Source organism: Heloderma suspectum, chromosome 3 (assembly GCF_057233095.1).
Source record: "Heloderma suspectum isolate Gila_16-S chromosome 3, 16-S_ref, whole genome shotgun sequence".
NCBI lineage: Eukaryota > Metazoa > Chordata > Lepidosauria > Squamata > Helodermatidae > Heloderma > Heloderma suspectum.
Window position 1 is genome coordinate 40218588 of NC_139460.1, and position 144179 is coordinate 40362766.

General features: G+C 44.2%; 1 long non-coding RNA gene across 3 annotated transcripts; it reads left to right on the forward strand.

The window, feature by feature from the left end:
* Positions 1-10408: 10408 nt before the first annotated feature.
* LOC146349588 (uncharacterized) lies at positions 10409-94571 on the forward strand. Of its 3 annotated transcripts, none has more exons than XR_014789022.1 (3): positions 10409-10563; positions 13379-13519; positions 33010-34380. It is a non-coding gene; the product is annotated as an uncharacterized LOC146349588 (long non-coding RNA). The 3 variants fall into 3 exon arrangements; XR_014789023.1 differs by having other exon boundaries at positions 10422-10563; positions 13379-13522; XR_014789024.1 differs by lacking the exon at positions 33010-34380 and adding an exon at positions 94381-94571 and having other exon boundaries at positions 10445-10563; positions 13379-13522.
* Positions 94572-144179: the final 49608 nt, after the last annotated feature.

Here is a 144179-nt window from a genome sequence, read left to right on the forward strand (position 1 = left end):
GGCTTTATAGGTCATAGAATTGTGCCCAAAAACAGACTGGAAGCCAGTGAAGCTGTTTTAGCAAGGGAGTTGTATGCTCCCTGTAACCATTACATTTTGCTTCATTACAACAGGGATTGTTGTATTGAAAAATATATTGTTGCTGAGAAAATTAATCCCTCCCCTGCCTTAGGGACTGTGATAATTTGAAGCTAGGCTCAGAGGGAACAGGGAATTCTGAGGAGAGTGGAAGATGATGTCAGCATCCCTGTTAACAAAAAAGTGTTGGTGCTGTGCCCCTGCGAGCCCCAGCTCCACTACACCACTGGTCCTGAGCTTAGTTCTGTCTCTTTGGAGTTTGCTAGTTACATTGTGCAGGCACCATTTTTTAAATATGCACAAGTATTATTTAGAGGAATATTCTGTAATGTTTCTTCAGTTCAAAACCAAACCTGTATTGTTTTACACTGCAAAACACTAGAGGAAACAACTTGTTCAGTCATTGACTATTAATCAGTTTGCTTAACGGCACAAAGCAGATGGCCAAGCTTTAGTAACTAAGTAACAGATTGTTCCATGGTTGTAGGAAAAATATCACATAAATGCACAATGTTATCATAGCTGTAACAAACCCACTGATGCTCAGATGTAGTTTCAAAAGAAAAGGACACCAAAGAGTGCTTAACCGTGTAGATAATGGACCATGACAAAATACTGGACCTAATCAAAATCTTACTACAGTTTCAACATGCAACGTAATAGGAAACTCTAAGGAGGTATGAATTGGACTTGCCACTAAAATGCTGTTTTTAAAATGGAATTTGGATTCTGGAATTAATAATATTTAATGAGTTAGTGTGCCATCATCATTACTTATACAAATTCGGATTACCATTTAGTTTTTCTGCTGACATCTGCTTTTCAATATTATGTACTGTTTAGTTGTCTGGGGTTTTTATAGCTCAATTTTTTTAGATGTAAGGAGTACAAAAAAATATTTAAAATGCAGTGTATAAAATAAAGATACAAATCCATAAAATCAAAGCAGTCACCAATGGCAGAGATGAAAGTGATTTAAGCTAAGCAATAAAATATATTAAGGGTGAAATCTTATGCATGTTTAGAGAGAAAAACGTCCTACAATTCTCATGGCTGGCTGGGGAATGCTGGGAGTTCTAGGGCTTTTTTTTTGGTCTAAACCTGCATAGGATTGTGCCTTAAAAGATTTGGCAGAATAAAAAGATCTTCACCCAGCACTGAAAAGGCATCAATGAAGGTGTCACTCTCTGGGAGGGTATTCCAGAATTGAGGTGCCACCACTGAAAAGGCCCTCTCCAGCCACCCATGACACCTCACTTGGAAGGGGTACATGGAGAAAGTTTTCAGGGTCTGGGTAGGTATATGCAGAGTCAGACGATCCTGAAGGTACCAGGATCTGAAGCTGTAAATGGCTTCGAAAGTCAATACTAACATTTTGAATTAGGCCTGGAAACAGACTGTGAGCCAATGCAGTCCTGCCTTGGCCAATTTTATCAGCCATGAAAGGCAAGGGCCAAGTAACCATGTGGTAGCTATCACCATTCCAGGGCATAAAGCAACTGGGGTTGCAATTTTATGTAGAACAAAGGCGGGTGGTGAAAGGATAAAGCACCCCCCCACACACACACACAGCTTAGCTGCTCCTTCTCATGCTCCTGAATCTTCTTTTCATATTAAAACACCATGAGAATGTTACATGCATTTGTGGGTAAAGTCTAGTACGGCATCTTTGGAACCACATAGGTCCGCTGGAAGAATAATCACATGTGGTCTGAAATGCAAGGGTGGAGCAGGGGAGATCAGTGCCTCCCCTGCCCTTCCCAAAAGGCATTCTTAGCAATTGGTTGTTATTAGCAACAGTGGACAGAGCACAGACTCAGTCTTCACAGCTGCAGAGAAACCGGCTTGTTGGGAAATCTGCTTGCACAGTACTGATTAACAAATTGCCATATCAGGCCTCATATGAGAGAGCTTTTTGCCTTGTGCCTGCCTGTGAATCTGGATAATGATTGCCTTCTCCTGCAGCATGTCGCATAGTTTCCACTCTTTTCACCCATTTATTTGTTTGCTCTTTAGGCACTCATCTAGTCTAGTGATACTACCATGGTAGCTTTTTCTGCTCAGTCTTTTTTCTTTATCTGGACCAGATGTGAGAAATGTGACATAAATACGTGCAGGCACGTGGGCTATTGGTAAATGCCATTTTGGTAAATGCTATTGATAAATTGGTAAATGATAAAAACATTTCTTTGTATATAAAGATCTTCCTGCCAAATCTTGCACATTTCAGTCTGCTATCTTCAACATGTAAAACATTGTCATAGATTTTGATATATACTATAGAATATTAAACTAGCATTAAGGAAATTCCCCAGGTACTTGGTGCTTTTTCTGACATTCCTGCCCCTTCCCAAGTGAATGAAAGCTGGGTTAGATAATCAATCTGAACTAAAATTATGGCACTGCAATGCTGAATTCTGCATTCAGCGAAGGTGCAGTATTTTGAATAAACCCACAAATGGGGTTGTTGTGGCCAATAGTGTTAAAAATATATAGTTTGCTTACATTCTCAGATTGTGGGGTTTTTTTTCTGTGATAAACAAAAGAGAAAGCAAACTACAGCAGGGCCAATCTACAGGAAAATACATAAATGGCCAGGCTAGTTTTTTGTTTTGCTTTTGGGGCATTGGTAAAAAAGCAAGGGTGAAGACCCTTAAAAAAAAAAAAAAACCTTTTAAATTTGTCAATGTTAGGTGAGTAGAGAGCTTTTGCATGGGCTTCTACCCTCCACCCTGTCCCAAATCAGTGGACTCTATCCCTGGACCCACCAAATTACTGGGCTCCATCTTCGGAGCTGCCAACAGCGGGCCAAAAACTGCTGCAATTTACCACCTGGCTCCTGTTGGAGTAACAATGGCAGGGGATCATACACACAAAAAGGTGCAAGCTAAGGGTTACATTAATTCTGGTGTTTTTAGAGTACTTAGAAGGGGAATAATAAGGGGAATTCAGGTTGCAGAGCGAATTAACAGCACTGTATGCATCAGAGAGCCTTGGGTGCAAGTTGCCTAGCTGCCAGGTGAGCCAGATAAGTTTCCTTTTTTAGACTGGGTTTCTTGTATATGAAACAACTAGCAAGTTCACTGTGTTTAGCAGTAGTGGTGGTTTCATTCCTTTAGAAGCCTGGGCTGATTTGCTCTGCTGATTTATACTTCATGCTGCTTAGCCAGTGGACTCTCTCTTTATGACAAAATTTGCCAAGCCCTTCACTTTCTGGATTCACTTTCTTTATTCAGCCACTTCTGCTAACAGCTCCATCTGTAGCCCTACCCTGGGCTTTCTGCTACCCAGATACCACAGTTTTTGATTTGAAGAGATGGAAGCTTAACTTGTAGCTTAGCAATGGTGTTAATGAAATTAATGCATGAAACGAAGAGTTCAGGACCTAGAACTGCTTCTGTAGGGCTACCAGGAAGCAAGGCTTGGAAAGGTGGCTAGGTGAAAGACAATGGATGTATTTGTCATCTGCTACCAATAAGAATTGATAGTGCTATGTTAGGTATGGTGTCTTGGTCTCAATATACAATGGTCTGGTATGCATAACACGTCTGGGCCATCATGGGTTATTTAATCCATGAAGAGCTGCGGCCTGGGTGCATGTGGCCACCATTTTGAATATGCAACCCCTGATCAGGGATTGCGCTGTGTCATGTGAACCTGGCCACCATGTTTTTTTTGAGGGTTAAACAATCCTCACATAACCCTACTACTAAACAAGGGTTATGCTAGGGTTGTTTAACCCTTGAATAACTCATGGTGGCTGGGTTCGCATGATTTGGCACAACCCCTGATCATCCTGACTGGGGGTTGCACATACAAAATGGCAGCTACACATGCCCAGCACGTGCCACAGCTCATTGTGGGTTATTTAAGCCACAACAACCCATCATGTTGCGTGATATGTGTTATTGCCTTCTTATTACCTTAACAGATGGCCTTTAGGCAGGACCAGCCCAAGACATTTTGCTGCCTGAGGCAGAGGTCAAGATTCCATGTAGAGAAGCCAGTTGGAATGGCAGCTGAATCTTAGTTCAACACTGGCAATGGGACGACAACAGGACAGCATCCGCTACTGCATCTGAGGACAGCAGGCTAGCTTAGGGGGGCACAATGCAGACTCTGAAGTACAGCCTGCTCTGCCCTGCACACCTTGCTACTGCTCCCTGCCCATTCCCTAAGGTGGCTGCCTCACGGTGCCTAAAGGTAGAGCCAGCCTTGCCTTTAGGGTTTGTGTAACGGGAATACAATTATTCTTCTTTTTCTGTACACAGCATAGGGAACACATTCTGCAAGCATTCACCTACCCTATCCACTTTGCCCATGTGAGCTGCAGGGTTATGTGTACACATATGAGATTTTGCAATGTCTTGGGTCTTCAAGGGGGAAGAAATATTTATTACTCTTCATAACCAAACCTGATCCTAGGAACTTGTTGAGAAATGCCTTTGGATACATCCTGGTTGAAAGATAGAGCAAATACCCTGCTGGGAGCCATTTAAAAAAGAAAGCTTATATTGGAGTGCAGAAAGGGGAATTGGGCTTTGGAGAAACGGCAAGCATCTTTTCAAATCTTTGGAATTGCTTTACTTCAAAAGAAGCAATAACAGCTTGTAAACTGAAAGCAATGCTGGGGAAAGTTTTTGTTCTTTGTTTAATGTGATATACATTAACATGTCTCCTTGGCATTTTCTTTCTTGTTAGGGAGATGAACATGTCACGTGAAAGCTCATTTTTGTACAAGGAATGCAAACGCTACCGGCTGAACTTGGGGAAAGAGAACTGGATTTTGAAAGATAGAGAAATAGCCATTCTTATTTAGGAAAAAATGAGAACACAAGGTTTTTGTATACAAGCTGGGGTGGGGACATGGGAGAGGGAGGAAAACACCAAAAGTGCAAAACAGAAAAAGAAACCACTTATTATGTGGGAAAATTACTTTCTTTCATAGAGAAAGGAAACCTAAATTAAAGAAAAAGGTAGTAGCAGTTGTAACCACATACCAGCTCGGTTGAAAGCCAGAGCAGTAGTGCTAGGACGGTCTCACAATACAGGGTAGCATTTCGCATGGGGTGGCGTGGCGGTGGCAGCAGGGGTGGGAGTGTCGGGGTGGGGAATCAACACATTTACAATCTGTCATATAGCCCATAGATAAGTCTACATAGGAGAGGAAGGGGAGCCTAAGCATTTGGCTCCCCTGATCTCACCAGTTTCAGGGATTCTTAAAATCTAATAAGAGAGTCACTGTGTTATTTATTTTAACTGGGTAATTCACTTTCTGCCTATTAGCTGATGAATCGTGTAATCAGCTCTCTCTCTCTCTCTCTCTCTCTCTCTCTCAGTTGATTTGAAAGCTGTGTGAAGAAAAGAAAAGAAATCAAAGGGGTAGGGAAGACCTAAAAGCTAGTTCATAAATAAAACCACAAGATCTTATGTGTGCATGTTTATTTTCCCTTGATGGCATCGTGTTGTCCTGCTGCTGTCACTCTGACATTTTATCAGCCCTGCAGAAATAACATGTTGACACCATGTTGAAATAATGACTTGGTAGAAAATCACATGCACTGTAATATTATGTCACTTGATGTATAGCATTCCCCATCTCCTTCTTTCTCCTGTAAATCCTAAAGCAAATGCTATTGCCCCATATCTTTGCAACTAGGAGCTTTTCTATATCAGTTGTTAATTGGCTGTATTTACTTTCGATTTTGTTGCAGAATTGAGCTCTGAGCACTACATGAAGAGTGTTTCCTTTCCTACTTTTCTGCTATATAACCTCTGGGTGGCACCGTGGTATTGCAGAACAGTGCAAATTCATAACTGAAATTTTTTTTTCTTTTACTGTTACTATTAAATACCACATTTTTCCTACTCTAAAAAAAACTTGCTGGAAGTGTTCTTTAGACACAGAAGCAAAACTGGAGTGTCATGACGTTGTCTAAAGAACCCGTAAACAACCGTGAGTAGGGAATGATGAGCTCATAATAAATGCCTTGTGTAGAAAAGCCCAAAAAAGAAAAAAGTAGAAAAAAGTACAAAAAGTAGAAAAGCCGGAGCGTGCTCAAGTTCATATTCATTGCATCCGTGATGCTATCTAGCCATCTCATCCTCTGCCGTCCCCTTCTCCTTTTGCCTTCAGTCTTTCCCAGCATCAGGGTCTTTTCCAGGGAGTTTTCTCTTCGCATTAGGTGGCCAAAATATTGGAGCTGTTGGAAACCAGAAAACTCCCCCCCATGCTTCCCCCCTGCATGCTTCCCCCCGCATCAAGAGATAAGCCAGCCACAGTTTCTCCTCATTCTTTCCCCAGTCCTTCTGTGCATGCCCTTCCCCTGCTTGCTGTTACAAGCAAGACTCTAGGTATGCTGCACAGCTGGTGGGAAAGGGGTACAGAGGACAAGGTTGACAAGCTGGGAGAAGCCACAGGTGCCTTGTCTCCCATTGCATCCAGGGATTTAAAGATTTCTGGGTGAACCTTGAGCTGGGTGAAAAGAACTGGGAGGAAAACATGATAGCTTTCACCATATTATTGTGAGTAAATGTTATACCCAGCCATTTATGAACTTGTACTCCAGAGCTCAGCGCAACATGCATGGAACTTTTCACACTTCATCCTCAGAACAATCCTTTGAGGCCAGTTAGCTTTCCCCAACCTGGTGTCCTTCAGATCTTTTGAACTTCAACTCCAATCAGCCCCTGCCAGCAATCCCAATGGTCAGGAATGCTGGGAGTTGTAGTGCAAAATATCTGGAGGTTGGAGAAGGCTGGGTTAAGCTGTATGGCCAATGCTCACTCAATAAGCTCTGTAGCTGAGTTGCTATTTGAATCCAATGATCTAATTACTATACCACTGGCTGTCATGTGTTCATCCATGTTTAATGTGTTGCATGAATTCCTCTTCCACTCCTTTCATGCTGCCTACTTCACTGAACCCCATTGGGTACTTCCTAAGGATTTGTTGGTCCAGCATACAACTGTTTGCTTTGCCCTGCTTCAAAGCCATGTGCAGACATGGAGAAACACATACATGGCTGAACAGAGGACCTACTCAAACCATCTGCTTTTGTTTTATTAAGCCTGTTCTTTGAGGTATATATACTTCAGGGACCCAACTTTAATTAGGTGTCTCTTTCTATCTGCTGTTGACATTCATGTGGACTGAACTCAAGAGATGGACAAATCAGTCTATTTCTGGTCCATGTTAGTTTCATATATGTCCATTCATAAATCTGTTCTGTGCCATTTCAGCATCAATGTGCAAATGTCTTTTTTTCTAAAAAAACAGCATGAAAATTTGTATATACATAAGCATTTAAGTATGTATTTTTAAGTGTTTTCTTGCAAAATACACATTTATAAACATCTTTTATCTAAATGTTCACATTTATACACATCTTACCCTAAAATATAAAGGGGCCGCGGTGGCTTAGTGGTTAAGACGCTGAACTGCAGACTGGAAGGACAGCAGGTCAGCAGTTCGAGACCTGAGTGCTGCGTGATGGAGTGAGCTCCCATCTTCAGTCCCAGCTTCTGCCAGCCTAGCAGTTCGAAAGCAAGAAATTGCAAGTAGATAAATAGGCACCGCCTCGGCGGGAAAGGTAACAGCGTTCCGTGCACCGCGGTGTTCAGTCATGCCGGCCACATGACCACGGAAGCGTCTTCGGACAGCGCTGGCTCTTTGGCTTAGAAACGGGGATGAGCACCGCACCCTAGAGTCGGACACGACTGGTTGGGGACACCTTTACCTTTACCTTTTATCCTAAAATATGCATTTTAGACACCATTTTGGTACATGTTTGAGCTGAGAACAGCACTGCACAATTTGAAGAAGTGCAAAATCCAAAGGATAATTTCACTCTAACATACAGATTAGTTTGGAAGCTTCAGGTCAGATTTGCAGTATAATTTGCAAAGATCAAATTCCTCAAGCATCCTTTCCCAAATGTCTAGGAGTGCCTTGGAGTCAGCTTCCATGCCTAAAACAGCTGTATGACCAGAAATGCAGATACCTCCAGCCCTCTAGTGCCTCAGTTGTCCAATAGTCAGGCCCAGAATGCTCATCCTCCAGATTATAACCGCTGCTGGATATTCTTTGCACTTCAAATTTTAAAATGCTCCCTCTAGAAATCTGAGTCTTGTGACTTGTATAAATTGTGTTCACATCCACAACATATTGTGTGCTCAGTTTGTTCAACTTTTGCTGGCCCTGGAGGGCATTGCAGCCTGCCCCCTTTTGCCCTAGAAATCCTGTTCAGAATAATCTTCCTTGGCATTGTGCAGTCACACACACTTTTAAAACCTATTTTTGTGAACTTAAAAGCTAGAAACTCACCTTTTCAAAGTGAAAGCAGAGCTTCTCAGGATGCTAGATGCTGTGCTCATTCAGTACCAATTTCTCTCTCTGTGTGGTTTGATAGTGCAATGATGGAATGCATACATGTATAACTACTTCATGACAACAAAGGACAGATGCCAGGTAAAAAATTTTTTGCAGTCATCCACTGGGCTCACTGATTGGGGCAGTGAATGGCATGAGAATGGGAGGGACTCAGCCAGCACTTCCAGGAGCTCCTGCAAGTGCTGGAAGAGTGTGCAGCCGGCTTCACTCCTGCTTCTTATTCCCTATGCAGAGAAGAAGATGCAAGAGTGAAGCAAACTTGGCTGGCACTTGCAGGAGTTCCTGCAACCATTTGGCATGCTGTTCCCCCAGGGAATCCTCTTGTTATCTCTGATTTGGGATCAGAGATACTAAGGAGATTCCCGCACATGCTGCTTGTTTTCTCATTGGGTAGCCTCCAGGATGGGGCGTTGTCAAGGGTAGGCATGGTTGGGCACCTGCCAAGGCCCCACACCCCAGCAAGAGTCGACTGTCTAGAACCCAATGGAGCTCCTCCTCCTCTTCACTGTAGCAACCTGCTTGTTCATCTACCTCTTGCTCTGGTCCAGGCAATGGTGGTAGTGAGACAGGAGCAGCAGATGCCACTGCCTACTTGCTCACTGTCTCTCTGCCTCTCAGGTGAGCAAGTGGTAGCAATGATAAGAGGATGAGGAGCAATGACAGTGAGAAGGTGGACCCACCAAGAGAGGTCCATTGAGGGTGTCTTGCCCAAGGACCCTCAAAAACCTCTGCTTCTGGGCCAGAGGGCAAGGCTTGGGGATGAGAAGGACTGTGGGCAGGGGACTAAGCAGGACCCATGGAGGGAGCCCAAGCCTCCACAGGTCAGATGGGAAACCTTCATGGTCCAGAGATTCCCCATCCCTGCCTTAATGCAATGCCTGGCCAGAGTCTTGGACTTGAGTAAGGAATGTTAATAGCCCACGATATTCAGGTAATGTGTTTCTGTAGGAGGTAATCGTTAGATAATTGGTCTTGAATAGCTGGATGTTCCTTTCTTAAGACTTCTGAAAGGGACAAAAGCAGGCCTTCCCTGACCCCTTAGCTAAGGATGATGTAATCTAGGTATCTATGAAAAGGAACACAAGGAACAGACTGCAGTCTTCAAGTAGGATACAGACGAAAAGAGCAGATAGTTAAATTTGGGGCTCTGCAAGCATTTTTGGAGACACATCATTCCCTCACTGCCCCAGAAATAATTCAAGATTCTATTAGGTGGTGCTTTGGGATGGGACATGGGAGGGAGTTGAGTCACTATTCAGCACTGAGTTGCATTTTTTAGATGGATACAGACACAGTCAACTGGAACAACAAGAACAACCCAGCCTGGTTCAAGGGGTCAAAGAAACAAACACTTTGAAACAGTTCTTGGAATAAAAGCCTTTATTACAAAATCCATGCACTCATGGAAGAAGCAAATTGCTTTGATTATTAAGAGACCAAGTTCATTTTGCATCCATATATCCTTTCTATTTGACAGAGTGTTTGATGAGATGCCTAATAGAATCATGACTCTTTAGGACTCTTTAATACATGACATGCACAGACAAATGGAGGAATAGCAGCCATCTCCATTATAATTCACATAGCCCAATGATCACAGATAAGATTGGTAATATTGTGGGTGGTTCTGTATAAAAGTAATGGCGCCGAGCCAAACATTCTCTGATTTTGATATTCAAAGAAAGTAGCAAGGCTGCTGAAGGAATGATGAAAAAATAGTTATCTTGCCGAATGGTGTTTCGACTGTTTGGCATCCTTTTGTTCCCATGGCTACTGCTGCTTCTTTGCAGAGTCATTTCCCCCCTCCTCCAGCTCTGCTACATTATTTTTTTCATGAGCAGCTGTGGTGTCATTGCATCAGTCATAATACTGCGATGTCATAAAAAACCAAAACCACATGGATTGCCACAGCCAATAGGATTAAATAGCAGTGTGGGCAAATAAGTCCGATGATAGTGAGGACAAAGAAGGAGGAGGAAAAGGCTCCAAGAAGGCAAGAATCGAAACAAGACAGATGTGTTTGCAGTTAGTGCTGAATAAATAGATGAAAGTGGGAAGAGCTTTCTAACATGAAAATGACCACAGAAAGCAAGGTAAGAAGTTCAGCTGAGCTTTAGTTCAGCCCTGGATACTCATAGAAATATAGGAAGCTGCCTTATAGAGGGTCAGTTCGCATAATTAAACAAGCCACAGGGGCTTGTTTTGATTGTGCGATTTGTCCCTCTATAAGGCAGCTTTCTATGTTCCTATGAGTTCCACAGTGGCTTGTTGTGACCTGTGACATGTGCCAGGCATGATTTGCATAATCACCTGTCATACAAACCCTCAACCCTCCAACAGGCCTTGCCACCCAGGTTCAGGCAGCACGATAAGCTATAGCTGGGCCGTGATAATTAGGGATGGGGGAGAAATCCTCCACGGACCCCAGTGAGGCTGGATTCAAAAGAATCCAGCCCCCCAGAGTCTTGGAGGATCGGAAGACTTACCTTCGCCTCCTGGAGGAATCCTTGACAGCTGGATCCACCCTGCCAGCCAGCTCCGGAGTGCCAGCGATACTGCCGCCATTGCCATATTGCTGGCTGGGCTGATTGACTGCGGATGCAAATGGCGTCCACTATGCCATTTGCGGCCGTAAAGGCCTTAGGTTAAGGTAAATGCAGCCATAAATATTTGCGTAGCCTATCGCGTTAATGAAAAGCACAGATGCAAATGGCGTCCCGGATGCCATTTGCATCCGCAGTCAGTAGTCCCCTTCAGCCAGTGATACGGCATGGAGGCCGTTTCGCTGGCACTTCGGAGCCGGCTGGCTGCTCTGCAGAATCGCCGCAGAGTGGAGCTGGCCAAAGAGGATTCCGGGGGGAGGAATGGAACGGATCGCCTCCCCCCCGCGGACCCCCCCCAGACTGGCAGGTAAGGGATTCGTACATCCCTAGTGATAATACTAATTGTGCCCGGCACATGCTGCAGCTCACAACAAGCCGCTGTGGCTTGTTTTGATCATCTGAACCATGTCACTGTTAGATAAAAAGTTCTTGCTTTCGGTTGGAAGAAAAGGATGCCAGGCAGGCAGCAGTGGATCCAACACTATTTTATTGATCGTTTTGCAAAACAGGTGCAGAGCAGTCTGGACCCCGAGGCACATGTGCAAGAGCCTTTTATACCTTATCACTTCTATTGTTCTTGCCAGTAACCAATGAGACAGTCAGTACATCAGCTTACCAAGCCAATAGCCAATAAACAGTCAATATATCAGTTTACCAAGCCGTTAGTCATGAGCGCGTCAGTATGGTTCCCTTTTTGCTCCGCCTACATTTTTCCCGCCACTTGGGCTCTTACGTGACTGAGGCACCAACAGGTTATGGAGTCTCTTTTTCTAACATCACTGACAGGGTTTGCATTAGGGATGTCAGAGAATTCCGCCACGGATCTCGGTGGGACCGAATGCCAGTGCATTCGGACCCCCGAACTCCATGGTGGAACGGCCTGCAACTCCCCTGTGGATCCCCCCCGGGACAAGACTTACCTGGGGCGGATGTTCTGGGTGGCGGCGGCTACGGTGGCTGGTCTTCCGACCGGCCGCCGCCACCATTTGCAGTCTTGTCATTTTTTTTTTTTTACAAGACGTGATAGGCTACGTAAAGATTTACATAGCCTATCATGCCTGGGTAAAAAAAAAAAAAAATGCGTACGCAAATGGCGGCGGCTACAGCCGCCGCCACTTGCGTTCCCTACTTTTGGCTGTCTTAGTCTACGTAAATATTTACGTAGACTATGACGGCGAAAATAAAGGGGAACGCAAATAGCGTAGTGGGCGCTATTTGCGTCCCTTTTTGATTCGCCATTTTAGCCTACGTAAATATTTACGTAGGCTAAAACGGTGAATCAAAAAGGGATGCAAATTGCGCCCACTACGCTATTTGCGTTCCCCTTTATTTTCGCCGTCATAGACTACGTAAATATTTACGTAGATTCAGACGGCCAAAAATAAGGAACGCAAATGGTGGCGGCCGTAGCCGCCACCATTTGCGTACGCATTTTTTTTTTTTTACCCAGGCATGATACAGTAGCTGCCACCATTTGCGTACGCTGGGTCCCCCCCCCCCTGCCGTGATAGGCTACGTAAATACTTACATAGCCTATCACAGCCTCCGCAGGGATGCAAATGGCTACATGATGGGCTACGTGATGGACGCAAATGGCTACGTGATAGGCTACGTAAGTATTTACGTAGCCTATCACGGCTATGAAGAGGAGGAAGCGAATGGCGGCCGCAGGACAGCTGCCATTCGCAAAGCAGCGCGGATGGGAGCAGGTAAGTGCTCCGTTTTGCGCGCCTTTCGTGGGGTGGGGGAAGCGGGGGCTTTGTTCCGCGATGGATTTCAGGGGGCCGAATGCACTGGCATTCGGCCTCACCGAGATCCGTCGCAGAATTCTCTGACATCCCTAGCAGAGTGTGCTTTTTATTCAAACAAAGAGAAGCTTGCTAATCTTTCCCTTCATGCTGCATTTGTACAAGTGTGACTGCTTCAGAAAGAACTTTCCATTATACTGTCTCTTTTTCATGAGTTTCATAACAGAAGTGTGGTGTAGTGGATAGAGGCCAGCCCAAAGTCACCCAGTGAGATAACTAACAGGAGGTTTGATCATGAGCTGGATGTGGAAATACAAAGCTGAGCTGGGGGCAACTAGTGGGGTGCTGACATGTGTAGGAGTAAGTCACACTGAACTAAATAAGACTTACTTCTGAGTAGACATGCACAGAGTTGGTTCTTTTCTCCATTTAGCCTCACTATATCAACAACAACGCTGGATGTGGAAATATAAAGCGTAGCAGGGAGAATAATACCTCGTGCAGGGCTCCAGGACCAGCATGGTCATTTTAAAAGGTTTTTTCTTTCTTTAAAACAGCATTGCTTTAAACAAAGAGTGCATCGCTCAGGCACACCTAGGACAGCCTTGTTTTGGGAAGCCCCAAGGAGGAGGAAGTGTTTTGGCTGAAAGTAAACAGAAACGGAGGATTTCAATTTAAAAAGAACACCCACAAACAAGGTGGTGAGCACAATTCATTTTTTTAAAAAAACTTATGTATTTATTATCGGAACATACTACACTGTGTTCTTATTCATGAAAGTTCCGCGACTCTTTGCGGACGACGAAAAAAAAGCCGCACGACTGCTGGCTCCGCAGGACCTCATGGTGCTGTTCCTCAGGGGATTCCGTGGGATGGACTAAAGGGAATTCGATCCCATTTCAGTCCGTGGCAGAATTCTCTGACATCCCTAACTACAACAGACCATGGCTTGAGTTTTTCCCCCCTATCCAACAACCCTGTCATCTGGGTTCGGATTACATGGCAAACTATGGCAAACCCCTGCAGTGGGTTGAATATTCAAAATGGCTGCTGGCACATGCCACAACCCACTGTGGCTTAAATAAGCCATGGTTGGCAGCAGTGCAAACTGCCCACTAAGTCAGACCTTTGGTCCATCTAGCCCAGTACTGTCAACATTGACTGGCAGCAGCTCTCCAGGGTTTCAGACAGGAATTTTTCCAGTCCTACTTGGAGATGATGGGGATTGAAACTGGGACCTTCTTCATGCAAAGCTCTACCACTGAGCTACAACCCCTCTCTGCAGGCTTTAAAACCCACTTTTACAGGTGTAAAACCCACTACCAATTCAAACTTATTACTGCATGTAATCATTATAAATAGTCCACACGCATGCCCCTCCCAAGCCTGTTACACTGACTTTTGTGGTAGGAAAAGAGAAGTCATCAGAGATGTAGGCATGGTGACAACTCCTTGTTCTTTCTTCTCTGATTCTTGTTTGCTGAGCTGCTGGTGTTGCTATAAACACTAAGAAATAACGACACTGGACAGGATTGAATTCACAACCACTGCATTGTTCCCTTCCATACAGCCATACGCTAACCTGTTCCACCACAGGAGCACCTCTCTTTGTAATCCTAGCTGTAAGGTCCTCATGAGCAGGGCCAGCCCTACTATTAAGCAGAGTGAGGTAGCCATCTCAGGCAGCAGATGTTGGAGGGTGGCAGCAAGGTGTTGGAGGAGAGAGCTGTGTGCCATGCGGCCTGCCGTGTCTCCCCTAAGCCAGCTTGCTGCCTTCTGGTGCAGTGGAGGATGCTGTCTTATACCTAGTGTTGAAGAAAGATGGGACCTCCTCTGATCCCATGTACAAACTGCCAGTCCAGTTGGCTTTTGTACATGGAATCAGAGGAGGTCCCATCTTGTTCTTCATCTCAGGCAACCTAAGAAGAACCTAAGAGCTTTGCAGGACAGATCAGAAGGCCACAGTGGTCCCAAATACTGTCCTGCCAATGAAACGCAAGCTTACAATTTCAAGTGTGTGGAGGGGAGCAAACTGTTTCATAAAACACCCCACCTCCATTCTGGCTCAGCTCCAACATGTATGCACATAGAGAATAAACAAGATCTGACAAGAAAACCTTTTGCATCTACATGACTCGTTATATGCACTCTGGATGCTTTCATCTCCTGATGATATCACATCTTCAGATTATTCACGCGGACCATCAAACTCATCCATCCCCTTTGAAAAAGCTACAGAGAATCAATAAAGGAGATGGTGTTCCAACAGGCCCTGGCTACTAGGAGTGGAAAAAATGACAGAATAACATTCAGCAGTGTACCTTGATGTGTAAATAGACAGAAGTTGTTCTCATTTCAAAAAATAAATAGCATTAATTCTCATGTACTACAGCAGCTGGACTTTCAGGATTTGACATTTTCATTTCTCCTTTAGTGATATAAGCTAAGAAAAATCCTGCTGGAGTTAATGAATTTAAACTCTTCCCATGTTGAGAATATGAGAGAATAAAACCTCACAGGAGCCAAATATTGAGAGGGTTTTACCCTTAAGGTGGCCTAAAAATAATTTTAACTAAGGGTGCAATCCTATGCAGGTTTAGACAGAAAAAAGTCCCGTAACTCCCAGCTTTCCTCAGCTAGTCATGCTGGCCAGGGAATGCTGGAAGTTGCTGGACTTTTTCTGTCTAAACATACATAGGATTGTGCCAGCCATACATACATACATACATACATACATACATACATTTATTTATTTATTTATTTATTTATTTATTTATTTATTTTGCTTTGGGCTGTAGCATGAGGCAGTTAGTAGACAGCCCTATTAAGTCTAAACTGGTCTACTTGGGAGAATTTATTCTATACTGTCTGAGGGTCAGTGGATGACTACTTGAAGAATCAGCGTGCATGTAGATGGAATGCAAATCCTTGCACTTTTCTTATTTGGATTGGGAGCCCATCTTTGTGTCTCCATTGGGGAATTCAGGTGCAGACATACAGTCACCACCCACTGGCCACTGCAGTGATGGGTGGCTGCCTGGATAACGCAAACTGATTACTTTGCTCGCCTCCCAGCCAATCAGAAAGTGGCTAGAAAGGAGCAGAGTTGACATGGGAGAACTTTCTCTTTGCTCCACCAATTCAAGGACCCAGCCATTGTGCTTTTGGCCTGCTAATCCCTACTCATGCTCTGTGCAATATCAAAACTGTCTAAGCTGTCTTAAGCTATTGGTACAATTGCTATGGATTCAGAGTTAGCTGTGGTTGTCAGGGCTGGGGAGGAATTTTTCCCAAGACGGTAACTGGCCAGAGAGGTCTTGCTTTTTTTGCCTTCCTCCTAGCAATCTTTATTTGATGCTGGGCTGTTTTCACTTTTTGCCACAACTTTGAAGGATGTTGCAATTGTTGCTAGGATTTCAGGCAGGCTCCTTGGTCAAGAGAGCAGGGTTGGGCTACTTGCTGCCTCACACAGGGAGATGTCCTCTTAAGGAGCCTCAGGGGTATTGACCTGGCCCAACTCACCTCAGGGGATAGCGCCATTACTATCAGGACCAGCCCAACCTATCTTGCCATCCAAGGCAAGAAGCCCCTGGCACCACCCACCGGCCGTCTTCCTTCCCAGGTGCAGGAAGCTTGCCTGAAGTCTTGCGAGAGCTCACCCGAAGTCCCACAATAGTTCGGTGAACCTCTTCTGAGAACTTGGGCGAGACTCCGGGCTAGAGGGCAGGTGGCTGCTCCAGAGAGCCCCGCTAGCGACTTTATTGATGTGGCAAATGCTATGGCGGAAGAACAGCTGGCAGAGCTCTCAGGAGAACCTGCTGGAGAAGGTGGTGGGCGCTCCTGGCAGGGGTTGGGGGGAGTGGTGCAATGATCTTCCCTGCCTGCCATCTGAATCATTTGCCTCACTATGCCTAATCAGAAGGCTGGCCCTGATTGCTATGTCCCCAGGTATGTGGGCAACAGTTGTGGGTAACAGTTGTGTGCTATGCCCCCAGGTATGTGGGCAACTCTGTGACAGTTGAGCTAGACGTGGCTGTGGCCTTGTTGACATGACGAGCTGGCAGAAAGGGCCAAGTAGCATATGGGTCATCATGAACCAGTGGAGGCTGGTGGCTCTGATGTCAATGGGGTGATGAATCCGCTCCAGGTTTCAGTCAGAACCAGTCAGAACTCTAAAGGAGCTATGCAAAGTGCCTTGGATAGCTCCTTTAGAGTTCTGACTGGCTCTGACTGAAATCTGGAGTAGATTCACCACCCCACTGTCATGAATCAGATCCTGTCATGAATCAGAACAGGAATATAGGAAGATGGCTTATTCCAAATCAGACTATAGCTCAGTATTGTCTGCACTGACCAGCAGTGGCTCTCCAGGGTTTTAAACAAGTGTCTTTCCCAGCCATACCTGGGTCCTGGAGATGCTGGGGGCTGAGATTGGAACTATTTGCATGCAAAACAGGTGCTCTACTACTGAGCCACCGACATTCCCCAAGAATGCCGTGCCATGCCTTGCCTATATGAAGCTGTGTCCAATAATAGAAGTGTGGCCTGTGTTCACACAAGTCCAAGGTCTTGTCTGTTCTTTTCCCCATGCCAGCTATTCCCATCTGCAGCCAAAGACATTTATTTCATTCAAAGCTAAACATAGTTTTTCAAGTTCTAGCTTTGATATTCTGCTTTTTGTTTGTGTAAAGTGAGGAAAATCGACCCACCAGAATTTCAGGCAGAAATTCAGGAGGAGGGAAATTCAGATGCATCCCAAGAACAGTTCATCATCTGTATAGATTTTTTTAAAACTATAATTAACACCATGTATAATTAACTCATGGCACCCATTGCCAATTAATGCTGTGAAGGTTAAATTATTACATTTTAAGGTTTAGACAAATTAATAAGGAATACGTTTAGCAACAGCTCTTATTAGACTTGATAATTAGAAATTAAACAAGGGGGATCTGCATCAAAATGTTGCAGCTTAGAGTGTTCTGTTCAGGATTCAAGCAAGTCAACCATGCCCTTTTCCAGGATACTGCATTCGGTTCTGCCTTCCTCTCCCCCATCCCCAGTTTTCCATTCCTCCCCGCAATGGTCAGTCAGCAGTCCATGCCAACTGCTGTTGGAAAGTCTGGAGTAACTTACAGCAGAGTTGCTTTATATGGAGAAAGTGTGGCTTTCTCTATATAAGGCATTTAGTATTGGAGGCAATACTAGTATACAGCATTTAGTACTGGAGCAATAAACACTTTTTTAGAACCAGTTTAAAAGAAGTTCAAATCAACTTTATTAGTGCTTTTATACACAACATCAGAGAAGGCTACCTAACACTGTATAACTACAAGCACCCCAACTTTTTCCTGCAAACTTCAATCTTCTACTCACTGTGTACTTATTTATTTAGCCTATTTTTATCTTACTCCTCAGCCAAAGAGGCTCCCAGAGTGGGTTACAAATAATCAATACAAGAAGACAGTCCCTGTCCACAGGCTTACACTCTAAAAGACATGACACACAAGGAAAAAGGAAGAGGAAAAGAAGAGGGGGAAAAACAAGACTTTCAGCAAGGCTGGTGGAGTGGCCCAGCGTCCGCCTCTCATTTTCCTCAGCACAGTCTGCTGGAATGAACAATGACCTTGGGTGGGTGCAGCCAATTATAAGCTACTGACTGGACCATCCTAGGAAAAATTCCAAAGAGCAGACAAGAGTGGCATCGTTGTGCTCTGCAGTGGAGTCTGGTGGTTCCAATGTCAGTGGGGTGCTGAATCCGCTCTTGATTCAGTCAGAACCAGTCAGAACACTAAAGGAGCTATCCAAGCTGAGAAGTACCTTGGATAGCTCCTTTGAAGTTCTGGCTGGTTCTGACAGAAATCGGGAGCGATTTCACTGCCCCATTGACACTGGAGCCACTAGACTGCACTGGTGCTGTATATTCCAATGCTCATGAAGTACTGGTACTTCAGGGGAGAGCGCTCACCATCCATGACTACAGACTGGCCAGATGTCGTGGGCGACGGGTTGATTGCCCCAAATAACCTTTGACCCAACTGTCACTTCAGGTGGTGAGATGCCAGGGATATTTTGTTTAAAAGGCAGATATGTGCGTCGCAAAGATATTTTGTTTAAAAGGTACAAATGACTTTGCAGCCTGACGCTGGATTCCCTGAGGGTTTTCCACTGAAGTTATTGCTTGAATGTCATCAGAATCAGCAGAAGACAAATACAATCCTTACACTTTTAAACAGGGTCATGCAAATGTCATTGTAGTTACAGTAAACTATACAGATTCCCAAATCCTTTGCTCTTTGGGAAGAACATGAAGAAGAGGAAATGTGCACAGTTATGCTTAGCCAGTTGTGGTGTAATGGTTAGAGTGTTGTACTGGGACTTGGGGATCTGGGTTCTAGTCCCCACTTGGCTGTGAAACTCACTGGGTGACTTTGGGCCAGCACTGACTCTCAGTCTAACTTACCTCACAAGGTTGTTGAGAAGATAAAAGGGAGAGGAAGAGGACCACGTAAGTTGCCTTGGGTTCCTCACAATGGGAAAAAAGGCAGAATAATGAGAATATACATATAATAATATTTTTTAAAATTATGCTTAGTCAGTTGTATTAGAGATGGCAAAATCAAACAAATGTGTTGAAAGCAGTCTATTTGAATAATTACCCAGCATTTCTGAAAATCCTTTCACTTATATGTATGGCAACAACCACTTTATTTTGAATATATATGTGGTACTACTATAAATTATGTATTTATAAGGAGGTACAGTGCTATTATGTAGAGGGGGAGACACCATTGGCATCTTTGCTTTGTTATTTATAACATTTTAATCCTACCCTTCTTATAGGATTCTCCCTTCTCCCATTTTGACCTCATGGCAATCCTGTGAGGTAGCTTGGGCTGACTGATCCACGATCAGCAGTGGATGTTATGGCTAAGTAGGGATCTGAACTCATAAGAACGTAAGAGCCATGCTGGATTAGACCAGGGGTTCATTTCATCCCGTATGACCCCAGATGGACAAAAAGAGAAAAATGTCTCTCTATCTACTTTGTCTATACCATGCATAGTTTTGTACACCTCTGTCATGGTCACAGTCATGGAAACTCAGGACTCGATCTTAGTCCAACATTCTAACCACTATACTATATCAGCTCACATACTTGAGATTAAAGAAAACATTTGTGGCTGTCTATCATAGCTGGTAGTAAATAATGAAGTGACACACACTATACTGAATCTCCAATAAATGTTCTTGATCTTATAACCAGTTAGCGATACAACAGTTATGCTGGAGTGGCTGGAATTAAAATAGCTTGATTCTATTCATGACATCAGTAGGGCTAGTAAGGAACAAAAGGTCATTGTTCATTTCCTTGTCGCAAGGCAGAACCATACCTTGATCAACTTCTTATGGATAAACATCTGCAATCCTAACTCAGTAGAGAGTCAGAATACTACAGAAGGATGCCTGAAGAACAAATTCCTGCCTCTGATTCAGGCAAAGGGACATAAAGGAACATGTAATGTGTATTCCTTAGATATTATGGGTCAGTTCAGAAATACTGATCTAGTCCATCTCATGGAATGGTGTACCACCCCCATTTCCTTCTTCCTGATGGGGAGAGCACTTCCAAGTTATGATACATAAAAGTTATGATACATATCTAACCCTGCCAACTGGGTCAGACAGGTCACAGATTAGTTCAAATATTTTACCCTGTGTGGCTCTAAAATCATAAAGTTGCTTCAAGCAAAAAATAAATAAAAATCCGACAGGTCAAATATTCAAACAGGTATTTCGTCACAAATTTATAAAACAAAATAACTTGCATCAGCATCAGCATCATATTTATTTATACCCCACCTTTTTCCCAGTACTGTATTAAACAACAGTACAATCCCAGTTTCTTCAGTACCTGTCCAAGGGGGTACACTGCACACAAACAAAAAGGGAATGTGTGTGGAATCCACCAGAGCAACGAAGCAAAAGAACGAAACACCACAACATGCTTTAGGAGTCTTCAATCCAATATAAGTTCTCTTCTCCCACAAAGATGCTGAAGAGAGATCCTCTTAATGGTACTGCAGTTTGGGCCTATAATCTCTAAAATTACAGACAAATCTCAGTAAATCCTAGGCCACAGGCCTTTTCCCCTGTGTGGAGTTTCTCCTGCTGCTAGCTGGGCTGACTGAGGTATTTTGGGCACCCCCCCCCCGCCATAGGTGATGACATGGAAGCCGCTTCAGCAGGGTTACACATAGGTCAAAATCATGCCATTCGTTCCTGGGTTTTATTTGGGAATTTACAGCATGGTTTTGGCCTACATGCATAGTACTGTATTTGTGTAGGCCATAATTTAGCTGTTCCCACAGAAATATGCAGGGATAGTGGAGAGAGTTAGGTGTACCACATGGTGGAGTACAGATACATTTGCTCCCACTCCGCATGATGGCACATCAGCGTTATGCAAACTGGCCCTATCAAATGCAGTGCAAGTAAGGGAGGGGCAAGTACCCTAGAAATTTAAGCCTTATGTCATAAGGGAATAGGGCAGCAGGGATAGGCAACCTTTTCGGGCCCACAGGCACATTTGTCATTTTTCTTTTCAAGTCCAAGGGCACGTTTGTCCCACTGGCATTTGGGCCTTTTCCCAAAAAGGCATTTTCTTTTCTCCCCCTGCCCTTTCCCTGGATTCTCTCTTTTCTCACCCTTCCCCTTCCTCCTGCTCCTCCTCCTCTGGAATTCCTCACCACCACCACTGCCCCGCCACCATCTCTCATGTCTTCTTCTTTCCCCCCACTTCTGCTACCCCTAAGTTTTAAGCACAACAAAATTAGACGGATGTTTCACAGGATTTGGTCGCATATTATGCACCCTGTAAACAAAGCTACCTTAAACCGACTCAGACCATTGGTCCATCTAGCTTAGTATTATCTACATTGATTGGCAGTGGCTTTCCTGGGTTTCAGACAGGGGACATTCCCAGCCCTATATGGAGATGCTGGGAACTGGACCTTGGACCTTCTACGTGCAAAGTCTATGCAATACCACTGATCTAGGCCTTCCCAAAAGAAGTAGTTCAGTGGGAGAGGCCATGCTTCATTTAAAGAAAGTTGCAGTTTCAATCCCTAGCATCTCCAGTTCAAAGGGGCTGAGATAGCCAATGCTGGTAAATAACTCTGCCTGCCACTTTGGAAATCTACTGCCATGCAATACTGGCCTAGAAGGACCAATGGTCTGGCTCAGTATAAGGCAGCTCTGTAATTAGCAATGGCAATGTTTGGATATACAAAACAATGGATTATGTTGCACGGGAAATGGCCCTGAATCATTCTACCATCCCATTTTCTAGTTCCTCACCTGTTTCCACTTCCTAGCCATAAGGTATTTCTAGTAGCTGCTTTAATTCAGTCCTGCGCTTCAGAGTTAAACTGAAATCTGTATAAAAAGCCAACGAGGGGGAAAGGGACATGTTCCTGCAGCTGTTCCTGCTTATCACCTTTAATCTTGAATACACTCTAGAATGTGTGCTTCCGACAGAGGAGGAGGGGGGAGATCTATTTTTGTTTGATCTGAATATGAAAGTAATTTGTTGCCATAGCAATACATTTCCATCCTCAGTGTTGTGAATGCGATTGTTGATTCTAGGACTGGGGCAAATGCAGCCATCCTTATACTGCATGTGAAGTATCACACTCCACTAACCTTTTCAGTTGACAACTCTATTTACGAACTTGTTGTATTTGTATTTCTGCCAGCTTTGGGGTTCTGTTACATGACCCTGGGTCCAGGCCAGACTTTCTGCTCCCTGAAACTGGCAGCCATTTCTGCTTGTCCTCTTCTTGACATCAGCTCTCCAATCCCAACATGAGAGCAACAAACATGCTCCTCCCTTGCCCTTACAACCTGGGGTTTCCAAAGAAGCCCAGCAGCATATTTTCTGACCCCACAGTTCTTTGTGGTGCATTAAAATCCTCATAAAAAGATAAAAGAATGGAGCTTGCATAGCATCAGTGTGGATTGTGATCTATATTTGAATCATTATTCAAACCCACCCAGCATGTTTTAAGGAATGTGTTTCTAGCATCTTTTATTGTTTCTCAAATTGGGTTTCTCATTCCCTTCCATTTTGCCAGCCAACTGTAAAATAGATAAAGTGTTAGTTTCAGATGCTTCACTGAAGGCAAATGAAATGAATGCATTATGGGCATGGTCAAATCATTATGGAGCCAATATGTGTGTGTTAGAAAAAGACTGTCTTCTTATTCTTTGACTGTCAGCTCTTTGCTGGACCTTTGAGCTATTAGTCATAACGATTGAGCCCACCGGACACACATGTCCAGTGGCAGTGTACATCTGTTAAAAAGGGAAGTCGTAAAACATGGTTAAGAGAGTCACATAAGCATAATTACAAAAATAAACATGCCGACATTATCTCACTGTACATCTGCAGGTCACGCTTCTGCTGTGTCAGCTAGCAGCTTAGTCGGTTAAAATGTCTTATCACTAGCAAAAATGTATAGGGGCCGGAGGTATAAAAAGACTTATGCTTGCCTAGCTCGGGGTCCAGACTGCTCTGTACCCGTTTTGCAAAACGACTAATAAAATAGTGTTGGATCCACTGCTGCCTGCCTGGCATCCTTCCTTTCAACCAGAAGCAAGAACTTTTTATCTAACATGTGGAGGCAGCCCCTAGCCAAAGCAGCAGGAAAGTCATGCGCCAGACCAGACTAACAACAGAGCACCTGAGCCTTGACCCTTTAAAAAGCCACAGTAGCTCAGAGGAGGGGAGGAGCCGAGCGGAGTTTGCCTGACTCAGAAATATTAAAGTCATCAATTGAAAGTAGGTAAGGTGACCACTTATGCCAGGAATGGGGAACCTCTAGCCCATGGGCCTAATCCAGTTCCCCATCCAGCCCATGGAGCCTCCCTGGATTCCTCCAGGAGGTGGAGCTTGAAGGAAACTCCACCAGTGGAGGCTGGTGGCTCCTATTTCGGCGGGACCGTGATTACATTCTGGGTTTTAATCAGAACCAGCCAGAACTCTAAAGAAGTGATCCAAAGTGCTGAACCCCATCCCCAAATAGGTTCAGCATCTTAGATAGCTCCTTTAGAGCTCTGGCTGGTTCTGACTAAAACCCAGAATGGAATCACAGTCCCACCGAAATCAGAGCCACCATCCTCCATTGATCTCCGCTGGTATCTCTAATCACAGTTCAGAGATAACAGTGGGGATGTGGGTGGTGTGGGACTCAGCTGCCACTATATAACCCTATTTAATAAGCATTGTAATTTACCAACACCTATGTGAAGCCTCAATAGGTAGTCAAATTTCAACAGACAATGCACAGTTCATAGACAAGAAAAGTTCAGATAGCAAGGTGCCTGGGGCCTCATCCTGAACCCTTGGATTCAAAATCAACATTTGGGCAATAACTTCATTAGGGCTAACCAAAATGCCGAAAGAGTGTGCAAGCTTTCAAGTTCTCTAGAGCCCTTTATCAGGCTAGGGTGGTACAACAAGCAGGGGATGGGGAAAGAAACAGAAAATATCTCAGAATGTGGCCATGAGGCCTGCAGTTTAGACTCAGTTTCTCTCAAGATCGAGATTGCAGAAGGAATAAATGAGTCAGTGAGAGGTGCTGCAGGGATCAGATGACTCCTAGAAGTCTTGGTACGGTGGCCACTTATGCACTGCCAACAAAGAGGGATTGCATCACAAAAAAGAGGACACCGATCCTCTGCATAATATTTGCATATGCAAATATGTGTATATACATGTGTGTGTGAAAATGTAGAAATAATAACTATAGTTTAAAGCCTGCTCAGTCTGCTCTCCAGGTGCTAAGTGTTGATGAGCGACTTCAAGGCCCCTGCTGCTCTCCCTCCTGATGGTTCTTTGACTTTAAACCAGACTTGAATAGAACAATCCATCAAACAGAGGACACCTTCAAATAGAGAACTGTCCTCTGCCAGCTCTTCAAAGTAGAGGGCTGCCCTCTCTAAGGTAGAACATGTGGCTACCCTAATTCTGGGACAAAGAAGCAATGGCCAAGCCCCATTTCTGAAAGCAGAATGGCTAGTTCAGATTAGGGACAGTGGAGAAATCCACAGTGGATTCAAATGAGTTCGGATTTCTATGGATCCAGCCTGCAGAATAACAGTGGACCAGCTTTTTCTGAATTGCGTGGATTCTGACTTTTCCTGAATCACACAGACTTGTGGACCAGATCTTTAATGGGGCGGGGGGATTGCACAAATGCATGCTTGTGCTAATGCACATTTGTGCAAGTGGAATGATATTCTCATATATCCCTAAAAAAAATCTGAATCTCTCAGTGAGCAGATGATGGAATGAAAGACACCTGGCAATCCGTGAAATACAGACTGAACGGATTTAACAAAATCCATACATCCCTAACTCAGATTCATAGACTCATAGAATCATAGAATCATAGGGTTGGAAGGGGCCTACAAGACCATCGAGTCCAACCCCCTGCTCAGTGCAGGAAGCCTCATTCCCAGGCGGTCTCCCATCCAAGTACCAACCAGGGCTGACCCCGCTTAGCTTCCGAGATCAGACGAGATGGGGCACATCCAGATGCAGAAGTTGCCATTTTAAAAATGGCAGATCCCTGAAACCAGAGCCAGTGCACATCCAGGCCTCAGGAGCTGGTGGTGGCGGGCGATGGCAGCGATGATGATGGTGGAGGCGATAGCAGTGGCGGCGGTGGCAGTGGAGGTCACAGTGTGGGTGGAGGTGGCGGCAGAGGTGGCAGAGGCGGAGGCAGTGGCGGCAGTGGTGGTGGAGGGGGCATTGGCGGTGGCAACAATGACGACAGTGACTCCTCCTTGTAATGGCTGCCAGCACACGTCCCAAGGGCCCAGGTAAGAAGCTGGGGGTTTGCGCAGCATGGCGGGGCCCTCAGAGGGCCCCCCGAAGCGGGATTCAGCCATCTGAATCCTGCTTCGGGTTTGAGGCTGAGGCAGATCGGGGGGGGGGGCCTGGGTCAGCCCAAAGCAAATTGGGCCTGCCTTGAAAGCCTGAAAGCAGCTTCTGAGTTGGTTCAGGGGGTCCATGAACAGCCCTAGTCTGAATTCAAAACTTTAGCAGGTTTTCACTATAAAAGCTTTCTAAGTGATAAACCATTCATAGTATAATAAGTTCCTAGGATACTCTTGCACTTTCCCCTCTATTTTGTCTTGCTGAAATGACAACTTTGCAGAAACAACTGCACTGGTGGTGAAAGCAAGGATCTTGATTAATGGTGACAATTGTCAGGAGCGAAGACATACTGAGCAACCACCACAACTGCCTTTTTTTAAGGCATCAAGACTGACTCCTGAAATTATGTCCCAGAGGAGAGCAGCAAGGATGGTGTCTGACTGCTGAATGTACAAGCATGCAGTCTGTCATTGGAATGGAATTCTCACCTCAAGGGTAGACATGGAAGTCAATGGGGTTGCGCCACTTACTGTATCTGAGAGGACACTTCAAGGCTAATAATTCACTGTATATTTCACACTGGGGGAAAAATCCTGTCAAGAAAGCAGCAACGTCAAAATGCAATCCACCCGGGGAAGTAACAAAACCGGCATGCTAAGACAAGCCAATTTTATCTCTAGGAGGGTGATGATTTTCCACTGGTAGGAATGATTCTTTAACCTGATTTTAAGGGGAAAGTATTAACAGGTGGGGACTGAAGTGCCCTTGCTGTCTCCAAAACTTTTTATGTTAAGATATATTTTTATATGATTATAATGTATTTTCAAAGTGGCAGTTTGGAGATTGCCCCCAACATCAGGCTAATATATAACAGAGCATTTCACTTTACTGCCCCCTTCCTGCACAGTAATATCTGTCCATCCATCCATCCATCCATCCATAAATCCATCCATTTATTCATTCAAATTTCTGGAGAAAGAATTTGTTACTGCTGAAATGATTGTCAGGATGGTTGCATTCTGTGCCAAAAAATCATAAATTGTATGTTGCTCCAAATTAGTGGAATGTATTGTCACTGCGTTTCTTCATGGTGAGTCTTATCTAGGCAAGGACAGGAGGGATAGGAGGGTCTGGAGAACCAGTTGTAGGAGTGTAAGACATAGGAGCCCTATTCAGGCATTCTATATGTGTATAAACCAGATGCGTGAGGAGAGGGAGCACTCCGGCCCTGCCCCCCTCTCCCTTGTCACATCTGTCACCCTCTACTGGTGGAGAGTGAATTTCTGAAGAGGAGAACCTGCTGTATCCATGGAGACTCTCCACACAAGCCAAAAGACTGGAAAATCAGCATTTTTGCTCTCATGAAGAGCCTCTACAAATACAGGAGGCTATCCTCTTCAGACACCCTCCATAAGTACAGAGCGACAAATGTGGTGGAGGAGAGGGGTGGGACTGGAGCACCCCTTCTCCTCATGCCTTTGTTTTACCTTTGTTTATCACATAAAGAATGCCTGAATAGGGCTAGTGTATAACCATGGGAGCAAAAGGAAACTATACAGGCAATACATGTAAATGGAGCATTTCTTCTTAAGCTAGATAGATGCAAGTATGAACTTTATGGAATGAACTTTATAGACTCCTGTACCTTTATAGACTTGAGCAGAAATTTATCAGAAGACATTTTCTGAGAAAATTTCTGATTTTTTTCTACCTTCCCCCACCCTTAGAAGAAAAAGGAAGCCACTTTGCAGAAATTTCTCTACATATAAGAGAAATTTATCTCAGCCCTTATGTGCCTGCCTAGTCTCCATGATTATTATCAGAGGGAGCACTTCTGAGGGTGGCATACGCTCCTGAGGTTTTCCTAGGGATGTCTAGGTTTTGTGAAATCCATCTCATGTATATTTCATGGATTGTGTGGCATCATTCGTTCAGGCATCCATTCACAGATGGATTCCAATCCCCCCCCACTGTTCAGAAAAACATGCAAATGATTCCACAACAGGGATAACAACAATTTGTGTAATTTATATTAGTACGTAACATTTAGCATATTGTCCCCCATTCCATTCAACTTTTCCCCGTGTATATTTTCCAGCATGGCATATGTCTCATAGAATCATAGAATAGTAGGGTTGGAAGGGGCCTATAAGACCATCGAGTCCAACCCCCTGCTCAATGCAGGAATCCATGTCAAAGCATTCCTGAAAGATGGCTGTCCAGCTTTGTCTTGAATGCCTCCAGTGTGGGAGAGCCCACCACTTCCCTAGGTAATTGGTTCCATTGTCGTATTGCTCTAACAGTCAGGAAGTTTTTCCTGATGTTCAGCTGGAATCTGGCTTCCTGTCACTTGAGCCCATTATTCCATGTCCTGTACTCTGGGATGATCAAGAAGAGATGCTGGCCTTCCTCTCTGTGATAACCTTTCAAGTACTTGAAGAGTGCTATCATATCTCCCCTCAGTCTTCTCTTCTCAAGATTAAACATGCCCAGTTCTTTCAGTTTTTCCTCATAGGGCTTTGTTTCCAGTCCCCTGATCATCTTTGTTGCCCTCCTCTGAACCTTTTCCAGTTGGTCTGCATCCTTCTTAAAGTGTGTTGTCCAGATCTGGACAAAGTACTCAAGATGAGGCCTAACCAGTGCTGAGTGGAGGGGAACTAGTACTTCGCATGATTTGGAAGCTATACTTGTATTAATGCAGCCCAAAATAGCATTTGTCTTTTTTGCAGCCACATCACATGTTGCCTCATATTCAGCTTGTGATCTACAAAAATTCCAAGATCTTTCTCACTTGTAGTGTTGTTGAGCCACGTATCCCCCATCTTGTAACTGTGCATTTGGTTTCTTTTCCTAGGTGCAGAACTTGGCATTTATCTCTGTTAAGTTTCATTCTGTTTTTTTTCTGCCCAGAGCTCCAGCCTTATCAAGATCACTTTGAATTTTGTTTCTGTCTTCCAGGGTATTAGCTACCCCGCCCAATTTTGTGTGATCTGCAAATTTGATCAGCATTCTCTGCACCTCCTCCTCCAAGTCATTAATAAAAACGTTGAAGAGCACTGGGCCCAGGACTAAGCCCTGCAGTACCCCACTCATTACCTCTCCCCAGTTTGAGAAGGTCCCATTGATAGGCACTCTTTGAGTCTGATCCTGTAGCCAACTGTGGATCCACCTGATCGTTGTTTCGTCTAGCCCACTTTTAGCTAGTTTGCTAATCAGGATATCATGGGGCACTTTGTCGAAAGCTTTGCTGAAGTCGAGGTATATTATGTCCACAGCATTCCCACAGTCCACAAGGGAGGTTACCTGATAAAAAATGAGATCAGATTTGTCTAGCAGGATTTGTTCTTGGCAAATCCATGTTGGCTTCGAGTAATCACTGCATTGTTTTCAAGATGCCTACAGATGGATTGCTTTATCATCTGCTCCAGAATTTTCCCAGGGATTGATGTCAGGCTGACTGGTCTGCAATTTCCAGGTTCCTCGTTTCTGCCCTTTTTGAAGATAGGGACAACATTAGCCCTCCTCCAGTCATCTGGCACTTCACCTGTCCTCCATGATTTCTCAAAGGTAATAGACAGTGGTTGTGAGAGTTCTTCTGCCAGTTCCTTTATTACTCTAGGATGTAGTTCATCTGGCCCTGGAAAATTGAACTCATTCAAAGAAAGAAAAGGCAGAAGCACTCAATTCCTACTTTGGCTCAGTCTTCTCCCGAAAGAGGGTCTATGACCCCACTGGCAAAGGCAAAGTACAGGCTGAAGGGCAGGACTGCAGCTTGAGACTGATTGGCATATGGTCAAGGAACTTACTACAAATATCAATAGAGGATACGAAGTGGAAGTTAGAGAAGTTGCCAGCAGTCTGGGCATGAACGTCATGGCCAGACTTGCTTTACAGGGATGCCCCTGCCTTAGGGTGGCTCCCTCCTATGTTGGCTTCCACAAGTGGCCAACCTGGTGGAATGTCTGAGCCTTGCCCCTAACGTTTCCCACTTCACTCTGCAACGGACTCTAGCATCTCTCAAGTCATGCCCCTTGCCCTCCTCTGAATCTTGAGTTCTCATGGTAGAGGAATGGGGGAGCAGTTCAGCCTGGGCTATCTGTGCGTCAAAGTCCTGGGAAGAAAGTCTCACCATATCTGGGCTCACTAAGGAGGGTGCCTCCCTCTGTTCTTTCTGTTCCCATTCTTATTCCGAATCTGAGCTGCCAGACATCTCCACATGTTTAGATTCATTCCTGACACCCTCCAGTTTCTCTACCTACAAATAGGGTGAACAATTTCGAAAGGCCACTTGTGCACAGATTGTGTAGATGAAGGAGTTTGGGCATGTGAAGCTTCCAATACAGCAGGTGTGGAACATGTGGCCTTCCAGATGTTGGTGGAACTCCCATCAGCCCTAGCCAACACAGCCAATGGTGAGGCATGATAAGAGCTGCCATCCAACAATATCCAGAGGGCCATGTGTTCCTCACCTCTGATACAGGGATGAGAGAGGCCAACATGCCTTCTGAAAATCACTTCAACACAACTATTGTTGTGAACTCTTTCTGAGCCCAATTCAAATTGGTGAACTATTGTTGATAGGGCACAGAAGCCCTGCCTTCCTTTGCACCTGGTTACCCTATTCCTTCTTCATGGATTCCAGAAAGCAAGCACGTTTCATAAAAAAAAAAAAAATGCAAATAATGGGCCTGTAGTTCAAGCCAATAAGAATGTATTTGCATTTAAACTTACTTTTAAATGAATCCAAATTCTGGGCAGTACCAAGAATGAAGTCACTACTCATTCCAGAGGCCTGCACACACAATCATGTTTTAAGAAGATAAGCCTTGAGAATTATGTAAAATTCTCAGCATTTGAAAGAGTAAATAGTGCTTTTCAACATAAAAGGCTTACGCTAATGCATTGCTGAAACGGAAGAACTAAGCAATTGGAAAGTTGAAAAATAGAAAGCCTCAGGCTGAGTGAACTCATATATAGTTGGTTCAGGTATGAAAGAGAAGACAGAACCTTCAAGTAGTTTACTCTTGCTGATCCTAGGAAATCCAGGATAAGACAATGTATTTATTTATTATGGGTTGGATCCAGATTTAGGTAGATGCAACTGGGCTGATGGAAGCTGACTTCCCCACCCCCTCCTCTCCACAGCAGCCCCTCCAGCCTCCTGAAAGTGCTACACAGAGTGCTTGGAGACCCAGCTGAACGGGGTGAGTTATGGGGGCGGGTGAAGGAGGGATCCCCCAAACCCATGTGGATTCATGCCATAGAAGGCAGATCCTGGATCCAACCCATACTTTTTAATCTTCCCAGTAACAAAAGTTCATTGAGCAGATCACATAAAACTAAAAGAATAAAATAAAATACAAAAAAGCAACCAACAGCACAGAAAAAAAACAATGAAAAATATATAAAAACAGCCAGAAAATCTAAAATCCCTGGGAGAAAAGAAAGGTGATAGCAATATAACAGTGTAGGTGCCAAGTGAGCCTCTTTGGGATGACATTCCATAAACAGGGTGCCACAACTAAGAAGGCCCTCTCTCTTATAGCCACTTGCCTAACTTCCTTTGATGGGAGCACCCGAAGGAAAGCTTCCTAAGATGATCTAAGGGTCCAAGCAAGTACATACAGGATGAAATGTTGCTTTCGATACTCTGGCTCCAAACCCTTTGGTGCCTAAAGGTGCAGTCTTATGGGGATGGCCATAAGTCTCCAAACTTTAGAGGCTTATGGCCATCCAATGCAGTGTGGGAGGAGCAGCAGAGTCAATATTTGCCTCTGCACTCCTCCCACTCTACATTTTCACCTGTCTAGCTGGGGTGCATTGGAGCAGGAGGGAAGGAGGCTGAGGAGGCCTGATGATACATCATAAGCTGGCCACTGGCAGGCCCTCTTTGCTTCCTCTCTGAGGTCACTTTTGCGATTCTCTCCATGCCAGTTGTGAGGGGGAGGGGGTGGGGAGCTCAGATTCCTGGCTCCAACCTCAGATCCAGGAATTTGAAATATCCTATGATCCCCACAGGTTCTGTCTAGAGGCCACAGGATTGCTCCCTTAAAGGTCGATGCCAATTTGAATTGGGCTCAGAAATAGACTAGAAGCCGGTGCAGTTGACAAAGCACTAGTATCACATGTCATATATACATAGTGACAACATTGGTTTCCATATCAAAATGCTGTACAAATATACAATGCCTATGTCCCAAATGCATTTTGACCGAATGCGTTTTGTCCTCTTCAGTGGGAAAAATATAAATGATAATTCCAGCCTTTACTAAAACAACGTTTTCATGATTTTAAACTTCCTACATGGAACCAGTAAATATTACCTATATAAATCCTTGATCCTTATCATACGGCTGGTAGCTGAATGCAAAAAGGGGGAAAAGAACATTCCCTCTTACATTCAATGATGATTAGTTCCTTCCGTCTATAGCAGCTGTTTACCATAACCACAGCATCCAAGCCTTTTGCAGAACTTAGCTGGTGTGCCAGTATCTACAAAACTGTTCAAAACAACAGTCCTGTTTATTTCTTTGTGGGTATGGTAAATGGCTACAATAGACAGAAGGAACTAATCATCTTTGAATGTAGGAAGGAATGTTTTTTCCCCGCTTTTTTGCATTCAGTTACCAGCCACATGATGAAGATGCATGATGGGAAAAAATTACAATCAGTCTTGTAACTATGTGTATGTGATACATTGATGGATTGCTAATCAGCTGTTTTGAATTTTATGTGAAATATTAGTATTTATATTAAAAATTTTGTCACCTTTTTACACATATAATTCCCTTACACCTATTCTGTTTTGTTCTTTTTGATGCTCACAGACCACACATACAGGGTAGATATGGTTGGGTACCTGCCAATGGCCTACATTCCAGTAGGGACCCATGGACAAAAGCTCCATGGAGTTGAACCTTCTCTTCTTCACAATTGCCACCTGCTTGTTCATGGGCCTCTCGCTTTGGCCCAGACAATGGTGGTAGTGAGAAGGAGCAGCAGCAAATTCCACTGCCTGTGAGCCAAGCAAGTGGTAGCAATAATGAGGAAGAGGATGAGGAGTAACAGCAGCTGGTGACAATGGCGATGAGAAGATAGACTTGCTGAGGGAGGGGATCCGTTGAGGATGGACCCTCAAAACCTGGAGCCTGGACCTTTCAGAAATCTACTCTGGTATCTATCCATTCAGATATCTATTGTGACTACTCACAAAACATTTGTTGTTGTTGTTTATTTGCTCAGTCGCTTCCGACTCTTCATGACTTCATGGACGAGCCCACGCCCGAGCTTCCTGTCGGCCGTCGCCACCCCCAGCTCCCCCAAGGTCGAGTCTGCCACCTCCAGAATATCATCCATCCATCTTGCCCTTGGTTGGCCCCTCTTCCTTTTGCCTTCCACTTTCCCTAACATCAGCAACTTATCCAGGGTATCCTGTCTTCTCATTATGTGGCCAAAGTACTTCAGAACATACCTAAGCCAATATTGCTCTGGTTGAGTTATTCAGAAGGCTTTGAAGGTTAGAAATAAGTGCCTGATTGATTACCAGAATGACCAAATATTTCAATGGTGCTGATCCATTTTGCTTCATTAAACAACGGGGGGAAGATGTGCGGACAATGTCATGATAAGGGATGCTTGCGGAATTTGCGAATTCTGATGCAAACGGACCTGATCACACTTCCTGGACGGATGTGTAGTGTGGAACATAATTATTCTTTTGATTTTGCTTTTCTCCAAATTTTGTGATGCCATTTATGGCTGAACATAAGGTATGTTGGGAAGTGCATATTTTAAGGGGGAAAACACATTTAGAAATGCATACATTTAGATGAAATGTGTTTAGGAATTCCTTTTTTTGGTGGGAAATATATTCAAACTACATGTCTAAATGTGCATGTATATACATATTTTCATGCAGATTTTTAAAAAACCTGCATATTAATGCAGAAATAGGATGTAACTGGGTTATAAATCAAGTGATGTGAAATTGACACAAACTGGAAACAGACTGATCTGTCAATCCCTAGTGATTATCCACTCAGAAGTTAATTGAACTTAATGAGGCTTATTCCCAGGGAGAGTGCAATGCTATGGATGTTTAGACAAAAAAAAGTCCTATAACAATTCCCAGCTGGGGCATGCTGTGCCTTGTAGGACTTTTTTCTGTCTAAACATGCATAGGATTCCCCCCTAGTCGCTAAATTGCACTTGATTTAGTTATACCAGCATGGAGTCAGGAGTTTCCTTTGTTCTGTTCTTATTTGACAGAGATAATAAAGTTCTTGTCTAGCTTCTTGACAATTTCCTACAGTCCTCTTATCTTTTGCAACTCAATTCATACCTATGTCTCCACCTATTTTTTTACATTGTGCTTCTTCTCAGTTTTTTACTCGCACTGGGTAGGATCAGAACAGGGCTGGTGCCAGGTTTGAGGGGGCTCTGGGTAAGGTGATCAAATAGTCAACATTCACTGGATCATGGAGAAAGCAAGAGAATTCCAGAAAAATGTCTATTTCTGCTTCATTGACTACGCTAAAGCCTTTGATTGTGTGGATCACAACAAACTGTGGCAAATTCTGAAAGAGATGGGGGTACCAGACCACCTTACCTGTCTCCTGAGAAACCTGTACGAGGGTCAAGAAGCAACAGTAAGAACCAGACATGGAACAACTGATTGGTTCAAAATTGGGAAAGGAGTACAACAAGGCTGTATATTGTCACCCTGCTTATTTAACTTATATGCAGAGTACATCATGAGAAATGCCGGGTTGGATGAATCACAGGTCGGAATTAAGATTGCCCGGAGAATTATCAACAACCTCAGATACACAGATGATACCACCCTAATGGCAGAAAGCGAAGAGGATCTAAAGAGCTCTTGTTGAGGGTGAAAGAGGAGAGTGCAAAAGCTGGTTTGAAACTCAACATTAAAAAAACTAAGATCATGGCATCTGGCCCCATCACTTCCTGGCATATGGAAGGGGAAGAAATGGAAGCAGTGACAGATTTTATTTTCTTGGGCTCCAAGATCACCGCAGACGGTGACTGTAGCCATGAAATTAAAAGACACTTGCTCCTTGGGAGGAAAGCTATGGCAAACCTAGACAGCATAGTAAGAGATATCACCTTGCCGACAAAGGTCCATCTAATCAAAGCTCTGGTTTTCCCAGTAGTAACGTATGGCTGTGAGAGCTGGACTATAAGGAAGGCTGAGCACCGAAGAATTGATGCTTTCAAACTGTAGTGCTGGAGAAGACTCTTACGAGTCCCCTGGACTGCAAGGAGGTCAAATCAATCAATCCTAAAGGAAATCAACCCTGAGTGTTCATTGGAAGGACAGATACTGAAGCTGAAGCTCCAATATTTTGGCCACCTAATGCGAAGAGAAAACTCTCTGGAAAAGACCCTGATGCTGGGAAAGACTGAAGGCAAAAGGAGAAGGGGATGGCAGAGGATGAGATGGCTAGATAGCATCACTGATGCAATGAATATGGACTTGAGCACACTCCAGGAGAGAGCACAGGACAGGAAGGCCTGGCGTGCTATGGTCCATGGGGTCGCGAAGAGTCGGACAAGACTGAACGACTGAACAACAACAACAACCAGTGGACACCATTTTCATTTCCCCAGAACGTCTCTGGGCCCAGAAGTATACCAGGGTAATGAAAATGACGGTGTCTGCAGATATCTTGATGGTTCTTTTTACAGAGCAGGGGTTCGGCAACCCACAGGCCATGGGCCACATATCCCCCCCAGGGTGTGCCCCCACCCCTATTTTTCTTTTTTAAATAATAAAGAAGAAAAAGTCATGCTTTGGCACTAAGGTTTGGGGGTCAATAGATATGGAGACTTAGAATGGACAAATTGGGCTTGTTTTCTGTCCCCCCTTTTTTTGCAGTGGGGTGGGCAGCAACAGGGGGAGTGTGCCCCATAGTACTTTACAGCAGCAGTCATTAAGATGTAAATAAAAATAAAATAAAATAAAACCACTGGAGTGATGCCACCATCAGCCTTAGTGGGAGTGGGACCCCAGCATTTTCTCCACTATGCTAGGCGTTGATGCTATGTCTGACTCAGAAGTAAGTCCCACTGAGTCCTATGGCATTTGCTCCCTAGTAAGTGTGTTTAGGATTAATTTCCTTCATGTACATATGTTACTTCTTTATCTTCCTTCTAATTTTCCTTCCTCACAGCCTGTTATTTTGATCCTTGCATCATTGCTAAATCACCTTTAGCTACAGCTTCCTAAACATTGATCCCTATGCTGGCTGTCTCTTTTCAAATGCACACTCTTAGCAGCCCTTCAGCACAGTGTGTGTGTGTGTGTGTGTGTGTGTGCGCGCGCGCATATATGTATGTATGTATGTTTGTATATATATATATATATAAACATATTAAAACAACAACTGGGCTGGAAAAAATAAGGCTATTGCCTATTGACAACCAGAATATTGTCTGTGTATTAAAGGAAGCAATACTTTCATTTGCCCTGAGCTATTGTTCAAAGACAGCAACAAAGAGGGAGAAAAGCAATAAGCCAGCTAGTACCATCTAGTGGTTAACAACAAAGGAAAAGAAAGGGACATTTTGTTAAACTTTTTTGAGGGAAAGCTTCAGCAAGTGGCTACTAGGTCTAGAGGCTAACATATTGTTCTTATGTCATTAGCAAAACTACCACCATCATCTCCTCCTCCTCCTCCTCCTCCTCTGTAAACTGCCTAGAGAACTTTGGCTATGGGATGATATAGAAGTTTAATAAATAAAATTCCTCTTCTTCTTCTTCTTCTTCTTCTTCTTCTTCTTCTTCTTCTTCTTCTTCTTCTTCTTCTTCTTCTTCTTCCCCTTCTCCTCCTCCTCTCCAAACATTTATTTATATGCAGAAGAAAGTTCTGCCAATATCAGTAGGGCTTGCTGTGAAATCATATGATTAGGGGAAGAGTGGCAATCTCTCTTTAAAAAAAAATCATAGTTTTAATCATGATCACTATACAGTCAGGGCCAGAAATATTGGAACAAGAATAACTGTTTTGGCAGTTGGCCTCTGTACACCACCACATTGAAGTTGGAAGGAAACACATCCAGATGGCAGCAAAGTCAGGACTTTCAGCTGTATTTCAAGGGGTTTGACAAAAGTGGGGCACTCACCATTCAGGAAGTACAGCCAGTGGCTTACACACACACCCATTGTTGGTGGCTCATAAGTAATGGAATGAATGGCTGACAAGCAGCTGCATGGCCAGGTGTGGCCTCTTTCCTGGGCACCCCATGACCAATCAAGCAGAGAAAAGGCCTGGAGGTGGTTCTGAGTGTTACATTTGCATTTGGTAGCTGTTCACTGGAACTCCCAACATGAGGTCCAAAGAGGTGTCCATGCGAGTGAAGAAGGCCATCATTAGGCTGAGGAAACAAAATAAACCCATCAGACAGATAGCAGAAACAGTGGGAGTGGCCAATACAACAGTCTTGAACATCCTGAAAAAGAAGGAATTAACTGGCAAGCTCAGCAACAGCAAAAGGCCCGGAAGACCATGGAAGACAACTAAAGTGGATGACCGCAGAATTCTGCTCATGGTGAAGAGGAACCCTTTCACAACATCTAGCCAAGTCAAGAACGCTCTTGAGGAGGTAGGCATGACATTGTCAACATCTACAGTCAAGAGACGGCTTTATGAATGTAAATACAGAGGGTTCACAACAAGGTGCAAACCACTGGTAATGCTCAAGAACCAAAAGGCCAGATTAGCCTTTGCCAGCAAACACCTAAAAAAGCCTGCCCAGTTCTGGAATAAGATTCTTTGCACTGATGAGACCAAGATTAACTTGTACCAGAATGATGGGAAGAGAAAAGTATGGAGAAGGAAAGGAAGAGCTCATGATCCAAAGCATACCACATCATCTGTCAAACATGGTGGAGGCAGTGTTATGGCATGGGCATGTATGGCTGCCAATGGAGCCAGGTCACTGGTGTTTATTGATGACCTGAGTGCTGATAAAAGCAGCAGGATGACTTCTGAAGTGTATAGGGCTATACTTTCTGCTCAGATTCATCCAAATGCTGCCAAACTGAAAGGACGCTGCTTCATATTGCAGATGGATAATGACCCAAAACATACAGCAAAAGCTACCCAAGTTTCTCAAGGCAAAGAAGTGGGATGTTCTTCACTGGCCAAGTCAGTCACCTGATCTCCACCCAATAGAGCATGCTTCTCACTTACTGAAGACCAGACTGAAGGCAGAAAGACCCACAAACAAGCGGCAGCTGCAGTAAAGGCCTGGCAAAGCATCTCAAGGGAGGAAACTCAGCATTTGATCCTGTCCATGGGTTCCAGACTTCAGGCAGTCATTGACTGCAAAGGATTTTCATCCAGGTATTAAAGGCGATCCTTCAGTTTGAAATGATGTTGGTTTGTTCCATTATTTATGAGCCACCAACGATGGGTGTGTGTGTATGCCACTGGCTGTGCTTCCTGAATGGTTAGTGCCCCACTTTTGTCAAACCCCTTGAATTACAGCTGAAAGTCCTGACTTCGCTCCCATCTGGGTGTGCTTCCTTTCAACTTTGATGTGGTGGTGTACAAACTGCCAAAACAGTTATCCTTGTTCCAATATTTCTGGCCCAGACTGTATATTCAATTAGAAATACAAATGTAAATACAAAATGGTTTCTTTAGACATATGCTGTTAAGAGTGTAATCCTATGCCTGTTTAGACAGAAAAAAGTCCTACCACTCCCAGGCAGTATGGCTGGCTGGGGCATGCTGGGAGTGGTAGGACTTTTTTCTGTCTAAACAGGAATAGGATTGCACCTTAGGACTATTATCATTGTGGCAAGTACTATGATAACGGAATGTTGGGAAGGAGGAGGGACAGGTAAGAGGCGGTTGGAAGGAGGGAGGGGGGTTAAGTAGGATTGGATGAGGAGGGAGCTGAGTTGGCCAGCAGGACTGGGAAGGAACTGGTTTTGGAGAGGACTGCGGACAGTGAAGAACTGGATGCGGAGAGAATGACGTGGGACAGAATGGCTGTGAGGAGCACGTAGATTGTGAGGCGTGCAGCTAAAGAACGAGACAGAGAAAGATACAGATCATCAACTGCCTTAAAGAACAAGATACAGATCTCCAATGACAAACAAAGCCAGAAAGTGAACTGTTAAAATAGTTAAAGGGCTTTAGAGGTTAAAGGGGTATTAGAGTATTTTTAGCTTAGTGTTGAATGTTCATCAAAATTGTAATTCTCTTAACATTGATAAATATTGGTAATGTTTACCAGTATGGAATTGCTGGAATTTGCCCAATACCTATCTCAGATTGTCCTATAAAGAAGCATCACATCATAAATGTTAAAACATATTAAGCATCTTGAACAATCCTGTGACAGCATTAAAATATTTACCTTATAGAAAACATATGAAAATGTAAGCATACAAAAGGTTTAACCAAATAATATAAAATATACCAGCAAACTAATTCTGAGTCAGTCTATGAACTTCTTAGGTTGAATCCCGCCAATCTGCTACTAGAAACACCACTAACACTACTAATATCTTTTAAATTACAGTAAAGAAAGCAGATGACCTCTTATTGGATTTGATCCAGACTAAGTTAGTTGAATTTAGATGTCATTGAAATCAATGTGAAAAGTTTGCCATGACTAAGTTAAGTCCCACTGATTTCAATGGGAACCAACCAAGTGCAACTAACTTACTCTGGAACCAACTCATGATACTTTGTTTAGCATTTCAGAATCTCTTAAAAGCGCCAGGTCTTGTTCAAATCTGTTCACATTCGATATCTGTCTTGTTTCACCCAAAGAGACCATGTGATTGTCTTCAGAGTTGCTAACTCCTGTACTTCAATATATCACTCCCTTAATCAAGGTATTTCTTTCTGTGTCCAGTATTTAGCGTCAAAGAGTCTTGCTGCTGCAATCATATGAAAAGATTATTTTTACTTGCCCCTTGGTATCTTGTCCCTTGGTGCCTTCAAATAAGATAATAAATAAATCTTCGCATCTAAAGGAATGATCTGATGCATTACTTTATTTAAGTCCTATATTCCTGCCCAAAACTTTGGGTAGTATCCAATGTTAGTCCTACTTAGAGTAGACACATTGAAATGAATGGGACTTAGATTAGTCATCTACTGCTCCTCCTCACCACCACCAGTGTTGCCTGGGTCAGAGCGAGAGGCAGCTCAACAGGAAGAATGCAATGGTGAAGAAGAGGAGCAACTCCGGGGGACTCTTGTCTGTGGGCCCCTACTAGTTTGTGTTGCCTTGGCAGATGCCCAACCATGCCTACCCTTGATTCCAATTTTAACTGTCATTAATGGGAAGACAGTAAGGCAATCTGTTGAACTTTATTCTCCATGGTTCTTTTGATTGTCATTACCTGGCAAACCACCTTATTAGATCAAGAAGAGCTCTACTGGATCAGACTTTTGGTTCAGCATTCTTATTCCCAAAGCAACCAGACAAATATATCTGGGAAAACCACAAGTGGGACATCAAATCAACAACCCTTTCCTGTTGTTTGTCCTCAGCAGATCTGGTATTCACAGCTTTATTGCCTGTGACATGAAGGTTGTTGTTGTTCAGTCGTTCAGTCGTGTCCGACTCTTCGTGACCCCATGGACCATAGCACGCCAGGCCTTCCTGTCCTGCGCTCTCTCCTGGAGTGTGCTCAAGTCCATATTCATTACATCGGTGATGCTATCTAGCCATCTCATCCTCTTCTCCTTTTGCCTTCAGTCTTTCCCAGCATCAGGGTCTTTTCCAGAGAGTTTTCTCTTCGCATTAGGTGGCCAAAATATTGGAGCTTCAGCTTCAGTATCTGTCCTTCCAATGAGCACTCAGGGTTGATTTCCTTGAGGATGGACTGATTTGACCTCCTTGCAGTCCAGGGGACTCGTAAGAGTCTTCTCCAGCACCACAGTTCGAAAGCATCAATTCTTCGGCGCTCAGCCTTCCTTATAGTCCAGCTCTCACAGCCATACATTACTACTGGGAAAACCAGAGCTTTGATTAGACGGACCTTTGTCGGCAAAGTGATGTCTCTGCTTCTTCCTATGCTGTCTAGGTTTGCCATAGCTTTCCTCCCAAGGAGCAAGCGTCTATTAATTTCATGGCTACAGTCACCGTCTGCGGTGATCTTGGAGACCAAGAAAGTAAAATCTGTCACTGCTTCCATTTCTTCCCCTTCTATATGCCAGAAAGTGATGGGGCCAGATGCCATGATCTTCGTTTTTTTAATGTTGACTTTCAAACCAGCTTTTGCACTCTCCTCTTTCACCCTCAACAAGAGGCTCTTTAGATCCTCTTCGCTTTCTGCCATTAGGGTGGTATCGTCTGCATATCGGAGGTTGTTGATAATTCTCCCAGCAATCTTAATTCCGACCTGTGATTCATCCAACCCGGCGTTTCTCATGATGTACTCTGCATATAACTTAAATAAGCAGGGTGACAATATGCAGCCTTGTCATACTCCTTTCCCAATTTTGAACCACTCGGTTGTGCCATGTCTGGTTCTTATTGTTGCTTCTTGACCCTCGTACAGGTTTCTCAGGAGACAGGTAAGGTGGTCTGGTACTCCCATCACTTTAAGAATTTGCCACAGTTTGTTGTGATCCACACAATCAAAGGCTTTAGCGTAGTCAATGAAGCAGAAATAGATGTTTTTCTGGAATTCTCTTGCTTTCTCCATGATCCAGCGAACGTTGGCGATTTGATCTCTACTTCCTCTGCCTCTTCGAAACCCAGCTTGTACTTCCGGTAGTTCTCGGTTCGCATACTGCTGAAGCTTAGCTTGTAGGATTTTGAGCATCACCTTGCTGGCATGTGAAATGAGCGCAATTGTGCGGTAGTTTGAACACTCTTTGGCATTGCCCTTCTTTGGAACTGGAATGTAAACTGACCTTTTCCAGTCTTGTGGCCACTGTTGAGTGTTCCAGATTTGTTGGCATATTGAGTGCAGCACTTTAACAGCATCATCTTTTAGGATTTTAAATAGCTCAGCTGGAATATTGTCATCTCCACTAGCTTTGTTGTTACTAATGCTTCCTAAGGCCCACTTGACTTCACTCTCGAGGATGTCCGGCTCAAGTTCAGTGCCCGCACTATCATGGCTATCAGGGACATTCAGATCTTTCCTGTAGAGTTCTTCTGTGTATTCTTGCCACCTCTTCTTAATCTCATCTGCTTCTGTTAGGACCCTGCCTTCTTTGTCCTTTATCATGCCCGTCTTTGCACAAAACGTTCCCTTGAGATCTCCAATTTTCTTGAAGAGATCTCTAGTCTTTCCCATTCTGTTGTTTTCCTCAATTTCTTTGCATTGTTCATTTAAGAAGGCCTTCTTGTCTCTCCTTGCTATTCTCTGGAACTCTGCATTCAGTTGGATATATCTTCCCCTTTCTCCCTTGCTTTTCGCTTCCCTTCTTTCTTCAGCTACTTGTAAAGCCTCATCAGACAGCCACTTTGCTTTTCTTGCATTTCTTTTTCTTTGGGATGGATTGAGTTGCTGCCTCCAGAACAATGTTACGGACCTCCGTCCATAGTTCCTCAGGCACTCTGTCTATCAGGTCTAATCCCTTAAATCTATTCCTCACCTCCACTGAATATTCATAAGGGATATGATTTAGGTCATATCTGAATGGTTTAGTGGTTTTCCCTACGTTCTTCAATTTAAGCTGAAATTTTGCAACAAGAAACTCATGATCTGAGCCACAGTCAGCTCCAGGTCTTATTTTTACTGACTGTATGGAGCTTCTCCATCTTTGACTGCAAAGGACATAATCAATCTGATTTCGGTATTGACCATCTGGTGATGTCCATGTGTAGAGTCGCCTCTTGTGCTGTTGGAAAAGAGTGTTTGCTATGATCAGCATGTTCTCTTGGCAAAACTCTATTAGCTTTTGTCCTGCTTCATTTTGTACACCAAGGCCATGCCTGCCTGTTATCCCGGTGATTTCTTGACTTCCTACTTTAGCATTCCAATCCCCTATGATGAAGAGGACATCTTTTTTTGGTGTTAGTTCTAGAAGGTGTTGTAGGTCTTCATAGAACTGATCAACCTCAGCTTCTTCAGCATCAGTGGTTGGGGCATAGACTTGAATTACTGTGATGTTGAATGGTTTGCCTTGGATTCGTACTGAGATCATTCTATCATTTTTAAGATTGTATCCCAGTACTGCTTTTCCCACCCTTTTGTTGACTATGAGTGCTACTCCATTTCTTCTAAGGGATTCTTGCCCACAGTAGTAGATATGATGGTCACCTGAATTAAATTCGCCCATGCCTGTCCATTTTAGTTCGCTGATTCCCAAGATGTCGATGTTCAATCTTGCCATCTCATGTTTGACCACCTCCAGCTTACCTTGATTCATTGATCTGACATTCCAGGTTCCTAAACAATATTGTTCTTTACAGCATCGGACTTTCTTTTCACCACCAGACACATCCACAGCTGAGTGTCCTTTCGGCTTTGGCCCAGCCGCTTCACTCTTTCTGACGCTACTTGGAAATACCCTCTGCTCTTCCCCAGTAGCATATTGGACACCTTCCGACCTGATGGGCTCATCTTCCGGCATCATCTCTTTTAGCCTTGTGATATGTTCCATGGGGTTTTCTTGGCAAGAATACTGGAGTGGGTTGCCATTTTCTTCTCCAGTGGACCACATTTTGTCAGAACTCTCTGCCATGACCTGTCCATCTTGGGTGGCTCTACACGGCATAGCTTATGGCTTCACTGAGTTACGCAAGCCCCTTCGCCACAACAAGGCAGTGATCCATGAAGGGGGACATGAAGGTACCATATGGCTAAAATAGCTCATAGCCATTGGTAGACCTATCCTCCATGAATAATGTCTCCAAATCCTTTAAGGCAATAAAGAGACAATTAAATGAAAGAATAAGCATAGAACATGAGAGATGAAAACATTGTATTGCTTTTACTAGAGCCTTTTGAGCACCTCAGCAGTTAGATTTGCTGTAACAATAAGGTTGCTTTCATTTGCATAGCAAAATGAGCATATATAAGTCCCCAGGATTGCCTCTTTGTTTGAACCAGTTCAATCAAAATATTCTTCATGGGAGGTTGGCTTGGTATTTGGGATGCTGATCTCAAATGTTTTCATTTCACTGATTCCCTCAAGGAACTTCTGGCTCAGCTAATAATTGTTCTTAGCTTGGATTTCCAGGCTCTCAAAGCTTATTAGAACAGACAAATCTCTGTTTATATAACATTCAAAAGGAATCTATGCCCCGGTGTAGTACAGTCGAAAGAGGCAACTCTGATCCTCAAAGCACTCAAACCAGAAGGAGCCTGCGTAAAATGAATGTGGCTTGTACTGGCTGAGCACTACAAGAATTAGATCCAGAGATATTAACGTAAATGACATTTCTAATCCAAGAAAATGTCTGACTACCTCTATGTAAAGGTGAATTTTGTTGTTGTTGTTGTTTATTCAGTCAGTTGCTTCCGACTCTTTGTGACTTCATGGACCAGCCCACTCCAGAGCTTCCTGTCAGCCGTCGCCACCCCCAGCTCCCCCAAGGTAGAAAGGGAAAATTTAGTTAGGAAAAGTTTTTGAAGATTTTGAAGTCTTGCTTGCTTGCCTGCCTACTCCTATCTCTTCAGATAACCACAAAAGGTAAACAAAAACCCTTCCTGTGTTGTAGGTAATCCTGAGTCCCCTCCCACCCCCACCTCCAGTGTGGATAATCAATTACAGCTCAACTGCAATAGCAAAATGCTCAATGTTCAAGCCAAAATATGGGGATTTGGTAAAAAAGAAAAAAAAAAGAAAAAAGAGGGCTTTTTTTTTAACCAACAGACTCCCACATTTTCAAAATTGAAAACAATGTTGTAAGGTGTGTGTGTGTGTTTTGGGGGGGAACCAACATTGGATGATGAGATATATTTTGAATAACGAGTGTTAATGTATCAGGAGTGATTGTACTGGTCTATGACTTGCATTTTCTTAATTAACTTGGGAAAATTCTAACAGTGTATGCTGCGATTTAGAATATATTTGACCAGGGATCTACTCGTTTTACAGTGGAACTTCTTTTGAAGCTTAGCAGGCATACGTAATTTCTTCTCAGATCTTCTGTCCCAGGAAACAGAAAACAGCCTGGGCAGCTATGTCTAAACCCCCAAGTTTGCACTGGGGCTGCTCATGCCTTCCAGCTTCTAATTGTACATTCTTCAGGATCTGTCTCCAGACCAGACTTTACTGCAAAATTGAAACTTCCTTGGTTTGAACTGCTATGGTACGGCATTGGCAATCAGTCTGACTGGCATTCTTTCCCAGATGTGGCAACTCCACCAGGTTTAATAGTAGACTCCTGCTGTGCCTGCTTTTGTTGGCTTTTTGTTTTGTTTTTTACATTAATTTTTTATTGTGACATTTCGACAAAACAAAACAAAAAAGAGGAAAACAAAAGCAAATTATAGTTACATATATTTGAATATATTAATTTCAGTGCCACCCTACCTCTTTCCCTAAGCCTCGGCCTTCCAGACATGCTGGAGTACAACTCCCATCACCCTGGCCAGCATAATAGGTTGGGATGATGGGAGTTGTAGTCCAGCACATCTGGAAGGTGCCACGGGAGGCAACCCTAAGTCATCTCAGGGCGTTTTAGTAGTTGTCGGGCTTTCCAATGCACAATCTGCCACCAGCTCAGCCCTTAGGCTGAAAAGCACTGTGTGCCTTATGTCCCCCCCTCCCACTAGGTTAGCAATTTCTGTAAAAGACAGTCTGCTGTCCAGATGTTAACTGTTGATGGGCAACTTCAAGGCTCTTGCTGCTTTCTCTTCGTAGGGTTCTTTGACTTTAAGCTAGACTTTTTCTGGACAGTCCATCAAATAGAGGACACCTTCAAATAAAGGACTGTCCTCTGTAAAGTAGGACACCTGGGCACCGCCTTCTCTTCTGCAAGGGATACTTTCAGACCCGCTGATCAGTCAGTCACCATACAGGTTTTAACAGGAACTTGGAGAGAGTGAATGAGCAGCAAGCTGTGCTTCTGCTTCATCGCATTTTCCCTGCGCTGCAAGGACGCTCAATGCTGACCCCTGATATGGCTGGAAAGTACCCTGTTTTATCCAATGACTTCTTGAAGAAGGTTGTTGCTCAAAGCCTCCACACAAGAAAAGGGCCAGGCCTACCATTAGGCAGATGCTGGGGGCAGGGAGCTGCAGCAAAGTGTCAGGAGACAGAGCCGTGGATGCCATATTGATTGACTGATTATTTTTTTGTTACATTTATATCCTGCCTCTTCCTCCAAGGAGCCCAAGTTAGCATACATGATCCTCCTCCTCATCATCTCCCTTTTATCCTCACAACAGCTCTGAGGTAGGTTATGTGGAGAGTCAGTGACTTGCCCAAAGTCACCCAGTGAGCTTCATGGCCGAGTGGGTATTTGAACTGAGCTCGTCCCAGTCCCAGTCCAACGCTCTAACCACTATGCAACACAGGCACCATATAGCCTGCCCTGCATACCCTGAACGAGCTACTGCTCTGAGGTGTGGTAGACAACGTTGTCCTGTTGCCAGCATTCAAAGAAGATTCATCTGCCAGTTTGGTCAGCCTCTGTACATGGGATGGGAGAGGGGCACCATCTTGTCCTTCCTCTCAGTAAGCAAATGTCTTGGGACAGCCCAGCTCAAGAGATGAATGGGGAGGAAGATCTGGTAGGAAAAATGAAAGGACAGAACAATTTTCAGGTCCCTTGGACGTGCTTTAAAGGTGGGAGGAGGAGTTCAAGGCAGTCAGGGTGTCATGAATGTTGCCTACTTTTCAACTGCTTATTTAATTGTCAAATAATAAAGTTATAAGCTATCATATTCAAGATTGTGGAAATGAGTATATCACAATCATATATACAGCTGAATAAAACTTTCAAAATCTAAGAACTAGTAATGGATTATATTAAAATTTATTGAACACTTACATAATATCAAGCAGCTGCAAGGGGGTGGGAAATTCCCCCCTCCGGCCAATCTTAAGGGGAACTCTTGACTGCTCTGCCCCCTCCCCTCCATTCGAGGTCCACAACCATTTTCCTTCTTGGCTGCAAAATCCCAATACTTTGAGGGGGTATGAAGTAGGAATGTTGCTTGAATCCAATGACTGCCCCACAAGGAAAGAAAGGAAGAGAAGCAAAAAGGGATTATTTGAATATGCCTATTGATAACTCAAAAAAAGGAGATATTTTTGAGTAATCATGATGCACTTGGAAATTAAAACAATTGCCATTGCTGCCCTCCTTGGTATTGCTTCCCCCTTTTCCATGCCAAAAAAACACCTTATCTTGGGGGAGGGGAGGAGACAGCTGGCAGCCGAGAGGCTGGTCAACACTGTTGGGAATATTGCACCTCATCTGCAAGTTACAGGAAGGGGGCAGTGTTGCAGTTACTTTGTTAATGCATGGGCATAGCTAGCCTTAGGATCTCTATATCCTACAGTGTGGTTCCTCCTTCCTGCTCCTCCCCTTCCCTCTCTTTCTCTCTGACCTCCTCCATTGCTGGGAGCACATGGCTTGCTCTCTCGCTCCTGCCTGTGTAAAGGAACACAAAATAGACTGAACAAACACTCTTAAAACCCTACACTGTACCTACATCTTATGTGCAAGAATACTTGTGAGTAAAACTGTTTCCCATCTTCTCTAATGAAGAGTGTGGTCTCCAAATAAATCCCATCAAACACAGGCCTTTCCTCAACAGCAGCTGAGATGTAGCGTGACATTTTCTGCAAGGGGTCATGGGAATTCTAGTAAGACCCCATGATCCGTGGTGGGAGTAGATGCTCTGTACATCAGTTATTGCCAAGAAGAGGTCCCTGTTGAGTTGCCTTGAGTGCAATGAAAGCTTTTAAGCAGGGGTGGGAAACTTCAGGCCTGGGGGCCAAATCTGACCCACCTGGAGTCCCAATCCAGCCTTCCAAGGTTCCTGAGATGGTCATGCCCCCTTCCCCCAAACGCCAATTATTTGGTGGTTTTCCAGCTTTGTGCAATTTTTTTTTCCTACCCTAAAAGGTTGAAATACCTCTCCTAAGGCTGAGAGCCAAGCTAAACGTTCTGCCAATCATACATAGTGGACTACGGGTGATTGGCTTCCCTACTCTGTTGCATGCGCATGCAGCCCCAGTTCCGATCATGACCTGGTGCTTCAGGAAAGAAAGGTTTAGGTTTCCCCCCTTACCCATTTTGTTCCCAAATTCCACTCCGGCAGGGGGAATTCCAGGACAAAAATGGGTATGTGTGTGTGTCTGGGAAGCTTAAACCCTCCTCTCCCGATGCCCCATGGTCCCAATCTGAATTGGGGCTCTGTGCACACTTGCAGGAAGATAGGGAAAACAATCATGCTTAACTCCACTATGAGTGATTAGGAGAATGTTTAGTTTGGCCCATTAAAGCTCTTACTGGCAGTAAGAGCTTTAAGCTAAAATAGGCTTTTTTTGGCCCCAACACCTTGCCTTGCCCGTCATTGGAATATGGTCTCCTGAGAGCTTCTTTGAAATTGAATCTGTCTCTTGGGCTGAAAGAGGTACCCCACCCCTGCTCTGAAGTATCTCTTACAATTCTCTGAAAATCTATTGTCTGTACGGAGCCTAAGACAAATAACTACCTTGACAAATAAGAAATTCTTCTGTGAACCAACACTACATGCTGTTTGCACAGATGGACTTTTACTGCTCAGCTGTGAAAAGGGTTGTTTCTTTCCTGAAAGAAAGAAATCAATCAGTATGGATGACTCAGTGAACTGGGACAGAAGTGTATTTCATATACCCATATAATATCATATAAGCTAAGAGAGGAGAGCAATAAATAGCAAAAATTGTAACTGCATCAATGCATCCTATGAAATCTCATTTCTTCAGCATTGCTTAACACATTTATTATGAAAAAGTCGAACCAGAGCACCCTGATTCTTTATATTCCTCCATTTGATCAAAACATGCTTCCTTGGAAGTAAGCTCAGTCGAAATTAATTTGTGGATACGATTTGGAGATCAAGAGTTTTGAGTTCTTTGGATTTATATTTCCATAAAAACGTTGTTGCAAGGTACAAGAACAAATGCAAGGCACAGCAAGATCACATTAGATGTTTCTAGATGCTAATCCTGATGAACTTCATGAAATAAAACCACAGCCATGTTGGAAGGCTGAATAGGATAGTGCTTAATCTGACCTTGGGGGTCTCCAGAGCTCAGTCTCATAGTTCCATGTTGTTCAGTGCTTAGAACATATGAAGGAAGAATAATGTGCTTGGGAGCATGGACAGAATGTTCTTGCAGCACTAATGAATAATCATAGTTGGTGCCCACATATCTGGGATTAGGAGAAAAGGCCCCCAGGTCAGAGGCTTCAAGGCAGGTGTTTGTCCCTTCGCTTCCCTCTTTACAAATTCATTAACAGCAGACCTGCCTTACGGTTGCCAGCATATTGACCAAGAATGGACCTGTACCCTTCTGCTATGCAACAAGTGAGCTCTAGTCCACAAAAGCTTATGCCACAACAAATCTATTAGCCTTTAAAGCAGGGGAAGCTTTGCCCACCCCCCAGATTATTTACATTATTTAGGGTGCAATATTATGCATGTTTAGACAAAAAAAAAGTCCTATAATTCCCAGCATTCTCCAGCCAGCCAGGGGAGTTGTAGGACTTTTTTCTGTCTAAACATGCATAGGATTGCGTCCTGTTTTATTGCGCCCTTATTTATTTATTTATTTAATTTATGAGTCACCCAGGGGTGCCGAACTAGAATGGGGTGATGCATTGTGGCATGCATTGTGGCATTGTGTGATGTATTATGGCATCATCCTCATGGAGGTGGTGCATGCCACGTGAAGCTACTCAACCAGTGCTCTCAGGTTCTTCCTTCCCCTCCATCAGTAGGAAGATAGGAAGTTAGACAGACACATAGATAGCACATTTTGGGGTTATGATTTAAGGGTCATGCCTGTCATTGCATACCCTGAGCTTGGAGCGTATGTGATTGCTGTTAGAGTGTTTGCTAAAATGTATCACAGGCTCACAGATGATGTGGTTGATACTTGTTGAATGGACTCTGGTATTGGACCAGGGATAGATCAATAGGTTAGAATGGTCTTCTACAATTTGCCAGGCTTGTGCAAATGTAATGCTTAAGATACATATATATAATCAAGGTGTGAGCAGAAATATACCTCACACAAACACACACACAGAGACGCACAAGATTATCTCAGTATTCTAAAATCTTATATTAATTTTAAGAAAAGAAGAGCATTTGAGAGGAATGCATTATTTTAATCAAAATGTCTCTGAGTTAAAATAATAACAACAACAACAATAATAATACTTTTTAACATAAAGTTGCTATGGCAATTTGTTATTTAGCAGGACTGTAATTGCAGCAATCTTTGCTCATTTCTGCTTTATGAAGAAGTCACATCTGCTCCTGAGTGGGCCTAAATAACTCACCACTTTCCCTTTCTTTCTGGAACTCTTTAATTGATTGCTAGTTCACATTGTGTAGGCTTCTTTCTTTGATGAATGCACCTCTTAATTAGCATAATTCATGTTTTCCCGGTGAAACATCCTGGATAGACAAAATATGCTCTTTATATTTAAGGGGGCCTTTTCTGTGGTGGGCCCCACTCTGTGGAACTCCCTCCCTAGGGAACTCCGCCATGCCCCCTCTTTAATGAGCTTCCGCCATGCATTAAAAACGTGGTTGTTCAGGCAGGCATTTGGGGTGGGTAGGGTATTTTAGAAAATGTTTTTATTGTAGAATTGTATTGTTTTAAACTGTTTTATTATATGCTTTGTACATCGCCCAGAGTGGCTGGGTGACGAGCCAGATGGGCAATTAATAAATTTAATAAATAAATTAATAAAATATACATACTCAAATGTGCGTGTGTGTGTGCGCATACATGTACATGCATACGTATATAATGCTTGCATGGATAGATACTTTTCTTGCTTCTGTTAAGACTTCTTTTACTAGATTAGAAGCCCAGTATTCAACATGTGCTACTGGAATATGTACTGTACATGTGGATGCCACAGAAAAGAACTACGTTCCAAAGAAAAAGAATGAAAAATAACATTTTAACAAAGATACTTGGTTTTCTATAAGGCAAGCCAGTAAGAGAAAACCATAGTGCCTTGATTTACATGTAACATTAACCATAGTGCACAAGCCTGCTGTTCCCTTCCCTCTCCTCATCTGGTGTGGCTGGGATGGCATTTTCTTCCATTTTCAGCTAACCACAATTTGCTGTTATATCTGAACCATGAACTGTAGTTAGCATTAACTATGGTTTATCCAAACGGGCTAGGACAATTAATCATGGTTTGAAATTGACTTGTTTAGACAAATTATAGTTCAAACTAACTACAGTTTGTTCCAATTTGGACATTATTATAAACCACAGTTAGTTGGATACAGAAGAGAATGCTTCCTATCTCCTCCTTGCAGTCACGCTAAAAGATGGGGTGGAGGAGCATGAGTCTCATGTACTATGGTTTAGCATTAATGTCAGCTGAGTCACTGAGACTAAGGGCCGATCTACATTGTGCCCGCCATCGCAATGACTTCGGTGTCCTGTCGGGTTAAACACTCTTGCATTAAAACGTGATTATCCACACTCACCCATTTTCCCCATTGCGGTGCTTCATTGAATGCACGAGCTCGGTTCACACTCAAGCGCTATGCTGTTTTCCTGCTCTTAAAGATGGAGGCTCTCATTGGAGAATCAGAAACTCTTCCTGTTTCTGCTGATTCCACACCCACCAAGCTCACAGCTCTCGATGGCCCCATGTCTGTTCTGGCTACTGATCGCATAGCTTCCTCAGCACTCAATGTTTCCTCAGCAACAAGCAAAGGGCTGGATGTGCGCGCACTTGTCTGATCTTGGAAGCTAAGCAGGGTCTGCCCTGGTCAGTAGTTAGATGGGTGACCGCCTGGGAATCAGGCTTCCTGCGTTGAGCGGAGGGTTGTTCTATCCCTTCAAATGAGACCAAGTTTTACCCCCTCCTATTCCCTGCTTCGGATTTTTTTTTTTTTAATGAAGGCGTTATCTTCAAAGAATCGTGGCTTCTCTGCGATTTTTTTTTTTCTAATTCAGGCATGATCTTCGAAGATTCAAAGATCTGAAGCTTCAAATATTTGAATCTTCAAAGATCTGAAGCTTCAAATCTTCGAAGGTCATGCCTGAATTAGAAAAAAAAAATCACGGAGAAGCCACGATTCTTTGAAGATAACGCCTTAATTAAAAAAAAAACCCAAAGTGGGAGATAGGAGGGGGTAAAACTTAGTCTCATTTGAAGGGATAGAACAACCTCCTGCTCAATGCAGGAAGCCTGATTCCCAGGCAGTCGCCCATCCAACTACTGACCGGGGCCGACCCTGCTTAGCTTCCGAGATCAGACAAGCGTGCACACATCCAGCCCTTTGCTTGTTGCTGGGGAAACATTGAGTGCTGAGGAAGCTATGCGATCAGTAGCTGGAAGACGACATGGGGCCGTTGATTGCTGTGATTACACAGGAGGGAAATACAAACACTGCTGTATATGGACAGGCAGGGGAGGGGACTACAACCAGATACAGTAGTGAAGGCAGAAAATCAGAGCACATTAAGGGGAAATACTGGGATATCAGGGTATGGAAAGCGGGAGCACGGAAGTGGGAAATTCCAGTTCCAATTCGAGGCGGGTACTGCGTAGTGTGAAAGACGGGTGGTGAAACCTCATTGGAAGCGAAAAAACCCATAAGTGTAGATCGGCCCTAAGGGTTGTTTTGCACATGAGCGTTTATCAGTTTATCTCTCAGAATGTGATGAGTCAACACTTGATGATTTAAACTGTCTCCATTGAAAATTATTGTGTTTGGGTTGATATTGGATGATCTCTAAAAGTTATACATGTAGTAATTCATCTGTGATGTAGGATTGCCAGATTAAAAGATGGATAACAGTCATATTTCTTTAACTGTCCTAATGTGACATGTTTGCAGTAGGCAACCATGGCTTCCCTGGCTGTGTAGTGAACCTGGAGCCCTCATCAATTACAGCAGATTGTGTAGGCAGGGGGAAGACAGGCTGGGGAGGAAATAGGCAAGAGAAGCCGCAGTGGCCTTGTCAGGAGATAAAAGATACATGACTGTCTATTCTCCAGCATTTAATCTGGCAATACATGTCATCCCACATAAATCGACAAGAAACTCACATGCATGTATAAACTGGATCAAAAAATTGTGAATACCGGATAAGATTTGGATTGATCTTACTTTATGAATGAAGATTTAGGCCTGGATCCAAAGGACCATATGACTAGTTCCATGCAACCAAGGATGGTGTTTCTCAAGTGGCAGGTCCCCATGCCACATGGCAAATCTTTTTCTGCCACTGAAAGGTGAAAAGGTCCCAAATCCCACTGGGCATGCTAAATTAGCTCTTTGGGTCTCAATGTGAATAATTAAGTCTGGTAGGAAATTAGGCCTACATAATAATACATGAACAAAGTATTTCCCCATCTCCCCTCTTACAATACCTCTAGCAGGCAACAAATTCCATTAGTACCACTTGACAAATTGTTGCCAGAAGAGAAGGAGTAGATCAGCAAACCATGGGTACGTTATGATTTGTTCTTACAACAAATTCAATTAGGTCAATGTATTTTAGTTCCAGTTTAATGTTATACTTAGGCCTGAAGGAACAGAGGTGGATGCAATATAGCAGATGTGCCCTCTGATGATAACTAAGACATTTTGGACTAAATATATTCCTGATGCGAAGGCTATAATGTCAGCTATAAGGGTTTTTAATTAACACTTTCAGAATACATTAGGCATCTCCCATCCATCCAGCAAAGATTATTTTTCCACTTGAATTCTGTTCGAGTGTCTTGCTTCAGGTCTTCCAAAATCACAATCAAGTAATAATAGCAGACACAGCATTTAAAAATGCACAAGTGAACAGACAGAAAGAGTTGCACTCATACAGAAATATGCAAATATTGATATGGTTTGAATGTCAAGGCTGGTGACTTATTGCTTTATTGCAGTTTTGGCTTGCAATTATATTTTCTTATGCATGCTCTGAGATGTGACATTTAACCACCTCCTGCTTCAGCAGGTTTGGAAACGTCTCCAAGAGCTGCTGTTTTTTTGTTTTGTTTGTTTAAGTGAAATCACTTACAGCGTTGATCACCCTATAGTTGTCCCCTTTAAACATCAACTCATTGTGTAAGCCAGGGTATCAGTGCAAACAGATGGCATAAGAAGCTACCCAATTCCAGATCAGACTGTCTGAACATCTGGGTCAGCATTATCCACTTTGGCTGGCAGTGGCACTCCAGGGGTCTCAGGAAGAGGCCTTCCACAGCTATCCAATCCTTTTGGATGAAGACACCAGAGGTCGCACATAAGACTTTCCAAATGCAAAGCACATGCTCCATCAATGAGCGGTGGTCCCTGGACAGAGTCAGGCTGGGGCATTATTAGACTAAGCCTTAAGGGTAGAACAGGAGGTCATATCAAAGGAGATGGTCTATCAACAGCATCTGAGAGTAGGAAGGGTCTGCTGTTGGGTTGCTTAAGGGATGAGAACTTCCAAAGAGCAGGTAGGGTTGCCAGTGGTTTTACTCTCTCTGCTCCTCTACCTTAAAAAATAGAAATCTGGCAGGTGAAGATTTTCCTCGCATTGGGATAAAGGTGATGGGAAAAGTTTCAACCACTCCACTTGTGCTTCGCAGGCTAGTGTTAAAGGCCAATAACAAAGCTGGCAACCCATAAGCACAGGCAGAATAGTTCTCCTGTTCCAGGAAAGAAGGAAGGAAGGAAGGAAGGAAGGAAGGAAGAAAGAAAGAAAGAAAGAAAGAAAGAAAGAAAGAAAGAAGCTGTAGCCAGTGGGACTACACAGAACTTCAGTAGCAGGAGACAGTAGCATGAGCAGTGGCACTAAGAAAGCTCAGGGGAGTGCAAGGGGATATATGGGAAGCAATGCACCAATTTGCAAGTTTTAGTAGCCATCACCTCTCTCAAGGATCCCTCATTTTGGAAAGAAAGCTCTCATACCTTTTCAATTTGTAATCCTGATCAATTCCCTTTTCACTGGCTTTGTAAATGTCACCTAGTGTCTCTCTCAACACCCCCAAAGTTTCCAGATGAAAAATATCCATTGAAATGTGCAGAAAGTGTCTAGGGTGGAAAGGGCATGCCAGAGAAAGTCATTAGTTTCTAAGATTTAAGTTCCCACATCCGTTTTTGTGCTCTGTCAAGACAGAGACTCCAAAAAGACAAAATATGGATGGCCCAATATTTATTCATTTGTTACATTTATATCCTGCCTTTACTTCCAAGAAGCCCAAGGCGGTGTACATAATCCTCCTCCTCTCCATTTTATCCTCACAGCAACCCTGTGAGGTAAGTTAGGCTGAGAGTCAGTGAGAGTCTCCCCAGCCACAGTCTAACACTCTAACCACTGCAGCACACTGTCTATCTAGCCACAGAAGGCCTTTTATTGCACAGCCCAAATCAAGTTGACTGCCATCCTCCTTCATGTCCACATCCAGTGCTGTGGTGCCTTCCTGAAGTAGTGAATGGGAGCAGCTGTGCTTCATAAAACAGGAGCAATGCAGGGAAGAAGGAACAGCCTGATTGCCCTTTGAACTGCTTTGAAAAGGGGGAGTGGACAGCATGCAAGCAGTGACTACATGGCTGCTCAAGGCTATGAGCTGGGCAGGCATAGTTTCAATTCTCATCTCGGGCACAAATTCAATCAGTGGAAAACTAGCATTCTCTAATCCTATCCGTAAGAGAGGGTTCATAATCATACTGGTGTACTTTACAGGGTTGTTGTAAGGATTGCTAAGATAATGTATGTAAAGCTTGACCTTGCAATGTGATGTTTTGGAGGTCAGAAAATCTTAGTGAGCTGGTGATATCCTTGACTGGGAATTACTTTTGAGGGTTGCAGTAGGGCAAAACCCATGATAACCAGAATTCAGGAAGAAAGCCTGGGTGTCAATTGGGTCAAAAGGATTTGTAGGTTGGACTTAGAATCCCCATTCCATCCTTCAAGGCCTATTTTTGCTGCTCCTCTTTCCCTAGCCACATTATTGTTACATATTTCTTTCATTCTCACTCTTGTATTTTCTTCTGTGTTCTTCCCACGCCAGTCAATCATCACCAGGCATGGAAGCTTTGCACCATGCCTTGCAAAATGGAGCTCTTTATTGAATGAGCTCTCAACTATTTACCATGAACTATTTACCATTCAACCATTTGCATTGACCCAAGCCCAACTGGGGGAAAAGGTTCCCTTACCTATCTGCTCAAAGGTACTTTTAGAGATTCTGTGATGATTATATATTTTAAAGTGCAGTTCTGAAAAACTAGCAAGATAAATAATTTAGGATTGATTCCTTAAAAGGTTAAATGTGCAAATAGACCAGATTGTATGCCACAGGAGCTGATTTTCTAAAGTGCCTATTATATCAAGATGGCCCAGTAGAACAACGTGCACAAATTGCTAATTGCTCAATAACAAAGGAAAAAATACAAATTCTGTGCCATAGATCTTACAATGTATTCCATCAGACTCAAATACTCTTGTGGAGGCTGCAAGTTACTACTCCTTGCACATGAGTGTCATAGTGTCCATTTGAACACTGGGAAGCAGAACTCAAGCCTGTGTAATTTATTTCTGCCTTTTGCTCAGTTGGTTTTATGGTTATTATGATTTTAATTATATCCTGGTATTGCTGAATGCTTTAACTATTGTTCCTCATTCTTGGGAATCTTTGATCACACAGTGAGTCATACAGTTCCAAAATCAGCAGTCAATTAAAAAAAATAAAAGACACAAACTAAATTCCAGATCCTTCATAGAGAGTCCAGATGGCTGCCTGTGTATTTTAATGGGGGTGGGGGTGAAAGTGAACCTGCAGCTTCTCTCTGTTGGCTAAGTAAACATAATCTCCCTTTTGAAAATGGAGTGATCGTTATATTACTCTGTGGGGCTGGATTCATCAGGAGAGGAGAAGGGCAAATCAACTGACAGATTCTTCACAATGCACCACAAGCAAGCAACAACTGTCTGAAAAGAAGCAAAGGGAAACAGTAATTGAGACTCATCTTTCTGCAATGTCATATTTCAAACCCAGGAATTATGGAACACTCTTTTGACTAATGCCTGATTCACTGCTAGTGTAGCTTCCTCTTGAGTCCACTGGTTCAGCCTTTATAAATATCACTGCTTTGCTTCTAAGCATTTCATTCTTCATAAAACACATTTATGTTTTTTGCACTCACAGAGGTCTCTTTCGGGGGCTCCCCCTGTGCCCAGACTCTGTCTTCCAGCACAAATATCCTTAATAATAATCAGTGCTGGTGTGGTTTTCTCCCACTCCAAAAGTCATTGCATGGCATTAGATTCTGACTCTGCCAATGACAGGTGAATAGAGGAGAGAGAAGAAAGGCTGTAGCTCAGTGTTAGAGCACATCCTTTGCATGCAGAAGGTCCAATGTTCAATCTCCAAAGGAGCAGGGCTGGGAAAGATTGTTTTCCTGAGACGACAGAGAGTAGATGCTGTTGGATAATGAGAACAACTCTGCATGCTTCCAGTCACTAGGGGGCGATAGAAATGACCCGTAGCTTGATCAGTTCCTATTTCCTGCTCCCTCCCCTTCCTCTTCCTTTTCCCTCCTTCTTATCTTGCTTCTGCAACAAGTGCTATGTCTCTCTCTTTCTCTCTCTCCCTCTGAATGAAGCAAGTAACGATATCTCATGCCTTTGCTCACAGTTACACTTACCCAGTGTTAGGGGTGCTTGTAGTTAAACAACGTTAGATAGCCTTCTCTGATGATGTGTATAAACGCACAAATAAAGTTGATTTATAAAGCTGAAGCACTTCAAAGTTGATTTGAAGTTCTTTTAAACTGGCTCTTGCCTTTGCTTATTGCCTCCAGTACTAAATGCTTCATTGCCACACTTTCTCTGTATAAAGCAATTCTGCTGTAAGTCACACCAGACTTTCCAAATGATGCAAGGCAGTATAGAGAATTCTAGATTAGATGGGCCAATGCAGCGACTCAGGAGAAGGCAATGCCATATGTTCATAGGGCAAACACCCAGATATCATCAGACTATTGGGCCCTTACTGATTAATTGTACAAAAAAGAACATCCCAAGAGTGGCATGTTATAAACAATGAGTGCTGTGTTTGCTCCCACCGTCTATTCCAAACAAAGTTAGCAATCTTGGGAGGCGGTATCATGCTACTTCCACACATCCTGGAACCCTGTGGGCTTTAGGAAGGTCTCAATGATTCTAAACACTGTCGCCATTCCCTTTGGTTATTCCATCTAAACTTTATGGAGTTTTATATCAAAGAGCAAAGCTGAAGTAGTTCCACTTGGCTGTCGTAATTAGTGCCTGCTTCCTAGGCTCTCTCCTGAAAAGAGAAGGTTATACTTCCTCCAGTTCTCCACCACCTTCTTGTTTGATCCTCATAGCTAATGCAGGTACACAATCATACGGCTTGGGACCAGGCTACCTGAAAGACTGCCTTCACAGAATAGTAGGGTTGGAAGGGGCCTATAAGACCATCGAGTCCAACCCAATATGAGTTCTGCCATACAAACCTGCCTAGGTTTAAAGATCTTCAGGAAAGGTCCTTCTTTTGGTACTATTGTCTTCAGAGGAGCATTTGTTGGTGATGTGGGAGAGGGCCTTTTTGGTGGCTGATCCCAGGCTGTGGAACTGCCTGCCAGGGGGGAGGCTAGGTTGGCTCCCTCTGTGCTATCCCTCTGCCAGCAGGGAAATGGGTTTTTATTCAAGCAGGCCTTTGGCATTTACTCGGGTCTGTTGGGTTGGATGCTGCTGTTGTTGTATTTACAATTGTGCTTTTAATGTATTCATTCATTCATTCATTCATTCATTCATTTCATTTCTATACCGCCCAATAGCTGAAGCTCTCTGGGCGGTTCACAAAAATTAATGTATTTGTTTTATTATTGCTTTAATCAAGATTGTATTTATCTATTATTGTAAGCGGCCTTGACTGCCATTTTTCTGGCAGAAAGGCAGGATACAAATGAAATAAATTAATAAATCATGTCTTCTTTGGTCTCTCACTACTACTGCATACATAACCACACAACTTTGGAAGGGGATCACAACTGAAAGTAGTGCAATGCAGCAGACTGCACACTAGAACAAACCATCATTTTTCTGTATCGTCAGCAAGGTGTTGCTCCTGTTGCACTATCCCCATTCCTAGTCCTCCTTCTGAGTCCCAATACGTTGCTTCTCCATTTGTAGTACAACCAAATATTTCATGTCTGGAATTTCTAAAAGAATAATACTCTAGATCCATTAGTCCAGTCAGCTGCTTTGAGGTGTGATACCAAAAGCTGAAGATAGTTAGCATGATGTAAGCCCATGTGGGAATTTACATACTGCATTGTGCCATGCAAAATAGATGCCTTAAGGATTCTTGCCTTAATAAATGGGAGTCCAAATTCCAATCTCAGAAGGAGGAGGGAACCCCTGGAGGAAGTTCCTTCAGGAGCCCATTCTGGATGGTCTCAACTACAGAGTCCTGTTGCTGTCCCCATATCTTATCCCCATATAGGAGTTGAGGGAGTACCTTGGTTGTACAGCACCTACCAAGGAGCCACTGTTAAGCCTCCCAAAATTTCAAATTACATTTGCTGTTCCCCAAGCTGAGAGACTTACCACCTTTGATATGATATTTCCAACTATATGAGATTTCCAACTGTATTTGAGGTTGCCAAAGGGAAGGTTCTTGTATATACTGTGCATAGATCAACCTGTGTATGCACAAGGTCCTGTCACATTCTGCAAAGAACATTCTCTGCCAAGCAACAGGGTAAAAATTTTTCTGTCAGGGCTCTGAGCACAGGGAGTGGTTCAGTGGCTCAGATTCTGAAGAGAAATTGCAAGAGGTGGAGGAGGAAATTTCCCAGGCTTGTCCAGAGATAGAGACACAGACTTCTCAGGCTTCAAAGGCCCAGCTGGACAGAGAGGGCCTCTCTTCACACACCCCTGTGAGAGATAGCGAACAGGGAGAGGGGGGGCTTGGAGAGCCTGAATTCTTAGACACCAGGCGCAGACACAGAGCCAAAAGAGAGATGGCAGGGGCGGAGCTTAGATGATCTGCCCAGTTGGCCCAGCGTGAACATCAGCGCTTAGAGGCCTCACGAGACAGAGGGTGATCCCACACCCCCACCCCTTAAGTTAGGACAGTAGCCCACCTTTTCTTCAAACGGTGGGCAACTTTCATAGCTTTCCTTTGAGCTCCCTGAAGGTGTTTCTTTTGTAGACTGTGAGTCACTGACCATTCGCATCTGTATGACCCATTGAAGTAGTGAAGTAAAAGCCGAGAATTGAAGCCTCTTGTCTGTGTTTTGATTTGGGTTCTGAAGTTTACAGCAGGGGCAAAAGGGAATCCTGACAGCTTGCCCACCATTTGAAGAAAAGGCGGGCTACTGTCCTAACTTAAAGGGTGGAGGTGGGGGATCTCCCTCTCTCTTGTGAGGCCTCTAAGTGCTGCTGTTCACGCCAGGCCAATCGGGCAGACCCTGCCATCTCTCGTTTGGCTCTGCGTCTGTGCCTGGCATCTAAGAATTCAGGCTCTCCAAGCCCCACCTCTCCCTGTTCGCTATCTCTCACAGGGGTATGTGAAGACAGGCCCTTTCCGTCCAGCTGGGCCTTTGAAGCCTGAGAAGTCTGTGTCTCTATCTCCAGACAAGCCTGGGAAATTTCCTCCACCACCTCCTGCAAATTGGATTCCTCTTCAGAATTTGAGCCACTGAGCCACTCCCTGTGCTCAGAGGCAACCCGGACACTTTCATATCTGTACAGACTGCAAACAACTTGTGAAAATGCACATATGTTTAATGTTATTCCTAGCATGTATTGGTCCCTTTCCCCCTTTTGGCTATTGGATATCCCATGTACCCTCACACAATCCATTCCTGTTTGCATTGGAATTATATTGAATCTTGACTTTGTTGCTTAATTTTTGTGCCTTTTTGTATTCATGATTCATTCTCCACAATAACCCTTTAGTATCTCGTAGGGCTACTATTGCCCAGATAGTAATATCTGTTCAATACTGGTGCATTCTTGGTAGCAATTTGAAACTATCCTTGTTGGATTGAATTTAATTGCTATCCTGGTAGCCCACCATTTTATTAAGATCACAGATAATAGGGCTGTTCACACGACACGACAGCCTGCCATAGCTGCAGCACATATGGGCTGTGTGTATGTGGCTGCCATTTTGAATATGCAATCCCTGCTTAGGGGTTTTCATGTTGTACGATCCTCACAAGTGTGGGTGACGCAAGGGTTGTTTAATCCTTGCATAACCCACACTCACTAGGTTCACATGCCATGACAACCCCCAAGCTGGGGCTCATCATAGTCAATGCAATCTAATACATGTTTACTCAGAAGTAAGTCTCATTGGATTCATTGGGAGTTAGGTAAGTGGGAGATGTTTACAACTCTTCTTGGATTTGTATCACCTAAGAATCTAATGGTGCCACTTTTACAAATGCTGTGTTATTGTTATCATTTTAAATGGCCATTGTGGATTTTCAAGGAATTCGCCCTGTGCCACATCACTATTTTGCTACATTTATCAATATTAACAGGTATTGTGAACCATGCAGAGAGCTTCAGCTATTGGGAGGTGTAGAAATAAATAAATCAATGAAGGATGGAGCAATCCTATTGTGATAGGCAGCCGCCTCCGAACTCAGAGATGACCGCCTATCCAATGCAGGGTGGGCTGAGTGTGGAGGGGATCTTCTCCTCTGCGCTCCGGCCACCCTGCATTACTGGCTAGACTGCCAATTTTGACTGTCTAGCTGGAGCAATTCAGAATGGAGGGGGGAGCTGGTCGATGCATAGGAAGCTTCCACTGTCCCTGCACCTCCCCATCCCTGGGAACATCCCCTTTCCTCCTGCTGCACTGCTCTTCCAAGCACAGAGCTCAGGATGATCCGCACCACATGGGGTGGGAAGGCAGTTTTCTGGAAACCAACCTTGGAGCACGAGCTCCAAGGTCAGTTCCTGAAAACTGAAAAATCCTAGGGCCATCTAGCCACTGCCTAGCAGCCATAGGATTATGCCATAAATAAATTTAAGACATGGTTAATTCTGTCAAAAAACAGTTCTTTACAATGCCTTTACCATTCTTTGTGTGTGTTCATAGTACTGACAGACCAGGAATATGCTACAATCAAAGCAATTTCTACACATAGAGAATGGAAGATGATGGAAGGGAAGCATTAGGGAGCAATCCTATGTCCTCTAGACAGTGTCTGGGGGAAAGAGGATTTTTTGGTTTCCCAGCTCCAAGCTCATAGACAGCACTACGAGCAGGCGGGAAACCGTGCTTCCATCCTCCCCCACTCATAGCCATGGTTGCTGCCCCTCCATGCCTGTCTGTGCTTGTAACATGAAGCACAGACAGGGCGTAAAGGGGGGGTTCCCGGGGCAGGAAGGGGGGGAGACCGCGGAAGCTGTTTTAGACAGCTTCCTCTGTGGTCATGAAACAATAGAATCATAGAATAGTAGGGATGTACAAATTACTTACCTGCCATTCTGGTGGGGGGGGTTCTGCAGGGGGGGAGGCAATCCCTCCCTCCCCCCGGAATCATCACTGGCTGGCTCCACTCCGCAGTGATTCCGCAGAGCCACTGGCTGGCTCCAAAGCCCCAGCAATATGGCCGCCATTGCCATATCACTGGCTGGACTGACATACTGCAGACGCAAATGGTGTCCAGCATAGTGGGTGCAATTTGCGTCCCTGCTGTTTGACGTGATAGGGTACATAAATCTTTACGTAGCCAGTCGCGCAAAGGAACAGGGAAGCAAATACGCCATTTGTGCCCCTGTTTTTTCATGCAATAGGCTACATAAAGATTTATGTAGCCTATCATGTCAAAGAGCAAGGATGCAAATGGCTTAGTGGATGCCATTTGCGTCCACAGTCCGTCAGTCCAGCCAGCGATACAGCAATGGCGGCCGTATCGCTGGGGCTTCGGAGCTGGCGGCAGGCAGGATCCGGCCGGCGAGGACTTCGCGGGGAGGCGGAGGTAAGAGATCTGAACCTCCACAGACTTCAGGGGGTCGGATTCAATAGAATCCGGCCTCATTGGGGTCCGTGGAGGATTTCTCCGACATCCCTATGGGTTGGGAGGGGCCTACAAGACCATCGAGTCCAACCCCCTGCTCAATGCAGGAATCCAAGTCAGAGCATCCCCGACATATGGCTGTCCAGCCTCATCTTGAATGCCTCCAAGTGTAGGAGAGCCCACCACCTCCCTAGGTCATTGGTTCCATAGTTGTATTGCTCTAAAAGTCAGGACGTTTTTCCTGATGTTCAGCCGGAATCTGGCTTCCTGTAACTTGAGCCCATTATTCCATGTCCTGTGGGATGATCGAGAAGAGATGCTGGCCTTCCTCTCTGTGACAACCTTTCAAGTACTTGAAGAGCGCTATCATATCTCCCCTCAGTCTTTTCTTCTCAAGGCTAAACATTCCCAGTTCTTTCAATCTCTCTTCATAGGGCTTTGTTTCCAGTCCCCTGATTATCTTTCCAGTCCCCTCCTCTCCTCTCCTTTCCAATCCTCTCCTTTGTGCTTCAGCTGCCCTGCATTGGATAGACTTCAGAATATGTGTGTGTATTGTGTGTATGTATGTATACATATGTACGTACGTGTGTGTGTGTGTGTATACACACTACACACACACTAAAATATTAGGCTATTTGAAGAGATCTGTGATTTCCTTTTTAGAAACCAAGGAGTTTGCTTCAAATGTGGTGACCTTTAAATGGCCTTCATGTTCCATTAAAACAGCCTGCGAGCACTTAACAGCCTCAGGTCACTTTCACTTTTAATTGTGCTTTATTATTCTCCATTGTTGCAGAATGTTTCAGTCAATTGAACTGGAAGGGAATCGCTCCCTCTTCTCTTGATGGGTTGAATTCAAGTTCTAACAGTGAGCAATCATCCTCAATTGTTTTATTAATTTACAAGTAAATCTTGTGTCCCTTCACTGCCTTCAGCCCTTCTTAAAGGTTTTGGTGACATTTTAACATTGTTAGGTAAATTAATGAGAGGGTTGGTTTATTATTGAGGTACATGAAAGAGGAGTTAAGGAATGGAATAGGTGAGACAAGCTTTAGTCATATATATATTTACATATACACATACACACACACACACACACACACATATACATATATATATATATATATATATATACACATACATACATACATACACACATACATGCACTTAGTATAAGGCTGTGGTGGGTAATGTTTTTCTGTCCAAGGGCCAAATTCCAACCTGGCAAATATCTCAGAGGTGGGGGCACATTTAATTGCGGGGGTAAGGTAGAGTGGGAGGGACCAAAATGTGATTCTTACCATTTTAAAGCTTACTCAAAGTAAGCAGGGAAACCTTCCGCATGTCTATTCAGAAGTAAGCAGGACAGAATCTCTCATCAGCTTCCTCTCCAGGTCCCATCCCTTGTCTGGCAAGGAAAAGCTCTTCTCCCTTATCAGCCGCTGATAATAGCTTTTCCCTGGTGAGAACTGAAAACGACTCCCTTTGTCAGTGCACAGCAAGGAAAAGCTCTTATCTCTCTGATAAACTGCTGGCTAGAGATAAGAGCTTTTCCTCAGTGGGAGAGGGGTGGGACCTGGGGAGGAAGCTGCTGCATGATTCTGGCCTACTTACTTCTGAGTAGACAAGCAGAAGCTTGTCCTTACTTCTGAGTAGGCTTTAAAATGGTACAAATCATGTTTTGGCCCCACCTACTCTGCCTTATCTCCCTGCCCCCCATCAGATGGGATGGACCCCTACCCCTGAGATCTTTGCCAGATTGGAATTTGGGGAAGAAACTGCTGCCCTGATAGGGAGCCCTTCTGTATTTGGCCTGTGCCTAGAGATTCCCCATGCCTGTTTTAAGATAATGGCACAGTTATGTTACAGTTAACAGAACCTTTGTGAAGCCCTTGCATTTGCTTGCCATTTTAATTTTTAAGCCTGGAGTAGGGATGTCTACGCTATTTGCGTTCCCCTTATTTTCGCCATAGTCTACGTAAATGTTTACATAGACTGCATGTGCCAAAATAAGGAACGCAAATGGCGGCGCCCATGGGCGCCGCCATTTGCATACGCGCGATTTTTGTTGTTTTTTTTACTCAGCCGTGATAGGCTACGTAAACATTTACGTAGCCTATCACGGCTGACTGCAGGGACGCAAACGACGTCAGCTACGGCCGCTGCCATTTGTAGCCCAGCCGGCCAGGATTCGGGGGTGGAGGGACGGAGCACCTCCCACCCAGCCAGAATTTCGGGGGGGAGGGACGGAGCGCCTCCCCCCCGCCAGAATTTCGGGGGGATGGATGGAGCGCCTCCCCCCCACCGTGAATCAAATTTCATTCAAGGTAAGTGACTTTCGTACATCCCTAGCCTGGAGATATTCTTTTCATACTATCCCAGCTCATTGAGCAAAGCATCAGATAGCATTCATTCCATTCCCAGATTTACTAATTAAACTCTAAAGGTATATTAGTCAACCATAGTACATATTAGATTATTCCATTTCCAGTTAAATATGTGATCATAAATACATGATGGTAAATTTCACATGCTCTTTCTGTAGTATAAGTGCATAAGACACCAATCTGCTTGTTGTTTGGGACCTTGAAGGTCCCAATTTTGTCCTGTTATTTTTCTCGTTTTCTTCCTCCCATTCCCTCAGTGCTGGAACAATCAATATGCACAGTATGCTACAGAGTAAAGTCCCAGCAGTCTCACAGCCTGTAAGTTAGCAGAGGCCCATAACACAATACATGGTGCTGTTCTTGGGCCCTGTATTTCCTGGCTGCTTCAACCACCTGAAGGCAAGCAAGAAAGTGGTCACAGGCCAGTGAATCTTTCTCCCCTGCTAGATAGGTATCTACCAGGCTGGGCCAATGTGAGGACCTCATTGGCCAGTACAGGCTGTTAGAGGTTTCTGCCCAGCTAACTGTAGCTAAACTGGTTAAGTAGGCCTGCTTCTGCCAACCCTCCTTATTATATACACTGGGATGGTTCGCACAATCACCATGGGTTAAACAAGCCACAGTTTAAACCACAGCGTGTGTTGGATCCTATTTGCCTAATCACCTGCCTGGGCGTGGCTTGTCATGTCGTCCAAACCCTCAAATAACCCAACAACAGCCCATGGGCTATGTGAGCATAGTTTCTCCCTCCAACAAGACATGCCATCCAGATTCAGATGACATAACATACTGCATCTGAGCGGGTGGTGTAGTAAATGGTGGCTGGCATGCTCCATAGCTTAAACAAGCCATGTGGATCACAGTAATTGTGTGAACCAGTTCTTAAGCAGCCTGGCGGTACTTCAACCATTAGCTGTGGCAACTAATTTGCAACTTTGTATATATTTAAATATATAAATGGAGTACGACAAGGCTGCATATTGTCGCCCTGCTTATTTAACTTATATGCAGAGTACATCATGAGAAACACCGGGTTGGATGAATCACAGGTCGGAATTAAGATTGCCGGGAGAATTATCAACAACCTCAGATACGCAGATGATACCATCCTAATGGCAGAAAGCAAAGAGGATCTAAAGAGCCTCTTGTTGAGGGTGAAAGAGGAGAATGCAAAAGCTGGTTTGAAACTCAACCTTAAAAAAACTAAGATCATGGATCTGGCCCCATCACTTCCTGACATATGGAAGGGGAAGAAATGGAAGCAGCCAGTGACAGATTTTATTTTCTTGGGCTCCAAAATCACCGCAGGCGGTGACTGTAGCCATGAAATTAAAAGACGCTTGCTCCTTGGGAGGAAAGCTATGGCAAACCTAGACAGCATAGGAAGAAGCAGAGACATCACCTTGCCGACAAAGGTCCGTCTAATCAAAGCTCTGGTTTTCCCAGTAGTAACGTATGGCTGTGAGAGCTAGACTATAAGGAAGGCTGAGTGCCGAAGAATTGATGCTTTCGAACTGTGGTGCTGGAGAAGACTCTTACGAGTCCCCTGGACTGCAAGGAGGTCAAATCAGTCAATCCTAAAGGAAATCAACCCCGATTGCTCATTGGGAGGACAGAAACTGAAGCTGAAGCTCAAATATTTTGGCCACTTAATGCGAAGAGAAAACTCTCTGGAAAAGACCCTGATGCTGGGAAAGATTGAAGGCAAAAGGAGAAGGGAACGGCAGAGGATGAGATGGCTAGATAGCATCACCGATGCAATGAATATGGACTTGAGCACACTCCGGGAGAGAGCGCAGGACAGGAAGGCCTGGCGTGCTATGGTCCATGGGGTCACGGAGAGTCGGACACGACTGAACGACTGAACAACAACAACAATATATTTAAAAGTTTTGCACCTTTCTTTGTTGGCTTATAAATGGGCATGCCCTCCGTTTTAGGCTATCACTAAGCTTATCAAACAGATTTCACTTCCTCAGAATGTCTACAAATGTTTTCCTGAGCAGAAGGATTCTGTAATTTGCCTTGCATTTCATTTAAATTAAATTTGGTGGCCACCTCGAAAGCACGCCAGCACACAAAATGGCCTAGGTAGGAAACCCTGGTGCCCTCCAGATGTTTTCAAATACAACTTCCATAATTCCTGGCCATTGGCCATGGTGGCTGGGGGCTTATGGGTGTTGTAGTCCAACACATCTAGGGGGCAATAGGTCGCCTACCCCTGACCTAGAGAGAGCGTTCCCTCATTATGACATGGTTGTTGTTTGGCCATAGTCTGTTGAAGAGAAAGAGACAAAATACCTGGTCATTAGCTTAGCACAAGAAGAAATAGGACATCTTTTCTTTTTTGCACTACAGCAGATTACAGCTGGGTTTAGCAGAACAAAGATGTTGCTGCTTCTGCATGCCTCTTTGTCCTCACGCTAAATGCACTTACTAGGAAGTAATAACTAGTTTATACAGTCAGAAGAATCAAAGTGTAAAGAGGTGTAGCTTGGGATAATAAATTTGAATTTGCTCTTCATATAGAAAATTAGCAAATCAAGGAGAAGGATTCAATTCAGATCCTACTTCAGATGAAAATTGCTAGCATAATAACAGCTTCTGAGTAAATGAAGCGGGTCAAATCTCAGACAAATAGGCGCAGGGATTGTGTGCTAGGCTATCTATCTATCTATCTATCTATCTATCTATCTATCTATCTATCTATCTATCTGGGGATACCTATAACTTTTTTTTTCAGAATTGGATGAAATTTGTAGGCATAATTGCCCCTTCCATGCCTGCCAAATTTCAGACAGCTATGACAAGGGGTTTTGTGCAAGGGAGCAGGGGGAACTCTTTAAAGTTGTGGTGTTATTCCACCGGTATGAGAATGTTGTCTTTCAAGAGTTGGCAACCCTCATGTATGTAATATATGTGTGTATAGTTTTATGTGATCCCGCAAGAGTTAGTTTCTCTTTCCCCCTTGAGGTCTAAGTGGGATCTCTCTCTTAGTGCAGACTTTGGAGCTGAGTAGGGGTGTATGGATTGGGTAAAATCTGTTCCATCTGTGTTTCATGGATTGTCAGGCGCCTTTTGTTCTGTCATCCACCCATCGATGGAATGAGATCTTTCTTTTTTGTTTCTGAATTTGTGCAAATTCACATTTGTGCAAATGCACATTCATGCAAATTCACACATGCAAAAATGTGGAAATTCTCCCCAAATGCGCATTTTCATGCTTTAGCTTATAGGGGAAATGCGCATTTTTGGCCAGTTTTTTTTTATTCTGCATATTTGTCTATGATGAAAAATTCAGGAAAGTTAGAAAATGGTCTGCAAGTCCACAGAATCCATCTGACAGGGGGAAAGCCAGTCTGCTGTGGAATCTGCAGGTCAGATTCATGAAAATCTGAACTCATTTGGTTCCGTTGCAGATTTCTCCGACATCCCTAGAGCAGAGGCAGCGTCCTGTCTCTTCAGGAGTTAGTGTTTCTTAGTATGTTTGGAAGTGAGAAAGAAACCTGTGGTCAAAGTTACTGGAGCCTCTTGTGTGTTTCCTGAAAAGTAATGCTGAGGGGTAGACTGTAAGCTAGACAGGTAAGCTCACTCTCATGCCAACCACAAACCCATATTTGACTCTCTTTGTATACACATGCTACTTTTTTTTTGTGTAGACTTAAAATATCTTCACTATACATCTAAAACTGTAATGTGTGAAATAGCACTTATGGTTTTCACTAGTGCTACACTGGGTGTTATGGTATACTGGAATAAATTGCTTATGGGGCATATCAGATCCCAGTTGCTGGGGAGGTGTTTCCTATGTGCCTTATCACACATGGCTATGGTATATTGGTGAATAATGCCCCTATTACAGAAGCAGAACAAGTAGTTCTTGCCCATTAGATCAGCATCTTCACTCCTGCCAGAATTCTAATTGTGAGGGAAAGGCTAAGGTGATAGGCAGGGTTGGCCCTACCATTGGGCAAGGTGAGGCAGTTGCCTCAGATTGTGGATCCAGGATGGTGCAGATGGGACAGTGGCAGTATGCCCCTGGCCATTCCCCTCTTTTGCAGGATAGGGCTGTATATTCGAGGCAGCCTGCCCTGCCCCCCATAAGATAGCCCTAAGATGTGATGGAGGATGCTGCCCCCCACCACCAGTGTCAAATTATGATTCAATGGCCATTCTGTGGGTGGAGGGATGGCAACATCTTGTCCTTCACCTCAGGCAGCAAAATGTCTTGAGCTGGCCCTGGTGACAGCCTCTACCACAGCCATGTGGGTATATGTGGTTGGGCCTTCAAAGTGGATGGTCAAGTGTCTTTCAGGGTTGTGTCAAGTACAGGAACTTTTATTTGTAGCTGTGGGATTGAACAAAATGTTCCTACAGAACCTTTACAATTTCATGTTTCTGTGATTCTGTCTGTAATCTGCCTCATAAAAATCATGACCTACTTCTAAGGATTGTTTTGTTCTGCAAATCTTCTTAATGATTTTAATTGTTTGCCCTTCATACATAAATGCTGCTTTCACTTTATTTCTGAAATCCCTCACATGTCCACTCCTGTTGTGATGACGTTAACAGCTTTCATTAAACAAACCATTGTGCCTTAGGAGACAGAGAATGAAATGCCATTACCAACCAGACTTCAAGTGATGAAGGATTGCATAAGCATCAAACACTTTTATCCCTGAAATAGAAGCCAAATGGCTGGTTTCAACTCTGAAATGGAGCTGGTGATAAAGATGACCTACTTATACTAGTGCTTCTAATATATGCATTCATCACTATACATATGCAATATGGCTGAGTTATACAGTCTCTTGGGGGGGGGGGAGAAATATAAATTTGAATGTTCTTTCTTCCACTTTGGGACTGTTGATGATTTTGTCAGGGGGCCCTAGCCGGCCTCTTTCAGTCTACTCCAGTAGCCAACTCCAGACACAGACAAAGGATTCTTTTCAAGGCTTTATTCCTTTTACAGCTTAATAACTCTATCACCAACGACTAAGCTATGAACAGCAGAGTAACCTATGCCCCAGGTTGGAAACAGTTGGTCCCCATTTGAACGAGAATCACTTGCAGACCCTGAACTTATGGGCTAGGGAGAGTCCCTCCCCTTTTCTCTTGGGTCCTCTGGACGTGACCACTGCTTGCGTGCCAAACGGGCGCTATGCTCCTTTCCGCACCCTCCATAGCTCGTCGCTCTTTGCGTCTGCGTCGAGCATCCAGCCAGCCCTCCTCCTGCGCTCTTTCACTCCCAGGACCGCTATCTATGTCTGGAATGCCAGCAGGAGGAATCTCTACCAGCTGCAGGGCCTGGGAGGGATGAGTGCGCTCCTCTCCCACGGACGGCTGTTCCTCCTCAGAATCAGAACTGCTCTGAGGTTCTATGGGCTCAGTGTCCACCCTGACAGATTTTTAGCTTTGATAGCATGGCAGGTCTGGGTCATCCTTGCTTTGGGCACATAAAGTTCCCATTTGGACTTTTAAGCAAAAATACTTACTTACATATATACTGTACATACATAATTTAAAAAAAAAACAAAAACCTGGAAAGTAAACTTTTTTATTTGTGTGCATTTTCAATTCTGTTTTCTATTAACTATATTCTAAATCAATCTACATTTCCCCTTTTCTCCTGATTTTTTTTTAAATTAAAGGACACACTAGATAACAGAACAGAAGCAGGAGAGGGGGGAATAGGAAAAATACAAAATGGAGTAGAATTTGGAAATTCAATGCTTATATAGGAGCAGTGAATTCCATAATGTACACAAATTATATGCCTACTATAACCCTATTCTCCCTAGGGATGTATAGATTTTGTAGAATCCATTCTGTCTACATTTCATGGCTTGTCAGGTGCCTTTCATTCCATTGCTTGCTCGTTGGCAGAATCAGATTCCCGCCGTATTTCTCAAATTTATGCAAATTCGCACCTGCAAAAATGTGCTAGTTCCTCCCAAAATGTGCAGATCCCCCCCAAACAAGCACCCCTCCCAAGTGTGAATTTTCATGCATTTTCAGAAGGCTTTTTTAGCGTTATGTATTTTTCTATGACTAAACTTTTTACCGATGCAATGAATATGAACTTAAACACGCTCTGGGAGAGAGCGGAGGACAGGAAGGCTTGGCGTGCTATGGCCCATGGGGTCACGAAGAGTCGGACACGACTTAACGACTGAACAACATCAATGACTAAATTTGCATAAAACTCCAGAAAGTAAAAAAAAAAAACAACTGGTCCACACGTCTGAAGAATCTGTGTGACTTGGGAAAAGCTGGTCTGTTGCAGAATCCATGGTTCAGATTCATAGAAACGCAATTTCATTTTATTCCACTGCGGATTTCTCCAACATCCCTAATTCTCCCATAAGAAACTGTCAGGCCAATGGGTGCTTCCAGATTAGGTTATTATTGTGCTATCGCCCTCCCTCATTTACTGACTTTTACATGGGTTCCAAATGACGTCACCTTCAGATTGTAACCCTCTCTGTTTCCCATCACTTCTTCCATGATTTTTTTACTAGAAAAAAAACCATTAAGGAGGAAAAGTTGGAACAGCTGCACAATGCCTTGTCATTAGAGCCTTCTGCTTTGAATCACCCAGTGACTAAGTTCACTAATAAGTCACCCAGTGACTATTATTACTGCAGCCCACCGTGGCTTAAATTGGAACACATGCCAGTGACTATTCTGAATATTCAACACCCCGGGGGGTGGGGGTTGCCATGGTTTGCTGTTGTCTGAACTTGTGTGGCAGGGGCTATTGGAGGGGGAAACAGCCTCAAGTTACCCTATAACAGACCACGTTGATTTGAGGGTTGTTTCCCCATCCAACAACCCCTGATGTCTGGGTTTAGATGACACAGCAAAAACCCCCTGCCAGGAGCTGAATATTCAAAATGGCCATGGCTTAAATAAGCCATGGTGGGCTGCGGTGACTGCGGTGACACAGCCCAATGTCTGCGAAAGTCAAATTGATTCCAAGTTGATGAAAGCTCTTTGTAAAGCTGAACCATGAATATTTTGAGCAAAGTCATAATGGAAACCAGAAATGGCCAACTGGTGGCCTGCGAGGACATAAAGAAGCAGCCAAAATAACCCTAACAAGAAATAACCCAGGTGAAGTATCTAGAGAGATGAAGAGTTGAAGAGCTTGAACCTGAAAGTCATCATGAAAGGTAAGGAAGAATTAGAATAAGCTTCTTTCAGATAACAGGTATAAAATTCCTTCCCCTCTTTTTTCCCCACCACTTCCTTCCCTTTATGCAAAGTTTGCCTGGAAGGCAGAAACACAATTAATTGGTGCAGTGAAATGCTTAAGTCATTAAATACAGATTTGAAACACGTATTTTAATGGGAGTATTCCCCTATGGCAAATCATTCATTGCTGATGCCATGTTGTAAACAATCCACATCAATCTTCTCATTCAAAAAGAAGAGTTAAAATAATTCTTGCCATAAGATTTACTACTTAGTAATATCATCTGCCTTAAGAAGCTATAACATTTATTTTGATGGGTTAAAAATTGGTATTGGAATGCCTCTGGAGAGCCCTGCAAAAGTGCAATGAATGAAGATGCATCCCAAAGGGGTGAAAACTGAAAATTACAATCTTCAAAATCACTAATTTCAAAGTAGGGCGCCCCACTTATGAATCACCCAAAATGGGAAAGTGCATCACGAAAAAGAGGATATAAATTTGCACAAAATTTGCATACACTAATTTATATGTATAGATGCTAATTTAGAAATAATTATTATAATTTCAATAGAAACACATCTCACCATGATGCAGAAGGCTGTGACCAGGTGACCTGAGTGCCTGCCTGTTCATTCTTCTGTCCAGGTGCTAACTGTGGATGGGGAACAGTTCTTGTGCTTCTTTATCTCTAACTTGTCCCAGGTCATAGTCTGAAGGCACATGAGGCAGCCACCTTGCTGAAACTAAGCATGTCTGGGTCTAGTTAGTACTTGGAGGGAAGACCACCTGGGAACCACATGTTGAGTTCCACAGTGGAAGAAAGGTGGGGTATAAATGTAATGAATAAGATGAATGAATGAATGAATGAATGAATGAATGAATGAATGAATGAATAAATAAATAAATAAATAACTGTAATAGGAAAGAACAGCCCCTCAAATGGAGGACAAATTCAAATAGAGGCTTGTCCTCTGTAAGAGAGGACACATGACCAAAGATACTCTATTGGCATCAGTGGAAGTCTTTAAGGGTAAGGACTGAGACTTGTTGTTGTTCAGTCGTTCAGTCGTGTCCGACTCTTCGTGACCCCATGGACCATAGCACGCCAGGCCTTCCTGTCCTGCGCTTTCTCCCGGAGTGTGCTCAAGTTCATATTCATTGCATCGGTGATGCTATCTAGCCATCTCATCCTCTGCCGTCCCCTTCTCCTTTTGCCTTCAGTCTTTCCCAGCATCAGGGTCTTTTCCAGAGAGTTTTCTCTTCGCATTAGGTGGCCAAAATATTTCAGCTTCAGCTTCAGTATCTGTCCTTCCAATGAGCACTCAGGGTTTATTTCCTCTAGGATTGACTGATTTGACCTCCTTGCAGTCCAGGGGACTCGTAAGAGTCTTCTCCAGCACCACAGTTCGAAAGCATCAATTCTTCGGCGCTCAGCCTTGCTTATAGTCCAGCTCTCACAGCCATATATTACTACTGGGAAAACCATAGCTTTGATTAGATGGACCTTTGTCGGCAAGGTGATGTCTCTGCTTCTTACTATGCTGTCTAGGTTGGCCATAGCTTTCCTCCCAAGGAGCAAGCGTCTATTAATTTCATGGCTACAGTCACCGTCTGCGGTGATCTTGGAGCCCAAGAAAGTAAAATCTGTCACTGCTTCCATTTCTTCCCCTTCTATATGCCAGGAAGTGATGGGGCCAGATGCCATGATCTTAGTTTTTTTAATGCTGCGTTTCAAACCAGCTTTTGCACTCTCCTCTTTCACCCTCAACAAGAGGCTCTTTAGATCCTCTTCGCTTTCTGCCATTAGGGTGGTATCGTCTGCATATCGGAGGTTGTTGATAATTCTCCCAGCAATCTTAATTCCGACCTGTGATTCATCCAACCCGGTGTTTCTCATGATGTACTCTGCATATAAGTTAAATAAGCAGGGTGACAATATGCAGCCTTGTCGTACTCCTTTCCCAATTTTGAACCACTCGGTTGTTCCATGTCTGGTTCTTACTGTTGCTTCTTGACCCTGGTACAGGTTTCTCAGGAGACAGGTAAGGTGGTCTGGTACTCCCATCACTTTAAGAATTTGCCACAGTTTGTTGTGATCCACACAATCAAAGGCTTTAGCATAGTCAATGAAGCAGAAATAGACGTTTTTCTGGAATTCTCTTGCTTTCTCCATGATGCAGCGAATGTTGGCGATTTGATCTCTAGTTCCTCTGCCTCTTCGAAACCCAGGTTGTACTTCCGGTAGTTCTCGGTTCACATACTGCTGAAGCCTAGCTTGTAGGATTTTGAGCATCACCTTGCTGGCATGTGAAATGAGCGCAATTGTGCGGTAGTTTGAACACTCTTTGGCGTTGCCCTTCTTTGGAATTGGAATGTAAACTGACCTTTTCCAGTCAGGACTGAGACTGCCATATCCCAGATCAGTGCCTAGCACAATTAGGGATGTTCGAAAAATCTGCAATGGAACCAAATGAGTTTGGATTTTCATGAATCTGACCCGTGGATTCTGCAGCTGACCGGAGTTTCCCCTGTCGGGTAGATTCTGTGGGCTTGAGGACTATTCTTCTAACTTTCCCAATTTTTTTTGTTGTAGAAAAATATACAAAATAAAAAAAAACCTGGCCAAAATGCACTAAAGTGCATTTAGTCCATAGGCTGAAGTGTGAAAATGCGCATTTGGGGGGAATTTGTGCATTTTCAGAAGTGCAAATTTGCGTAAATGTTAATTTGTGCAAATTTGAATTTGTGCAGATTCCCCCCCCCCTTCTGTCTTTGGGTGGACAATGGAACGAAAGGTGCCTGACAATCCATGAAACACAGACGGAATGGATTTTACACAATCCGTACATCCATAAGCACAATTTGAACAAGAAGTTAAAATGTGGGGCACATTTGAACAATTTGAACACATTTGATCCTAGTAGAAGAGGTGACCATGCTCCTATTTCATGGAAATGGTTGCTTCCATCTAGAAGCACTGGAAGCAAAAATGGGGTGGGGCCCCATGGGAGAGCAAGAGAGATCAAAACAGCTTCAAGAAATATGCAGGAATAAATAGCAACAATGGTGTAGGAAAAGGCAAGGAAATCTATTGCCTTTACTCCAGAGATAGAACAGTAAACCTGTTCTTTGGCAATGAGTACTGAGAGGGTGAGCAGACCCGACCAACTGCCTTACATATCGACAAAGGCAATTTTCCTTGAAAAAGTCAGCTTGAAACACTTTGGGAATAAAGGACACTATCTTTTCCTATGAAGCTGTTTCTGCTCCCCTCCAACAATTGGAAGCAACCTTAGAAAACATAGTTGAATTTCCCTCAGGAGTCCTTCATGTCAAAGTGCAGACCGTCCAGCCCACGTTGGTCCTCCATCCCTTCATGTCAAAGTGCAGACCATCCAGCACACGTTGGTCCTCCATCCCTACCAAAAGAAAGCTGGATGACCAGGAGATCAGAGCCAGACTATGGGGGATCAGCTATGTTGTGTCACAACCCCTAAATGAATGCCATAATCCAAGAACATACAAAATAGAGAAGTATGGATAAATGGGAGTAGTACTTAGCCCTTCCATGGGATATGGGATATGGACACCCATATCATGTGGGTGTCACATGATATGGAATAGTTTGGATAAGGGGGGGGTAGTTCTATTGTTGATGACTTAAATTTGTAATGCCCTAGGCTAACTGAAATAGTTTTCTAAAGAATCAGAAAATAGTTGTTTTTTTGCTGAGCCCAGTTATGAGACCAATTAGATCACCTCATACACCGCCAAACCTGCTCCCCCAAAGCTTCTGGTGTAAAGAACCAGAGTGACTCCATGTTCTTTTTTGTTTGTGATATTCATTTTACCTTTTGTGGGTTAGAGATTGCTGGTCTGTGAGAGGCTTAAGAAGGGAGAACAGAGGACACTGGCATGAAGACTTTGTGATACCTGAGGGCAGGATGAGTCTGTGCTGCCTCATGGCTCTGCTGACCCCAGGCAAGTTATGTCTGGCCTCAAGTTCATAAACCACTTGAGCTGAAGGGAGGGGAGAATGCTTACAGCTGGGTTGGTTTGAGTCACGCCACCTCTCCTTTTGACCCTCCTTCTCTGAAGGGAGCGGGGAGAGCATCACAGTGGGGCCTGGGTATTGTATAACTCTGGGGAGGGCTTTTCCCCCACTGTCCTTTGTTCTTCTCCTGTCTCAGGGAGGAGGTTTCAGGTTTGCTGCAGCTTATGGCGAAGGACCCTCATGACCAGTATGTAGCACAGGCCAGTTAGTGTATTTTTAATATGTCTGTGTGTGGGTTCCCACCTGTTAGGGCGCAATCCTATTGAAATAGACATCAGCTTCCAAACTTGAAGGCTGACGCCTATCCAGTACAGGTCGAGTAGAGCACAGAGGGGATCCTCTTTTCTGCCCACCCTGCATTCTTAGCTAGATGTGGGATTTCATGTGTCTAGCCAGAGCTGTGGAGAGGGCGTGGGAATGGGACTGGAGGCTGCATAGGAAACAACATAAAGGGGCTTCTGTGAGCTCCTCCCCTACCCATCCCAGGAATGCCCCATTTTTGCCCTCTCCGTTTTACGAGCACAGAGAGGCATCTGCTTTGGTTCTCCCTATGCAGGCTACGAGGGGGAGGGGGAAGGGGTGGGGAGCGCGGTCTCCTGGCTCTGAGCTGGGAGTGCTGTCTACATGTTCAGACCCAGTAAACCGAAAAATCCTATGGCCCTCTGGACAGTCTCTGGTGGCCATAGGCTCACTCTTCCTGATGGATTGTAGATCTTTTTGTAATTCACTTGTTTTGTATTTTCTCACACCTCTTTCCCTCACTTGTAAATAAACTATTTACCTCTAAGAATTGCGCTGCTGTTTCCATCTTGGTCAGTGCTGAATCCAGCGTAGTTTGTGGATAGCACTATTAATCTTTTCTGTCTGGATGTAGGGGATTGGGATTGCTGGTGCGGTCTCTGTTCCCTGCGCCCAGGGAGATTCCCTCCATCTTCAGGTGAGGCCCATGGAGGGTGGTGGCAGTGGATTAAAGGTGGTTCAGGGAATCACGTAGCCCTCTGCCTTCTTTTACTCCTGATTATGGCTATCATTGTGTATTGGCCCCAGGCCTGTAACTAAGTCACCTGTCGTTCTAGAGGGGCCTAGAGAAGAGATCCATAATGGTTTGCTTAGGTTCATTATTGGCGCAATTTCCTTGTTAGTGGGCCACTGAGCATGTGAGATGAGTCAAAGGTTGATAGCGGTCTCAGCACATTCCATGCTAACGAAGGCTGGTATCTTATCAAGGCCTAGGATGTGCCTGAGAAGTGAGGCTATGTTTATGCCGAATTACAGGTGGCTGTGCTGAAAAAGTTCTGATTGTTTTCCTTCTGAACAAGTGCTGTTAGTCTATGCTGGGAATGAACGCTAATTAACGCTTGCTGCTGTCATGCTGCCTCACTGTTGCCATGTATGGCATAAAACCCATTTTACCCCATGGCTCTGGGTTCAGAGAAGCTGATCCAACCATTGGGTACGCCTGTGTGCTGATGGTACTCAGTAAAGTACTCCTTGTAAGTAAACCTGGATCTGATTTATCACTATCTTGTCACCTCTAAATTAAGAGGCCTACTGCAGGGGCAATACACATTGGCATAGTGGCAGTAGGGATAGATGGAGGGAGGTGTCTCTGGCCTCCTCCCCCCCAATGCATGAAGTGCTGTAAAAGCACTGACCCAGGTGTCAGGAGCCCTCCCAGGGTTCCTGGCACTGAGATAGCTGCCGTAACAGTGTATCAGGCATGGGAGAGGGGGAAAAGGGACCGACAGACACAAACCTATCCAGCTGCTTCCTTGCTCAGGCTAGCCCACCACCAGTGCAGCAGCAGCAACCAGGTGAATGAATGGGTGGAAGAGTGGAGTCATAGCATTTCCCTAATTTTTAAGGCAAGCATTATGAATGGCTGAGTTCTGTATCGCAAGCCACAGCATTACAAAACTGGCTGCATTGCCTAATCAATGCTCCTCAGTTTGCAGAATTTAAAAATCAAGGCAATGGGGTCAATTTTGGATAGATGATCTTGAAGAATGTTCTTACTCAATACTTGCTTAATTGGTAATGCTTCATCAATCCTATATTTCGATCCATAAGGGTGAAATCCTATGGCTGCTAGTCAGCGGCTAGACGGCCATAGGATAAGTCAGTTCCCGGGAACCAACCTCCACCCCCTCCTGCACTGCCTCATAGGCAGCGCAGATCAACCCCGCACTCCGTGCTCATAAGAGGAGCATGGAGCGGTGAAAACGGGGCGTTCCTGGGGGCAGGCCGGGCTGGGTAGAAGTGCCGTTCTGATGCTTCCTATGCATTGTCCAGTGTCCGCCCCCCACCCTGACTTCCCGCAAATGCAGGGCGGCTGCTCCTGCCCTGCATTGGATAGGTGGTCGCCTCCCAGTTTGGAGGTGGCCGCCTTTCCCGATAGGATTGCACCCTCCATTGCTGATAAATTGGACTGAAGATTTCAGATCTAAGAAAGAGGACCTAGTAGCTAACGGACCTCAGTCTGATCCCTTATTGAGTTACTGTTGTCCGTAGGCGGATACCTGAGCTTAGGCTGTATGTGTTCAAATTGCAGCATTTTACAACCTGCCTGTCTAAGCACGCTATTTTAGAGACCGACATATGGGATGTTGATGCACAGGATACATTTTGATCTCATTGTAATGCTGAGAACTCAGATGGTGTAGTAATTACTAAAAAGCCATCAAGTACCACCAGATCATTTGCATATCCCCAGGGAACTCATGGCTTCTTAAATGCAGGACAAAGAACAGTTGCTGGAAAGATAGGTATGCAGGAATAGATTTGTTTACAATCTTACCGTTATATACACATTCTGTATGCTTTATCATAAATTGTAGCTATGATGTCCCTAGGAGTCAGACTGCAGATTTCCCCAAATGCTTTAAGACACTGTGCACATTTCAATACTAATACAAATTGCTCCAACCTTGTTATCTCCTCTTACAGCTTTCCCCTTGTTCTCCCCTTTTAAAGAAATAATTGCTCTAACTATTTTATAAAATAAATATTAATGGCATATTGCCGACTCTCCGGTGAATCTAAGGGGGGAAATCCAGAGCTTAAAAGAAATTCTGATATTCTTGCTTGGCATGATACTGAAAGCATTCTGTATGTCTTCTCTTATTTTCCTGATACCTTCTACTGGAGGTATACACTCAAAGGCATGATTGCTTTTGCTCCCAAACATCAAATATATTTTGCATTGAAAATCTAATTTATTGCTAAGGAACCTTCACAAGAACAGGCATTGTTTGCCTACTGTTGTATTCTCTGGCTGTTTTGAAATGATCTCAGGCACATAATAAGCATTATCAGCCCATCCATTAATAAATGTCTCTTGCAGCCAAAGAGCAGAAATGCTGTAACCCATCAGAGCATATTACCGTTTTAAAACTGGGCTGTGCTTACAATGGCTATTCTTATTTGGAAGCTTTGTCAAAGTAAAAAGGGAGGGATTTTGTGTTTTGAACTTGCAAAGGAAAATATTTGATATGTAAAATATAATAGCAAACAAGGCTGTTTCTTTATCAAAAATGTCCAAAGGTTAGCCCATGCCCCTTCAAATCATTAAGGAATTGTTTGCTTTTATATTTTTTTGGACATTTAGAGTAATTTGAGATGATGAATTTTGGTGTATGTGTGTGAGCTCCCTTCACCGGCATTTCTCTGTGTTTTATTTATTCATTTACAACATTTATATGCCGCCCCAAATCTAAACAGATTCCAGAGTAGTGAACAATACTGTGTTGACAGGATTGCAGTGCAATCCCATCCAGAAGTACATCCCACTGAGTTCAGTTGTGCTTGCTTCCAAGAAAGTGTGTATTGAAGCCTTCTCCAACCTGGGGAAGCCCTCCAGATATGGTAGACTAGAACTCCCAGCATGCTGCAGAAGCAAAGTCCTATTGAATTCATTGGGGCTTACTCTCAGCTGAGTGGGTCATCAGAGTGCTCCAATAACCTGTAATTTGGGTTTAGATGTCCTCCAAGGGACTTCCTCCAGGGGGCAGAGCTTGGACGACCCCCTAGAAGCTGCATGGGCCAGATTGAAGTGCCCTGTAGACTGGACAAGGCCCGTGGGCCAGAGATTCTGCACCCCTGATGTAAATAAGTCCTATGCTGGCGTCAGCTGTGTCAGGAAGTAAATAGTAATATGATTATATATGTGTGTGTCTGTGTATGTGTATGTATGTGTGTGTGTATATATATATATAATAGAAAGACTAACAACATAGTATTCAAAAATATATTTAAGCTAAACATTTCAGCTTCTGCCCTAATCAGTAGCTGTGCCATTAAATGGATATCAGGAGTGACAGTTCGGAATGCCTGGAGATGTAAGTATAATGAGTGCATGATGTGAGTACAAGAGATCAGGCTCCTGCCCCAGGGAGCTTACAATCAAAAATTTGACACTGGGGAGTCAACAGAGAAATGGGGAGAAGGGAAGGGGAGTGGAAGCAGGGTTAAACAGGAAATGAATATGAGATTGTTTCAGTTACACATGCTTAGTCTTGGCCACAGGCTAAGTTACTGTATGAACTGGGGTTCACAGGAAAGGCTTCTCAGGAAACGTGGGGTCTGAGGAGGGATTTGAAGGAAGGAAGAGAGGCGGCATCATGCCGTTGCTTTTACCAATGAAATGCATAAATCTTTTCTTCTGTCCTTTCCAAGTTGGGTAAAATCCTTTGTTCTCCACAAAGTGTTCAGTGACTGATTGCTGTTACCTACATGCTTCTGTTGTTGTTATGCATTGATGTACTGTCTTCCTGTCTTGTTATTGTTTGACTTCATTTCATAATGTGTGACTCTGCTTGATAGTGTTGTTTGCTATCATTTTATCTTTGTGCACTGCTGTGAAATTTTACATGAATAGTGATATACATATACACACACACACAAATAAATACAATTCTCCCATCAATGAAACTATAAAAGGCAATTTGGTCTGCCTATGACCAAATGTGTCAGCCTTAAATGGACAAAAGAGAGCAGGTGGAGACAGGGAGAGAAACATGATTTAAAACTGTGTTGATTCTAGAATATATCTTGGGAAACATTGTTTATGTCTCTGGCCAAACTACTGACATCTTGCAAATGCTGTCTCATTTAATAACCATGCATGAGATTATCTGGAATGGAAAGGACTATTTAGAGTGCACTCTAATCAAATTCTTTCCCTCTTGGATGGAGAGACTTGCTGAGACCATAACATCTTTTTTTCATCAGCTCACGTAGGTCCAAATTGTGGGCACGGTGCTCAAATCAAGCAAATGACTGTTCATGCGGGAATTCTAATGAAAGCTCCATGAGTTTCCTCTGTGGAGCCCTGGATCCAAAGCTGAACCGCAGTGCGGTGTCAGCTTCATTGATAAGTAGCTGACACTTGTTAACAAACCTCTCTGCCTAACAAGGGCTCTCCCCACAGACTCCAATGGAAGGTGCTGAGTTTGTAATGCCAAACCACCAGGCACCAGAAAGAACACGCATGATGAATAGCAGCGGATATAATAGCGATATATTAAGGCTCAAATGTTTCTGGAAGCCACACTCCCCCACCTTGAAACCTTGCTCCTTCAACCTCACTGAGTGAAAGCTGGCTGTGGGTCACCCAGCCGGCAGAGAAATGTTGGGGGGGGGGACAATTTCACCAAATCTCTCCAGGGGGAGGAGAAATTCTCAGCAGTTCCTCACAGGTAGAGCTCACCATTGGCAGGGGTTGTAGTACAGGTTCTTCCTCTTTCCCCTAAGGATTTTTGGGTCTTTTGTGCTGCAACAGCATCACTTGTGCTGGTGGGCTGGACGGACCTCATTTTGCATCCACCACAATGCAGGTCTGAGGGGGGCAGTGTTGGGTCCAGCTCCAGGGAAGAGATGGAGCTAGTGCTGAGCCAAAATCTGCCCTCCAATTTCCCAAAAGTTTTCTTCCCCCATGCAAGAGGCTTCCATTTTTCTGCCTCAGTCTTAGGGTGCTTCATCATTCATTTTTGTGATGTTTTTGAGTTTACCTAATCACTGCGAGATGGCTGAGGGTGCTGTGTGTGTAATTTCTTTCTTTTACACCTCTCTTGATTGCTCTGCAACCTCCCAGGCTGCCTGCACTTCCTGATCTCAAATAGCCCTATGGGAGGAATCACCTCATAATGTCTTCCCTTGCGCTTTAATTGACGTGCAGGAAGCCAATGAGGCTACAGGCTACTGGAAAGATGAATGTACAGTGAAAAACAGGACACTGGCACACACTCCTCAGCCGCCTAAATAAGGTAAGTGCAAGAAACCCAAGCCCCACCCATGAGAATTTCTTCGAAATTTCTTCGCCATTGAATTTCTTTTAAAAAGCAATTGCTTTTCTGCCAAATTGAATGAGGATGGTAAAAAAAAATGTGGGAGAGAATTTCGGCACAGTACTATGCCAAATACTTCAGAGCTCAGTACTGGAAAGCAGTTCAGGTACCATAGGTCAATGGTAGAATATGTGCCTTGCATGCAGAAAGTCCCAGATTCAGTCCTGGGATTCAGTTCACTGGCATATCCAGTGAAGAGGATGAGGCAGCAAATGATGTGAAAAACCTCTGCCTGAAACACTGGACAGCTGCTGCCAGACAGAGTAATGCTAAGCCCCAGCTGAAATTAAGCCTTGGGTCTGGATTAACCTGGGACCATATTTACTTATTTTTATTTGTGATATTTATTTACTTCTAAATATAATAAAACCCCTCAGCAGTTCACATATAAATATTAAAATTACATTTAAAATACAATATTAAAAATACAAATTAAAAGCAATTCCAATTCCAATAACAGCAATACAAGGAAAAGTAAGATGAAGCAGCATGATTAATTTAATTACAGCCCAGGGAAAGCCTGGGTGAACAAATGTGTTTTCAGGAAGTGTTTAAAAGATGCCACATTTTCTGCCTCACAAGCTGCATGAGGGAGGGTTTTCCAAGAGGGTGCCGCTACTAAGAAGGCCCTCCTTTGGGGTATTGCATGGTGAAATTCCGAGAGTTTTGGAATGACCAGCAAGGCCGCCTCATGATCTTAAAGGTCACCTGGGTATGTATAAGGGAAGGTGGCCTGCTAGGTATCCTGGTCACATATTGTTTAGGGCTTGTATAACAATAACATAACCTTGTATAATACGGCTCAGTAGCTAATAGGCAGCCAGTGCAGTTCTTTTACCACAGATGTTATGTGAGCGTAGCTAGATGGCCCAGTGAGCACCCTAGCTGCTGCATTCTGGACTAGCTGCAGCTTCTGAGCAACGCACAAGGGCGCATTAGAGCGCATTACAGTAGCCTAATTGTGAGGGTACCAGTGCATGGATCACTGTGGCTAGGCATATCATAAGATGACTTGAGGTCATCCAACTAGGATAGCACTTTGGAAGCAGCAGCAAATGGAAGGATGATGTTACGGTATGGTCAGGGAGGGAGTGGCTGAGCAGCACCAGGTCCAGCTGTGTGATCAGTGAGGCATCAAGGCTTGGATCCAGACTAAGCCTGTTGAACTTGGGTCCCATTAAATCAATGGGAGAAGTTAGTCATGACTCAAGTCCCATGGATTTCAGTGGGAAGACATTCAACTAGTTTCAGCTGGACCCAAGTCTTTGCATCCAGGTAAAACATAAGCTCCATGGCTTGGATGCAACATATTGCAAGTAGAATTCTGTTTGTGAAACAGAACTTTCCTACCATTCCTGTTTGCCTGCCTGCACCCCTGAAAAGCCCATTCTGTCTGGGGCAGAGGGGCCATCAGAAAAGATGTTGGATGTGGAAATCTTTCCTTTCATATGATGCTCCCTTTGGATCCAACTTTATGGATTTTACCACTTATTTCAACAACAATGGATTTAAGAGATAACCAGAGATTTAGAATAGGCATTTCCTTTGAAACAGGTTTCTGCTGTTTGCTAAACTGGAGTCTCACATTATCACTCATTTAAATTTCCAGATGATTAAAAATGGTCCTTCCACTTAACATAAATGACTTTGGCATCAGTCTCATGAATACTGGTGCTAATTTATATTGAATGGCACATGGGGCTTTTGGAATATATAAGTATTTAGGGTGGTGCACAGTTTAGCAAAAATGAATTTATTCTGTGCCAGATGAGGAGCTGAACTCATTAGCCACTGGCTACTAGATGGACTTCTTTAGACTGATCTCACTAGGTAACTCTTATGATTCTGTATGTCCAAGTCAGTATTAAGATTAGTGAAATTTAAACATAGCAGTAAGTGAAAGTGTTAAGATGTTAACTTCTAAACCAGCATTCTTCAGCCTGGTGCCTTCCAGATGTGTTGGACTACAATTCCTATCATTCCCAACCAGATGTGAAGTACACACATGCATGCACATGCATGCACACATGCACATGTTCTAATTTCTAGCCATTACCATTTTAAACTACACATACAATACGTATTGCTCCAGTTCATGTCAAAATTGTACATGACAATAGTAATTGCTTGAGGCTTTCTGCATTTTTCTGTTGCTTGAGAAGGTGAGGACTCTGGCAGAAACGAGAAGAGATGGCAGCTATATTTATTAATGGAGTAACTTCACATGTTGCTACTCTTAATACATCTGCTGTCTCTGCCTTTAACTTAGTCCTACTTGCTCCCTGAAAAAAGAGAATGACTCACACAAAAGCTGAGAATAAGACATGATCATGGTCCCTTCTGGCCTCATAATAAGAATTTGTGAGACTGCCATAACTGCATAATGAGCTTGCACAGGGTATAAATGGTTCAGAAACTCACAGACAATGAAGAATTTGAAATGAGATCCTGTAGCATGCAGAGTTTCACTGACTAAAGCGCAATACCCATAAATCTTAACTCTTCGAGGGAAGTATTTTATCCTTTGGGTTAATTATTCTCTGGATCGGCTGGTACATCTCCTTTCAAGTTTTGCATAGGATTGCCATCTGTCTGTTTTTGCATAGGATTGCCATCTGTCTTGAGGTATGAGAACTGAAAATCTATGTTGAGTTACCAGATCTTCTAATTTGAGGGTGGGCAACACGGGGCTCATGGGCTGCAAGAAGCCCCTGCCAAATTCAGGGCAACACCTCCCCCCCGCCACACACACTAAAAAAATAAGGGAAAAAATGACATCCGTAGCTGCTATGGGAAGGCATTTTTTCAGGTTGCCCCATAAACTGTGGCCCATGAGGAGGGGGCGGAAATGGCCTCTGGACCTCCCAAGTTACCCACCCCTATTCTAAATGCTCAGAGTATGGGAATGGCTGAGGAAGGGAGCTGATGGTTTAGGGCCGTGTTTTCCAGCCCTGCCCAACCCTCCTCTGCCTTCACTTGGCTCAGCCAGAACTTATGCTCACATTGCTCAGCTTTGGGTCCTAGGTCTGTGGCCAGAGGGGAAAAAGAACCAGCACAATCCCTGCATGTGTCAAGTGATGGCAGCATAGGGCAAAACAGTGACCAATCCAATCTGCTCCCTTCCTCAGCCATATGTGTCTCTCTCCTCCAAGGCCATCCATAGGCTAAAAAGGTAGGAAGAGCCATGTTGGATCAGATGAAGAGCAGACATTGGCCAGCATTGTGCTGGCAATGGAGGGCAGCCAGATGTGTCTGGAGACCTTATAACCGGGCACAGGGACAGCAGCTCCCTCATTTGTTTGTGTCAGAACTATCTGGCAATTCAGCTGTTTACTGTTGGTAGTCTGGTGGGACTTACAGCAGACTTTCTATATAAAGCAGTTGCTTATATAGAGAAAGTATGGCAATGTAGCATTTAGTATTGGAGGCAATGAACTCAGGTTAGAGCCAGTTTAGAAGAAGTGCACATCAACTTACTGGATTAGTGCTTTTATACACATTGTCAGACAAGGCTATCTACCACTGTTTAACTACAAGCGCCCCCTAAAGCTGGGTTTGTGAGTGTAAATGACCAAAGGCATGAGATATGGTTACTTGCTTCCTCTCTGGAGAGAGCGCATGGCACTTGCTGCTCATTGCAGAGGCAGAAGGGGAAGGAAGGGGAAGGAGAGGGAGCAGGAAATAGGAAATGAACAAGCTACAGGACATTGTCTATCACCCCCTAGTGTCTGGAAGCATGCGGAGTTGTTCCTATTATCCAGCATTACTGCCTCTGGATTTGAATAACACTTGGAGAAGGGGACCATGGCTCAAAGGTAGAGCACATGTTTTGCATGCATAAGGTTCGGTTCCTGGCATCTCTAACTAAAAGAACCAGGTAGTAGGTGATGGATTTTACCATTTATTTCAACAACAATGGATTTAAGAGAGAACCAGAGATTTAGAATAGGCATTTCCTTTGAAACAGGTTTCTGCTGTTTGCTAAACTGGAGTCTCACATTATCACTCATATAAAATTCCAGATGATTAAAGATGGTCCTTCCACTTAACATAAATGACTTTGGCATCAGTCTCATGAATATTGGTGCTAAATTATATTGAATGGCACATGGGGCTTTTGGAATATATAAGTATTTAGGGTGGTGCACAGTTTAGCAAAAATGAATTTATTCTGTGCCAAATGAGGGGCTGAACTCGTTAGCCACTGGCTATTAGATGGACATCTTTAGACTGATCTCACTGGGTGACTCTTATGATTCTGTATGTCCAAGTCAGTATTAAGATTAGTGAAATTTAAACATAGCAGTAAGTGAAAGTGTTAAGATGTTAACTTCTAAACCAGCATTCTTCAGCCTGGTGCCTTCCAGATGTGTTAGACTACAATTCCTATCATTCCCAACCAGATGTGAAGTACACACATGCATGCACATGCATGCACACATGCACATGTTCTGATTTCTAGCCATTACCATTTTAAACTACACATACAATATGTATTGCTCCAGTTCATGTCAAAATTGTACATGACAATAGTAATTGCTTGAGGCTTTCTGCATTTTTCTGTTGCTTGAGAAGTAGTTTCATGTCAAACGCATACCCTGGATTCAAACGCGTACCCTGGATTCAAACGCGTACCCTGGATTCAAATGCGTACCCTGGATTTTAGGAAAGCTGATTTTAATAAACTCAGAACAATGATCAGTAAGGTCCCATGGCAAGCGACGCTAATGAGAAAAGGAGTCCAAGATGGGTGGGAGCTTTTAAAAAAGGAAATTCTCAAGGTACAATTACAAACAATTCCAACAAGAAGAAAAGGTGGAAGACAACAGAAGAAGCCAGTGTGGCTTCACCAAAAGCTTAGGGATGACCTGAAAACAAAAGAGGACACATATAGGAAGTGGAAGGAAGGCTAAGCTACAAAGGAAGAGTACAGGCGGGTAGCACAGAACTGCAGGGATGGCGTCAGGAAGGCTAAAGCTGAGAACGAGCTGAGGTTAGAGAGGGATGCTAAAAACAACAAAAAGGCTTTCTTCAGATATGTGCATAGTAAAAGGCAGAGGAAAGAAATGGTTGTTCAGCTATTAAATAAGGATGGCAAAACGATAACAGATGACAAAGAAAAGGCAGAGGTGCTCAATTCCTACTTTGGCTCAGTCTTCTCCCAAAAGAGGGTCTATGACCCCCCTGGCAAAGGTGAAGTACAGGCTGAAGGGGCAGGATTGCAGCTTGAGATCGATAGGCATATGGTCAAGGAACACCTAAGTACTTTGAATGAGTTCAAATCTCCAGGGCCAGATGAACTGCATCCTAGAGTAATAAAGGAACTGGCAGAAGAACTCTCAGAACCGCTGTCTATTGTCTTTGAGAAATCATGGAGGATGGGTGAAGTGCCAGATGACTGGAGGAGGGCTAATGTTGTCCCTATCTTCAAAAAGGGTAAAAAGGAGGAACCTGGGAACTACAGACCAGTCAGTCTGACATCAATCTCTGGGAAAATTCTGGAGCAGATGATAAAGCAATCTATCTGGAAGCACCTTGAAAACAATGCCGTGATTACTCGAAGCCAACATGGATTTGTCAAAAACATAGGGATGTACGAAAGGGACTTACCTTGTCCCACAGCTTTTTTCGCGGTGGGGGGGAGGCGCTTCGCTTCTCCCCCCGAAGTTCATGCGAGCGGGGGGTGTCTTCCCGCCTCGCCCAGCTGAAATTCATGCCGGGGGGGAGGCTTCCCGCCTCGTCCCCGGCCGAAATTCAGGCTGGGGAGAAGCGCCCCGTCTCTCCGGCCGCGAACTTCAACAGAAAAGTAAAAAAAAACAAAAACGCCCCGTGATAGGCTACGTAACGATTTACGTAGCCTATCACGGCTAGATCTGCAAAGTCAGCCATGATAGGCTACATTAATCGTCACGTAGCCTATCACGGGTGACTTAAAAAAAAAAAGCGCATATGCAAATGGCGGCCCCCATAGGGAGCCGCCATTCGTGTTCCTTATTTGGTCGCTGTAGTCTACGTAAAGATTTACGTAGACTACGGCGAAAATAAGGGCAATGCAAATAGCGTTGCCCTTATTTTCGCCGTAGTCTACGTAATCTTTACATAGACTACAGCGACCAAATAAGGAACGCGAATGGCGGCTCCCTATGGGGGCCGCCATTAGCCGTACACGCTTTTTTTTTTTTAAAGTCACCCGTGATAAGGCTACGTGACGATTTACGTAGCCTATCACAGCTGACTTTGCAAATCTAGCCGTGATAGGCTACATTAATCGTCACGTAGCCTATCACGAGGGCGTTGTTTTTTTTTTTACTTTTCTTGGAATGGCGGCGGCGGCGGCAGCCGGTTGAAAGACCGGCTGCCGCCCCCGCCCCTGTCGAAGCCCTGCTGAACCGCTGCTGCGACCCGCCACCGGGAGCGACATTCGGGAAAGGTAAGTCCCATCCTGGGGGGGAGGCGGGGGGCGGGGGGGAGAATTTCTCGCCGAAACTACTTCGGGGGGCCGAATACGTTGGCACTCGCCCCCCCGAAGTTTCGGCGAGAAATTCTCTGACACCCCTACAAAAACAAATCCTGCCAGACAAATCTGATCTCATTTTTTGATCAAGTAACCTCCCTTGTAGACCGTGGGAATGCTGTAGACATCATATACCTCGACTTCAGCAAAGCTTTCGACAAAGTGCCCCATGATATCCTGATAGGGGTGAATGCTCCTTCCTTGTTCTCCTCGACCTCTCAGCGGCTTTTGATACCATTGACCACGGTATCCTCCTGGACTGCCTGGAGGGGTTGGGCATTGGAGACACCGTATTGCGGTGGTTCCGGTCCTTCCTCTCTGGCAGGTACCAGAGGGTAGCTCTGGGAGAGGAGGTTTCGGACCCGTGGCCACTTACTTGTGGGGTGCCACAGGGTTCCATCCTCTCCCCGATGCTATTTAACATCTATGTGAAGCCGCTGGGGGCTATCATCAGGAGGTTTGGGGTGCAGTGTCATCAATATGCGGATGACACACAGCTCTACCTCTCATTCAAATCTTCCCCAAGGTTGGCTGTAGAATCCCTGTCCAAATGTCTGGAGACGGTGAGTGGCTGGATGGGGAGGAATAAGCTGAAGCTGAACCCTGACAAGACTGAGGTACTTTTGGTGGGAGACAAGAGGAGGCTGGGGGATGTTGACCTGGTGTCAAATGGGGTACAGCTATCCTTGAAAGACCAGGTCCGCAGCCTGGGGGTCATTTTGGACTCCCAGCTGTCCATGGAGGCTCAGGTGTCAGCTGTGAGCCAGACAGCGCTGTATCAACTCCATCTGATACGGCGGCTGCGCCCCTTCCTTCCCGACCATCTGCTCCCATCGGTAGTACATGCCCTGGTCTCCTCTCGTTTAGACTACTGTAATGTGCTCTACGTGGGGTTACCCTTGAAGACAGTTCGGAAACTGCAGCTGGTACAGAACGCGGCGGCTCGCCTGATTAAAGGCAGCCGCCGGCGAGATCACATCACTCCAGTGCTGAAGGAGTTGCACTGGTTACCAGTTGTTTTCCGGGCCAAATTCAAGGTGTTGGTTTTGACCTTTAAAACCCTATATGGTTCCGGCCCAGCCTATCTTAAGGAGTGCCTCCAGCAGCACCAGACAGGCCACTTAACAAGATCAGCCTTGGATGGCCTTCTCTCTGTCCCATCAGCCAGGACAGCTAGACTGGTGGGGACGAGGGAGAGGGCCTTTTCTGTGGTGGCCCCCACTCTGTGGAACTCCCTCCCTAGGGAACTCCGTCATGCCCCCTCTTTAATGAGCTTCCGTCGTGCATTAAAGACGTGGTTGTTCAGGCAGGCATTTGGGGTGGGTTAGGGTATTTTAGAAAATGTTTTTATTGTAGAATTTTATTGTTTTAAACTGTTTTATTGTATGTTGTACATCGCCCAGAGTGGCTGGGTGACCAGCCAGATGGGCAATTAATAAATTTAATAATAATAATAATTAATAATATAATAATTATAATAATAATAATACCAATGAGCAAACTAGCTCGAAGTGGGCTAGATGAAACAACGATCCAGTGAATCCACAGTTGGCTACAGAATCGGACTCAAAGAGTGCTTATCAATGGGACCTTCTCAAACTGGAGAGAGGTAACGAGTGGGGTACTGCAGGGCTCAGTCCTGGGCCCAGTGCTCGTCAACATTTTTATTAATGACTTGGAGGAGGAGGTGCAGGGAATGCTGATCAAATTTGCAGATGACACAAAATTGGGCGGGATAGCTAACACTTTGGAAGACAGAAACAAAATTCAAAGTGATCTGGATAGACTGGAGCGCTGGGCAGAAAACAACAGAATGACATTTAATAGAGATAAATTAAATACCAAGTTCTGCACCTAGGGAAAAGTAACGAAATGCACAGTTACAAGATGGGGGATACGTGGCTCAACAACACTACAAGCGAGAAAGATCTTGAAATTGTTGTCGATCACAAGCTGAATATGAGCCAACAATGTGATGTGGCTGCAAAAAAGGCAAATGCTCTTTTGGGCTGCATTAATAGAAGCATAGCTTCCAAATCCCAGGAAGTACTAGTTCCCCTCTACTCTGCACTGGTTAGGCCTCATCTGGAGTACTGTATCCAGTTCTGGGCACCACACTTTAAGAAGGATGCAGACAAACTGGAGAGGGTTCAGAGGAGGGCAACAAAGATGATCAGGGGACTGGAAACAAAGCCCTATGAAGAGAGACTGAAAGAACTGGGCATGTTTAGCCTTGAGAAGAGATGACTGAGGGGAGATATGATAGCACTCTTCAAGTACTTGAAAGGTTGTCACAGAGAGGAAGGCCAGGATCTCTTCTTGATCATCCCAGGGTGCAGGACACGGAATAATGGGCTCAAGTGACAGGAAGCCAGATTCCGGCTGAACATCAGGAAAAATTCCTGACTGTTAGAGCAATACGACAATGGAATCAATTACCTAGGGAGGTGGTGGGCTCTCCCACACTGGAGGCATTCAAGACGAGGCTGGACAGCTGCTTGTCAGGGATGCTGTGACTTGGATTCCTGCATTGAGCAGGGGTTGGACACGATGGCCTTGTAGGCCCCTTCCAACCCTACTATTCTATGATTCTATGTGATAGGAAGAAGATGTCTCTGCCCAAGTCCTTGCAGAGCTGCTGCCAGTCAGAGTAGTCAGATGTTTTGCAGTAGAACTCCCCAGCATTCCTGGTCATTTGCCATGGTAGCTGGGACTGCTGGGAGGTGAACCTGGATGGCACCAGGTTGGGGGAGGAGGCTGGAGTAGACAATATTGGGCCGTATTGACTACTACTCTGGCCTTGCCTAAGACAGCCTCCTTTGTTCCTATGGCAGTGATTATGGCTGATAGCTCTGTGTGAGCCTTCAAAAAACACATATCTTAACCAGGTTTTACGATCACCATGCAAATGACCATCTTCAACCCATCCCTTCCAATACTTCCCCTAAAGAAAGAACATTGTCACTCCTCGTCCTCGAAACTGCAATGTAAGGACCAGACATTTCTTTAAATCTCTGTACAGTCAGCAGCTACATCTTTTTTTTTCTTCATGTTACTCCAGAGTAGGTGCAGGGACCCTGATTCAGATCAGGACCCTAGCATGGGAGGTAGGTGGCTTTTAAGTTCTGGATCAGGCTGCTGCAACTACTCTAGAGTAAAAGTGATCAAAATTCTTAGTTGCTAGACAGAGATTCAAGGTAATGTCTGTTTTACCCTCCACCTCAGAATAAGAGCTGGCCGCACCACTCACCTTTGGCAGTGGTGAAAATGGAACCGTTCCAAAAGTGAAATGTGAGTGGTTGTTCTCAGAGTTTGCTTCAGTAGAAAAGCAACAACCATTTTCGCAGCTCAGAATGTATGTGAATGTAGAGCAGGCTGCTGTTTGAAAAATGTGGAGCTAAGTTTCACAAGGTTGTACAGTATGTAATGCCAGTGCCTTCCTTATCTTAGGCCTTCTTTGGCTGATAAACATCATTTTAAAACAGCCTCTAAAGCAGGAGAGGGCAACATGTTTTGGCCTTAGGATGGCCAGGTGTCCTACTTTACAAAGGACAGCTCTCTATTTTGGAGAGCTGGCAGATGACAGTCCTGGGCTCTCCATTCCAAGTCTGGTTTAAAGTCAAACAATCATAAGGAGGGAGAGCAGCGCCAGGGCCTTGAAGTTGCTCAGCAGCAGCAGGCACACAGGTCACCTGGTCAGTTTTCTCCACAATGCTATCATGTATTGTATTTCTATTTAAATTACAGCTGTTATTTCTGAATTTGCACCTATACATATACATCTGCATATGCAAATGTTATGTACATTTGTGTCTTCTTTTTCCTCTGTTTTTAGTGATCCAGTTCCTCTTTTCTGGCAATGTGAAAGCGGCCACCCAATTAGGCCTACAACTCTCATCAGCCCTAGCAAGTATAGCCAATGGTGAGGGCTGATGGGAATTATACGCCAAAGCTTTTGGAGGACCACAGGTTGCCCACTTGTGCTCTAAAGCTTATGATTCTGCTCTCTCAGTTGTAGCTGTTTGTGTCCTAAAAGGAAACTTTATTTCAGATTTTTTTAACCTGTTAAATGTAGGGATGTCAGAGAATTCTGCCATGGATCTCAGTGAGGCCGAATGCCAGTGCATTCAGCCCCCCGAACTCCATGGCGGAACGGCCTGCCACCCCCCGCCCCCCGTGGATCCCCCCCGGACGAGACTTACCTGGGGCGGATGTTCCGGACGGCGGCAGCTCCAGTGGCGGCTTCAGCTCCAGTGGCGGCGGCGGCTGGTCTTCCAACCGGCTGCTGCCGCCGCCACCACCATTTGTAGTCTTTCCCCACCCCCCATTCGTGATATCTGAGTTAAAAAAAATATCACATCTGGGTTAAAAACACACACACGTGTACGCAAATGGCGGCGGCTACGGCCGCCGCCATTTGCGTTCCCTATTTTTGGTTGTCTTAGTCTACGTAAATATTTACATAGATTAAGACAACCAAAAACAGGGAACGCAAAATGCATACACATTTGCGTACGCGTTTGTTTGTTTTTTTTTAAACCCAGACGTGATAGGCTACGTAAGTCTTTACGTAGCCTATCACGGCTGAATACAGGGACGCAAACGGCAGCGGCTATGGCCACTGCCATTTGCGTCCCTGCTAGCCAGCGGCCGGATGTCCGGCTGCTGGCGGAGCCGGCCGGCGTCTTCGCAGAATCCCCGCGGAGCAGAGCCGGCCGGCCAGAATTCCAGGGGGAGGGACGGAGCGCCTCCCCCCCCAGCGGAACCCAGCGGAGCCAGGTAAGGGGGGTTTCGTACATCCCTAGTTAAATGACACGATTAAGAGATATGTGGAAGCAACATGATTTCTGAATTCTTTTCAGGAACAAACATTTCCCCATAGGGCCCAGTGAATATGCTCTCAAGGAGTGGTTACTAGTAGTGTTAATTTTTTTAATTGCTTTATTTGTAGAACTATGACACCTTGAATAACACTGGCACCTTGACATCCTGAAGCTAACCATGGCCGGATCTACACCTACTGCCTTTTTTCACTTCCAATGAGGTTTCACCACCCGTCTTTCACACTACGCAGTACCTGCCTCAAATTGGAACCGGAATTTCCCACTTCCATGCTCCCGCTTTCAACCCTGATATCCTGGTATTTCCCCTTAATGTGATCTGATTTTCTGCCTTCGCTACCGTATCCGGTCGTAGTCCCCTCCCCTGCCTGTCCATATACGGCGGTGTTTGTATTTCCCTCCTGTCCAATCACAGCTCTCAACGGCCCCATGTCTTCTTCCGGCTACTGATTGCATAGCTTCTTCAGCAGCCCCCGTTTCCTCAGCAACAAGCAAAGGGCTGGATGTGTGCATGGTTGTCTGATCTCAAAAGCTAAGCGGGTTGACCCTGGTCAGTAGTTAGATGGGCGACGACCGCCTGGGAATCAGGCTTCCTGCACTGAGCAGGGGGTTGTTCTATCCTTTCAAATGAGATTAAGTTTTATCCCCTCCTATCCCCCGTTCCTGATGTTTTTTAAAAAATTCAGGCGTTATCCTCGCAGAATTGGGGCTTCTCCGCGATGTTTTTTTTTCTAATTCAGGCATGATCTTCGAAGATTTGAAGCTGTGAAGTATTTATTTACATAGCCTATCATGGCTAAAGCAGGAATGCAAATGGCATAGGGGACGCCATTTGCATCCCTGCTTTAGCTGTGATAGGCTATGTAAATCATGGGCCTATCATGGGCCAGCTAGCGACACAAATGGCGTCTCCTACGCAAGACGCCATTTGCATCCGCAGCAACCCGGCAGTGGCTGGAGGCCCCGCTGTGGGTTGGCCCAGCCAGCGGCTCCGTGGACTGGCCGTGGAACGGACCCAGCTGGGCAGGATTCCAGGGGGAGGAACGGATCACCTCCCCCCACCTGCGGACCCCAGTGGAGCCAGGTAAGCGGGGTTTCGTACACCCCTACATTTAAATTCCACTCTGTCTCAGATATGTTTTGATAACATCTGCATATGCTAATTTATATGTATAGATGCAAATTATAAATAATTATTTTAATTTAAGTACAAATACAGTACGTCTCAGCATAGTGTGGAAGACTGTGACCAGGGGACCTGTGTGTCTGCCTGTTCAGTCTGCTTGTACAAGTGTTAACCCTTGATGGGCAGCAGTTCTTATGGTGCCTTAGCCCAGAATTGGACTGTACAGACCTTCAAATAGAGGACACTTTCAAATAGAAGATGGTCCTCTGGCAGCACTTCAAATATAGGACTGTCCTCTGTAAAAGAGGTCACATGGCCACCTTAGCAAATGCTAGACATAATAAGAAAAGAAACTCATCTACAAAATAATACCCTGGGCATGTTTGCAGGACTACTTATCCCCTGGAAATGGTGACTGTGCCCTATTAAGAATCAGAACACTTAATAGGCACCTGATTTGAGAGTATTTGTAGTCTTAAGATTTTCAGAAATGAAAAACAAACATAAAACAGTGACTTCTTCTCTAATGCATATTTTAAATACAGAAATTTCCAGGTTTAAAATTCTTGCATGCTTCCTTTCTGCTCTCAAATAGAATAATGCAGCTTTAGAACTAAACAAGCTCTCTAATGAGAATACTAATACAGCCTTAACCACAAAAGTGTGAACAGTGCCATGATAATAATAGACTCTAGTCTTCAAAATAAATCACATAACTCAGAGCTAACAATTCACAAGCTGGAACTATTACAAACTAATTTCCTATTGCACACAAATGTGTTCATGAAATGCTAAAATGTGTTATTTTTATCACAAAGTCCTTTAACATGGACTTTTAACTAATGTGAGAGTTTTCTTGTGATAGAATGTGCAGAGATTTAGAAATACTTATGTATCAAATATTAAGTCATTAGGACTCAGTATTTTGGGGAGGGTTATACTTTCATCATTCAATGTCAAACTTCTCTCCTATAACTTTACAGAGAACTTTAATACGATGCAATCAATGCATTGTTAAGATTTTTTATTATTATTAGCTATGGGTGCTTCCAGATGTGGCTTTTATTGTGCAATCATACTGTCTCATTAATGGAATTTTACCCAAGGTTCAGATGATATCTCTTCAATTTGTAGCCCTCTCATTTTTCCCCACCACTTCTTCCATCTTTTTTCCTACCAGAAAAAAATCCATTAAGGAAGAACAGACAGAATTTCCACACAGTTCTTTTTTTATTATTAGCGCTAAAAGCCTTCCATCAGGAAGCACCCTAAATGTTTGGTGAAATGCATACCATGAATCACCTTTTTTGAAAGCTGAAATAATATTTTCAGGTCTGTTTCCCATCTTATTGGCCTGATATTAATAGGATCTGCATTCTTCAAGTGTCTGGGATGGATCTGGAATCTAACGTCTTTTGACCGAAGGGTTCTGTTATGGAACGTACCTCTGTCTCATTTTCAGGAATCCCCTCTTTCCCCCTATAGCTTACCCCATTCAGCAGAGCCCTCATACCCTCTTTGTAGCATTTTTAGGGGGCTAGAGGAGGGTGCAGGGAGGTCTGCTTATGTAAGCCCAGTTGCATGTGCCTAAAATCTGGATCCAGTCCTCTGAATCAAACAAAGCTATTGCTCTTTGGTCAGTGAACTGGTATTGTAGTACACCTGTGAAGGTGTACTATTGTTAATGATGTCGTGCACTCCTTTTAAAGGACTTGAGAGGGCCATTAGTTCATGGCTATCACTTCGGTGCCCTTTCAAGAATTGATCCTTCAATAGGAGGAGGTCAAAATGGGCAGCAAAAGGCAGAACATCTAGTATACATCTTCATATACATCTTCAGGGAGCAGGATGGTGCATGCCATAACATATATATAAAGGAGGTGTGGAGACTTGGGAATACTAAAAAGGTGCCTGTAGCGTATTTACAAGTGTGGAACTGTCTGAAAGGCAGAGAAACTTGTGGAGTGTTGACAGCCTCAAACAGGAGATTTCAGGAAAGGACAGGAGCAAAATACTGTGCTGAAGAGTGAAGACCCTGCTGGTAAGTCAGGTGTTATAGACCACGTCATGCCCAGCTAATAGCTTATCTGGTGATAACATTAACATGTGGTGATAAAATTAATTGATGGTTACCTGCTTGTAGGCCTAGCTTTGTAAGCAATATGAGCAGAGTATTATAACATTTCAGTCTGGTTTCAGGCCAGAATATGACACTGAAATGGTCTTGGTTGCTCTGACTGATGACGTACTCTGGGTGAAAGACCGGGGGAGTGCTACCCTATTGATCCTCCTGGATCTCTCAGCAGCTTTTGACACCACTGATCATGGTGTCTTACTGGATCGGCTCTGCGAGGTGGGAATTGGGGACACTGTGTTACACTGGTTCTGTTCCTACCTGCAGGGCCGATTCCAGAGAGTGGTATTGGGCGATTCCTGTTCATGGCTATTAAGCTGTGGGGTGCCACAGGGTTCTATTCTATCCCCCATGCTGTTCAACATCTATATGAAGCTGTTGATTCATATACAGCTTCATTATGTATATAATGAAGCTGTATATGAATTAGGAGTTTTGGGGTGGGGTGTCACCTGTACGCTGATGATGCTCAGCTCTACTTCTCCTTGTCATCAGAGTCAGCTGGAGCAGTGAAGGTGCTGGACAAGGCCTGGAGGCTGTAATGGGCTGGATGAGGGCCAATAAACTGAAGCTAAATCCTGACAAGATGGAAGCTCTGTGGATTGGTGGTTCCCGAGTCCGGGAATTGGGTAAGTGACCTGTCCTGGATGGGGTTACACTCCCCCCGAAGAAGCAGGTATGTAGCTTGGGAGTACTCCTAGATCCATTCCTGTCACTGGAGCCCCAGGTGGACTCCGTGGCCCAGAGTACCTGGGCCCAGCTTCGGCTGATCCCCCAGCTATGGCCTTTCCTGGACAGAGATCAGATAACCTAGCCACAGTAGTGCATGCATTGGTAACTTCCTGATTAGACTACTGCAATGCACTTTATGTGGTGCTGCCCTTGAAGACGACTTGGAAGTTGCAGCTAGTGAAAATCCAGCAGCTAGACTATTGACCAGAACATCATGTAAAGATCATATACCACCAGTTTTAAAGGAATTGCACTGGCTGCCAATACGTTTCTTGTCAGAAGTCAAGGTTTTGGTGATGACATTTAAGCCCTAAGTGGCTTTGGACCTCAATATTTGAGGGAGCGTCTCTCCCTACATATGCCTGCCTGAGGACTGTTGGAGGGGTCCCCCTCTGTGTCCCACCAGTACGAGACATACACTGTTGTAGGATGTGGGAGAGGGCCTTTCTTCTGTGGCACCTTGGTTGCGTAATGCCCTCCCTTTGGAGATCTGATTGGCGCAGACTTTGGTTTTGTTTCGGTGCCAAGTTAAAACATGGCTCTTCACCAAAGCCTTTGAGGGCTAATTGAATTAAAAGTGGCATGCTGTTTTAACTGTTTTATTGTTTTAGATTTTTAATTGGAATTAGCTTGTTTAATGGTTTATATGCTTTTAGCTGTTTAAATTATTCATTGTTTCATATTGTTTAAATCGATTTTATCTGTACGCCGCCCTGAGATCTTAATGTTATAGGGCAGGATACAAATGCTTTAAATAAATAAATAAAACAACATGGCAGAATATTACAGAGGTACCTTAATCCAGACAGGACTGAGGTACTATGGGTAGGGAAACCAACTATTCTGGATAGAGCCTTGCAACAGGTTCTAGATGGGGTTGCACTCCCCCTGAGGGATGGAGAATAAATATTGGTGCTTACAGGGAAGCTCAGGTGGTGGTGAGGGCCAGGAGGACTTTATACCAGCTGAGGCTGGCATACCAACTGAAACCCTATCTGCAGAAGATTGACCTTGCTTCAGTTATCCATGCCCCAGTGACATCCAGACTGGATTACTGTAATGTGCTGTACATTGGGCTGCCATGAAACACAGTTCAGAAACTTCAACTAGTACAAAAGGAGGCTGTTCATGTACTGGTAGAGGCTAGGCAGTCAGATCATGTGACATGTATATTGTATCAGTTGCACTGATTTCCACTGCATTTCTGGGCTCAGTATGAAGTGCTGGTAGTTGTTAATGCCCAAAATGGTTAGGGTCCACGTTGTTTGAAGGAATGCTTTTGTACATACCAGCCTGCCCATACTCTGAGACCAGAATGAGAGGCTCTACTTGTGTGTCTGCCTGTAAGCACAATTAGGCTGGCAAGCATGAGGAATAGGGCCTTCTCGGTAGTGCTCCCACCCCTCTACCCCAGCTGTGGAACTTTGATCCAACTGATCTCTACCAGGTCCCATCATTACAGTCCTTCAAGTGAACAATATAGATTCATCTGTTTACCTTGGACAATAATCGAGTTAGTACTCCACTGGGGCCATTGTCCATATGGTGTTATCTGGTAGTTATTGTTGTTGTTGATACAATATATGTATTGCATCCCACTGCAAAAAAGTAGTCTTAGAGCAAATTACACACACACACACACACACACACACACAGAAATCCATAATAATATAACACAGAAAACAAAATATGTATAAACCATAAACAGCATAATAGTATACATAAGTATAAAAACCATAAAAACATTCTGAACACAATGGTTCTGACTGTTTAAACTGTTAACTTGTTTTAGATGTTAATTTTTCTTTCTTCATTGCTCCTACTGTTGTTTCATTGTGTTTTATGGTTTTAGGTTTTCCAGTATGCTGCCTTGGGAGCATATTCCCTAAAAAAGCATATATATATATATATGTATGTATGTATGTATGTATGTTGTTCTTTATTCGGTCAGTCGCTTCCGACTCTTCGTAACTTCATGGACCAGCCCATGCCAGAGCTTCCTGTCAGCTGTCGCCACCCCCAGCTCCCCCAAGGTCGAGTCCATCACTTCCAGAACATATATAATATAATATAATATAATATAATATAATATAATATAATATAAATACACACACACGCACGCACACACATATATATATATACACACACAGGCCAGAAAGTTCCAAACATTTTAAAAGCAAAACATGATTTAATGACTTATCATGTATGACTTATTTTTAAGCATTTGATCAGGTAACAAAAATGAATGTTTTTTTCCCCTGCACATTGCTCATCATTTTTAGTTGAGAGAAGACAGGAATAATTTTCTTGTAGACCAAGTAAACATCTTTCCATAATTTATTAAGAATAAAATCCATAATTAAATATTCTGATAGTTAACAATAATGTATGTTGAACTGATAACAGTGAGGTAGTTTCTTTGATATTTGACATGCAATTAAGTAGGCTTATGTGTTAAAAAGTATAAACATGATGGCACTGGGGGCTATACAATACACCCTTCTGGATCTAATTAGCTCAAGCTCACACCTGCATATGAAGGGTATGGGTCCCCTCCCCTCCTCTCCACACATACATTTGTTTCTTTTGTTTTCTTTCAGCTCAGCAAAGATATATCATCAAACTTTGAAGGTTTATAACATTGGATGCAAAAGCTTCTTTTTCCATTAGAGGATGCCTTTCTGCAGTAAAAGGAGTATTCCTCAATGAGAGGGGATCATTCTGCAATGTAGGAAGTTCCTTCTATCAGGGGAAGTTCCTTCTGTTAGAGGAAGGATCCAACCAAAACAACAACTCAGTTCTTAATTAATTTTGAATACAATGATTGCACTTAATCATATCTTTTTTGGGGCCAAAACTGTACAGTAGCTATACAACAAAACTGATTAGAAACATGTGAGGCACAATCTAACACAGGACAAACAACCTGTCTTAGTTTGCAATCATAGGGTTGGATCCAGACTTAGAGAGCAATCCACAAACAAATTTCAGTAGCTGGTGCTGCTCTTGGAAGTCCCACATGACTAGAGGCACGTGCGAAAATTCCCTCTTCTGTGCAACTATAAAAAGTTAAGGAGCTCTGATCTGCCCATTCTTGGTACCAAATAAATGTTAAATAGCACAACTGCAATAATGACTATGTCTTAGGGTTTTTTTGAAGCCTTAAATGTTCTAAAGAGGACATAAATATAACAGAGTTCTGTTGCTATCTTTTGTGCAAGTAAACAAATTTATCTAATGGAACCTTGTTAACTAAATGCAGAATATAAAATATTCTTTTTTGACATAATAGCTTAGAAGAAAAGCTTTAAGCCATTTTATTCTTCAGCAGAAAAGTTTCCTTGGCTTGCAGGGGTAGGTGCAATGCATTTATCATAGAAAGCCAACAGAACATCAATTACTGCGTTAGCCCTCATGCACTCAAGTTGACATAGATCAACCACCAAGAGGGAACTATTAACTTTATAGATTATCAATTAGACTCAAACCCCAGACCATTTTAGGCCCTACAAGATATTATGTGGTTACAAAAAGGTTAACTTTTTTAGACCTTATAAAAGCCTTCCTGCTTAACTTGAGGAATTTATTAATCAATATCCAGTGTCAGCTAACATGAATGATAAGACAAACGGGGCAATTTGATGACAAAAGGACTCTTTAGAACTTAAAAAAGCACAAGAAGAATGTTAAGGGAATTATAAAAGCCCACTGCCTTGTTGTGGCGAAGGGGCTTGCGTAACTCAGTGAAGCCATAAGCTATGCCATGCAGGGCCACCCAAGACGGACAGGTCATGGTGGAGAGTTCTGACAAAATGTGGTCCACTGGAGAAGGAAATGGCAACCCACTCCAGTATTCTTGCACAGAAAACCCCATGGAACGTATCACAAAGCTAAAAGATATGATGCTGGAAGATGAGTCCCTCAGGTTGGAAGGTGTCCAATATAGTACTGGGGAAGAACAGAGGGTATTTCCAAGTAGCGCCAGAAAGAGTGAAGCGTCTGGGCCAAACCCGAAAGGACACTCAGCTGTGGATGTGTCTGGTGGTGAAAAGAAAATCCGATGCTATAAAGAACAATACTGTCTAGGAACCTGGAATCAATGAATCAAGGCAAGCTAGAGGTGGTCAAACATGAGATGGCAAGATTGAACATCGACATCTTAGGAATCAGCGAACTAAAATGGACAAGCATGGGTGAATTTAATTCAGGTGACCATTAAATCTACTACTGTGGGCAAGAATCCCTTAGAAGAAGAAATGGAGTAGCACTCATAGTCAATAAAAGGGTGGGAACAGCAGTACTGGAGTACAATCTCAAAAACGATAGAATGATCTCAGTATGAAACCAAGGCAAACCTTTCAACATCACAGTAATTCAAGTCTATGCCCCAACCACTGAGGCCGAAGAAGCTGAGGTTGATCGGTTCTATGAAGACCTACAATACCTTCTAGAACTAACACCAAAAAAAGATGTCCTCTTCATCATAGGGGATTGGAATGCTAAAGTAGGAAGTCAAGATATAACCAGGGTAACAGGCAAGCATGGCCTTGGTGTAAAAAATGAAGCAGGACAAAAGCTAATAGAGTTTTGCCAAGAGAACACACTTATCATAGCAAACACTCTTTTCCAACAGCACAAGAGGCGACTCTACACATGGACATCACCAGATGGTCAATATCGAAATCAAATTGATTATGTTCTTTGCAGCCAGAGATGGAGAAGCTCTATACAGTCAGTAAAAACAAGACCTGGAGCTGACTGTGGCTCAGATCACGAGCTGCTTCTTGCAAAATTTCGACTTAAATTGAAGAACGTAGGGAAAACCACTAAACCATTCAGGTATGACCTAAAACATATCCCTTATTAATATACAGTGGGGGTGATGAATAGATTTAAGGGATTAGACCTGATAGACAAGTTCCTGAGGAACTATGGACAGAGGTCCATAACATTGTTCAGGAGGCAGCAACTCAATCCATCCCAAAGAAAAAGAAATGCAAGAAAGCAAAGTGGCTGTCTGATGCGGCTTTACAAGTAGCTGAGGAAAGAAGGGAAGCGAAAAGCAAGGGAGAAAGGGGAAGATATATCCAACTGAATGCAGAGTTCCAGAGAATAACAAGGACAGACAAGAAGGCCTTCTTAAATGAACAATGCAAAGAAATCGAGAAAAATAATAGAATGGGAAAGACTAGAGATCTCTTCAAGAAAATCGGAGATCTCAAGGAAACATTTTGTGCAAAGACAGGCATGATAAAGGACAAAGAAGGCAGGGACCTAACAGAAGCAGATGAGATTAAGAAGAGGTGGAAAGAATACACAGAAGGACTATACAGTAAAGATCTAAATGTCCCTGATAGCCATGATAGTGCGGTCACTGAACTTGAGCCGGACATCCTAGAGAGTGAAGTCAAATGGGCCTTAGGAAGCATTACTAACAACAAGACTAGCAGTATTCCAGCTGAGCTATTTAAAATCCTAAAAGATGATGCTGTTCAAGTGCTGCAGTCAATATGCCAACAAATTTGGAACACTCAACAATGGCCGCAAGACTGGAAAAGGTCAGTTTACATTCCAATTCCAAAGAAGGGCAATGCCAAAGAGTGTTCAAACTACCGTACAATTGCGCTCATTTCACATGCCAGCAAAGTGATGCTCAAAATCATACAAGCTAGGCTTCAGCAGTATGCGAATCGAGAACTACCGGAAGTACAAGCTGGGTTTTGAAGAGGCAGAGGAACTAGAGATCAAATCGCCAACATTCACTGGATCATGGAGAAAGCAAGAGAATTCCAGAAAAAATTCTATTTCTGCTTCATTGACTATGCCAAAGCCTCTGATTGTGTGGATCACAACAAACTGTGGCAAATTCTGAAATAGATGGGAGTACCAGACCACCTTACCTGTCTCCTGAGAAACCTGTACAAGGGTCAAGAAGCAGCAGTAAGAACCGGACATGGAACAACCGATTGGTTCAAAATTGGGAAAGGAGTATGACAAGGCTGTATATTGTCACCCTGCTTATTTAACTTATATGCAGAATACATCATGAGAAACGCCGGGTTGGATGAATCACAGGTCGGAATTAAGATTGCCAGGAGAATTATCAACAACCTCAGATACGCAGACGATACCACCCTAATGGCAGAAAGCAAAGAGGATCTAAAGAGCCTCCTGTTGAGGGTGAAAGTGGAGAGGGCAAAAGCTGGTTTGAAACTCAACATTAAAAAAACGAAGATCATGGCATCTTGCCCCATCACTTCCTGGCATATAGAAGGGGAAGAAATGGAAGCAGTGACAGATTTTATTTTCTTGGGCTCCAAGATAATCGCAGACGGTGACTGTAGCCATGACATTTAAAGATTCTTGCTCCTTGGGAGGAAAGCTATGGCAAACCTAGACAGCATAGTAAGAAGAAGAGAAATCATCTTGCCAACAAAGGTTCGTATAATCAAAGCTATGGTTTTCCCAATAGTAACGTATGACTGTGAGAGCTGGACTATAAGGAAGGCTGAGCGCCGAAGAATTGATGCTTTTGAACTGTGGTGCTGGAGAAGGCTCTTACGAGTCCCCTGGACTGCAAGGAGGTCAAATCAGTCAATCCTAAAGGAAATCAACCCTGAGTGCTCATTGGAAGGACAGATAATGAAGCTGAAGCTGAAATATTTTGGCCACCTAAAGCGAAGAGCAAACTCTCTGGAAAAGACCCTGATGCTGGGAAAGATTGAAGGCAAAAGGAGAAGGGGACGGCAGAGGATGAGATGGCTAGATAGCATCACCGTTGTAATGAATATGAACTTGAGCACGCTGCGGGAGAGAGCGCAGGACAGGAAGGCCTGGCGTGCTATGGTCCATGGGGTCACAAAGAGTCGGAAATGACTGAACGACTGAACAACAACAACAACAAACAAAGGCACCATTCACCTAAAGATAAATGAAATAAAGAACCTATAGAAGGACAGATACTTTGGAGAGATTAACATGATCCTAAACATCCCTGCTCAGAAGTAAGTCCCATTGAGTTCAATGAAGCTTACTCTCAGGTAAATGGGTATAGGATTAAAAGATTTTTCTCCAAACAACCTTCATGCAATTTGATGAGCAGCACCAAACAAAACGCTCTTCACTCGTAGGGTTCCTATCAAAATGTAGTTTTACTACATTTTTGGTGACAGATTTGGGGTTCTGCATTGGAAGGATTCCTAGTGAAGTCAATCCTGGCTTTACTCAAATCCTTTCCTGAGTCTGGGGACTACCAGAGTGTCTCTGGACTATCCTAGGCCTTCTACACATGTGTGGAGGCATCTGGCACATCCTAATCTGTTAAGACTAGATTGACCCACATCATGTTTTGTGATGCAGTTGAGGTTTCTGAACACTGACATTGTCTCAGAGACATCGCTAAGCCACAGCAGGTTATGCACTTACTGTGGTTGCTCTCATGTCCTGCTTGTGGGTTTCCCGTCGACAGCTGGTTGGCCACTGTGTGAACTGAATGCTGGACTAGATGGACCCTTGGTCTGATCCAGCATAGAATCATAGAATCATAGAATAGTAGGGTTGGGAGGGTCCTATAAGACCATCTAGTCCAACCCCCTGCTCAATGCAGGAGGCCTGTGGGATGTCACAAGCCATCGGTACTGGATTGTATAATTGATCAGATTGACATGAAGGTCCCTGAAGATACATGGTGAAGCCTAATAGCTACTTACATACCTCTGGCAAAGAAGAACCCAATGTAAGTAAGTGTAAAGTGATGCCCATTGGGAGCAAAACCTGCTAACTTCACATATACCCTGATGGAGTCTGAGCTGGCAGTGACTCTGCAGCAGTTGAAAATAAAATTGCTAATATAGAAATGTATGGTGCAACCACACTTGAAATACTGTGTACAGTTCTGGTCACCACACCTCAAAAGGGGTATTGTAGAGCTGGAAAAGGTGCAGGAAAGGGCAACCAAACTGATCCAGGGGCTGAAGCAACTGCTCTATGAGGAAAGGTTACAAGTAATGTACTGTACAGAATGTCCTCTCCAAGGAGCTTTCCCAGTGCACACATGGTTGTCCTTTGGGCACCAGGCAAAAACACTGCTTTTCTCCCAGGCTTTTTAGAGATTAGTTTTTTTCAGTTTAGATTTTCCCATACAGTGCTGGCATGGCTGTGTTCATATATTTGTTCATATATTTCCTCTTGTATTTTCTGTGCTGATGGTTACCATTGTTTTTATTGTGTATTATTTTTATTCTTTTATTATGTAATTCACCCAGAGAACTTGTTTGTTATTGGGCAGTCAAAATATAATAAATACATGAATGAATGAATAAATGAATAAATGTTAGGAGGTTTTTAATTTAGCAAAAAAGCAAGTAAGATGGGACAGGGTTATGCATGGTGTGAGAGAGTTGATAGATCGAGGTTTCTCTGCCCTCCTCGTAATACTAGAACCTGGGGTCATCCAGTGAAGCTGAATGGTGGGGAGGTACAGAACAGACAAAACAAGTACTTCTTTGCACAGCACAGCACATAGTTAAACTTTGGAATTCACTTGCACGAGATGTGGTGATGGCCAATAAAGGGGATCAGACAAATTCATGGAGGATAAGGCTATCTATGGCTCCTAAATATGATGGCTATATGTCAGGGAGGTGCCTTGGCTCAGTGGTAGAGTGCATGCTTTGCATGTAGAAGGTCCTAGGGTTTGATCACTGGCATCTCCAGGTAGGGCAAGAAAAACTCCTGCCTAAAACAGAGGGCCACTGCCAGTCAGTGTCGACAATACTGGGCTACATGTACCAATGGTCTGATGCAGTATAAAGCAGCTTCCTATGTTCCTACCTCCAGGATCTGAGACACTATGCCTCTGAATTCCAATCCCCGGGAAGAAAGAGTGGGAGGGCTATTGTGTTCATGTCATGCTTGTGGGCTTCCTGACAGCATCTGATTGGCCACTGTGGGAAACAGGATGCTGGACTAGATAGGTGATTGGTCTGATCCAGCAGGGCTCTTTTTATGAATTCTGTTACTGCCTTTAGATTGGGGTGGGCAACATCCAGGGCTTCAGGGGATAATCCCCCCCAACCCACCAAGGGCCACACCTCTCCCTAATTACACCAATACTGCAGCTGCCGCACTGCTGAATTTGCCACTGAAATTTGGTGGCACAGCAGCAATGGTGGCAAAAAACCAGCCATTTCTCTTTACAACAAAGCATGCCTTATTTTTAAGCACAATTGTGTTCCTTGGAGGTTCCAGGGGTGCAATTTTACTTTAACACTAGGTGCACCCTCCTGTGTGCCTTGTTTTAAAGAGAAATTGCCAGGATTTTTTGCCACCGCTGCTGAATTCGAGCAATACATTCGGCGGTGGGGGTGATGGTGGAGGCTACCAAACCACCCTGGGGGACTGCATGCTGTTTGTAAGCCCACCCCTGCTTTAGATACCCCCTTTCCCCTTGGTCTGATGCTTGGCCAAACACATTCACAACAAATGCTTCCTGCATGTATCTGTGTATCATTCCCATTACATTCTGTCATTTGTGTTGTTTATACATATAATTATGGCAATGCAGCCTATGTGTAAAGATGCCAGCTTCTTCCTTCTGTAGTTTAAGCTCCATTTCATTTGTAGAAAACATTTGTTAATTAAGTAGGATGGATGCCCATCTAGTGTAAAATGGCTGGGGATGCATCATTTCCTCCTTTACTTTTAAAATATTATAGCACAGAAGGAAGAGTGAACTCATAAGCCTATTACAAGGTACACCAAGAAAAGCATCATTCCTGGCACTATAAAACACCACGCTCCAGTGTAATCTAAACAAGTGCCCATTCTTTTCTGCTCTGCAGTGCTTCACTTTACTTTTGATGCCTCTTAAATATGGCATGCTGTGTACCAGTTAGCTGTGCTTTCTAAAACCCAATCACATTACTTTGCAGAAAATGTTTTCCTTTTCCTGCTAGATTGTCGCTTGTCTACGCAGTATTTTTTTTCTGTTTTGTAATGATTTCCCAATAAATCTTGCCTAAAGGTTTCAGAGTACCAAGCATTAGCAAACTTCTTATTTTTTTGAAGTACAAAACTTCTGTCCATCTTTTACATTTATACCCTGCCTTTCGATGCATCAGAATTCCCTTAAGGTGGATCACAATTAAAGTCCTCAAATAACACAATAGAACAACAATTAAAACAGCATGGTGAGCACCTCAAACAGCAATAAAAACAATACTCAAAGTCAAGCAGTAGGACATCTTTATGTGAGCTCCTCAATACCAAAAGCTTGGCAGGATAGTTCCCCCCCCCCCGTTTTGGAGTTCTTATAGTGTAAGGCACTGACTCTGCAAACATTTATTTTCCTGATTTAGAAGACCATCCTAAACATACCTACTCAGAATCAGTCCTGTTGAATTCAGTAGGGCTTACCCCAGATATGTGTGTATAGGATAACAGCTTTAGTTGCAATGACAGACCCCACTGACAATTCGTAGGATGAAAGCGTATGTATTAGATACAACTCCTGGCAGGGCATAGCAAGGCAAATGCAGTTCTTGGCCTCATAGTTTTTATTTATTTATTTATTTATTTTACATTTTGATCTTTATGAGTCACCTTTCAGCAATAAAGCACCCAAGTTGACGTACAATGATTTTTAAAGTATAATTTTATAATGAAGAACATTAAAATCCAAACATCTGTAACAAGCAACATAATCAGCAAGAAGCATCAGCATAAAAGGCCATTAAAATAAACATCAAATAATTAAATCACAGGCTAAAAAAAAAACTAAAAACAGCAATAAAAGGCAGTAAAAAATCCACAGATAAAACAACAGTAACATAAACTGCTACAACACAAGCAAAAAGGACAGCAGAACAATGGGCACAGTTACAATTACCAACAATGCTTTTAACCACCAGTGAAGGCCTTTTGGGAAAAAAAATGTTTTCACTAGTCAGCCAAAATGTCCTAGAGATTAGAGAACTTTCTTCAGTAAAGAATTCTATTTAGTCAAAAAAACGAGACCTGGAACAGGGCCTTGTAAGGTTCTTCATGGACATTGGAACAGGGGTGGGCAGATTTTAGGCTTGCAACATATTTGTTTTTCACAAGAACTCTGAGGTCCACCAGTTGAAGCCTGGTACAAAACAGTGGCTCTGGAACTGGAAGGCAGAAATAGAATTGAGGAACAAGGTGCCTCCAACCACATGCTTAGACCAGAAATTAATTTTCAATACCAGAACTTGAGCTCGCACATATATCCCTTTGGACACACATCTATTTCTATTTTCCCCCAAGCTTTCTTGATTTCAGCAGCCTGATTTAGCAGGCTGAAAAGGGTTTTTGTTGTATCTATTTTTCAATCATTGGGAGTTGGAACCCTTGTTGATTTACTACAAATCACCCAAAGATCTATCAGTAGATCCAAATCTAGCTTCTATCCATCCCTGCATTAGAAGATGCAGAGAAGTGTTCAAGACAAACAAAACCTGGCTTTATTAAAACAATTCTTATCCAACAGAAGTGTGGAGTGAGGTCCATCAGAATAATTAATGACAATGGTGGACTTTTGTCCCTTTTCATAGAATCATAGAATAGTAGGATTGGAAGGGGACTACAAGGCCATCGAGTCCAACCCCCTGCTCAATGCAGGAATCAGGTCAGAGCATCCCTGACAGATCGCTGTCCAGCCTCGTCTTGAATGCCTCCAGTGTGGGAGAGCCCACTACCTCCCTAGGTAATTGGTTCCATTGTCGTATTGCTCTAACAGTCAGGAAGTTTTCATTCACTGTGGTATGCCATGACTGAAAAATATGTCCAGTTGGGATATGACAGGCAGCCACCACTGATGTGGTAGTACTGTTTCAGCAACTAGGAATCTCAGACAGTAATCAGTTACAAGATGCTGTGAACTGGAGGGGAGGTCAAAAAAATCTATGACAGCTTCCAGGTGGAGTAAGAAGGCTCAGTTGTCATTTACAGGGGAAGCACTGTATGATCCAGCACTGCTGACTGACAAAGAAGATACAATTGAACAGCACTCTTGTTTTGAGTCCATTGCCAGAAATCAGACCTTCCCCAGAGTCTGATTGGTCAAGGAAGGACATCAAGAAACAAAAGCAAGACAGAATGGAGGACATCCAGTCAAACCCAGGCCTGGCTTTCACAATAGCATGGAAGGTAAGAAAAGAAGCATTAACTTCTGCTAATTTCACAGCTATGTAGATGAAGCCTGGGTACATGGAAGTCTAGGGCAATTATCAGAGTGCAATGATAGGCTTGCAATTGCAGCATCCATAGTTCAGTATAGGCTGGTGGTTGGGATGAAGTACTCGTGAGCACAGGTTGCAGTGACTTGTGATAAGTGACAATTGTGAAATAAATGGTGATGATATAGGCATAAGTGGAAGTACAAATAACTCCACTCAGTAGCCAGTATGTCTCTTTTTGTTTGTGAATAGCAACATTTGATTACTAACAGTCCTGTATTTGCTTATGCTATGATTAATTCGTGAACATAGAGATCACTTTTGTGGCTGGAGAGGTGTGTTCCTGAGTTTATTATCCACGACTAAAGCCATGCCAAAATCTGCCCCTTTTTCACGGAACCACGTCACCTGCAAAGGTGTGCATGGGCTTTGCATTCAAAAAAAAAAAAAAAGCTTTGCAGCTTGGAGCCAAAATACTCTCCAGCAACCTCCTGGCTGCATTTCTGGGTCCATGGGCCTCTGAGACATGGACATCTGGCTGCTAGGTTGCTGGAAAGCATCACTTCTCCTCTGAGTAACTCCAAGGCTTTTTGCGGGGTTAATGTAAAAAAGCAAAACAAAAACAAAACAAAACAAAACAAAAAAACTTGGCCACCTCATTCTTTTTCTTTTTACATTAAAAAAACCCTTCATGGAAATGGGAAGATGTGGCCAGGAGTCTGCCAGAGAATTTTTAAATGTAAAATTTACAGTTACATTTAAATGTTTTTAAATGTAAAAAACACCACATCTATAAAACTAAGGTGAGCAAAGCCAACTCCCCTATTTCTCAGAAATTTCTCCCATCCCCAATATCTGAGGATGTTTCATTTTTGCACCCCCTCCACACATACACATACATATATTGCTCCCAAAATATCCTGTACAGTAATAGCATGAGGTACCCTGTGAACTTGCCGCTGATGTTGTTCCAATAGGTTTGCAGCTGGTTCCTCCCCAGTCATTGCCACGTCTTCAGAGCTCACAGAATTGTGAGTGTCTATCTGATGGACATTTGCCTCTCCCATTTCATAGGTACAAGCACAACCCAAGAATTTAGGGAGTAACTGGCCTTAATCCATCAGTGTTTGCCTTCTGAGGCAAGAACAGAGGCAATTCCTGTGCAACGTTTGTGATGGATCCATTCCTCGCTCCTAGCATTTTGGAATGCCTTGAGTTAATTACAGGTTAGTTCATAACAGGATTTATTCTAGACTGACAAGAAAGAAGTCCCTCCAGGAGAGAATGCTGCAGACTGGTTTGCTGAATGGATATATTAAAGTCTACCTATTTGGTTCCCTAATAAATATCAAGCCTCTTATCTCTAAGATTCCCGACTGGTTAGGACACAACACCCTGTACAGGTGCTCATGCCTCCTTATCTGAATTCACATGGTAGAGCTAGGTGTCTTGGACATGCATGACAGCCAAATATTCCCTTTGCTTCATTCTGCCTGGCCTAGCAATGCTTTTCTTCGGGGAAATGTACTTTGTCAGTGACTCCTTTATTTTCATGACATAATAATCATCCCCAGCATCTCGGAAGGTGGTAAACATGTCATACTCTTGTCCTCTAGACTAGTGCAAAAGGAGACCATGTTTTCTACTGTTGTATTTCCAAAATATGGAACATAATTTCTAGCCTTCTGATACATGTGTCCCAGTGGGGTTTCAGAGTTGTATGAGAATCATGAGCATCAAACACAGGGAATGCAGAGTTCCCTGTGCAGAGTTCCCAAACACCACCAGTCATGGTGGTGGTTGTCTTGTGATTAAAAGTGACCCCCGCCCCCAGAAGTACTGAGGAAGGCAAGAATAGTTACATACCCTGACCAGCAAATTATTTCCCAAGACCGTAAATATTTTAATTTTTCAGGCTTCCTTCTATAACTATTACAAATATTTGCTTGTGTGCTCAAATTACATTTCAGCCAAATCCCCAGACAAACATTTGCAGAACCATTTCTGCCCTGTGAAAGTACATCTGATTTTGAGCAAATATTGGACATGTGTGTGTACCCCAAATCCATTAATTTCATGGGGGATTTCCAGTATTTAAGATGAGGGAGCAGAGGGTTTTGTTCTGCCTCTTTCTTAAACAAGAAGAAATAAGTGTTGGTGCCTCTCCAAATGCAGTCAAAACAGCCCTGCAGCATGCCCTTTTGCCAAGGGACTTGGATTATGATTCTACTGAAATGAAAATGAACTGCTGCTGGAAGTGGTGGGGGGAGAGAAATGGCTTGCTTTATTAATAACAACATGGGAGAGATCCTTGTGGCTTGTTCTGTCTTACTTCTGAGTAAACATGCCTAGAACTAAGCTGAGAACCCTGTGGATTACTTCTGAGGAAACATGATTACTTCTGAAGAAAGATGCATAGAATTGCTGCACATTTGGAAAATATTCCTGTGGCAGATGAGGGCTTTCTTTACACAGAGCTTTTATCCGATTTAGATTGCTCCCTCATGGAAGTTTGTGGGCTCTTTACATGTTGCTGTTAACCTCCAAGGTGTCTCCTGCACTAAATGCCCCTTCTCCATTTTTAAATAGATTGTAGATAATGAGCTATCAAATTACCCCGTTGTGTTCCCTCTTTTCACGGAGGGAACTCTGCTTGAGTTCCCTCCATGAAAACAGGAAAAGTGGCAAGAAAGGGGAGTGAGATCAATGAAAGATAATGGAAGACCCAGATATGGGGAGAAGGAGGGGGAAAGGGGAGGGGGAAAAGGAAGCAGGTGAAAAAGGAAGTTGTTGTGATCCTGCATTTAAAACGGAAGCAGAAAGCCCCATTTTAAATGCAGGCTTTTAGGCTGGTATAGAGATGCCCTAGGTGTCCTTGAGTTGTTATCGCTGCCACAAATTTGATAGGAATAGCTGGAAGATGAGATTATACAAATACTTGAAAATAACATATTTGCATTTATATTTTAGAAATTTGGCTCTGCCCACTTTCTCTCTAGCTCCACCCCTTCACTTTTGACAAAGCCCACTTATGGAATGTGGCCCCTGAGACCATTCCAAGACTGGAATTTAGCCCTCAGGCCCAAAATGATTTTCCACCCTTCATCTACAGGGAAAAGAAGTGTACGATTTAATTTGGCTGATCCTGAGGCTGCAAGGCACACAGCTTGAACTTTTGGGTTTACCCTGACAGTTATGAGAATGGAGCAGATGTTTAAGTAATGAACTAAGAATAAAAATGTTTTCTTTTAATGAGGAGTTTGTGGAATGTATTTTTCATTGTTTCAGCCTCAAATAGGTTTGTTCTGACCAGAGGTCAACTGTTCTTCCTACAATTTAATTGTGATTGAAACATGGGTTTGATACAAGTGAGATATGAAATGCATACTCTGAGTGCATTCAATTTATATTTTAATAGGCTTGTGGGGGTTTTATTTTTTATCCTCTGAGACAATTAATTGGCTCTATCCCATAGATAAGTTTGATCTGAATCTCTGAAGGTCAAAGATAATCATTAAGAAGTTTCTGCCCGAGTTCTATATTTTTTACCACTTGGGATGTCATAGCTTTCCTATTAATATAACGAGACATAACAAAACATGAGAGTGAGAAGAATGGTAAAGGAAATCTTTGCTAGTTAAGGGCAACCTTGTAATTAATTCAAATGCTGAAGGCCAGCTACAGAAATGCACATGGCTAATTGAAGGATAGATCTACTGAGAGCTGGTTCTCACATGGCTTAGATATCGACAATATACATGGTGGGATGCAGGAGCAAGCCTTGGACTTACACACCATTCCTTCCCTCCTGTATATATGAATTTAATGTGAACTGAAGCCAACAGGAATGGTTCCCAGTCACAGGAGCTGTTCAGTCAGTTTCCATGATGGGTGAAGAGCCTACCAGCATGGGTACTTTTGTGTCTGGAACGTAGTGTGCATTAAGGTTTACAATAGAGTGCAGTGGGAAAGAACTCATGAGCCTGAGGTATCCTCCCACACCTTTCCTGGTGGGGAAAATAAGAAGAGCCCTGCTGGATCAGACCAAGGGTCCATTTAGTCCAGCATTCAGTTGACACAGTGGCCAACCAGCTGCCCATAGGAAACCCACAAGCAGAACATGAGTGCAACAGCACCCGTCACACATGTGAGCCAACTTATAGACCAGGGGTAGGCAACTCCGGGGCTCCAGGGGCCATTTTCACCTCTCCAAACCCCTGTCTAACATGAGGTGAATTCCTGCTGCCACTGGCAGCAAAAAATGTGGTGGCAACTAGATCAAATCTAGTTTGTTTTCAACAAGCTAAATTTAAGAACAAGCTACATTTGTCCCAGTTGCCACTGTGTACTGATAATCTGAAATTTTATCTTTTGCTGCCACCTTGCATTTCAGTGGTGTGGTGGTGTTGATGGTGGCAGAGGGCAGTGGGGGAAGGACCACGCTGGGGTGGGTGGGGGCCCCATGTGGCCTACGACCCACGTGCTGCCCGCCCCTGCTCTAGCCTGAGTGAGAGAGAATATGCATGTGTGTGAGCATGTATGTGTGTTTATTTCTCTCTCTGTGTGTGCAGACATGCCCTGCTCTGGCCCCACCCACTTTGCTGGAATGAGGACCCTGGCAGGTTTTGGCTGAGGCAATGCAGAGCTTGGCAGCAGTGCTGGTTCCAGATTTTTTAGGGTCCTTGGGCAACAAACCCTCAATGGCCCCCCCTCCTTCAGTGAGTCTACCTTCTCTAGGGATATACGGACTGTGTAAAATCTGCTCCGTCTGTGTTTTGCAGATTTTCAGGTGCCTTTTGTTCCATCATCCGCCCACAAACGGATGCAAATATTTTTTTTTTTGTCATGCGGAAAAATACGCAAATAATTACGGAAATAATCATGTAAGTATTTACATAAGTATTTACATAATTTACCCCAGTATGCAACATTTAGTGTATTGTCTCCTATTCCATTCTACGTTTCCTCAGCAGAAACTTACGTATTTTTCTACGGATTTATATGCGTAAATTTCAGGAAAGTAAAAAAATATCATCCAAAAGTCCATGGATGCCTCAGGGCCTGAGGGGGTCACTCCGCAGTGGATTCCGCAGGTCGGATTCTTAGAAATCCGAGATCGTTTTAATACATCTCGAATTTCTCCAGCATCCCCACTTCTCACTGCCATTGTGAGCAGCTGCTGTTGCTCCTGGTCCTCTTATCATTGCTACTACCTGCTTACTTGACAGGCAGAGAGCCAGTGAGCAAGGAGACAGTGGCATCTACTGCTCCTCCTACTCACTGCCACCATTGTTTGGGCCAGAGTGAGAGGCAGGCAAGCAAGTAGGTTGCAATGGTAAAGAGGAGGAGCAGCACCACTGAGTTCTTGTCAGTGGGCCCCTCCTGGGCATGGGCTTTTGGCAGATGCCCAACCATACCTACCCTTGACACCAGCTTGCTTGGCTGGAAAAAATGTTTCCTTCTCCTGCTATAGAGTGAAGAACCTAACTCCAATAGAATATACAGGCCTAACTACAGCTTGCCCAGTACAGCAACACTGGCGTGAGAGGTGGTGGTGTCCTACAGAGCTCCAGGGAACTTGGCAGGGTCAGTTCCAAAGGCAAGCTCAGTAGGCATTCCAAGCACAGGGAGTTCCAGAGAAGAGCTAGGTTTCTAGGGAAATACGAGTCTGGCAACGGGTGCACAAACATTGTTCCAGCACTCTATGCCTAGACCCGAAGGCTTTTGAAGGCCAAAACTGAATTACATTAAATGTGTCTCTAGTAGTTATGTCTTTCAAAAACTATTTCTACTCTAGATTAGGTGCAGTGGACCTGAACCAGATCAGGACCCTAGCATCAGAGGTAGGGGGCTTTTAAGATCCATACAGGGGCCACTGCACCTACTCTAGAGTAAAAATGGGGGGAAGGCATCACTGCTAGACACACATTTAAAGTAATATCTGTTTTGGCCCTAAGCTTGGGCCATCAGAGCCCCACCAGAGCACAGCTGCAAGTCAACAATGCACCTGTGGAATGGTCTACCCATGAACAGAGCCTTGCTTATGAGAATACCGTTACTCACGAGGAGTCCATATTCCTCAGGCGGACACTTCTGCATGTGGTAGCTGGCCAAGCCTAAACGTTGAGAAGCCTGCACTACTTGGGGCTCACCCGCGCAACCTGCTTGTTCAGCCACCTCTCGCTCTGGCCCAGACAACAGTGGCAGGAAGAACAGGAGATGCCGCTGCCTGCTGGCTCTCTACCTCTCTAGCAAGCAAGTGGGAGCGATGATGAGGAAGGGGCAATAGCAGCAAGTGACAATGGTGGGGAGAAGATGGACTCACTGAGGGAGCGGGCCGTTCAAGGTGTCTTGCCCAAGACCCTCAAAAAAGTGGTGCTGACACTAAGGACAGCCCTGCGAAAGGCTCGGGAAGGTGATGCTGATTGATTGAGAACAATGCTCCTCCAGGAAGCTGTGGCCTGCATTTATTTGTGCAAACAGCACACAGAAAAGGACAACAGGAAAAAAAATCTTTCTATTCAGCCTGAATATGGAGGGGGATGCAAGATGAAACTGTCTCTCCCCCTGTTTTGCAGTTTAGGAAATGGGTTTTGAGGGCAAGGTATTTGAAACCTCCCAGCTGTTCTGCGCTACCATCCACCATATTTAAATTTGACAGAGCATCATTCTGAATAGTATTCTAAGTATAAAAGGACACCCCCCACCAAGAAATTGGTAGCTACCAGCAGTGCCCACCATCCCCCTGCCCCCGGAAGGCAGCTTGGAACAAAACCACCATGGCATAACATGGCTGGTAGCACAGAAGAGCTAGGAGGTGTGCTTGTGAGTTTTGCAACCCCCTGGCCTTGCACTTCACCTACTCCTCACAAATAGCCGAAATGCTATATCTGCTTATGCAGTCTGCAAATGGGGCCACACATATGGGAAGGCCATTTTGCTGGAGTGCTTGAAAAAGTATGTAAGTGCTGGCTTAATAGTAGGGGTGCACGAAAGCCACTTACCTGGTCTCGCAGCTTTTCGCGGTGGGGGGGAGGTGCTTCGCTGCTCTCCCCCCGAAGTTCAGGCCGGCGGGGGGAGGCTTCCCGCCTCGCCCGGCCGAAATTCAGGCCGGGGGGGGAGGCTTCCCGCCTCGCCTGGCCGAAATTCAAGCCGGGGAGGAGGCGCCTCGCCTCACCCGGCCGCGAAATAAAAAGTTTTTTTAAAAAAAATGCCCCCGTGATAGGCTACGTGACGATTTATGTAGCCTATCACGGCTGACTTTGCAAATCTAGCCATGATAGGCTACGTTAATTGTCATGTAGCCTATCACGGGGGCGTTTTTTGTTTTTTTTTAGTTTTATTGGAATGGCGGCGGTGGCAGCCGGTTGAAAGATCGGCTGCCGCCCCCGCCCCTGATGAAGACCCGACAAACCGCCGCCGGGACCCGCCGCCGGGAGCGACATTCTGGAAAGGTAAGTCCAGTCCCGGGGGGGGGGTGCGGGGGGCGGGGGGGTGCGGAGAATTTCTCCCCGAAACTTCTTCGGGGGGCCGAACACGTTGGCGCTCGGCCCCCCGAAGTTTCGGGGAGAAATTCTCTGCCAACCCTACTTAATAGCCTTTTATAATCTTTAAGAACAGGTGCCAACCAGTATGAGCTTTTCTACACAAGGCTGTTAATCTTCTGTATATACTTTTGATTTTGTTGCGGAATTGAGATCCAAGCGTTACACGAAGAGTGTTTCTTTTCCTCCTTTTCCTCTACGTAACCTCTAGGTGGCACTGTGGTAGAGCAGAATAGCACAAATATACAAGTAAGAAAAGTGGTTTCTTTCATTTTCACAAGTTTTCCTGCTCTAAAAAAACCTCTCAGAAAGAGCTCGTTAGGCACAGAAATGAAACTTGAGGGTCACGGCATCATCTAATGAACCCATCATCATCTAATGAACAACCATGAGTAGGGAATAATGAGTGCATGATAAATGCCTTATGTAGGAAAACCCTATGACCTGTTTTGGGAACTATTCATTGACATGTGCCAGCAACAAACATTTAGATGTCAAATTTTGAGACTCCTGACAACACTTCTTGCTTCCACATGGTCCACTTTCCTCACTCCCTCTCCCCTTTCTTTACCTCTGCCTTTCTCTAGTTGTCTTCTCTTTCTCTTCTTTCTGCCACTGAGCAGTTATGGGTTTGGAAGTATTGTATGTGGGGGGTGGGGGCTGCCAGAGTCAGGGAATTGGAGTGTGTTTGGTGGTGAGGCCTGCTATTGACGTCTGCTTTCTTGAAGGTTCTCCCACCTGCTTACTACCATCAGTGAACCAGCCACTCTTCTCTTCCCCAGGTATTAAAGGATGGGGACTGCCAGAAGCAGGGAGTTGTTTGGTGGTGGGGCCTTCTATCTTGAGGTATTAAAGGGCGGGGGCTGCCAGAGGCACTTAGCATTGCACTTGGAGGTGTACAGAGGTTCACACACCAGACCCTCTTTACCGTCTTTTCAGGGATACAACCAGCCAACAGCAGCAAACAGAATCAGTAGAGGGCAGCAGCTTGAAGAACAAAAGAGCAAATGGGGATCTTCATTTGCTCCTTCTTAGCTGTGGCTCTCTCTTTTATATTATTTTACATCATTTTACATGTTTATATTTTTAATATGTGCTTGAGAAACACATTGGGTAACTTGGGGGGGGTGCCCCCATAACTGTGGTCATGCTTAGGGAGAGGAATGGTGTTGAGGGATTAACAGGCCAGCTGAGGAGAAGAGGGGCTGCATACCTTTCAGCTATCCCCTCTTATGGGTCTTCCCCCAACCAGATGGTTCCTGGTGGCCTTACCAGCTTCCCTTCGGATCTGGTGCTGCTGCTGCTGAATGCCAGGTTGCTCCAAAACAAAATCTCCCTCATCTATGATTTGATTGTGGATGAGAGGGCCAAGCTGGTATGTATTACTGAGACCTGGGTGAGGGGACTGGGAAGGGTTACTCTTTCCCACCTGTGCCCTCCTGGGTACTCGGTACAGCACCAACACCAACTTGATGCCAGGGAGGAGGGGTTGCTGTAGTCTATAGGAACTTGATCTCCCTCTATAGGCTTCCTGTTCATTCAAGTGTGGATCTTGAATGTCTGCACCTTGTGTTGGGCACCTGGGACAGATTAGGGATTCTGCTGGTGTACCGACCACCCTGCTACCAGACTCCCTGTCTGAGCGGACAGAGATGATCTCGGACTTGGTATTGATAGGGATGTACGAAACACTTACCTGGCTCCATTCTGGGGCATCTGCAGTGGGGGGGGGAGGTGCTCCATTCCCTCCCCCCGGAATCCTCCCTGGCCAGCAGAGCCGCCAGCTGCGGCCAGCTGCGGCCACAGCTGCAATTCTGGCTGCTGCTGGGCTGCTGTGGCAACAAATGGCGGCCGCTATGCCGGCTGCCATTTGCATGGCTGCCAAGCTGTGATAGGCTACATAAATACTTGCATAGCCTATTACGGCAAAGAGCAGGGGTTCAAATGATGTAGCGGCCTCCATTTGCACCCCTGCTCTTTGCTGTGATAGGCTACGTAAGTATTTACATAGCCTATCACAAAGAAAGTCAGCCACACAAATGGCGGCCGCAGCAGCCCAGCAGCGGCCAGGAGACCAGCCGGAGCCGCCGCATCCGCCGGAGTCACTGGAGCCAACGGAGCCACCGCATCCGCCGCCAGGTACACTCCATCCCAGGGGGATTCTGTGGGGTGGTGGTGGGTGGAGGCCGTTCTGCCACGGATTCCGGGGGGGTCAGATTCTTAAGAATCCGGCCTCACTGGAGTCTGTGGCGGAATTCTCTGACATCCCTAGGTATTGAGGACCCCTAGGATGATGGTTCTGGGGGATCTCAACTTCCATGTCAAGGCTGCTATATTCAGGATGGCTCAGGACTTCATGGCTGCTATGACAACCATGGGACAGACTCAACATGTCATCCACCCAACACATGAGGACACATGCTTGATCTGGTTTTCTTGACTGGGCAGGAGGATGGTGATCTGAAAGTGGGGGAATTAACATCTACCCATAGTCCAATCACTTCCTATTGAGGTTTAAACTCTTGGCTGGGGATGTACTCACCCGTCCGTTCTGGAGCATCAGCGGTGCGGGGTGAGGCCCTCCATCCTTCCCTCCGGGATCCTCCCTGGCTGGCTCCGCTCCGCGGCGACTCCGTGGAGCTGCCGGTTGGGGGCAGCCACAGCCGGAATTCTAGCCGTGGCCAGGCTGCTGCAGCTGCAAATGGCGGCCGCTACACCGGCTGCTATTTGCATGGCTGCCAAGCTGTCATAGGCTACGTAAGTGTTTATGTAGCCTATAACAGCAAAAGCAAGACACGCAAATGGCAGCCGCTATGCCATTTGCATGGCTTCTTTTTGCCGTGACAGTATTTACGTAGCCTATTACAGCAAAGAGCAGGGGCGCAAATGGCATAGCGGCCGCCATTTGCGCTTCCGCTCTTTGCCGTGATAGGCTACGTAAGTATTTACGTAGCCTATCACGGCACAAGGAAGCCACGCAAATGGTGGCCGCTACGACCCGGCAGTGGCCAGGAGACCAGCCGCCGCTGCCGCATCTGCTGCTGCATCCACCACCAGGTAAGCTCTGTCCTAGGGGATTCTGCTGGGGGGGGGGGGAGGCCGTTTTGCCACGGATTCCAGGGAGCTGGATTCTAAGGAATCTGGCCTCACTGGAGTCCGTGGCGGAATTCTCTGACATCCCTACTCTTGGCAGCCTTTTGCTGTCTGCAAGGATAGGGGACCTATTAAAATGGTCTGCCCCCGGAGGTTAATGGATTCTGATGGATTCCAGAGGGCTCTCAGGGATTTTCCTGCTAGTATGGCTGGTGCTCCTGTTGAAGCTCAGGTTGCTTTGCTGAATGCAGATGACTCAGGTGGTCAACGCGATCGTGGCCAAGTGCCCTCTCCCTCTGAGCAGAGCCTGGCCAGCTCCGCGGACAAGGTTCAATCTGTGTGCTCGACCCTTGCCCTTCATGGCTTATCATATCAAATAAGGAGGGGATATCCAGATGGGTCCAGGGGCTTGTAAATTCCTCCTTGACAGAGGGAGTGGTGCCAGTCTCTTTAAAAGAGATGGTAATCAGGCCACTCCTGAAAAAGCCTAACGTGGACCCTGCAAATGTTAACAACTATAGACCAGTAGCTAACATTCCCTTCCTGGGCAAGGTGCTTGAGTGGGTGGTTGCAGGACAACTCCAGACACTCTTGAATAAAACAGATTCTCTAGAATCCATTTTAGTTGGGCTTCAGACCTGGTTTTGGAATGGAAACTACCTTAGTCACCCTATGGGATGTCCTTTGCCAGAAGAGGGATGGGGGAGTCTGACCCTGTTGATTCCCTTGGACCCCCTCAGTGGGGTTTGATTCCAGCGACCACGGTATCCTCCTGGATAGGCTATCTGGGCTGGGAGTTGGAGGTACTGTGCTGCAGTGGTTACGCTCCTACTTGTGCTGCAGTGGTTCCACTCCTACATAGCAACTATGCTATAGGGTTACACAGGGCTCTATTTTATCCCCTGTGCTGTTCAAATACACATGAAAATGCTGAGGGAGGTTATCCGGAGGTGTGGCCTGAGGTGTCATCAATATGCGGATGACACCCAGCTCTACTTCCTTTTTTTGTCAAACCCAGGTGAGGCAGTGGCTGTTCTGAATCAGTGCCTGGGCACAGTAATGGACTGGATGAGAGCCAATAAACTGAGACTTAATCCAGAGAAGACGGAGGTAATGTTAGTGGGTGGGTTGTTTGCCTGGCTAGATGATGTTCAACCTGTTCTGGAGGGGGATGCACTCCCACTAAAGGATTAGGTTCATAGTCCGGGTCATAGTTTGGACCTAGAACTGTCACTTAAGGCACAGGTGGACTCAGTGGCACAGAGCACCTTTTATCAGTTTAGGCTGATATACAAACTATGCCCTTACCTGGACAGAGATAACCTTGCTACAGTTATCCATGCTCTGATAACCTCTCATCTGGATTACTGCAATGTGTTATACATGGGGCTGTCTTTGAAAATGGTCCAGAAACTTCAGCTGGTCCAAAACAGGTCAGCGACAATGTTAACGGGGACTGACCAACATGATCATACCATGCCAGTACTTTTCCAGCTGCACTGGCTGCCAGTCCATGTCCGAGCCCAATTCAAAGTGCTGGTATTAACATTCAGAGCCCTAAAAGGCTTGGGGCCAGGTTATCTGAAGGATCAAATCCCGGGAAGTACTAGTCCCCCTCTACTCAGCACTGGTTAGGCCTCATCTGGAGTACTGTGTCCAGTTCTGGGCACTGCACTTTAAGAAGGATGCAGACAAGTTGGAGAGGGTTCAGAGGAAGGCAACAAAGATGATCAGGGGAGTGAGGGAACTGGAAACAAAGCCTGATGAAGAGATTTGCATCCCTGCTCTTTGCCGTGATAGGCTACATAAATCTTTACGTAGCCTATCACGGCAAACGGCAGGGACACAAATGGCATCCGCTACACCGGATGCCATTTGCGACTGAAGACAGGCAGGAGCAGATGGGACAGGTGACAGCGGACGGACGGCAACAAGTAGGATCCGGCCCCATGCGGATTCCCCCGGGTGGCGGAGGTGAGTCTTTCATTCCGCCACGGACTCCAGGGGGCCGGATTCTTAGAATCTGGCCTCACTGGAGTTCGTGGCAGAATTCTCCGCCATCCCTAGTTAGAGCAATACGACAATGGAACCAATTACCTAGGGAAGTGGTGGGCTCTCCCACACTGGAGGCATTCAAGATGAGGCTGGACAGCCATCTGTCGGGGTTGATCTGACTTGGATTCCTGCATTGAGAAGGGGGTTGGACTCAATGGTCTTGTAGGCCCCTTCCAACCCTACTATTCTATGATTCTATGATCATCTCATCCCATATGTACCTGCCTGGACCGTAAGATCATCTTCAGGGGTCCTTCTCCGGGAGCCCCTGCCAAAGGAAGTAAGGCAAGTGGCTACCAGGAAAAGGGCCTTTTCTGCTGTGGCACCATGGCTGTGGAGTGAGTTCCCGAGAGAGGTTTGCCTGGCTCTTTTTGTTGTGTTCTTTTTGGTGCCAGGTGAAGATATTTTTGTTTTCCCAGAATTTAGCGTTTTAGCATTCTAGTCTTTTAGCTCTGCTATTTTAAATCTGTCAGTGTATTTTAAATCTCTGCATTGCTGCTAGGTTTTATTCTGGTTGTATTTTTATACTATAGTTTTAAGCTTATATATTTTATACTGTTTTTATATTGTACTTTGTAGTTTTAATTTTTGTGAACCGACCAGAGCGATTCGGCTATTGGGCAGTATAGAAATATAATTAATAATAAACAAACAAACATGGGTGAATTTACTGTCCCGTTATATTCTAATTTGCAATAAATGTTCAAAATCAAACCAAAATTTGCAAATTAAAAATATGGGTAATTGCATTATATAGATTAATATCAAACTTCCCTCAAATTAAAAGAAATCTTATTGACTATTAGCATACCAAATCCAACCTATCTCCACTTCAGTTTCTCTTTCTTCTCTTTCTTCTCTCTCTCTCTCTCTCTCTCTCTCTCTCTCTCACTCACACACACACACACGTACACCCACACCCACACCCATGCTTTGCCTGCTTCTTTGAATGCCCCAATTATAAGATCATATTTACATGCTGGGGCTTCTCCTGGCCACACAGCTGGATAACTCACTAATTGCTTTTATTAATGAAGGAAGCTTTTCTTCCTCAGCTGTTATTTTGAATGTATAGGTCCTCTTTGCTCAGTAAAGCATAAATCCTGCAGCCAACACCACGTTCAGATATTTTCTTAATAAACCAACAAATTAAATGGAAAATAGGAGGCGATATTTGAATTTCAACCACCATCCATGGCTAATTAAGTTTTAATGGTAATAATTAGTTACTGTCAAGTGATATTAGTTTTAACAAAATTAATCTGTCTGAAAAAGTAAATATTGCAGATGTTTAAAAAAGGATTAGCCCTTCATAAGAGTGTTGTATATCTACAATATTGTCATTGGAGGTACTATAAGGTTGCTGTCATGTGCATTAACAAACTGTGTTTGTTTAAAACAAAATCAGCAGCACTTTCTCCCATGTAATGCTTAATAAATGTGTGATACAAGAATAATAAAGAATGATCTTGCCTTCTTGTTCCAGAAATATAATTTCAAAAGTAAAAACAAACTGTGCATGTCTTAACACATCTTTAATTTTAAAATAAGCTGTATGTGTCTTATATACAAGACACCCAATACTTACAAAGTCTATCAGCCTGGACAGGACCAGAACAACTGGCTAATATTATATTTTCCATTCCCTTTTATTCACTGTCAAATGCAAATGGAGGTATAAAACGAAACAAATAAAAGTTCAAATAGCTTCATTTAATAAGGGGATTAGGAAAAGGCAACATTTTTAAAACCAGTTAAGAAAAATCCATTTGTTAAAATGCCGACTGTCACACTGGTGAATGTATGGCTATTGCAGTCTCTAGGATGTATGGGCTGTGATCTTGCAAAGCTATTGCGGGAAACCTGCTCTAGCTGAACAAAGGATTTCTTTTCCTTTGTGACAACAGGCCTGTGTTCCCAGAAATGAATGAGGAGCAGTAGTGATTCAAGCACGTTCTCTCAAAAACCACAGTAACTGGGGCATTAGAAACCTGCCATTCTACTAGCTTGGCAGAAATGTAAGAAAGATAGAAACAGAATATGCATTACATTATGGTGTGTAACAATCTGTTCTTTGGCATTTATCACAGTGCTTCCAACAGAAAGAGAAGCTCTATCCCTTTCTGTTCTGGGGACCTACTGCCCCAATTATAAGCACTCTGAATGGTGCAGTCCAAGGATGGGTATAGCAGCCTGATCATAATAGACCACAGTGCACAGCAGGAAGGTTTCATCCTGTTCTTTCTCATAGAACAGACAGCTGCTTAGCCGAACCCCCTTCCACTAGTCACACTAATCACCCGTTTTAGAGACGCTGCTGGGAAAAGATGAAACTTACTTGATGTGCAAAAGTATTTGCTTCACCATCTTCTTGCATGCATAGCATCAAGGAAGATGCATCACTTATGATTTCCAAAGAAAAGAAGAGCCTTCTCTCTCTCTCTCTCTCGGTGTGTATTGCCATTGCATAATATACAATCAGTTTCTTTCTAACAGCAGCACACATGGAGATGTCAAATCATTAGAAGTTGGCAGAGGCACACTAATTGCAGTGCTAGTACTCAAGAATCTGACGTCTAGCCATTCTGAGAAACCGATGCAACAAATAAAGTGATCAGAGGAAGAGCGAAACAGAACTCATTCTATGAGACTTAGCACCCACTTTTCATAAATATCAATATAGGGTGTATGTAATACCAGATTCCCATATATCGGGCTGGTTTGCATGTAATGAGAAGCCACTGTGGGTAAATTTCCCTGTGGAGCTTGTTGTCGCAGTGCTGGCCACCATTTTAAAAATTCAGGCCACAGCAGCAGCACACTGCAGGTTGTCATGATGTATGAACCCAGCCAGGGTGGGTTATTGGGTGGTTAACAAGTCATAAAAAAAAGGTGTCCCCAGCCAGTCGTGTCCGACTCTAGGGTGTGGTGCTCATCCCCGTTTCTAAGCTGAAGTGCCAGCGCTGTCCAAAGACGCTTCCGTGGTCATGTGGCCGGCATGACTGAACACCGAGGTGCACGGAACGCTGTTACCTTTCCCGCCGAGGCGGTACCTATTTATCTACTTGCAATTTCTTGCTTTCAAACTGCTAGGTTGGCAGGTTAAACATTTTAAACAGGTTAAACAGTTGCATTTTAAACATTTAAGTGGGAGCACGCTGCAGCTTGTGATGTCTGAACCTGGCCAGGATGGACTATGGTTAACAAGCCACCCAGAAGCCTAAAACAGGCCATGGGTTCTGGGTGGCTTGTTAACCATAGTCCATCCTGGCCAGGTTCAGACATCACAAGCTGCAGCGTGCTCCCACTTAAATGTTTAAAATGCAACTCTATAGGGAAATTCACCCATGGTGGCTTGCAGTTATGTGCAAACCAGGTCATCCTTTTGGAAAGACACTAGTTTTAAGACCTATTTCATACTTAGCAAATTGAAAGTACAAAGACTGGCTTTGTTTTGAGCCAAAGGATGATTGTCTTCCTAATTTATTCTGTTTCGATGTACCTCTGGAACTTGTTGTTGAATAATAATCTTTTTTCAATTTGGTAGGCTTTGGCAACCTGTAAACTGAATGCTTTTTCATTCATCCAGCAATTCTTCTTGGAACTGGAAGATCCTCACCTTTAATTTTCCAATAAAGCAGGTCTGAATTCTTTAGGAATGGAAAGCTTAAGAATGTGGCTGTAGGGAGCCATTAATACTTAGAGGAAGATGAAATAATATCTTCCTCTATAATATTAAGGAACAGAAATTTATCAGCTACAAAGGGCTGTGTTTGGATGTGGGTGGGTGAGAGAGAGAGAGAGAGAGAAAGAGAGAGAAGGGGGGGTGGAGGGGAGAGATTTGAGGAACACTTTAAAACTGAAGCCCCATTTTAAGACAAACTGCTGATGCCATAAGTCCACACAAACAGGATTGAACAATGGAGGCTCTTTGGAAACTATGGTGCTCAGAGGTGCTCAGAGGAAGGCCAAGGTCTCTTCTCGATCATCCCAGAATGCAGGACACAGAATAATGGGTTCAAATGACAGGAAGCCAGATTCCGGCTGAACATCAGGAAAAACTTCCTGACTGTTAGAGCAATACGACAATGGAACCAATTACCTGGGGAGGTGGTGGGTTCTCCCATACTGGAGGCATTCAAGATGAGGCTGGACAGCCATCTGTTGGGGATGCTCTGACTTGGATTCCTGCATTGAGCAGGGGGTTGGACTCGATGGTCTTGTAGGCCCCTTCCAACCCTACTATTCTATAATTCTATGATTCTATGATTCAGTTTCTTGTAAAAAGGACAGGACTTTTTCAAAGGAATCAATGAAAAGCGTGTATATTTCACAATGACTTTCTGTTCTTTAGCAGACAATTAAATATGCTTTTTGCCATACATTAATCAAATCATCATTTTCATCCATGGCATGAAATAAAAATCCAAACCCTTCACAAATCAGGAGCATCCAGGCAAGAGCTCCTTACAGATCAATCTGCACAATTTCATAATAACACAAGAACATAATTGGTGCATCACACTGTTAACAGTGTGATGCCTGAACAATAAATAGCAGCTTCAGATGACTCATGCAAGTGAGTCAGGCCACAACTACAGTGGAAAGTAAAAATCCTGAGGGCCATTAGCAAACCCTGAGCCTAACCATGGCAATTTGTCAGGCCTTGATCATGATGAGCAAAAGCATTTAACGACTGACAAGGTACAGCTCCTGAGATGGTTCTTATAAAGCACTATATAAAAGGCAGAATTTCCGCAAGGGAATTATTCAGGGCTGCAGCGGGGGAGCAAAGGATGAAAACTGTCCCAGAGCCCACACAAGGCTGAAGGCCCCCAAAGTATTACTCCTGTTGCCAAAGGCAACCTTCCCCAACCTAGTGCCCTCCAAATGTTTCAGACTCAAATTCCCACTAGCCCCAGCCAGCATGACTGGTCAGGATGATGGGGGTTACAGTCCAAAACATCTGGAGGACCAGGTTGGGAAGACTGGCATAAGGACAAAACAAGGTTGCGCCTCTCTGACCTTTCATCTTTGGCCTTCAGGGCAGTGGCTTATAGCAGAGCAGGGGAAATCCAAATGTTGTTGGATTATAAACCTCATCACTCCTGACCATAGGTCCTGCTAGCTGGGGCTGGTGGGAGTTTGAATCCAACAGCGTTTGCAGGGCCAGAAGTTCCTCATTCCTGCCTTGCAGGGTCAAATAAGAAGCCTATTCCCAGGATTTCCTGTTGGTGTGCCTAGGTGGTATATTGCTTCTTTCACTAAGGACTGTAAGATGGGACAAACAGCAGCCTGGAGCAGAGGCAAGAAGAGTAGCAGGCCACAACATTCACTGCAAGCTTTACCACTCTGTAGCCTATTTCACAAAGATGAGACGGAGTCATTCCTTGACTGAACATGATAAATTGTGAGGGACAACAAAAAGCTGCTGCAATCCCGAACAGGAAGGAGGCACTAGGCCCCAATGTCCACTGCAAGAAGCTTTACCACCATAGGGTGGCCATGTGTCCTCTTTTAGAGACGACAGACAGAGGACTCTTCTGTCCTCTTTTTTAAAGATGTCCCCTATTTGAATGGCTGTGCTCAGTTAATCAGTGGGGCATATCCAATGGATCTGGATTGTGGGGTAATCGCAAAGACCATCAGGTTTTTGTTAACATTAAAAAAGACTAGGACAGTATGACAGCCATGCAAAAATTGCAGGTTGATTGTTGTTGTTCAGTCGTTAAGTCGTGTCCGACTCTTCGTGACCCCATGGACCATAGCACGCCAGGCCTTCCTGTCCTCCACTCTCTCACGGAGCATGCTCAAGTTCATATTCATTGCATCGGTGATGCTATCTAGCCATCTCATCCTCTGCCGTCCCCTTCTCCTTTTGCCTTCAGTCTTTCCCAGCATCAGGGTCTTTTCCAGTGAGTTTTCTCTTCGCATTAGGTGGCCAAAATATTTGAGCTTCACCTTCAGGATCTGTCCTTCCAATGAGCACTCAGGGTTGATTTCCTTTAGGATTGACTGATTTGACCTCCTTGCAGTCTCGTAAGAGTCTTCTCCAGCACCACAGTTCGAAAGCATCAATTCTTCGGCGCTCAGCCTTCTTTATAGTCCAGCTCTCGCAGCCATACATTACTACTGGGAAAACCATAGCATTGATTATATGGACCTTTGTCGGCAAGGTGATGTCTCTGCTTCTTACTATGCTGTCTAGGTTTGCCATAGCTTTCCTCCCAAGGAGCAGCGTCTTTTAATTTCATGGCTACAGTCACCGTCTGCGGTGATCTTGGAGCCCAAGAAAATAAAATCTGTCACTGCTTCCATTTCTTCCCCTTCTATATGCCAGGACGTGATGGGGCCAGATGCCATGATCTTCGTTTTTTTAATGTTGAGTTTCAAACCAGCTTTTGCACTCTCCTCTTTCACCCTCAACAAGAGGCTCTTTAGATCGTCTTCGCTTTCTGCCATTAGGGTAGTATCGTCTGCGTATCTGAGGTTGTTGATAATTCTCCAGGCAATCTTAATTCCGACCTGTGATTCATCCAACCCGGCGTTTCTCATGGTGTACTCTGCATATAAGTTAAATAAGCAGGGCGACAATATGCAGCCTTGTCGTACTCCTTTCCCAATTTTGAACCAATCGGTTATTCCGTGTCTGTCTGGTTCTTACTGTTGCGTCTTGACCCTCGTGCAGATTTCTCAGGAGACAGGTAAGGTTGTCTGGTACTCCCATCTCTTTCAGAATTTGCCACAGTTTGTTGTGATCCACACAATCAAAGGCTTTAGCGTAGTCAATGAAGCAGAAATAGACATTTTTCTGGAATTCTCTTGCTTTCTCCATGAGCCAGCGAATGTTGGTGATTTGATCTCTAGTTCCTCTGCCTCTTCAAAACCCAGCTTGTACTTCTGGTAGTTCTCGGTTCGCATACTGCTGAAGCCTAGCTTGTAGGATTTTGAGCATAACCTTGCTGGCATGTGAAATGAGCGCAATTGTACGGTAGTTTGAACACTCTTTGGCATTGGTATGACCTAAATCATATCCCTTATGAATATACAGTGGAAGTGACAAATAAATTTAAGGGATTAGACCTGACAGACAGAGTGCCTGAGGAACTATGGACGGAGGTCCGTAACATTGTTCAGGAGGCAGCAACTCAATCCATCCCAAAGAAAAAGAAATGCAAGAAAGCGTGGGGATCCTGCTGCTGGGCTGTGGCCACAAATGGCGGCCGCCGTAGAGGCTGCCATTTGTGTCCCTGCGGTAGCCGTGACATGCTACATATATATTTACGTAGCCTATCATGGCAAAAGGCAGGAACTACGCCATTTGCATCCCTGCATTAGGGGGTCACGGCTAAAGTAGAGAGGAAATGGTGGCTGCAGACCGGGGCAGCCATTCGCGGGGCAGTGGACGGCCAACAAAGGTAGGCTCTGTCCCAGGTAAATTTCACGGGGTGGCGGGGGCATTGCTCCATTCTGCCACAGACTCCGGGGGGGGGGGATTCTAAAGATTCTAAAGAATCTGGCCTCACTGGAGTCCGTGGTGGAATTCTCCCTAGTTCTCGGCGCCTTTGCCAAAGGAGGTATGGGGGGAGTGGGCGGAGATGCATTTTCTTTTTTTCTCCTTGCTGTAGCCATGTTTCTCTTCAAACAGATCTTGCAGGTCCTCAAATATCCTCAAATATTGTCAATATTTCTTAAACCATTCCTCAGATATTGTTGGTATTTCTTAATCCATAAATTAGAATGGAGCACGTCAGCCCTAATTTCTCCTATTTAAATTTTCAAAACAACTTTTGGCGATGATTAAGCTCTGGGAGGGTAGTCTCGGAATCCAGCCCCCCTGCTGCTTCACCGAGAGGACTAATTTACCAAGACTTCATCCAGATGCTGCCTTGACTCCCCTTTTCATTCCAGGGGAGAGATGAAAAGGTTTTTCAACCTTTAAAAAGCTGTTTGAGATAGCCTCCCGTGGAAACTCCGCAGAATGCTGCAAGGGCGACATTGGCTCTGACCGGAAGTCTATCTTATTACACTCTTAGCAGAAAGGAAACTTGCTAGGCAAATCTCTTTTTACAATTTCATTGGTAAGTTCGCCAAAAGTATATCAAGGAAGAAGTCATTCAAGTGGGCTACCTGTAATAAATTACTTTTTATTTGAATTATGTGAATGCTCGATAATTTCTGCTGTTAATCATAAATAATATTTATAGATATTATGATTATCTGTAATTCCCTAAGTTTGTAAGTTGTTCCTTTTGCTTTCCATTAAAGTAGGCTTGCCTATCTAGTGAATTGGCATTCAGGGTTATTAATGAATGTATTATCATTAAATACTACATACTAAAATATATAATATATTTATAATGTTGATATTTCATGTACCTAAATATTCTGTGTTATCTACTGACATTGAGGAAAGTATAGGAGGGGGGCTGCAGGATTATATATTGCCTCAGGCTCCAGGTTATCTCTCTGCAGTGCTGTTATTGGTCCTTATAGAAAGGTGTCATTGAAAGAATTAATGTTTTTTTCAATGAAGGTAGAAGTCTCACTTGAAGCCCAGTCCCATACATGTGGGTTCAATAGGATATTCTCTCAATGTGCATAGAATTGCAGCTTTCATCATCTGATTTGGGGATACATCACTGTGATCTAGAAGCTCTCCAGAACCAAAATTCATGTTCTGAATTGCCAGATTGTCACTTCAAGCAAATTATTATTCTTATTTATTCCATTTTTATACTGCCCCATAGCCAAAGCTCTCTGGATAGTTTACAAAGATTAAAAGCATTAAAAATAAAATATGCAAAATTTAAAAACATAAAAATCATACTACAGACAGTATACACAGAGACAACATATATCTAAAAACAACTCTGAGCAATCAGCAAACCATACAACGAATCTACGATCAATTAAAAACTCATCACATGCTGCTAAATGCCTGGGAAAAGAGAAAAATCTTGACCTGGTGCTGAGAAGATAGCAATGTTGGTGTCAAGCAGGCCTCGTCAGGGAGATCCTTCCATAATTGGGGGGCCACCTAGGGATGTCAGAGAATTCTGCCACAGAGTCCAGTGAGGCCAGATTCTTTAGAATCTGCCCCCCCAGAATCTGTGGGCGAACGGCCTTCCCCCCCTGCCACCCCACGGAATCCCCCCTGGACGGAGCTTACCTGGTGGCGGATGTGGCGGTGGCAGATGCAGCGGCGGCAGCTCCAGCTGTTCTCCTGGCCGGCCGCTGCCAGGCTGCTGCGGCTGCAAATGGCAGCCATCGTAGAGGCCTCCATTTGCGTGCTTGCAGTCAGCCGTTATAGGCTACGTAAGTATTTACATAGCCTATCACGGCAAACAGCAGGGCACAAATGGCATAGCAGCTGCCATTTGCATCCCTGCACTTTTCTGTGATAGGCTACATAAATATTTACGTAGCCTATCACAGCTGACTGCAAGCACACAAATGGCGGCTGCTACGATGGCTGCCATTTGCGGCTGCAGCAGCCTGGCCATGGCTGGAACTCTGGGTGCGGCTGGCCCCAGCCGGCGGCTCCACGGAGCCTCCGCGGAACGGAGCTGGTCCGGGCAGGATTCCGGGGAGAGGGACGGAGCGCCTTGCCCCTACCACAGATTGCCTGGTGCGGAGCCAGGTAAGACTTCCGTACATCCCTAGGGCCACCAGAACAAGGCCCTCTCCCTTGTTGCTAGCAGAGCAGATCATTACACTCTTCTGGAAATAAGAAGGAGTTTCCAGGAGACTTTGTCAAGCAGGTAACTGCCCATTGCTTTAGCACACCATAAGATGGGGAAGCACTTGATAGATACTAGATCCACAGGGCCTTCCAGATGTTGTTGGATTGCAACTCCCATCATCCCTCACCACTGGCTATGTTGGCTAGCGTTGATAGGAGTTGCAGTCCAGCAACATATGGAGGGCCACACGTGTCCCATCCCTCGGCTAGATTTGGGTATCAGAGTTAGTTAAAACTGCTGCACGGAAATCTCGGTGAGGAGCCAGGCTTCTTAACCCTCCTAGAAGGGTGAAAAGGACCCGCATACTCTCTCTAAGAAAAGAGCAAGAGGTGGGTGTTTCCTTAAGATTAAAACCTTCCATCACCCTCACCCCTGAGAGGTAATCTGACACTGGTCTACAAGTGTCATAAAGAAAACTGTAATTTTTTCCTATATGAGAAAAAGAGGATTTTGCATGGGAGAGGAATTTTTTTTCTAACAGGCTTTCTTTGCCAATGCTATAATTTCTTTGTCACTGGGTGAGCAAGCGAGCAATCTTCCAAGGTTTTTATGAACATTTTAAGAAACTGCTAATGAAAAGGTCACTTCTATAGAGCCATGTAGTCTCATGAATGGAGTAATTTCCCTTTTGTATTGGCAGAACGGACAGCAAACCATGGGGGTGGCTATGTAAACGCTTATGACAATCTCTCTTTTTTTGCTCAACTATTGCAGTTAGAGCTGTAGCTGGCATAAACTCAATAGGAAGGTTTGGCCTTGTCCACCTCACTATCTTTAAAAATGCATATTTCAAAGGCAGCTGAGCAGCTTCTGGGTAAAGGAATATATTTAGAGGCAATAGAGCAGGCCTGTGTGCATCTCTAAGGGCTTCAGACCGTCCCGAAAGAGAACTGCATTTGACAGCAAAGAGAGTGTTAACTGCCCCACAGTTCCAAGTGGGGCCAAAGTAAGTATGCAGAGCCAGAATCAGGACTAGGCACAGTGGGGGCTGGTGGCTCCGATGTCAGCGGAGCAGTGAATCTGCTCCGGGTTTCAATCAGAACCAGTCAGAACTCCAAAGGAACTATCCAAGGTGCTGAACCCATACAGCATCCACTGACATCAGAGCCACCAGCCTCCACTGACTGGGCATCCTTGGGCAACTGTTGGGGCTTCGGTGCCATGGCTGAGCCCACTGCTGATATCTGCCTTGGGACACTTTAAAAAGGTTTCCCAGTTTAGTGTTCCAAGCACCACCAGCTGGCCTGGTCTAGCCACCACTGTAATTAAAATAGCAGCCTCTACAGGTCCAGAATGATGCCACAGAGGGGGGACTGTTGGAAGGAGCATTATGGAGTGCTTTTGCTGCCTGCTGCCACCTAGCGTGGCCAGGTGTCCTACTTTACAAAGGAGAGACCTCAGTTTTGGAGAGCTGGCAGAGGACAATCTTCTGTTTGAAGGTGTCCTCTATTTGATGGGCTGTCTGGTCAAAGTCTGGTTTAAAGTCAAAGGACCATGAGGAGGGAGAGCAGCAGGGGCCTTGAAGTTGCCCATCCACAGTTAGCACCTGGACAGCAGACGGAGCAGCCAGCAGGCACATGGGCCACCCATATTAAACAATATTAAAAATAAATGCAAACTATTTAAACTAAAAGTGGAAATAACAGGTGGAAAATAACAGGTGGAAAATCAGCATATGAACAGCAGGGTGGATACAATCATCATACAGTCTATATTGATATGACATTAAGAAGCCTGTGGTGCTGGGATGACATTGCAGTTGACACCACATGAGCTTCCCTGGCTAAGGCATTCCATAAATGGGGAGCTGTGACTACAAGGTTCCTTTCTCTGGTGACCAACACCTAACTAGATGGTGGAGGGACACAGGAGGAGGGCCTCAGCTGACAAAGTGGGGTGGCCATGTGCCCTAATTTAGGCAACCCTCTGTTTGAAGACATAAGAAGAAAGGAACATAAGAAGAGGCCTGCTGGATCAGACCAAGGGCCCATCCAGTCCAGCATTCTGTTCACACAGTGGCCAGCCAGCTGCCCACGGGAAACCCACAAGCAGGACATGAGTGCAACAGCACCCTCCCACCCAGTCTTGCCCAGCACCTGGTGTACATACTACCTCTGATACTGGGGGTACTATAGAGTCATCAGGACTGGTAGCCATTGAGAGCATGTTCCTCCAGGAATTTGTCTAACGCCCTTTTAAAGCCATCCAAATTGGTGGCCATTACTATGTCTTGTGGTAGCGAATTCCATAGTTTAACTATGCACTGAGAGGGGGAGAAAGACATCCTCTATTTGAGAGGCTCTCCAGTCCAAGTCCAGCTTAAAGACAAAGGACAATAAGAAGGGAGAACATCAGCCTTCCCCACAATGGTGCGATGTATGGTATTTCTATTTAAATTAAAGGAATTAGTTCCAATTTTGCATCCGTAAACATACATTGGCATGATCAGATTTTATGCAAACCTTCACGCTCTTTTGTCCCCCCTGGTAAAAGATCAGGGAATGGAGAAAAAAAGTTGTCTGCTTCCATTTTTCCCAGTCACTGTAGTTGCTTTCTGTGTTCTTGTTTGCCCTACCTATAGCTCTGCAACTTCTCTTCTTCTTGCATTCTCTTATCTTTTAATTTTACCTCTTACATGCCAGTTCTTGGCAGGTAACCAAAGACATTTTGCTACATGAAGCAGAGTCCAATGTGTCTCCCCACTCTTTGGGCCAAAACTTTAAAGTCTTGCTGAACCATTCAAGCACCATTTTGCCTTCATCTGCCCCTCCCCCTTTATGCCACCTGAAGCAGGTCATTTGACCCTGGTTGTTGGCGTGACGTCCACAGCTGTATGGCATCTCACAGGTGAGCTTCCAGCTAAAGTCCAAGTGAGGAATTAGAGCAAGTCTCCAGAATGTCTCTTCGTCAGCGATGAGCAAGATTTGTGATTTAGGTAGAGAGGGATGAATCTATCAGTTACAATTTCTCTCAGTTTCTCATTTTTCCAGTCTTAAATTCATTCTGTCCCCTTTCTGCTTAAGTTTGTAATTTTCTTTTTAAAGGACATAAAAAATAATAATATGCATTTTTATGTGCATTTTTCTAAGATAAGCATTTTTGTGCACCATTTCTCCTAATACATGCATCTTTGTATGCATTTTATGTTCAGAGAACTGCCTCACAAAATTCTGAGAAGTCTGAATACCAGAGGACAACTACATTCCAGTTTGCACACTGATTTGGGAAGTGCCCATTTGATAAATTCTTATCGATATGTAAATGGAATGAAACCGTCCACTATCCTTGGATATAAGGGCCCACCTACGTGTAGGTCCTGTGCAGTGGGCCAGATCGGTGAGAAAGGTCTTTCTTTCTTTCTTTCTTTCTTTCTTTCTTTCTTTTCATTTCTATACCACCCAATAACCAAAGCTGTCTGGTCGGTTCACAAAAATTAAAACCAAAGAGCACACAATAAAACAACATAAAATATATAAAACATTAAAACTACAGTATTACATTTATATCCTGCCTTTTCTTCAAGGAGCCCAAGATGGTATATCTTATTTTCTTCTCCCTTTTATTCCCCCCAACAACCCTATAATTATCATGTAGATTAGGCTGAGAGTCAGTGATGGACCCAAAGTTACCCGGTGCGCTTCATGGCCAAGTAGGGACTAGAACATGGATCTCCTGAGTCCCAGTCCCGCACTCTAACGACTACACCGCTTGGGCTCTCATTTCATCCAGCCCAGGCATTTATTTTGTACTGAGGAAGAGAGGGGGAAAGGATGCTAAACTTCTTGTCTGTTCTGAAGTAGACTACATTTTCTTCCTTCCACAAATTATTAATTGCATTAATATGCAGCTGTTTGCTATTGGTGCCATGTTCATCCTTTGTCTCCCCCCCCCCTCTTTATGATTGATTACCATAATACCAAACCTATGTTCAGGGAATTGCTGCCCTATTCCCATACAGAATGCTATTTTTACCACGTAAGAGCTTTTTCTTCTTCTTCTTTAATACAGTCTGAGCAGGGAAATTAAATTAAACTCATGTACCTCTCATAGTCTTGATGGCATGGTCCTCATTCTGACTGGTGCACAGTCTCTCAAGCAGCCTTTCTACTATCCTCAAGCCCCTCATTTTATTCCTTTGTTTTCTACTTAAGGCTGCAATCCTATGCATGCTTACTTGGAGCTATCCCACTGAATTTAGAGAGATTTAATTCTGAATAAAAATGTACAAGACTAGGCTGCACAAGTAAACATTAGTCCTTACTGGTTCTCAGTAATAGTAACATTTGCCACTCATGCTGCTTTTTAAAAGGGGGTTTATTCCACAACAGAGATGGACAACTTGGACACCAGTGGTTGAATGCAGCCTTGGAAAGGAGGCACAGAGAGAGAGAGAGAGAGAGAGAGAAGTATACTGAATTAGAGTAGCTAAGCAAGCAGGAAACTACAGCCCAAGTGGAAGCTAAAGGTGCTGAGTTAGCAGCACTGAGTCAGCACAGTTTCTGTGGCCAGAAGAGATTTGAAGCTACATTAATGATGGTTTGCATTAAAGGAATTATTGGGATTCTGGTAAGTGCAGCCATCATTATAAGTTTATGTGACTATGACTCTATAAAACCATGGTTTGCAGAGGTGACTAACAGTGTGTGTGTGTGTGTGGGGGGGTGCTTTTTTAAATGCTTTGAGGTAACATTTGGCAATGTTACTGAGACTGAGCTTGGAAGTGAAATTTTGTTTTACCGATGAACTGTGAGGAAGAGCTTACTAGAAGCCTTGCCCGAGTTCATTAGGTACATGAGATGTGGCATTAGTTACCACATCACCTTTCCTGCCCTCTTTTGTACAGTTTCACACTGAATAGAGAGGAAGGAATTTCAGGACATCACCTTAAGGATTCTTTTTGCTGCACCTTTTTTTGTGCAAGTAGTCACTGCCTTTATCTCTTATTTTCCCCAAATGCTTCCAGGATCTACTGTAGTCAAAACCAAACTGCTCATTAAAAAGGAGATCAGCAACTGGATAACCTGTCTTAAAAAAAGGACTTAATATCAGCTGATGTGGGCAGAGGAATTGGATTAGGCTTTAAACCCTCCCCCCCATGCCATTTTCCTCCCAAAATTGGCCACCCCCACCACACCTGCTATTAGCTACTGGACGGAAAAGAGAGAAGATCCATATTTTTCCTGTCTCTTATCCCACCAGAAGAGCTATTTGGGGAAAATGATGCATGAGGAATTCTCCCTTGGTGTCATGCCATGATCCATTAAAAAAATAAATAAATAAAAATGCAGGCCCTCAAAATAGGCCATGAATATTGGGTTGACCTGGATAAAGCCAGTGGTGTAGTGGCAAATTCAGAAGTGCAAGGTCCCTTCGTGACAGTCACATCCACGCCCCCTTCTAAGATTATACAACCTTGTAAGATATACAGCCTTCAGCTGGGATCCAAAAACAGTGCAGCTGAGAATAGGGCAGTGGTATTTCATTGATGTCTGAGAAAACATGCAGGGGTGTTAAAAGCTTTTTCACCCACCCACTCACTCAAACACAAACATTTTAGGTTTTCAAAATATGATACTCTATGGAAGCTTCACCCTCTCAACTCAGCCCTCATGGACAGATCCCTTCTCATTTAAACAGCCCCCTTGCACATTCCCTTAGCGCCCCAACATTACCCATTAGCCTTCCCTAAGCTCCTTCATTATATCTCCCCCCCCCTCCAACAGAAACGTCCACACACCCAGCTGGATTGAACTACACACACACTGGTGTAGTGTGGTAAATTTGGAAATGCAGGAGCTCATTGTGACAGTCTCCAAGGGCAGTCCAAAAATTTCAGGCAGCTGTGTCGATTCAAATCAACAAATCAATTCTAGGAGTTTTCATCTCCACCAGGAGCATGTCTTTGGTAAAGCAAATAGGTCTTAATTGCCCATTCCAGACCATGTTATCCCAAATACTCTGCATTCCAACATGAAACAATATATTGTTGCCTGGAAAATTCATTCCCCCCACAGCTACAGTGAGGATCGCAGCTAAGCTCAGAGGGAACAGGGAATTCTGACGGGGGTGGCAGATGACATCAGAGTCCCTGCTAATGAAAAACTGCTGGGGTTGCGTCCCTGCAAGCCCTGCCTGCACTACACCACTGGATAAAGCCTTGGAAATGCTGACTGCATTAGGCATACCAGTGTTTAGCATTCTAATATAAGAGACCTTAACCCTAACTGAAAGGCAGAACTCATGTTTTGCATGCAAAAGGTCCCAGGTTCAATCCCTGTCTTCTTTCCCAGCCTGAAGCCCTAGAGAGCCACTGTTGGTGTAGACCGTACTGACCTGGATGGACCGTTGGTCTGAGTTGGTATAAGGCAGCTTCAAAGAACAAAGGAGGAATCATGCTGGATCAGACCAAGGGTCCATCAACCAGCTGCCCATGGCAAACTCGCATGCAGGACAAGAGTGCAACAACACTCTCCCATCCAGCATTCCCCAACAACAGAGGAACATGCACAGTTACAAGATGGGGGATACTTGGCTCAACAACACTACAAGCGAGAAGAAACTTGGAATTGTTGTTGATCACAAGCTGAATATGAGCCAACAATGTGATGTGGCTGCAAAAAAGGCAAATGCTCTTTTGGGCTGCATTTATAGAAGCATAGCTTCCAAATCCCAGGAAATACTAGTTCCCCTCTACTCTGCACTGGTTAGGCCTCATCTGGAGTACTGTGTCCAGTTCTGGGCACCACACTTTAAGAAGGATGCAGACAAGCTGGAAAGGGTTCAGAGGAGGGCAACAAAGTGATCAGGGGACTGGAACCAAAGCCCTATGAAGAGATACTGAACGAACTGGGCATGTTTAGCCTTGAGAAGAGAAGACTGAGGGGAGATAGGATAGCGCTCTTCAAGTACTTGAAAGGTCGTCCCAGAGAGGAAGGCCAGGATCTCTTCTCGATCATCCCAGAGTGCAGGACACGGAATAATGGGCTCAAGTGACAGGAAGCCAGATTCCGGCTGAACATCAGGAAAATCTTCCTGACTGTCAGAGCAATATGACAATGGAACCAATTACCTAGGGAGGTGGTGGGCTCTCCCATGCTAAAGGCATTCAAGATAGGGATGTACGAAAGTCACTTACCTTTCCATGGATTATGTTGATGGGTTATAAAATAATATATATAAAGCGTTGCCCTTATTTTCGCCGTAGTCTACGTAAATCTTTACGTAGACTACAGCAACCAAATAAGGAACGGGAATGGCGGCTCCCTATGGGGGCCGCCATTATCCGTACGTGCTTTTTTTTTTTTTAAGTCACCCGTGATAGGCTACGTGACGATTGACGTAGCCTATCACGGCTGACTTTGCAAATCTAGCCGTGATAGGCTACGTTAATCGTCACGTAGCCTATCACGGGGGCGTTGTTTTTTTTTTTTTAGTTTTATTGGAATGGTGGAGGCGGCAGCCGGTCGAAAGATCGGCTGCCGCCCCCGCCCAGGATGAACACCCGCCGAACCGCCGGCCGGACCCACCGCCGGGAGGGACATTCGCCAAAGGTAAGTCCCATCCCGGGGGGGGGGCGGGGGGCGGGGGGGCGGAGAATTTCTCCCCAAAACCTGTTTGGGGGGCCGAACACGTTGGTGCTCGGCCCCCTGAAGTTTTGGGGAGAAATTCTCCGCCATCCCTAGCTCTGACTTGGATTCCTGCATTGAGCAGGGGGTTGGACTCGATGGTCTTGTAGGCCCCTCCCAACCCTACTATTCTATGATTCTGTGATTCTATGGGTGGGAACATCGCTTCCTATGTTCCTGTGAAACTCTCACCTGCTGTCTCTGTAGGATAACTGTAATTACCCATTGACCATAGGACATGTTCAGAAGCATTCTTACTTCCAAGGTTGAATCCTGATATTGAAAACTAGATCTTAGGTTAAATTCTGGTTCAAATTAAACTAGAATTATGTCTTCAATATTCACCCCTACCTATAGACACATCATGCCATCATCCATACTTACTTGTTTTGAGCTTTTTGTCTTTTCCTACCTCTGTTCTGTTATCTTCTAATCTGTTTCTAGCTTCCCTGACAGATGTATCGGGTCAAACTAGACATGACTTTAAAGTTTATATTTGAACCACATGCATGAGGATGCCATTTCGTCTTTTTATAAACAAAGCAGCTATGCTTCCCCCTGTTTGGATTAGGGATGTATGAGAAATTCATTACAGTTCATTTTTACCCAGTTTGCAACCCAGTGCAGACCTGAATGCAATCTGCAGTTAAAGTCTGTACATTTCCAAGCTTGCGATGCGATTTGTGGAAGAAAACCATGCATTTCAAAAATACATACATTGAAAAATGTACATAAAAATGCATATTTGAGAAAATGCACACAAACACACTTTGATCAAAGGGAGAAAAATGCTTAAATTTCAAAATGCACACAATTAATGTGTACATTTTGGGAAAAGGTGCACAAAAAATAAGCTCACACTCTGATATGGACATGACTCAGAACAAGCTTCAAGGGAGAATTCGAAGGACCTTGATGAGTTCAAGTTTTGCTGATTCACACATCCCTAATATGGATAGGGATTATGTTGTTAATGGAAGGGATTTAGGGATATTTAGAAGGGATATTTCAGCTTTTTTGCCTGTCTAACTGGGGCGCTTTGGAGGGGGAGGGAAAGAGGCTGGAGAGTCTGTTCCCTGCCCCACCCACCAAAATGCCCCCTTCTCCTTTGAGGTCAAGTTCCTGACTTCGGAGGCCAGCCAGTGAGGTTCTTTCTGCACTGGCTGCGAGGGGGTGGCAGAGGGTGTGAGGGGGTCAGATTTCTGACTCCTTCCAAGGTCAGAGCACTCTCTCCAACTTTGGATCTAGGAATCTGAAATATCCTATGGCTTCTCAGGTGCTATCTCGGGGCCATAGGATTGCACCCCTGATTATGTTTCTATCTTAAATGTTACCTTTTATTGTTGTTAGCCGTCTTGAGTGCCTTTTCTGGTAAAAAGGTGGGGTATAAAATAAATAAATAAATAAATAAATAAATAAGTCTTCTTCTTCTTCTTCTTCTTCTTCTTCTTCTTCTTCTTCTTCTTCTTCTTCTTCTTCATATTAATTATATTTCTATACCACTCAGTAGCTGACACATATTATTCCTGGGCTAGTAATTTGGAGGCCCCCAAGGTAAAACACAGGTTAAAAAAATCTAGACATCATTTAGTGAATAACTAACTGTGACTATGTGACATCCAACGTCATCACAATAACTGGAGGATGTCTGTATTTGTGGATTAAATCCCCAGACATTTCACATGCCCCTTCCACCCAACAATTCTGTCCTTTATGAAATACACTTCAACTGCAATTCTGACCATTGGAATTCTCAAACATGAAGCAAACAGTGAGGTCACATTCTTACCTGACAAAAAAAGGCAGCAAGAAGCAAAAGAAGACACCACCTGAATTTAATATGGGTCTCCTGAAAATGCTAGAGCCAGTCTAGACTTTTAGACTCACCATGGAGATTAGCATTCCTATGGCAAGCTTCCAATTTTCCTATAACGCAATATGTATTGATCATAGCTGTGTGTCCCATCCTCTCTTTAAGGAGCTCACAGCAGCATTATAAAAGTTGTATCATTTTATTCTCATAGCAACCCACTGAGATAAGGAAGGCTAAGATAGTAGACCAGTTCATATGATTACTGCGGCCCACCATGGCTTCTTTAAGCCACAGTAGGTTGTGGAGCATTCCAGTGGCCATTTTTAATATTCAGACTGCAGTGGGCAGTCACTGTGGCTTATTGTGTCATCTGAACCTGGCAAGGGTGGGTTGCTAGCATGGTTAACAAACCATCCACAACCCATAACCCTGTTTCTAGGGTTATGGGTGGTTTGTTAATCACACCAACAATCTACCCTCACTGGGTTTGGACATCACGATTAGCCACAGCAACCACCCACTATGGCTTGAATATTCAAAATGGCCACCAGCACTCACTGGAATGCACCAGTGGGCTGCAGTGATTGTGCAAACTGGGCCAGTGAGTGGTCCAAAATCACGCAGTGGATTTCATGGCTGAGTGGGGATTTGAACCCAGGTCTTCTGGCACTCACTCCACTCCATCTCATTGTTTCTGTTCATATATTTAAAAAGAAATGCATTGTATGAGTCAAAGCAATCATGTTGTGACTTCCTAGTTCTGCTGCCCCCAAATGCAACTGGCATGGATCACAGGCAGAGGAAAATTATGTCATAATACAGGGGCATCGCCATTTGATGCTATTCCCTGTGGCGAGTGTAACATCTAGGTAAGCCCTCGTGATCTGTTACTGCAGCTTATCATTCATACACATAAGTGATCTTGTCTGTAATGATGAATGCAGGTCTATGGGAACCTTTACCAGAAGTGTGATGCACGCACAGCAGATTTATGCACTATGCTCTAACAAAATGGGGGAGTGCCTACTTCTAAATTGGGGAAATTAGCTCCTTAAAGTCCAAAAGCATAGATTTTATTTTTTTTACAGATTTTGTTCCCAACATACACATGCACACTCATTACAGAAGAGAAAAAGGGCTTGGTTAGCATGCCAGTCCGCTAGCATATGGACCAGTATACTAGTTCTAATGGGCCTAAGAGATAGAGAAAAAAAGATTGGAGTAATTAGTGCTTGCCAAATAAGGAGTGGAAGGTGGCACTATGAAAATGGCAAGACAGGGGACTGGGAGGCTTTGTGACCAAGAAATGAGTGTGGTCCATGGAAGCAGAAATTGGTAGATTTAGGAGGAAAGGAGAAGAAATAGGGTATAGGTGGCTATAATGGCCTGATTTCAGAATAAGGGGAACCCAAAGGACTTCACTTCCTGGGTTAGTTAGAAACATGCTATGGACATGGAATACCCTTAGGTTTCTCAACTTTAGTTCCAAATTCAAAAATAAGGCAAAAGCCTCAAGCTACTTAGGCACTATTGAGTACTAAGTTATCAAGAGAACCAAATGGCTGATCCATCCAAATACAGTTGAACCATTGATTTTATGCTGGTCATGGCAAGGATAGTGAGAGTGAGACTGAATGGAAATTCAGCTACTATTAGGGGCCTTGAAGCCACCATAATTTGGTTAAAAAATAGAAGATGGAGGGAGAGCCTTGCATATAGATCTTCCCCTTAGAATGCCCAATGAGATTTAAAACTGCGCTCAGCTCGAGAACTTATATGGCTGCTTCCCAGTGCTGTGGGCTCCCTGCTTGACCACCTCCCTTGCACTCAAAGAGAGCAAC